Consider the following 122,397-nt stretch of genomic DNA (forward strand, 5'->3'; position numbering starts at 1 on the left):
TGGGGGTGGTGCCGAAAAAGGAGGCGGGTAATTTTCGGCTTATCCAGCACTTATCCCACCCTCCGGGCTCATCGGTGAACGACGCAATTCCTGAGGAGTTGTGCCGGGTCACTTATCAGTCATTCGAGCAGGCTTTGGCCATTGTGCGAAGTTTCGGCGCAGGGGCGTTGCTGGCAAAGATTGATATAGAATCGGCATTTAGGCTGATGCCGCTGCACCCGGACTCGTTCCGTTTCATGGGCTTTCGGCTACCCACGGGTTATTACGTGGATAGGTGCTTGCCCATGGGCTGTTCGATATCCTGCGCTTATTTCGAACAATTTAGCACTTTCTTGCACTGGTGCGCGCAGAGGGAGTCGGGTGAGCGGGGTTTGGCGCATTATCTGGACGACTTTTTGTGCGTGGGACCGGCTGGTTCTCCGCGTTGCGCAGCGCTACTTGGGGTGTTACAGAGGCTGTTTGGTTTTTTCGGGGTGCCCATAGCCACCGAAAAGACCGAAGGACCGGTTACTAGAGATCGACACGCTATGCGGCTGCTGCAGGCTCCCCCTTGATAAGCTCGAACGGCTACAAGGGGCTGTCTCGGTGGCTTTGTGCGCAGGCAAGCTTAGATTGCGCCAGCTGCAGTCGCTGCTCGGATTACTACACTTTGCTTGCAGGGTGATCCCCATGGGACGAGTTTTCTGCAGAAAGCTCGAGCGCGCTATGGCCGGGATCCGACATCCGTTGCATTTTGTGCGATTATCTGCGGAATTAAAAAGGGATCTCCGGATTTGGAGCTCCTTTTTGGAACACTTCAATGGGGTACTGATATGGCCGGCTCCTCGGCGTAGCAGTGCTCAATTGGAACTGTTCACGGATGCTGCTGGCGGAGCGGGTTTTGGAGCATACCTCCACGGGTCATGGTGCGCCGCCCCATGGCCCGTGGACTGGGCGACTGAAGGCCTTACAAAAAATTTGCTACTGCTGGAGTTATTCCCCATAGTGGTAGCTCTTGAACTGTGGGGGGATAGCCTGAAGGATTCCTGCATAGTTTTCTGGTGTGACAATCTAGGGGTGGTACAGGCGATAAATCGTCAGGGCTCGTCCTCTATCCCAGTACTGCGTTTGCTTTCGCGTTTAGTGTTGCGTTGCTTGCTGCTGAACATCCAGTTTGTTGCAAAACATGTACCTGGGGTTGAGAATTCCATTGCTGATGCGCTCTCTAGGGGGGATTGGGCCCGGTTTCGTACCTTGGCCCCTAATGCGAGTGTGATTGGTGAACCCTGTCCCCCTTATGTTTGGCAGATGATCAGGCCGGCATGGAGGGTTTAGCCATGCGGGCCATCGCGCCCAGGACTCTGCGATGCTACCAAGCAGGGTGGCATGAGTGGGAGGAATTCAGGTTATCCTCCGAGCAGGCAGGTAAGACGCCTGGGGCGGCTATGTTGGCCTTTGTCTGGCACATGTATTCACTTAATTTTTCTGTTGCCGCGGTTAGGCGGATATTGTCTGGGGTCTCGTTCTTTTCTTCGCTGTATGGTCGTGCTGACCCGTCTAAGTCATTTTTGGTTTCTAGGGCATTGAGGGGCTGGCAGCGAGCCACTCCGGCAGTATCTGACCGAAGGCGTCCGATCGATATCGCACTGCTCCCACCGCTGCTGGGTGCCCTCCGGGAAATATGCTACCCTCGTTACGAGGTGCTGCTGTTCCGGTTGGCATACGCAATGGCATATCACGGGGCCTTTAGGATCGGAGAGCTGGTGGCACCATCCAGGTCTGCCCCGTCGCCTTTGGACGTGACCGATGTGGTGGTCCAAGGGGATGCTGTGTTGTGTCATATGCGACGGTCCAAGACCGATCAGGCTGGTAGGGGGCGGTGGCTGTCGCTGCTCCCATGTGCAGTGGAAGGGGCGTGCCCGGTGGAGTTGGCCCTGGCCTTCCAACCGGTGCGCCCCGACCGCCCGGGCGCATGGTTGATGCACGAAGACGGGTCCCCGCTTACTAGATACCAGTTCTGTCATGTCCTGGGCCGGGCGCTGGGGGCCTTGGGCCTCGATCCAAAGGAGTTTGGGTCTCATTCCTTTCGGATCGGGGCTGCTACGTCTGCAGCTGCGGGGGGCCGCTCCGACGCAGAGATTCAGTCTCTGGGCCGATGGCGCTCCGCAGTCTTTCGCAGGTACATTCGGCCAACTCTTGCTGTCACTTTACCGGATCATGGTTCACTGGAAGCATAAGCACTCGCCAACCTACTATGGGGGTCTTGAGGTGTGTTCACATTTCCCCCGGGGGCACAATTCGGCTGATCTCTAATTTGTCATGGCGTACTTGATAGATTACTCCGGGGGTTTGTGTGTTTTGTGCCTCAAGATCTGGTGCCATGGTCCAAACAACTTTTTCTCTTTCCCTTGTATGATTGTTCGAGTTGTAGTTGTTGGTATTGGTCGTGATCATTGTAACCTGTTGCAGGTCGGCAGGATGTAAGGAGCGTGTGGGTCTTGGGGCATTCGTTCGTCCATTGGGCCTCGATGTCACCCTTGGCCTCAGACGTGTGCATGTATCCGGAAGCAAGGACGGTGCGGTGGCTAGGTGTGAGAGGGATGCGTTGGTGTGCATTGCGGGAGCAACTGTCGGGGGCAATGCGGAGATTCGGCACCCCCAGAGTGCTGATAGTACATTTAGGTGGCAATGATGTCGGACAGTCTTCGACACTGGAGTTGCGGTCCCTTATCATCCGGGATCTGCATATTGTGGCGCAGGCCTGGCCATTTTGTAAACTAGTCTGGTCCGCCATGATTCCCAGGCGTGTATGGAGGTCAGCGCGATCTTGCCCACGGGTCGATAGCTCCCGCAAGAAGGTGAATGCAGCCGTGGAAAGATATATGTTGGAAAATGGGGGTGGTGTCATACGCCATGATGGCATCATTTTCCGGAGGGAAGAGCTTTACAAGGAAGACGGTGTGCATTTAAGCCCGGAAGGTGTGGCAATGTTTTTGGCCGATATATTTTTATGGTTAAGGTGCTGGTGCTAGAATTTTTCTGGTTGGTGGCGGTGCTGCGGCTTAGGGCCTAGCTTGGCGGTAAAGAACGGTCAATTGTGTAGATGGAATGTGTGTAGGTTAGTGGGTGAGCTCTCCAGGCATCGATTGTCACGAGCCATACTTCTATGCACGGAAGATGGCTGCCACCACCGACCCGGGTGGTTGGCTGGGAGAGTTGGTCACCAGCGGTGTGTGAATGGTATGGTGATCCTACCCCACCCCCTTTTCTTTAATCTGACCGTTCTTTAGTGCCGCCACCAATATTTATAGTCATTAGTCAGTTGTCGAAATAAATTTGACATTCGTTATTTGAAACGCCAGCACTTGTGTCGTGTGGTTATTTGTAGATAAGTTATAGTTAAGTGTTAAGGGTTTAAGCATGAGAGTACCGATGGTGAATTTAAGTAACACCGATGGCTGATTAGGCAGGAGGTGACATAAATCACCGAAGGGCTATCATGCTGCAGGCTAGGAAACAGTTAATGAAGGGACAGTGTGCTGCGTCTGGCAGCCAATGGGTGCAAGGGGAGGAGTAGAGGGGTAGAAGGGTCTTGTGACCAGGGAGTTCAGCCTCTCTTGGAGAATTTTTCCCACCCTCCCATCCCTATTCTTCTGTCTCTATTTTTCTTCATTAGGCGGCGGTAAAGAACGGTCAATTGTGTAGATGGAATGTGTGTAGGTTAGTGGGTGAGCTCTCCAGGCATCGATTGTCACGAGCCATACTTCTATGCACGGAAGATGGCTGCCACCACCGACCCGGGTGGTTGGCTGGGAGAGTTGGTCACCAGCGGTGTGTGAATGGTATGGTGATCCTACCCCACCCCCTTTTCTTTAATCTGACCGTTCTTTAGTGCCGCCACCAATATTTATAGTCATTAGTCAGTTGTCGAAATAAATTTGACATTCGTTATTTGAAACGCCAGCACTTGTGTCGTGTGGTTATTTGTAGATAAGTTATAGTTAAGTGTTAAGGGTTTAAGCATGAGAGTACCGATGGTGAATTTATGGTGGTAGAAAATGCCTTTGGCCGTCTAAAAGGCCGTTGGCGTTGTTTAATGAAGCGCAATGACATTGATACCAGCTTCATGCCTCATGTAGTTGCTGCCTGCTGTGTGTTGCACAACATATGTGAGTTTAAGAAAGAACAGTTTCTACCAGAATGGACCGTACTGGAGCCTGAGGTATCAGATCACTCTGCAGATTCTGAGATGTATGAGGGGACAAACACATGTGCAGAAGACATTCGCAACACCATTACCAATCACATATTTGCTTTAACCCACTAGTGTACAATAGTTTTTAATTTTCAATAAACTTCAAAAACATTTCTGTTTGTTTGTACATATTTTATTCATATGTACAACATATATTTTTTTAGTTAAATAGCATAAAGTGTACCAAAAATGCACATAGAAAAATATAATAAAACTGTAATGAGTCATGACAATACCCAAACGCCTTACATAACTTCTGTACAGGCCGGGTGGGCAGCCAAATAAACAAAAAGTCACTAAACACCTCTACAGCACATGGTAGCGGGGGTATTCCTTTCTTGGAGCCGTTCGATTCTCCGCATGACTATGTGGACCAGCCGCATAATCAAGGCAGTGCGGTGGAACTGTGGGAGGCTGAGTTGCACCCGGTGTACGCTCAGGGAAATGGCAGTGATTTGCTGGAGGCTGAGGTGTCCCAGCAGCATACTCAGGGCACTGCGGAGGAACTGGTGGAGGCTGAGGTGCACCAGCTGTACGCTCTTGGAAATGTCGAGGATTTGCTGGAGGTTGTGGTGTCCCAGACGCATACTCTGGGGAGTGCGGTGGAACTGGGGGAGGCTGAGGTGGACCTGCTGTACACTCAGGGAAATGGAGGGCATTTGCTTGAGGCTGAGGAGTCCCAGCAGCATACTCAGGGAAATGGTGTGACATTGGTGGAGGGTGAGGTGTGCTGTGTGGCACCATGTTCCCCTGGTTTGGGGCTACAAAATTTGGTTGGCCTGCGCTATACATTGGATAACCATACTGAAAATTATTGTGTGGTGGCTGGGGCAGTGCATGGCCTTGTGCCCTAAATAGACTATTAAGGAACTCCATCTGCGTATCTCGGTTCTCTCGATTGATACGCTCATGCATACCAACAATGGCAGTAATGAACGTGTTCTGTAGGTCACGCTCATTGTCCATAAATCGCTGCAGACGAGCATCTTCATGAACTTGCATCGAATGATCCATTTCCTTCAGGTGTTCAAGCATTACGGTGGTCATTGCTTTTGTGGCTTGTTCCATCTTTGTGGCCCTCTTTCTTCTCAGTGGCACATTATAAACTATGGGAAAAACAAACAACACATTACTATACAAGACTATAATAATGTTACTTCTTCTACCCAAAAGACATTGTTGGTGCCCATGCACTCGGAAAACCATCTGTGCTGAAGGCTAGATATCAGTAAAACCTTAACTTCTCATTCAGACCTGTTAGCAATGTTGCTGACAGGCCTGAATCAGATCCCCTCTGCACAGATGCATGTGGATGTTAAATTTCAAAAATACTTAAATAAAAAAGCAGTGTTGGCACATGCATGCTTGAGGCCTTTTCCCTCCTGCACTCTTGCTACATGCTGCGACATATTTCTTTAATAAACAAAAATATAGTACTGTGTAATAATGGTGTGTGTAAAAGTTATAAACTTACTGTTGGTGCGCAACTTTGGACGTGCACTCTGTGGCAATGCTTCAAAGGCTGGACTTCCTTCAGCAGGTAGTGATGATGCAGGCGTTGATGGTGGTCGCTGCAAAGGTGATGGCGGATGCTGCACAGGTGTAGAGAATGCGGTGGGGCCTACAGCGGAATTGTAGGGGTTAAATGATGAATCCAGAACTTCACATTGGGCTTCACCATGGACTGAGCGGGAATCCATTTCACTGTCTGTGGCCTCAAGGTCAATGGGTGACGCTGCTGCTGCTACTGCGTTTTCTTCACAGACACTTGCTGCACTGCCAGCAAAACTGCTGGAGGAGGACAGTGATATGGGATTAGCCAGTGCAGAGTTCCCAAAGATGACATTGCACTGGTCATAAAATGGCCAGTCCATACGGGCACCACCACTCTTCCTCCTGTTTAGGTCATGGACCTTAGCATACTGCTTCCGCAGGGCTTTGAGTTTATTTACTACCTGTTGCTGCGTTTTGACGATGCCACGGGCAGACAGGATTTTGGCGATGTTGTAGTAAACAACGGAGTCCTTCACTGTGCCGGTCACTTGTTTTTTAATCTCCTCCTCTCCTCTCACTGCAAGCAGCTCGAGCACTTCCTCATCCCTCCAGTGCGACATGTCTGCTCTCCTCGACGCAGCATATGGACGTCAGACGCAGCATTAAATGGACGTCACATGTCACCTGATCACATCCCCCAATGAGCTTCTTTTTTTCCATCATGTTTGAAAAACCCGTGTCTGCGCTGTTCAGACTGAAGTACACCCGTGTTTTACCCAGGAAAAACCCTGCAAAAAACCCGTGTGTAATTCCCGGGGCATAACACCCGGGAATTTCACAAGGACGCGTTCACACTGAGACACGACACGGGAAATTACCGCTCGCCCTGCCAAATACCCGGGTTTTTTAGGCAATGAGAACGGGGTATAACACAGAAAATACCAAGGTGTACGACGCGAGTATATATAAATTAATAAATGTTATGCCTATACAACGATCCTGGTATCAGCATGTTTGTGTACACATAGTTTATAATCGGGTACAGATGTATCTGATCAAATGTATAGTGTGAAGATCCTGTATTACGTTGTTGCAGCAGAGCTAACCTGCATTAGTTGAGGATCTTATCAAGTACCTCCACATACCCTCCAACTGTACCGATTTAGCCGGTACAGTACCGTTTTTTAACGGTCTGTACCGGCTAAATACTACTGTACCGAATGTACCGATTTCTGATGTGGCTACTCTAACTCTGGGAATTGTAGTTTCCTCACCGCCAGCTGCTCTTCAGGGCGAGCGAGGGGGAGTGGCTGACCAAGACTACATCTCCCAGGGGGCCACTGCCCGACTTCTGCTTCTCCAATCAAACGCCGTTTTGTCACACCACATGTCCATTTCACACAACCTATCACGAGCCAGTATGCTCGGCCTCATGTAACTAAAATCAGGCCAGTGCGGAGTGCGGATGTGCCCCCTGCATGAGCGCTGGCGAGCGGAGGTGTCGCTGGTTGTCAGTGTGCTGCTGACTGACCTTGGTAACCAGCCATCCGAGTGCAGCAGCTTCGGCTCTGCCACCCTCCTGCAAGATGCACCTGGCTTGCTGCCTGTGCATCACCTCCCTCACTGGACTGGAGAACTAGGACGATGACCTGGACCTCGGCAGCACTATGCTGTTCAAGGTGGCCTGGGAAGTGACCAACAAAGGTAGCTTTACAGCACACAAGGGCAGGGGGGCACCTTCATGGGTCAGTGTAATGTCAGTGTGTCATATGCCTCTGACTTATGCTGCAACCAACAGGAGGTTGCACACCAAAATATATATATATATATATATATATATATATATTAGTAGAAAATACACAGTACACGTTAGGAAAGGGGATGACCACGCCCCTTTTCCCCATTGACACGCCCCTTTCAGAATGTGTACCGATTTCTGACCTTCAAATGTTGGAGGGTATGCCTCCATAGACCTTAGTTCACAGTAATCCCACGGCTTGCCTCTCTATACCGGATCAATATTAATATAGGGGTAGTCGGAGTTAACACTGGGCTTATGCATCAATTATTTCCTCTCTGGGATATATGCCACAAGTCACTGTGTTATGCACCGTGCTGTTATCTCTAGTGCTGTCGCCCAGGGTGTCCCACCCCAAGCCTGCGTGTGGGCTAACCGCACTGGTTATCAGCACGTGCTTAATATATATATATATACTCATATTAATGTAATGACATATATTATTGTTGCAGGAGATGCTCATGAAGGCAGCGCGTTGTCAGTGGTGACCTATGAGCTCTCAAGGACACATAATCAGAAATACATTGGTAACAAAAATAACAAAGAGTAACAGTGTGCTAATCTGTCTGTGCACCGCTAGCAGGCATGCGCTTCGCAGATTAGCTTCATCAGGGCCAATTTTTTTAAATGGTCTCTTCCAGCATTAAAATACTTTGCACCCCCACAGACATTGGTCCCGATTCAGACCAGCTCAGTGGGCTGTGTGTGTTCGGAGTCCAGTGAGCAGGTTAATGGCACCCCGCCGAATGCACGCCCCTCCCCCGCCATCTGAGCCCATGGGCAGGGCTGAGAATGGATGTGTACGTGTACATATCCAATTGCTAGCACAGGCACAGAGGAGGAATCTGTCAGTGATTACTTACCATCAAACGGTTTTCCTCCTCTCTCTGGCACTCGCAGTCGCTACGTGACCCAGGAATCACTCGACAGCAGGACAGGTGTCAACATCATGCACCTGCCCCGAGCAGACAAAGGCACACATGTGTTCGCTCAGGCCCGCCAATCGTTTCCATGGGTGTGCCCACCATTATTGTGGGCACGCCCATGAAATGCCAGAGCCCACCACACCATGCCCCCATCTGTCAATCAGGCTCTGAGCACCTTGCCAACGGAGAAATTATTATTATTCATAGTTGCCTAAATTCTGCAGGAGACTCCCTGACATAGCAGCAATCTCCCTCTCTCCCTCATTAGTCTAGCAATCACCCTCATGTCACCTAGCCCACATTACACTGTTACATCCTAGTTACCTCCCCTCCTGCAATCTGCAGGAGACTCTGAAATAGCAGCAATCTCCCTCTCTCCCTCATTAGTCTCGCAATCTCCCTTATGTCACCTAGCCCACATTACACTGTTACATCATAGTTACCTCCCCTCCTGCATTCTGCAGGACACTCCCTGACATAGCAGCAATCTCCCTCTCTCCCTCATTAGTATACCAATCTCCCTCATGTCACCTAGCCCACATTACACTGTTACATCATAGTTACCTCCCCTCCTGCATTCTGCAGGAGACTCCCTGACATAGCAGCAATCTTCCTCTCTCCCTCATTAGTCTAGCAATCTCCCTCATGTCACCTAGCCCACATTACACTGTTACATCATAGTTAACTCCCCTCCTGCATTCTGCAGGAGACTACCTGACATAGCAGCAATCCCCCTCTCTCCCTCATTAGTCTAGCAATCTCCCTCATGTCACCTAGCGCACATTACACTGTTACATCATAGTTACCTCCCCTCCTGCATTCTGCAGGAGACTACCTGACATAGCAGCAATCCCCCTCTCTCCCTCATTAGTCTAGCAATCTCCCTCATGTCACCTAGCCCACATTACACTGTAACATCATAGTTATCTCCTCTCCTGCATTCTGCAGGAGACTCCCTGACATAGCAGAAATCTCCCTCTCTCCCTCATTAGTCTAGCAATCTCCCCCATGTCACCTAGCCCACATTACACGGTTACATCATAGTTATCTCCCCTCCTGCATTCTGCAGGAGACTACCTGACATAGCAGCAATCTCCCTCTCTCCCTCATTAGTCTAGCAATCTCCCTCATGTCACCTAGTCCACATTACACTGTTACATTTTTGGGATAAAAGGAATGAGAGACAGATACATTTACATTGAATCATCAGCACCATTTCCCAGCACGTTACCAAGTATAGTAGCTCTTACTAACTGCTTTGGGGCTCATCTACATTTGGATATCAGTCATTTAAAAAGATTCCCCTCAGATGTAGCAGTGCACACCCTCGCTTCTAGGTGCCACGTTCACAATCTCTTTTCACAATCTCTCCATATAGGGAACTAGACACGCCCTTTGGATGGAGCATGAAACGCCCCCACAATGGGGCGGTGTGTAAAATTCTGCTACCAACTATAATCTCCCTGAAACTAGTTTTGAAAAGTAGGCAAGTATTTTATTATTATTATTATTATTATTATTATCATCGTTTATTTATATGGTGCCACAAGGGTTCCGCAGTGCCTGACAATAAATAGATTGATCTGGCAGCACTTGCTGGGGTCGCATACGATACATTGGGGTAGATTTGTCAAGTACCGATCAGGGGAATATGCGCTATCCCCGTGCGTTATGACAGGGAATAGCGCTTCCCCTTATCTATGACACCCGTGATGCGGGTGTTTAATGTGTGGCGATGTGGGGCAGGCAGCATAGCGCAGGGACGTTATGTAATAGTAGGAGCCTACCTGTTTTAATTTCAAGACACCGGAGACCAACAAGCAGCGCCGAACAAGGAAAACTGCGCATGCGCCTGTGACACATCTCATGTCAGGGAAACCGGCGCATGCGCAGAAGACACAGCCAGGAGGAGTGCACACACGTTATGGGAGGATGGGCGTCCCTGATGGGCGGGGATAACGCACTCCCATAACGAACAATTATAGAACAATTATAAAATAATACATTCACATACCTCCCAACTTTTGACCTGAAGAAATAGGGACACTCGCGCGGCTTCGCCGCGCGAGCGCCCGAAAAGGGGGCGGGGCGTATGCAAATGAGGTCGTGGCTTATGCTAATTAGTCGTTTACATCAGCATCTATTCTACTAGATTGGGGGGTCACCTAACTGCCACCCCCCGCAGCGGGACAATGCTTGCCGCGGGTGGGACAGCGGGACAGGACCCGAAAATCAGGACTGTCCCTCTAAAATCGTGACAGTTGGGAGGTATGCATTCAGGCAATTTGCACTGCAGCTTCACCACAAGTGGTGAAGCGAAAGTGCACTAATAAAGAACGTTATGCACATAACAATAAATCTACCCCATTGTATGCTAAAGGACCGCATACGAAACGGTGTGTCTGCCCTTATTCAGATCTGATCGCAGTACAAATTTATTCTCACAATGAGCAAAACCATGTGCACTGCAGGTGGGGCAGATGTAACATGTGCAGAGAGTTAGATTTGTGTGAGTTATTTTGTTTCTGTGCAGGGTAAATACTGACTGCATTATTTTTACACTTCAAATTAGATTTCAGTTAGAACACCCCCCACCCAAAATGTAACATCTGCCCCACCTGCAGTGCAGCATGGTTTTGCCCATTTTGAGAACAAATTTGTACTGCGATCAGATCTGAATAAGGGCCCTTAAGCAGCTATAATGACAAAAGACTTCTGCTTTTCGGATTTCTTTGCCTCTCTCCCTCTTCTGGTTTACCCCTTTATTTTCAGCTAATTACTAGCAATGTATTACTTTGCTGTATGCTAAATATATTTTCATATTTGCATTATATTTTATCTTGAGTTGTATATTAAATGTTGACATTTCCTTGAATTTACGCCACAAAAACAACACAGCATATAAATAAGCTGACGGCATAGCGATTGCAGTCCCCACTGTGTGCTGCTGATCACCTACAGCACTTTGGCAGAAGTGACTGCAGCAGTGGGAAGAACACTGAGTGGAATTCTGCCCACGGTTTGCCTACACTACAGGAAGAGAAGCTAAAACCTGCCAGTTATTGGCAAGAATCTGCAGGTACAATAAACAGCATAAACCTCAGTTATGAGTTCTCCTGCCATAGGTCAATACTTGCCGATAAAATATTTGTATTTGAGAGGTCAACTGTTTGTACTGTGACCTTATATCTGGACAGATCCAGGACAACCCAGCCTACGCTTGTCTGTCCTTGGGAACCGGTGCTCACTGATAAGTTACACCTTTGTCTATATAATCAATGGCTCAGGACATGTAATAAACTTCCTTTGATATATTATTGTCAAACATTAGCTTTAAATGCTGTAAGAGAAAATGTCACCATGTTCTCCATAACCATGTTTATTCTTTTGTTGCATAATGCTTTTACACTATGGCCTTAGGGAAATAATGCCCACCAAAAACATACACATAGGGGCCGATTCTGGGTAACACGCAGTGAACTGAAATCGGCCGTCTGCGAATGGCCATAGCGATTTGCAATGCCGCTGGACCGTTCGCATGGAGTGGTGAGGTCCGGAGATGGGGGGCTCATGTGTCACCCATGGCAACACCCTGGCCAGCCCATCCCCGGTGTTCAGACTCGTTTCCCGGCTGAGCGCCACCACCGGTGGTTCAGCCTCTCCATCTGCTCTCGCAGCCGCCAGTTCCCACCCTGCAGGTCGTGACGGAGTGGGAGAGCTGCCCCGCCAGCATAGTAGCCTCCCCTCCAGCATTCTGCAGGAGACTCCCTGAAATAGCAGCAATCTCCCTCTCTCCCTCATTAGTCTAGCAATCTTCCTCATTTCGCCTAGCCCACATTACACCATTACATTTTTAGTGGAAAAAGGAATGAGAGACAAATACATTTACATTAAATCATCAGCACCATTTCCCAGCACATTGCCAAGTATAGTATCTCTTATTAAATGCTGTGGGGCTCATCTACATTGCATATAAGTCATTTTAAGTATTCCTCTCAGATGTAGCAGTACACACAGCGGCGTAGCTACGTTTTGGGCGCCCCCCTGTTAGGGGGGGCGCCCCTCGCCGCCCATTCAAACCCCCCAATCCCCCGCAGCCTTACCTTTACACGCTGGTCCCGGCGGCTCCGTTCTTCTGCTAAGGACCACCACAAAATGGCCGCCCCCATACAGCAGACAGTTTCAGAGAACTGTGTGCTATATGGGGGCGGCCATTTTGTGGTGGTCCTCAGCAGAAGAACGGAGCCGCCGGGACCAGCGAAATAGGTAAGCCTGCGGGGGATTGGGGGAAGGTGTAACTATAGCACCGCAGCCCCCGGCGCCCCCATATGCACAGCGCCCACCCGCAGTGGCAGGGGCTGCGGTGCTATAGTTACGCCAGTGAGTACACACCCACGCTTCTAGGTGCCACATTCACAATCTCTTTTCACAATCTCTCCATATACGGAACTAGACACGCCCCTTTGGGTGGAGCATAACGCGCCCCCTCAGTCAGGTGCTATGCAACATTCTACTACCAACTATAATCTCCCTGAAACTGTTTTCAAAAGTAGGCAAGTTTGCCCACCAGCCTGAACATATCTTCAAGCTGCCTCTCCACGCGGAGCCGGAACTCCTCCATGTCCGCTTGCAGCCCCTGCACCGTGCCCCTGTCACCCTCCTGCCATCCTCCTGGCTACTGCAGCTGGCTGCCGGGCACACCGACACCTCCACACCAGACTCCATCTGTATGAGCAGGAGTCTTACCCGGCACATGTCACTCGCTCCGGGCAGCTGTGCAAGGGGTGATGTCAGAGCTACCACTGCCCGCTCAGCCATCCAAAGCTGCTGTCTGTAGAGACCCGGAGCTAGTGACCTGTGCTGGACAAGGCTCCTGGCTGCCTGCCGCTCCTAATTTGTGCCGCCCCTAGGCCCATGCCTCGCGGGTCTAGTGGCAAATCCGGCTCTGCCTTTTAATAGAACAAAGCACCGGCTCATGTATAGAGATGTGTATGTGTTTTGTAGATTTACTTCTGCGTTTTGCCAAAGTTTTAATAAATGTACACTAGGTGGCATAGTTACTGAAGTGTGAGTTATTACAGGTGAGATATGTTGCCCATAGCAACCAATCTGGGTACGGACATACACACAGTATAATGACAACATGAATGACGACAACCTTGATAAGCCAAATAATTGTCAGATTTATTAGAGACAACTAACGGAATGGAGGACAGCGGGCACAGCGGAGGTCTGGGGGGCAGATGGAAACACCCTCAGGTCAGCAGGAAGACATCCAACGATGGATCTAATACAAATATATATATATATATATATATACATATATATATATATATATGAAAAAGGGAAATATTAAGAATCCCCACTATGTAATATGTGTATACATAAGTCTCCACCCACTCCGAGAACGGAGGGCTGGATTTAAGGAGCAGACAGCGTCAGTCAGGCAACCCCACTGACGAAGTCTCTGACGAAGTCTCTGACGAAACGCGTAGGAAGCGTGACCTGACTGACGCAACTTTTGGAGCGGAGGAGAGAGTAACGATCCCGGAAGCTGCACCGCGAGTAGAAACCGTCTCTGCACACATCCAGTGTGTAGCCGGGGAACCGTGAGTGAACCGAAAGGGTCTCTCTCTCTGCCCGCAATTCATGCTGCTTGCCAGTTTGGATCTTATTTTATGCCAGGTGGTTTTTAAAGTCCACCGCTGAAGAAATATGTGGTACGCTTGATGTACTTTGAAACTTTTTAAACTCATTTAAAATAATTCAGATGATGCTGCACTATTGGGCGCCCTTCTCCTCTCTTTGTTTGTAGATTGGTGGTTATCTCGTGGGAATCGAGATCAAGAAAAAGGAGCGACGGTCCATCGGAGGGATAAGTGCCTATACTAAAAAGATTATGGACTGATTGCAGTGTCCTTATTAAGTGCGGGTGCTAGCGCATCTATTCCAGCCCATTGTTCTGTATATATATATATATCTATATGGTCCCTGTTTCGCTTCTAGTGCTGCTGCTGTGAATCTGACTGTACCCTGCTGCCTTGAGAATGGTCCTAAGGGACCGAAACGTCGGTAAGCGTGTACCTTATTAAAACTATCGGGACTTTGAACCTATTGATACTTTGCTTAAGTCTGGTGAGTGCTGTTTTTTTCCCACCTTGGGAAAAGTCTCTGTATATCTATATATATATATATATACACACACACACATACATACACTATATATATATGTATATATATATATATATGTATATATATATATATATATATATATATATATATATATATACCTTGTCTTTGCGGCCTGGCACTCTCCCTGCTGGTTCACCATACCCCAGTGTAGGGATGGCCATCGTTGCCATCGATGGTTGCCATCGATGGCAATTCTGCAACTGACCATTGATAGTGCTTAACTATGCAATGGATGACCATCGATATTTTTGCATATCGATGGTCATGCATTGTGTTTGATTGATTGGCCTGTGGGACAATCAACACACGGGGGCGGGGCTTTGCGGGTGTCAGGGGCGGAGCTATGCTTGTGTCCCGGCACTTTGGAAAAAGAAAAACATTGTTTTGCTATTCCATCAATGGAGGGAAACCATCGGCCATGAACCATCAATGATTTTGAATCATTGATGGTCGATGGACATCCCTACCACAGTGTCCATCCAATAAGAATCCAGTGTGTAGCAATAAGGAGGGTCTCAGAGGATTTAAAAAAAAGTGTATTGAGGTGAAGCAATAGACCAACGTTTCGGGGCTCAATACTCCCCTTTGTCAAGGTCAACAAGTGAAGTGTTGACAAAGGAGTGTATTGAGCCCCGAAACGTTGGTCTATTGCATAACCTCAATACACTTTTTTTGAAAATCCTCTGAGAGCCTCCTTCTTGCTACACACTATGTATATAAACTCTTACAGTGTGAACGCTGGTTCAGATTGAATAAAGACTCATGGGCACAGAATTAACCGCCTACTATTGCTGTAATATGTTCACACCATGTGGAAGCAAATTCAAATTCTATATGGGCTCATAGGACCAAAATTATTCACCTCTTAAACTCGCACACCACATTTGCGCATGTGCACACTGAAGGAAATAAAAGTCAGTTCAGAGGAAGGAGCAATCTGTCTGGCTCGGTGATCCGATACATCTCTCCTGCTGGTGGTGCGGCTTCCAGGCTCCAATGCGACGCGCCGTCTCAAATACATGCGATTTGGACGATTTCTTAGGCAGTTGAACACCGCAATTTCATAAAATGAGACCAAATTGTATGCATATTGCACTAGTGTATGGGCCCCTTTAGTCTTAGGACCAGGTTGTGTCACCAGACTCACACCTCTTATTGTGGCCTTGTGAGCAAGACACGGTCGCTGACAGTTCCCCAGATCCAAGGTAGAAAAAAAGGGCGTGGCCAATGGAAGGGCATGACCAACAAAAGGGCATGTACACACCCTGTAAAAAAATAACCTTAGCCGGTAGTGTGGGTGGCTGGCCGGGAGGTGGAACACCCGCTCAGGAAGAGAGAGGAAGCACAGGCTGTCTGTGCTCTTACCCCCGCTCAGCACACTGGCTGTGGACAGAGGCTGCGCTGCCGGCGGCAGCCTGTCCTCTATACTCACACTGCTCGGCTAGTTGCAGCAGGTGAGGGGGCAACGGGCCCCGGGTTAAAAGTACCCAGTCCCCCCCTTCTTGATAGGCCTGGCAAGACACAGTGTAAAACATGGGCAAAACCAAAGTTGGGAACCAGGAAAAAAATACTTTTTTTAAGCTGGTAACACGTGATGATTTTGTAATTCAACAGAAATTATTTCTAGAAATGCCAATGGCTGATTATTGGTTTATGTGTGTGACAACACTTCAGACGGGGATGGATCTGGCATATACGTTAGCTAAGTCAATAGGCTGGTCTGCACAAGCTTGTATGCTCAGCGTCCTTAGGCAATCAGAATGAGGCGTGTGCCTGCCAGTCATTCATTATAACAAGCCATATAACTGTGCATGACAATACAATGGCGGTAAGCTGTTCTCGGTAGGACCGAGATAGCGCCAAAGCTGTTACACCATTCTCACTGTCTACTATTTGGGTTATATTTCTACATTCTGAAATCTCTTATATAATTGTAGGATGATCATTGTACTGATGTGCGCTGAGAACAGGGGCGGATCCAGGATAAAATGACAGGGGGGGCACCATGATAAAAAAGGGTTTGGGTGGGGGAGGGGCGGTGTTAGTGGTGCCAGTGTACATGCTAAGAGAGCGGCAGGAGAGGGTGGGAATGGAATAAAAAATAGGCCCTGGCATTTAAAGTACGCAGGCCCACCATGGCGACAAAAGTGAAGGATGTAGTTGTGCGCGCGCCGAAAGCGCGCTCCAGAAAAGGGTGTGTGGCCACTCAACAGGGGGCGTGTCAACACCATATACAACTTCTACACATTATGCAACAAAATACTAGACCCCAATATACTTGCCCCTTACACATGATGCCAAATGGAATGAGCCAAAATTGACATAATGTCACATGGATTGAGCTAAAATTCACATAATGCCACATGGATTGAGCCAAAATTCACATAATGCCAAATGGATTGTGTCAAAATTCACATAATGCCACACGGATTGAGCCAAATGCATAAAATGCCATACGGATTGAGCCAAAATTCACATAATGCCACATGGATTGAGCCAAAATTCACATAATGCCACACGGATTGAGCCAAAATTCACATAATGCCACACGGATTGGGAAAAAATTCACATAATGCCACACGGATTGAGCCAAAATTCCCATAATGCCACATGCGTTGAGCCAAAATTCACATAATGCCACACGGATTGAGATAAAATTCACATAATGCCACATGGATTGAGCCAGAATTCACATAATGCCACACGGATTGAGATAAAATTCACATAATGCCACACGGATTGAGCCAGAATTCACATAATGCCACACAGATTAAGCCAAAATTCACAATACACTTCATAAACAGGGACATTGTCCACCAAAGGCGCGCATTAAACAGTTACACCATAATGTCCATTACACGTTAAGTTACATGCCATTATGTCCATTATTTGTTATGCCAAACACCATAATGCCTATTAAAAATTATGCTACATAAGTGCTGCTTCTCTACATGCTCATTGCCAAGGGTTCCATGCTCATTGTCAGAGGTTCCATGCTCGTTGCCATGTGGGATTACATGCTCATTGCCAAGGGGGAATACATGCTCGTGGTAAATGCAGAAGTGATAGCCACTGACAGTGGCAGAGCCTGGCTCTATTCAGAGCACTGCAGGTCCCGGCTATTTGAAATAATACCCCTTTCACACCAGAAAATGCATTCCCAGGTTGGCCCCTTTTACACCAGCCTAGTCCCTGCATTTTCTTGTGTGAGGGGGAGAGAAAACCACCCCTCCCCCCTGAAACCAGTTATCTTATTTAACCGCCTTTATCTTCGGAACCAACTGACCCATTTACATGAGACAAGTATTATATTGAAGAACTTTTGAGTGGGCTTTGAATGATTTTGGTCCAGTGAAACTGGAAGGTTTGGTTCCAGAGTAATCTGCCCTCAAAGAACATGAACTGCCATGAAATTACATTTAAAAAATAAAAAAATCGGTTTACACGCAATATCTCTGGAACCGATTGACCAATTTGGACCAGCCTGGTATCATATCGACAGCCCAGCGATTTGAAATTGAATGAAATGAACCACAAGCTTCTGTGATGCCAGGGCGGGAACTGGCAGCCGTCGGAACCGGGTGGGGTCGGAATTGATGGGTCCCATATTATCCTATAGGGAAAAAACGTTACAGGTTTGCCAGGCGATATCTCCGGTTCCCGGGGGGCTAGAGACACGGGGCTGGGCTCGTTGTGGAAAGCCCTGGTCCTCAGCTACAAAATAAATGACAGGGGGGGGCACGTGCCCGGATGCCCCCCCCCCCCTGAATCCGCCACTGGCTGAGAATGATTCCTGTCTGTAACTGAATTTTATTTTACAAATAAATAACATAAATCTCACAACATTTTGTATTATATAATATTCATGGGATTATGGGGCCAATTCTGGATCAAACGTAGTGATCCGAATTCGATCCCTGCCCCTGCAAACCTCAACAGTAAACAGCCACGGTATACATCCATTGGAATGCCCAGCATTATTTGGGCATCCTCCTGAAAACGCTGGCCAATCCCATGGGTACGTGGGAAGGCCGATGGGCGGCTGATGTTGCATAGTTGCAAGGGGAAACAGCGGCGGGGGTGGGGTGACCGGGCAGCCTCTCTGGCGCTCAGTAAACTGCGATCTTTGCAGCCAACCAGAATCAGACCTTTAATCATGATCCACTCTGTGCGGAATAAAAAAAAACTTCCACGGAATCATGGTCCAGGCGGTCATAAATCCAACGGTCAGTTTTAGGGTTAGGGTAAGCATAAGGGTGAGGGTAAGGCACTAAGGGGGGAGTTAAGCTTAGGCTGATGGAGGGGACCGTTAGGGTTAAAGTGCTGAAGATAACAGGATGTTAGTATTAGGCTGCAGGAGGGATGGATTAAGCATGGGGTTAGAATACTCCCCTGGGTCCATTGTCATTGTGACAGTAGTGATTCTGCTGTCCTGACCTCTGGCATATCATTCCCAACCCGATATTCGCAACGGTAGATTGTTGTGAATATTTTTGCAATCTGCCAACAAAATTGTAAATTATTATTATTATTTTTTTGATATCACAAAAGTCCACATAATACCAGTGCTCAAAGTGGGGCGGTATACGGCCATATGACATACTGCTACTCCTTGCATCCCACAGCGGCACTGGCTGTTAATGTTTGAACACATCTCTGATTGTGGGACACATCTCTGATTGTGGGACACATCTCTGATTGTGGGACACATCTCTGATTGTGGGACACATCTCTGATTGTGGGACACATCTCTGATTGTGGGACACATCTCTGATTGAGTCTTGGCGCCAGTGCAGATAGTGGCAACAGTTTAAACTTGGCACTGTCCATGAGCCAATCATGGCTTGTGGACCAGCAGCCAATCAGAAGTAGCCACAGATCGGTTTCACTGCAGCTGCTTCTATTTGGCTGCTGGCCCACGAGACCTGGACATCACCAAGTATAAACTGCCAGCTCCATCCGCCCTGGCACTGGAACCCAATTCGAAATGTTCGTGTCCCCACTTGGAGAGAAAAAATAGGTGATGGATGGAATTGGGGGGAGGGGCTAGGGGTTAGAGAAGACGCAACTAGTGCGAGGTACAGGGGGTGAAAGAAGGAGATAGGCTGGGAGCGGGAGGGGCGGGAAGGAGGCAATGAGAAATGCTGGGGTTAATAGGGAGGAAGGGGCTGAGAGTGTAGCAGGATTTATAGTTGCAGGGGGTAAGTAAAGGAGAGAGTGTGTCGGAGCAAATGTTGGTAAGGGCCCCTATGTACCATCCAATGAAAAAAAATGTATGCAGCATATAGGGGGTTATTCTAGTTCATTCTTTCTGACAAAATCCTTCTTAGATGGACAAAACCATGTGCACTGCGGGTGGGGCAGATGTAACTTGTGCAGAGAGAATTAGATTTGGGTGGGGTTTTACTTCAAAGTGAGATCTATATTGCAGTGTAAAATAAAGCAGTCAGTATTTTCCCTGCACAGAAACAAAATAACTCACCCAAATCTAATTCTATCTGCACATGTTACATCTGCCCCCTGCAGTGCACATGGTTTTGTCCATCTAAAAAGGATTTTGTCAGAAAGAATGAACTAGAATAAACCCCATAGTTATACCCCTCTCACACCACACAAATTACCCGGGTCCAACCAGGCTCACGGTGACAGCCACCAGCCTGGCAGAATGGAAGTGATGTGACAGCCAGGCAGAGAGCGGTGGACTGCCCAGCTATCTTCTGAGCTATTCCGTGGCTGCTGCTTTTGCACGCCGGCTCACCCGGCAGAATGTAAGTGATGTGACAGCCTGGCAGAGAGCCAATAGGAACTGCTCCTGATTGGCTGCCAGGCTGTGAGCTCCTATTGGCTTCCGAGCCGGCACGATATTTCAAATAGCCGTGGACCCTTTTTAGAAGACAACCGGGCAGCCAACCGCTCTCTGTCCGGCTGTCACATCACTTCCATTCTGCCGGGTGAGCCGGCATGCAAAAGCAGAGGTTGCGGGTCGGGGAGAAATGGTACGTCATACCAGCAAATTATTTCTTACAGCTACACTGCACCACGCCGTACCCTCTTACTTGCCTAATGGGGGGGGGTTTTGTCCCCATGGCAAAAAGCATGTACCACCCTTGGCAATGAGCATGTAATCCCCCATAGCAACACGCATGTAATACCCCGTCCTCTTCGCTCCATCGCTGACCGCCGACTGACCTCTCACCTAATCACCTCCTCCCACTCCCGTGTCCAAGACTTCTCTTGCGCTGCCCCCCTGCACTGGAACAACCTCCCGCCACCCATCAGGCTATCTGATTCCCTTACCTCCTTCAAGCGCTCCCTCAAAACCAACTTTTTTCGACTAGCCTATCCCTCCTCCTAACCTCTTTTGATCCTCCTATCCTGCCTCCATTCCCCTCCGTTCCTACTTATCCTATTGTATTTCGTTCGTCCACCCACCTATTTTTAGTATGTTAACTCTTATGAGTAGGGTCCTCCTTCCTCACGTACTCACCCTACCTCATTACCTCACCTGTGCTCCTGTCCTGTTCTTCCCTTCCTCTACTTCATCTTCAGTTTCCTCGACAATTTTGACACCTACTTCTGAACTGATGCTGATTTTAGTTCTACCAGCTATACCCCTATTTATACTGTATTTTTCAACACACCCTGTACGTTACCTTGTAATTTGTTTTTTTGTTTGCTATGTACGGCGCTGCGGACACTTTGCGGCGCCTTATAAATAAACGTACTACTACTACTACTTCTACCCCATGGCAATGAGCATGACAACCCCTTGGCATTGAGCATGAAGCCCCTGGCATTGAGAAAAAAACTCCTAGTAATGAGCACATGGGTAAATGGCACTTATGTGGCATTATATGTAATCACGGTGTCTGGCATCATGTGTAATGAGCATTACAGTGTGGGGCATAATGTGTAATGGGCATTACGGCATGTGGTATAATGTGTACAATTTATTTATGGTGTGTGGCATAATGTGGCCATGCCCCAATTGTCATGTAACCACTTATAATACTGCTGAAAAATTATATCTACTTGCGCCACTGGTTATTTTGTTTCTGTGCAGAGTAAATACTGGCTGCTTCATAGTTACATTGCAACATAGAATTCAGTTTGAACACACCCCACCCATATCTAACTCTCTGCACATTTGTTTTGTCCATTAAAGAAGGAGCTTGCTTTTGCAAACCAACCTGAAATAGACCCATAATGTCCTCAGTTGTGCTGCTTGTACACATCTGTCGGTACTCTTTACCTAGAACGGTGCCCGCGATTGGCATCGCGGGCGTCGGGGGTAAAAAATCGCGGGCATCGCGGGCACATAAAAAACGGGTGCGACGCGATGGCCGCGATGCCCGCGATTTTCCCATAGGGATCAATGTTAAAACTGTGATTGGACGCGATTTTACAGTTAAATGCCTCAATGCCCGCGATTTTTACATAGGAAACAATGTTAAATGGGCCACAGAGCCCAAATAGTCACCGTCAAGTGTGAAATGGCCCCCACAATTGTTAACGCCACCCCACGATCAACGTCAACCCGAAGCGTGGCGAGCGCAACGAGCCCGCGTGGGGCGGCGGTACGCGTCCTCCGACCTTTTCATACCCCCACTATCCACGTCGGCGTGGAGTTGAGAATAGAATAGTGTGGCGAGCGCAGCGAGCCACCGAGCCCGAAGCGGGGCGAGCGCAGCGAGCCCCGCGAGGGGACGCGGATACCTTCACAGGTAAACGCGTCCCTTCGCGGGCTTCACAGGTGTCCGCGTCGCCATGGACACCTGGGAAGCCCGCGAGGGGACGCGTATAACTGTGAAGGTATCCGCGTCCCCTCGCCACGCTTCGGGCTCGGTGGCTCGCTGCGCTCGCCACACTATTCTATTCTCAACTCCACGCCGATGTGGATAGTGGGGGTATGAAAAGGTCGGAGGACGCGTACCGCCGCCCCTCGCGGGCTCGCTGCGCTCGCCACGCTTCGGGTTGACGTTGATCGTGGGGTGGCGTTAACAATTGTGGGGGCCATTTCACACTTGACGGTGACTATTTGGGCTCTGTGGCCCATTTAACATTGTTTCCTATGTAAAAATCGCGGGCATTGAGGCATTGAACACTAAAATCGCGTCCAATCTCACTTTTAACATTGATCCCTATGGGAAATCGCGGCCATCGCGGGCATCGCATCGCACCCGTTTTTTAGTGCATTCGATGGTCGCGATGGGCGCCGTTCTAGGTAAAGAGTACCCATCTGTCTGTTACTCCAGCAGCTGTCCATGTCCTTCAGCAGCTCCATACCCTCCCTGTCCATGTCTCCAGTTCCCCCTCAATTTAACCACTGCTGGGGCCTGAGAGGAAGTCGGTGCTTGAGGGTGGACACCTCCTATTTTCTGGGAGTGTCAAGAAAAATTTAGGCTGTGCCCAGTCGTGTGCGACAACAGCGTTGGCCTCATTCAGCCTGTTTCTGTTGCAGAGTTGTGAAAGGGACTTAATCACATTTGTACAGACTGGGGAAATCAGCTGATGGTTCATGAATTGGGTAAGGATGTGCGACAGGATGGCAGAAATCAATATTTTCGTAATTCATATGCAGATCTAAAAGGGTCGGGTTTCCCTTGTATCTGGGCGGCAGCCAGGGGCGGATCCAGGATAAAATGACAGGGGGGGCACCATGATAAAAGAGAGTTTAGGTGGGGGAGGGGCGGTGTTAGTGGTGCCAGCTGCTAAGAGAGCAGCAGAGAGAGGGTGGGAATGGGATTAAAAATAGGCCCTGGCATTTAAAGTACGCAGGCCCACCATGGTGACAAAAGTGAAGGATGTAGTTGTGCGCGTGCCGAAGGCGCGCTTCGGAAAATGGGGTGTGGCCACTCAACAGGGGGTGTGTCCTTGAGTGTAGTGTACAACACCATATACAACTTCTACACATTATGCAACAAAATACTAGACCCCATTATACTTGCCCCTTACACATGATGCCAAATGGAATGAGACAAAATTCACATAATGCCACATGGATTGTGTCAAAATTCACATCAAGCCACACTGATTGAGCCAAAATTCACATAATGCCACATGGATTGAGCCAAAATTCAAATAGTGCCACATGGATTGTGTCAAAATTCACATAATGCCACACGGATTGAGCCAAAGTTTACATAATAACACACGGATTGAGCCAAAATTCACATAATGCCAAATGGATTGAGCCAAAATAAACATAATGCCATATGGATTGTGTCAAAATTCACATAATGCCACATGGATTGAGACAAAATTAACATAATGCCACACGGATTGAGACAAAATTCACATAATGCCACACATATTGAGCCAAAATTCACATAATGCCACACGGATTGTGACAAAATTCACATAATGCCACATGGATTGAGCCAAAATTCACATAATGCCACACGGATTGAGCCAGAATTCACATAATGCCACACAGATTAAGCCAAAATTCACAATACGTTTCATAAACAGGAACATTGTCCACCAAATTTGCGCATTAAACATTTACACCATAATGTCCATTACATATTAAGTTACACGCCATTATGTCCATTATGTATTATGTCAAACACCATAATGCCTATTAAAAATTATGCTACAGAAGTGCTGCTTATCTACATGCTCATTGCCAAGGGTTCCATGCTCATTGCCAGAGGTTCCATGCTCATTGCCATGTGGGATTACATGCTCATTGCCTAGGGGAATACATGCTCGCGGTAAATGGGGGACAGCCGCCAGGCAGAAGTGATAGCCACTGACAGTGGCAGAGCCTGGCTGTATTCAGAGCACTGCAGGTCCCGGCTATTTGAAATAATACCCCTTTCACACTAGAAAATGCATTCCCAGGTTGGCCCCTTTTACACCAGCCTAGTCCCTGCATTTTCTGTTGTGAGGGGGAGAGAAAACCACCCCCCCCCCCTTTAACCAGTTATCCTTTTTAACCGGCTATATCTTTGGAACTAACTGACCCATTTACATGAGACAAGTATCATATTGAAGAACTTTTGAGTGGGCTTTGAATTATTTTGGTCCAGTGAAACTGGAATGTTTGACCGATATGGACCAGCCTGGTATCATATTGAAGGCCCAGCAATTTGGAATTGAATGAGATCAACCACAAGCTTCTGTGATGCCAGGGGGGAATTGGCAGCCGTCGGAACCAGATGGGGGTCGGAATTGACGGGTCCCATATTATCCTATGGGGAAAAAACGTTACAGATTTGCCAGGCGATATCTCTGGTTCCCGGGGGGCTAGAGACACGGGGCTGGGCTCGTTGGAAAGCCCTGGTCCTCAGCTACAAAATGACAGGGGGCACGTGCCCGGGTGCCCCCCCCCCTGAATCCGCTACTGGCGGCAGCTAACCACTCACAGTCATCTGCAACTTTTAGGTCTGAATCACAGACCCTTGGTCAAGGGGGTGCCACCCGTCACTCAAATTTACTACTCACCTTCCTGGCAACAATCAACAAGGAAATAGCCAGTTTCCCGCGATTCGCACATGCCACTAGTAAGTCTGAGAATGGCCCAGTCATGATTCTATGCACATGCCACTCCAAAGCAGGGTTGCCGACCCTCCCGGAAGCCCCCCTGAGCCCCCCGAATCGCGAATGTAAATGCCGCAATCCGCGGGTCTCAGAGGAGGGGGCGGGGCTAAAATGGCACAATCTTGACATTTTAGCCCCGCCCCCTCCATAGAGATCAGTCATTTCTCCTATTTCCGGTAATGGGGGCGGGGCTTAATGTCGTCACAGTCAAGCCCCGCCCCCCAATCGGGTAAGGAAAGTCTCCTCTCCGGGCTTCTCCCGGAGAGGAGCATTTATAAGTCGGCAATCCTGCTCCAAAGTCCTTCCCTGGTGTACATCTGTGCATATGAACATCCTGTCCCTTTTCGGGCAGGCTCTTGGTGCGCACTAGGGGTCCCAACTCTAGATTATGCTGGTCGGAATGATGTACGGACACATCTGTATTTAGTCAATATTAACTTGCTGCTAATGAAGCATCCTGTTTTCCTAATGCACATGTTCTCAAACTCGGTCCTCAGGACCCCACACAGTGCATGTTTTGCAGGTCTCCTCACAGAATCAAGTGAAATAATTGGACCTTCCTCATCTTTAAGGCCACGGCTTACGCTATGGAACTTACGCACCACCCTGGGTCCACGCCACCCTCCAGTGTCCCATACCACCAGCTATTACATTTAGTAAAGTCGTGGCGAGCGAAGCAATGGTGCTATTCTGAAAACAGCTTACGTAACTGGCGTAAGCGGTGGTCACAAAGATGAGGAAGTACCAAATAATTAGCACCACCTGTGGAACTTATAAAATGTATCAGTGAGTAATGAGTGCACCTGTCGGGTGACCAGGAAAACGTGAACTGTGCGGGGACCCGAGGACCAAGGTGCGCATTTATCAATATCCTGCGATGCCGGCGCGATGACCTCGCCGGACATCGCATTGCGGTGTTGAGTTCTACCGCTTGGATGTATTATTACTATGGCGCAGGGACCTAGCCCGTCCCTGCGAAGCCCTGACCCAGAAGCCCGGGGGTCTGCGCATGCTTGGTAATTAGCTGACCCCCGCCGACCCCTATGACCGCACTGCCCCGCTCGGCAGTGCGATCTCGCAGCCATAGGCTACAATGGCCTATCGCCATCCCAGAATGGCGATAGCCCAGGGATGCGAAGCCGGGCTGCCCGATGTTGATACATCGGCCAGCTTTGCATGCCCCATAGAAACCTATGGGGGATGCGGCCGGCGGCGCTGCAGCGAGGATCGCAGCAGGGATAGGAGATTCCGGCTGCGGTCCCCCTTTGATACATTTAGGTGATACTTAATATTAGCAGCTAAGGGATTTAGCCACAAATATGGTTTGATAAATGGGCCCCCAAGTTTGAGATCCACTGGCCTAATGAATTTGTGAAGAGGAATACAGGACCAAGGGACTGTGAGACTTCTAGCAAGGAGAAAGAAAGCATTGCCATTATTATACATCCTCTTGGCTCAGCTGGTTACACATCTATCACCCTGACAACGCCCAGTGTGCTGCTTTGTGTACATGATCTCTGCAGACTATTACAGGTTACTCGCGCAGTAAAATGGGTTAAGCGGATGACGTCACCGATGTAAACAACCTCTCCCGGGTTGCCATGGAGACAATGCTCGCCGCGGGCGCCAGGTGGCGCTGCTCTGCCGGATGCGCTGCTCGGGGATCGGCTGCTGCTGTCTGTTTCCTCAGGCTGCTGCTGGAGCGACATGTTAGGAGGGGAGCGGGCGGCGGCGGTGTGTGCACGGCGGGACCGAGCGAGGCAAGGGCGCCGCACCGACAGGACCAGCATGACCTCCCCAGCGAGGTACTGAGCAGTGAGGAGCCGCCCGGAGTGAGGCAGAAGGACAGTGACGGTGCTCTGGGCCGGGACAAGATGGCAGCGGCCGGAGCGAGCTGAGCATGCAGAGGGGCCCCGCGCACTGCCTGACATGTCCGGCACAGCCCTGCACGCTGCACCTCCTCCTGCTCTATGAAGGTAATAGGCTGGCGGCGGCCGGGGCACTGCGGGACAGGGGAGCAGGGGAGACTTACTGGGCTGCTGCTCTTCGCCTTATAGGGGATATGCTGTATGGGGTCCTAAACAGTGCATGAGTGTGCTGAGAAGTGTGCGGGGTGTGTGTATTGGGGTGCTGATCAGTGTGTGTGAAGAGGGGGGGGGGGGTGCTGATAAGTGTGTGTTTTAGGGAGTGCTGATCTGTGGGTGTGGGAGGGGGTACTGATCTGTATGTGTGTACTGATCTGTAAGTGTGCGGGGTGTGTGTATGATCAGTGTGGGGGTGCTGATCAGTGTGTGTGTTAGGGGGGTGCTGATCAGTGTGTGTGTTAGGGGGGTGCTGATCAGTGTTTGTGTGTGTGTTAGGGGGGTGCTGATCAGTGGGAGGGGGTGCTGATAAGTGTGTGTATAATCAGTGTGAGTTAGGTGGGTGCTGATCAGTGTGAGTTAGGTGGGTGCTGTGGATCGATGTGTGTGTTAGGGGGGGTGATCAGTGTGTGCGCAGGGTGCTGATCAGTGGGAGGGTGTGCTGATCTATGTGTGTGGGGTGCTGATAAATGTGAGGGGGTGTGTATGATCAGCATGGGGGTGCTGATCAGTGTGTGTGTGTGTTTTAGGGGGGTGATGATCAGTATGTGTGTTTTATGGGGTGCTGATCAGTATGTGTGTTGGTTGGTGCTGATCAGTATATGTGTTTTAGGGGGTGCTGATCATTATGTGTGTTTTAGGGGGTGCTGATTAGTGTGGGTAGAGGGGTGTTGATCAGTGCGTGTGTGTGTGTGTGGGGGGGGTCCTGATCAGGGTGGGGGTTGCTGAACAGTGTGTGTGTGTGTGTGTGGGGGAGGTGCTGATCAGCGTGTGTGTGGAGGGGGTGCTGATCAGTGAGTGTGGGAGGGGGTGCTGATCAGTGGGTGTGTGTGAGGGAGGGGGTTCTGATCAGTGTGTGGGGGTGCTGATCAGTGTGGGTGTGCGGGGGTTCTGATCAGTGTGTGCTGATCAGTGTGTGTGGGGGGTGCTGATCAGTGTGTGTGTGTGTGTGCGCGCGCGCGGGGGTGCTGATCAGTGTGTGTGTGTGCGCGCGCGCATGGGGGTGCTGATCAGTGTGTGTGTGTGCGCGCGTGGGGGTGCTGATCAGTGTGTGTGCGCGCGCGGGGGTGCTGATCAGTGTGTGTGTGTGTGTGTGTGTGCGCGCGCGCGCGTCGGGGTGCTGATCAGTGTGTGTGTGCGCGCGTGGGGGGTGCTGATTAGTGTGTGTGCGCGCGTGGGGGTGCTGATCAGTGTGTGTGTGTGTGTGCGCGTGGGGGGTGCTGATCAGTGTGTGTGTGTGGGTGGGGGGTCACATTATGCTGCACATAAATGTGAGTTTAGCATGTTTCCGTAGGATGGTGGACAGAAGGATGTGAGTATTTGTAGGGCTGTTAGGGAATGATGACCGGACCTAGAACTGGAGTGATAGTTTTGCAGGACTTTGGGAAGGGGGGTGAGGAAAAGTCTTGAACAGCAACCGAGCCACAAGGATAAGGAACAGTCATTTTTGGCTCTGTAGAGACACTATGGAGTTACTTTTAGGGAGAAAAAACAGCTGATGTAGGTTAAAAAAAAAAGCAATGAGGTTGTTTTAAGTGTGCTGGACTAGAATTGGGGGCAATTTGAGAGTGTCGGACTTGGAAATGGGGACTTGGGGGAGGGGGAAACGGTGGTTGGTGGTTTGAGAGTTGTATTTTTGTATAAAGGATCATATTCATCTCTGTGTATGTCTTTGATGTAACGTCAGACTTGGAATTGAGGGGGTGGTGTAACAGTGCGAGACTGGCATCAGGAGTGATCAGAGAAGGCTTTTCAAAACATGCAAAATGTTCTTAATATGTAGATTTCCTGGAAGGACTATTTGGCTAGGGCCCTGTATTGCAGTTTGGAGGGGAAGGAAGCCTTAATGAATTATTTCTTTGTTGCATTGAAATGAGCTGTTCCTGAAACTGTTATTAGATCATATTATTAAATGCTTTAGGTCTTCTATTTCCATCCAGTTAAGCAGTCGCTGGTTTTATTTCCAGGTGGCTGTGATACGGTATGAAAAATGGCTCTTTGGGTATTCTTATTCTTACCACAGTCCTTGTTTCCTACTGTGCAACAACCTCCGTCCCTCATTTACAATGTGAGTTCCCTGTAGGTGTCTTACCTGGATCTCTGGGGTCAGTCCTGGCAAAATGTTTCCATGTATTCTGTTAGGACTGGATTTCCAAATCTCCTTCCTTAAGTCATTAATGTTGACACCAAATTATGTTCTATCAATATGGCTAAAATTACAACATTGTGTAAAAGATGATGTATTCCCCCCTAACAGTCCAAGTTTTAAGGCTACCCTTAGGTCCGCACAAATGGTTAGAACAAGCTGACTCAGGTGCTAATTAAGTCATCTGTGCTTATGCATGGATATTCTGAAAACCTGGACAGTTAAGCTGTGTACACCCTGGCCAATATATCGGCTGCTCGATCACCCAGCCAGTATATGGATGGAGCATCGATAAGTGTATTTCATTAATATTTCTGTGAACCGCCCGTATAGCCGCTGCAGGAGTTGCCAGTGATTGACAGCTCAATGGGTGACAGTTGTGATGTCAGTCCCGACGGATCGGGCAGCGTGCAAGGAGAACACACTGCCCAATCTGTATGTAGATCTATTTGCAGATCGATTGATGTGTTCCAGGTTTAGGGTGCCTTGAAGAACAGATCTGGATTAGGCAATTCTAATACAATGGGATTCAGATCTTTATATGAAAATTGAATTCTAACTATCCGTACTCCCTGTGTGCCCCAAGTGAAAGACGGCTAGGTGTGTTCTGCGCTGTGTGTTAGTGCTGTTCTGTGCTCATCGGTGGAATTGTGTCAACATGTTGTGGCCTGGTGCGTTCGTGGAGGGTAGAGACAGGGAAGGGCGTGAGTTAGGTGTCGGCGTAGGACTGCTGAGTCTGTCACATTCCACAAACTTCTCTGTCTAATCAGTTCCACTAGTTGAGTGAAGCCAGGGAGAGGGGGATAGGAGACGCAGACACTGCCCCATATAGACATTCATTCATCCGTTTAACATATCTTACAGCCCTCCCCCATTACATCCTGTTTCTTTTCATTTCACTTATCACCTTTCTGTTTTTGGATCCTTCCTCTTCCCCCGAATATCTCGACACATCTTCACTCCCTATAATTGTCCTATGACAAAGGGGATAAAAAAAAAAATTAAAAACCTCTCCCAGAGTTTTGGGATCCTCTTGTACGCACCAATAATTTTATTACTCTCTGCCTCCCCTTTGCATTATGCGAACAGATATTATATATATATATATATATATATATATATATATATATATATATATATATATATATATATATATATATATATTTGTTTCGTGAAATAAAAAAAAAAATCCTGCTTCTGAGACGCACTCCACCAATCTGACGAGCGCTTCACACAAATGTTTTGCGCAGCACGTCAAGCATTTGAATGTTCTGTGTAATACACTTCTCAAGATCAGAAGAGGGGATCTAACAGACGTCAAAGGGTTCGGAGCTTGTGCGTCGGTTGATTTATACTTGTGTTTCGGGCTCAGGGGGGTTATGGGAGCGTTAGCATATTGGTGGGAAATTGTAAGAACACTCTGTCTCTTGTATTCTTCGTTCTGTGCCACAGGGGTCTGTAACACTGCCACACCATTTGGCAGTGCTGCGGTTGCTCTAGAATCAACACAAGCTGGATATGAAACTCCAATGAAAACATTATACTAGCTTGCCGCTTCAATTACACAGCTCCTCACAGGCTGTGTTTGAAAAATGACAGTTAGGGGCTGATTGGTGGTTTTTCACTCTCCATTTTATCACCTTTTTTAAGGTTTAGTACATCTAGGCTTAGTACATCTCGCCCTTTGTAGCTCCAGGACAGTGTAATACAGAACACACTGTTACATAGGTGCTAACCCTACGCAAAATCGTCCCTTGCGTTCGGTGATTGGCTGGAATCCTGACCCAGTCGTGCTTCATCTTTGCAGCGTCTCTGGAATGTACGCTACAAAAGAGAATGAGATTGTGAAAGGAGTCTGGGAGTGGCTTGAGCTTTCAAGTGCTGACTTAATTACAGTTATCACCGGCATTGTTTGGGTTGGTGTCAGAGGCATTCCAGTCTGTTTAAAACTTCTAAGGAAGAATGATTTTGTGTTGTTCGGGTTTGTTTCCAGAAGCCGATAAGCTACAGCAAATGACTTGTCAGCATTGTGACTGCTTTATTTTACAGGGTGTTGGCGTTTTATGGGATGATTGATGTCAGTTGCATGGTGGGGAATAAGGGTGTGACTTACTGTTGGGTAGTTTATCTCATTTGATCACAATCGTGCTATTTAAAGGTGCTAAGAATGTAATGTCCGAGTTAGTCTGGTGTAAACACACTTTACTATATTACATGTGGGTCGTTCTCTTATTTCTCCTTATTAGAATTGCTAATGAATGTGTCCCATTGTCGGAATCAGCGGGATGGGCGCCGTTAGGGGTACTTATTGACCAGTAAAATGTTTGATTCTTCCCATAGAAGTACACAGGGAAATGATCAATGGTGGCTTCCATGTAAGAAATAATTTAACTGTTAAGAAATAGTAATAACGGTGACATATCCTGCTGAAATGAACCCCCCTTAATCTCTGACTGGCTCCCTGTCCATCCCTGAAATCATTGGGGCTCCTGTACAATCTGTTAATGCAGATAGGGAACCTTCGGCCCTCCAGCTGTTGTTGAACTATGCATCCCAGCATGCCCTGCTATAGTTTTAGCGTGGCCAAATAGTAAAACTTGAGCAGAGCATACTGGGATGTGTATTTCAACAACAGCTGGAGCGCCGAAGGTTCCACATGTCTGTGTTATTGGGGTATTGCCCTCATTCCCTTAGTGTTTTTATGTGATTTAGTGTGTTCTGTATGGCTGGACACGGACGCCATGGCACATATAGCAAGTTTTGTACTTGTGCATTTTTGGGGCTTTTTCGCACAGCGGCTGCACACCAATAGACTGGTAGTTTGCTGGGGATTTGGGGTCTACAATCGTGGCAGTGTACATATGCACAACGTTGGATGGCAGGACACATGGCGCAGCACTTTATAGTGGTACCCAGCCTCTTGTAAGTGACTATTTCACACGGCTGTGTAGTGCAAATCCATTAGTGGTATAGAGAGCACTGGCGTAACTACCCGTGGGGGCAATGGGTGCTGCTGCTGCTATGGAGACCGGACTCCTACTGGGCCCAACTTTCCCCTGCACTCAGTCATGCTTGCAGTGATTGGACAGACAAGTCTATAAGGTACCCCTTGCGTGTATGTGGACGCCTCTGAATTGTGGGCTACTTAGATTTAAAAAGTTTTTTTTTTCCTCTCCATGGCAATGGGGGACTTCTTCCGCCATTAGGAGACTACTACTTCTTCCGCCATTGCCAATATTACTTTCAAGTACCCCCAACCAGACTGCAGAGTACCCTAGGTAACAGCTGACATCATAGTGACATCATAGTGTTTTATGTAAAACCTATTTGTACGGTTATGATATAAACTATAGAGGGACAACAGTGTCTACATCGACCCAAGCAAAATGGAAACAGACGACACATAAACAAGTCATCGTGACTCTTTTTTTTTTTGGTGTCAATTTGTAGATTTCATCAGAAATTAGTTTTCAGTGTTTGCCATGCTTCGGGCAAGGTGCCTCGCTCCGCCACCGATACACTTGGCACACTTTACCTTTCCCGATCAGAGTCCACATCAATGATGAAGTAAGGAAAAGTCCCCAAAAACCCTCATGTCAAGCTACTGATTTTTGACCTAGACACTGTGACCTATTAACTAGATACGTATTTGGACAGCCTTTTATACAGCGAGTTGCCACATAGAAGGAACAACCAGTAATCACATTAATACAGAACAATTAATTATTGAAATTGTCAGAGTAACAGTCATTAATCCCACGCACAAGCCAAGTGTCTGCTTGTCCTGCTCTCGCTGGCTCCCTAGGGGACCGAAGATCACCCTGATAGATGCGTTCTGTCTGGTAGACTGGGCTACAGTTGTCTTTTAAGTGCTGGTTCACAAGTTTGTTCCGCCGCAAGGCATCATTTGTTTTTACAGCGAATGAGGGTAAATATCATTAAACTAAAAATACAGCATTTGATGGAGGGAGACTGTTAATGTAAAAACTCTTCCTTTTAGGGTAAAAATACAGAAGCAGCGAATTGTTGTTGTGTTTTTAAGGCTGATGAATGGGATGGACAAGAAGGGTCTTCAACCCTTTTTAGACCTTGAAAGTATGTAATCTGTCAGACTGTCCACAATATTTAGGATGCCGCAGATCTCTTTTGCTACCTTCAGCCCTGCTTTTAAATGTGAGCCATAAAAGAGAGTTCACTTCATTTTCCATTACTACACAGGAGTGTTCCTTTACCCGCCATTCAGAGAAGTCCGTTTCCTTCTGTCAGTAAATGCATCCTGTTCCGGTCCGATTGATCTGGTCTAGTTATCTGGTGGTGTTTGATAATCCTTGGACTTTATTTTACATCACATAATTGTTAGCTGCAACTGTATGTTGCTCACTTGATACCGACAAGATAAAAAGGTATTCAAAATAATCTCACAAAGTTTTCCCACTACTATAGTGAACTTTTAGGGGGGTATCCAATCCAGAATCCGACTGTCGGGATGTTAGGACAGCATGGATTGTATACTGGTTAGCGTTACTGCCTTATCATGGGTTCAGTTCCCACCATGGCCCTTACTGTGCGGAGTTTGTATATTCTCCCCGTGCTTGCGTGGGTTTCCTCTGGGTACTTCGGTTTCCTTCCACAATCCAAAATATACTGGTAGGTTAATTGGCTCCCAACAAAATTAACCCTAGAATGTCTGTGTGTGCGTGTACATGTGGTAGGGAATATAGATTGTAAGCTCCACTGGGGCAGGGACTGACTAAAATATTCTCTGTACAGCGCTGCGGAATATGCGTGCGCTATATAAGTAAATAATAAATACATAGTGTGCCGAGCGTGCGGTTTCCATGTTTTTCGGTGTCTATGTCGACATGGACACCAAAAAACACGAAAAACTCATCAACCTTTTCCATGTCGACTTAATAATCATATTGACCTAATATATGTCTACCTAGTGACTGTTGACATAGTGGTGTTGACCTAATACATGTTGACCCTATGACCCTGCCCCATTTTATTAACGATTTGTCCTATCTCTAATGCTAATTGAATAGATGGAGTACAAGCTCTGTGCATGGAACAATCCAGCAATGTTTATGTTGTGGTGTGATTGCAGCCACAGTTACCCAGAATCTCAAAGCCTAAAGGTGCCATAACGGCGAATGCCGGTCCTCTGGCCCTCACCCCCCTCGCACACCGAATGGATATTTAACATAAACATCTATCCGCAGCCTATGTGGTAACACCCACATTGTTTGATGGTCGCCGACCATTGAATGATGTGGAACAAGTACGCAGATCTCTCCGGTCACTTAGATTTGTGCGCACACTCCACAGGAACTGGACGGGCAGCTGGCATCCGGTGAGGTCAGCTGCCCGCACCCGCGTCACTGGGCAATTTCCATGGAAACGCTCATGAAACGTTGGGCGTTACCATTGGCGATTCCCCCGGCTCGCTGCTATACGCCCCTCCACGTCTGCAATCTTGGGTGCATGCGCCCGGCGGACACTCTTTTTGCCGTGGCCGCACACACCCGGTGCATGAACAGAAATGCACACAACCACAACATCGGACCTCTGTGCGTGTGTACGGAGGATCCGAACACACCAGAATAACCCCCTTAATACACGAGAATGGTGGACATAGTATTTTCTTTTCCCTGAGGGTGTTCCAAACTCATGTGACCAATGAAGACCCTCGTTACCACATAAAACCTCTTCATTATTTACCTTGTAAGGCCACCGCCCTGTATAGACGCACAGAGAGGCTGGCAGCAGTTAGTCAGGGTTTAGTGCACGTTCTGTCCTGGTAACAAAGGGCCACCTGCAAACTGCTTCCAGCCTGTTGGAACTGGCTACAACCTGTTCCCTCTGCTACAAATGCTCCTCTGAGGTATGTAAGGTCCTCACATTGGGCGCAGAGCTGCTTCCAAAGGCAGCCCAATAAGATCTAAAGCAGGCATGTCCAACGTTGGCCCTCCAGATGTTTTGAAACTACACATCCCAACATGCTTTGCAATAGTTTTAGCATTCTCTATTAGCAAAACTGTGGCAAAGCATGCTGGGATGTGTAGTTTCACAACATCTGGAGGGCCAACGTTGGACATGCCTGATCTAAAGTAACCGTAAGACAGACTGATTTGTCCTATAGTGATTTTGCATTCTAAGTGAAAGTTTGATCAGTAATTGGTGTGGGGGGTTTTGTGAGGTGTGTGGGTTTTGTGAGGTGTGTGGTTCATTAAGTGTTCATGGGGTTTCAGCTTGACTTGTGTCCGTACTGACGCTGGCCAGCGTGAGTAGTCGTTCTGACAGTACCTGAGCGCACAGTGTTTGCTGTCAGTGGGTGAGGCTCACTCAGGGATCACTTACTGGGAACTTGATCACGCATGACTCGCCTGTGTTTATTTTTGGGATGCTAGGTGAGCACAGTTTGACGCAAGCTACAGACACAGCATAGTTATAACTGCCATATGCTGCTCACATTCCGGTCCCATCCCCGTACACCACTGGCTTACTGCAGGGTATGGGCATAGCAAGGGGGTCACTGCATTGCCGTCTGCTAAATCACTGAGCCCACCTGTGCGTATTCTGATATATGGAGGGTCTCTTCCTATGATTTTAACCTATTCAGAAAGCTCTTTGGAATAGTTCTCCATTAGCTAAAGCCATACACAGACAGTGTTCTGTCTGTAGAGGAAGGCCCATCGGAAGGGGGTAGAAGCCGTTTCTTTGCCGGTAGGCTGGACGTTTGTCTACCTTTTACCCAGTGGTCTTGCATGGCCTTATGGCCACACACGTACTATTTGTGTTCATTCTAGCACCCTGCACCTTTCATAACTGCTGCGGTGCTTATAGTACAGTGTGGTCTGTATTTCAGCACTGAATGCAGGCAAGACCTGTGCTAGAAGTAGACCTGCATGGGTTTTGAAAGATGCAGGGTGTTAGGTTAAACACTAAGCTTTAACCACAGAAGTATAGCAGTAGAAACTGAAACTTCTTGCCGGAACAGCAGCGTAATCAGATGCTACAGTTTCCTGATAACTTCCCCAGTTTTAGCATCTGTAATGGGTCATGGATCACAGAGATAAGAGAGGTTATTTATCAGTGCAAATATTAATAGGCGTGTCCAAAATGAGCCATGAAGCAATACTAACGTGAGCCTTCTGAGTGCCAAGTGAATTTGTCAAAATCAAACCTTTTTTATTTGAATTTATATATCAAATGTGAGCGACGCTGATATTTTTAGAGGATATTTTGAACATCTAACACAAAGATTTTGTCACTCAAAGGGTTAAGATTTGCAGCTCCAGTTCTTGGGTCATGCCGTATTGGAGGAAATGACGTTCCTGTTGAGTCCCTTTTCTGTTTGGCGTACACATTTTATCCGTAACTTCTAAACCGTTCTGTAGTCAGACTTCTTATCCCCCGCAAAGCCAGTTTTGTAAGATGCTCAGTCCAAAGTCCCCGTGTCAGTAGAAATCCACTTTGCCTGACCAAGCCGATTTGTGGTCAGTGCAGTTAAAACACTGAAACTTGTGTGGGTTATAGTATCAGATAATTGGAGACTACAAGGGGTGTTAAAGGAAGGGAAAACTTGGTTACAGAAATGTTGTTTCCTCTTCTAATACAAATATATAATTTACAATATTATTAATGTTGTTGATTTTTTTTCCCCACTTCTGGTAAATGCATCGTTTTTATTACTGGGTATTGTGTATTATTTACAACATTTTCATCTCCATGGTCATCATGCCTGCAATTATGGTGTTATCTAACCAAGAACAATATTATTTTGTATATCAGGAAATATCAGAAGCGAGTCCATCTTGAGCTTCCCGTGATGGCAACGTTTCTGTGCTTTCAGCAGAAAAGCATTTGAGTTTCCAAAGTCTGTTCCATCCTTCAGACACTGGGGTGCTGGGACATATTCCATCTCTCACACTGAAAACTGGGGTCCTACCTGGGTTATTGAACACTGTTTCAAAGTCATTTCACAGATGCTGAAACAGCATTCATACTGCAGGCTGGACCCAGGGTCCTTTCAGACTGCACCTCTGCCTCAGTGCGGCTGGAGCTGTCGTGTCTTGGAGAGGACGTCATTCCCAGACATGCTCAGTGGAGAGCAGTGTTGTTTCTATTGAGGACTACACATGTGCGATTTCAGTGGATTTTCTAATACCCCTTTCAGACAGAAAAAAAGACCCGGGAATTTCCCTGGTCCAGGAGGGTAGACCCGGGTTTTTTTTCTGTCTGAGAGGGTCAACCCAGGTCTAAAATGCCAGGGCTTCAACCCAGGAATTTACCTGGGTTTTTCCCGAGTCTGTATTCCAAAAACCCGAGTCGCCGGCTGTCTGAAAGGAAACGACCCGGGTTTTTGGGATTACACATTGTTAGGCACTGATTGGCTCTCCTGGTGGGGTGCTGGCTGATTGGTTGTGAGGATGGGTCTCTCTGATTGGCTGGGAGGGCATGGCAATGGGGCTGGCCTCTGAGGTCATTAGGGAGCTGAAGAAACTAGGATAGCATGGCCCACTGGTAGAAGCAAGAGGTGAGAGCTGCTGGCAGTGAGAGGGGAGGAGGAGATCCACAAACAGATGACTGGGACAGTCAAAGATGCCACAGTGTACGCAAACATTGCAAATACACTGACAGCCATGTGAGGTAACATGTACCTTCCAGTATATAAAACAATAAAACTTATATCCTTGTGTCATGCCATGGTTAATGCAATGCAGTGAGCAGTCACCACCCACTTTTGATGACCTCATCTCTGTGTGCCTTTAAAACTGTCAGTTTCTTATGACACACAGAGTTTTGCAGGAAAAATCCGGCTTCTGTGTGAAAGGGGTCGACATGGGAAATACCCGGGTTTTTGCTCCTGTGTGAAAGGGGGTCACCTTGCTGCCTAGTTCTACCCAGGTTTTTGTATCTGGGAAATACCTGGGTTTTTGGGATTTTTCTGTCTGAAAGGGGTATAAGCGATCTAACTGGATCACTTATACCCCTTTCACACCAGCCTATTTTCTCAGGTTGGCCCCAGGAACTACCCTTTCACTAGTGGGAAAAAAGGGTCCTGGGGCAAAATCCTGGGACCGATGTCCCGGGATTTCAACCCTGCTAGCTAGCCCGGAATACAGGCCGGTGTGAAAGGTACTTACCCGGCTTCCCTGTCCTGGCCGCGGTGCTGGATGCGAGCGACGCACACTCTGGGAGCCGCCGGTTTCTGCCTCCCAGGAGATGAATGTGCTCGTGCTGCTGCAGTTGATACAGGAGCTGGGGCTTCCCCTAGGTGGCCCGTCCCCGCCTCCCCACTTGCCCTTATGGTGACCCCATCACCCCACTGCATTTTAGAATGGGGGGGGATCAGAGGAGGCAGCTGTCCTCAAACAGCTCCCGGTCACAGCGCCCACTACCCCTTCACACCAGAAAATGCAGGCATTAGGCTGATGTGAAAGGGGCCAACCTGGGAATGTACCTACATGATCCTGGGACTGTATTCTCGGGTAAGTCCCTGCATTTTCTGGTGTGAAAGGGGTGTTAGAAAATGCTCCTAAATCACTCTGTGTGTAGGGCCGATAGAGAGGTGCCGGTCAGTGTTCTCACCAGAGAACACTGGCCCTAACCAATCGCTGCGCACACAGCGCTGACACATTGCTGTGCAGTGCTGTGTGCTGAGCAATCGTTTGAGCGATCTACATTGTTTGGATAGCTCAGCAGTGTCACCCCGTGTTGTAGGCCCCTTAAGGTCCACATGCAGACTTCAGTGGTATTTTCCTTCTTTGGTCTGCTTTTCAATATCCTGTTGTCACAGATGATATTAGATAATGGTATATTTATAGTATTACTTCTGGGGAGGAAGAGTTTTACTCCCAAAGTCACCAGATTTCCTGACCGTGGCCCCACTGCGGAAGGAACACTACAATCAGCCTCCATTAGCCAAATAGCAAAGTATCTCTGATAACACCAAACAATCGCATACACTCAGCGACGCCGAAAATGTAAATACAATGTCAACTGTCTCAATTTCTGTTGGCTTGGACTCTTTCCTTACCTCTGGTATAGCATGATATTGCATCACATGTGGCATATGAAAAGCCTCGTTCACCTGATAGCTTCTTCACAAAGAGCCTTCTGTTGTACAGTATGTCTTTAAACAGTGCTGTAAGAGAGCCAAGAGGGTTTGAAGTCTGTCTTACCACCAGTGTATATTACAAATGTTATTGTTGCATTCATGCTCTGTGTAATTAAAATTGGTTTGGCCCTGCAATACTGGATCAAGTTGGGTTGATTTTCGGGATATGAGCTCATAAAAACAGCTTGTGGCTATGGGATTTACCGGTATCTATAGGCAGAAGAAGGGGGTGATGATTGTACCGTTGTCCAGTGATTACTAAAATGGACATGACTTTGTCCCATCAGCAAATACTACTTGTTCGGTTTTGTGAATTAGAGTCAGGGTTGGGGAAAAAAACTGTTAACCCCCCCCCCAAAAAAAAAACAATTTTAGACTAAACATAATTAAAACATGCAATTGTGGTTTTCAGAGAAACGCACTCAATTCAAAACCTTCTGACGTATCCAATGATACGTCACAAAGTCCTTTTTTTGTGTACAGTATGTACACAAAAAAAGGACTTTGTGACGTATCATTGGATACGTCACAAGGTTTTGAACTGAAGAAACCGTGAGGTGTTTCTGTGTATTGCCTGTTTTAATGTGTTGGTGTTTACTTTTAAGATTCTGAGTGTTTTTTTTCTTGTCCTATGAGAACGTTGGGGGAGAAGCTTGATGCTAGGCAGATTTAGCACCTCATCTGATTCACCTCCCTATATCTTTTTTGTGTGTGTGATTTACTGCATTGGTTCATCTTACCTTGATGAAGACCACAATGAACAAGAATGTAGAATAATACCAGGGATTCCCTTACAATATTGTTTTAATTAAAAAATAAAATAAAATTAGTTTAAACCAGCAAACCCTGGGAAGAATGGTTGTGTGACCCATAATCTGCCCTTATATGTGATAGTAAAACAAGACATAGTTCCCCCAGCACACTGAGTGGTATTAGTAACCAATCTTGAACAATACATGATAATATAATTCAGAGATCTTGGTTACATATACCTGCGCAGGTGTATGATATGCCCCCAAGCCACGTCAAGGCTTCTCTGTATATTGGGGGTCCCTAGCGCTATATCAAGGTTGCGGCACCCCAAAAAACTAGCATAAGCTAGAAAGCCCAGTGCGGCACACCAGTGAAAAACTATAGTGTTAATCAATATTACTGGTAAGAAGCCGAAGATATATATATATATATATATATATATATATGGTGTTAATAGAATGTAAGGGCATGCCGCACTAGAGCCACCCAGCCCAACCAGTCCAGGAGCACCGCACCCCACACCACCGTTACCTTAAATTGGGTCTACGTTTAACCAGCAAGAAGCCTTGATGTGGCTTGGGGTCATAGCATACACCTGCGCAGGTATATGTAACCAATATTTCTGAATTCTATTATCATATAGTGTTCAAGATTGGTTACTAATACCACTCAGTGAGCTGGGGGAACTATGTCTTGTTTTACTTACTCAGTATTAACCCCTCCCTTGCATGCACCTGAATGTTACTACTGAATCATCCACTTATGTGATGGACCTGATTAAAAGTGGAGAACTGGCATTTTTCTGTGTGACCCAGCAGTGGGTTGCTGTTAGACAACAGATAGCCTCTCTTCAATTTAACAAGCCCATAGGGAAACAAATGCATTAACTCGGTGTGGTCTGCCCGTATGTACTTGCATTATTGCTTTACCTCTTCGTACATCGCCACATGTTCTTGGTTCACTGCTCTTAAAATACAATGTGTTCCTTTAGAAATGTCTTACCTGCTTGGTACTGTATGTAACGGTTTTCCTTCATTATGATACGGGATTGCGCGACTTTGACATTCAGCAGTCCTTATTAAGTCAGTTCTAAACGCCGTCTGTTTGTACAGCGTTCTAGAATTCCCTCACATATAGGGACACAGAGTATTTCAGCTGCAGCTTCCCTTTAAGAAAGTAATCACTTCTATTTGCACCTTGATGACTATGAGCTTATTTGCATCTTGTATATTTATCAACCCGTCCAAGCACAGCTATATTTAGGAAACCTGTAAAGTGCTTCGTCTCCTGCTAGCTTGCAGCACGCCCGCGTGTGCCTGTACTTATAAGATGCTGTGACTTCTAAGTTCCTATCCTGGCTTTTCTCATCTGGTTTTGGTGCGTAAGATATCTATTCTGCCCGCACCACTCAAACCATAGGCCTGTATTGTCTGCGTTACAGGTTGCAGTCACATGGCTAAAAGGCATACCAAGTGTAACCTACTGGGAGTACTGTAGGTAGCACTTAATGCTGAGATCCATTTGTTTACCCGTTGCCTATACATCAGCATCATCAAAACATATCCTGCAATTAATTACTTAAAGTATAAAGCCAAGCCATAATCCTGGGAGTCAATGGAGTCAGCTGCTGCTGGGCTCCTGCCACCAAGAGGGGGCACCACCCCTCCCCTGCAGTTTAGTTGAAAGACATTGATATCGCTCCTGTGGTGGACTCCACCTCCTAGCAGGACACACACACACACATATATATTAAACGATTATTCAAATTCATCGATGGTTGATGGTCAATGTCAAATACTTTTGCCATCGATGGCAGAGAACCAGATAATATCTCTCCATCAATGGCGCAGCAAAACCGATGTTTTGCTTCTTCTCTTCTTTTCATATTGCAGATACGCGAAGCATAGCTCCCCCGCTGACAGTCAAAAGCCCCGCTCCCATGTTCTGATTGGCACACAGGCCAGTCAGTCAGAGAAAATGTATGACCATCAATAGGTAAAAATATTGATGGCCGGTTGCATTATTGCCATTGATGGCAACTGTACCGATGGCCATCCCTACTGAGTCTCTGTAATAAGCTATATTTAAAATTAATATGTAATTTAATTTAAAAAAAGACAGATCTGTGATGACATGTCGGCAGGTGGTTTAAGCAAGCATTAGAAGCAAGCTGGGGGTCTCTTATTTGGTTAGACATGGCTAGAGGAGATCATGGTTTAGACAAAACGGTGACCCTCGGTGCAGTAATCATTACTGCAGGTAGAAGTTTCCAGGTAAGAGCAGGAAAGTGTCGGGTTGCGTTTAAAAATAAATAAAAAAATCTAATTAATATTAATTATATAATGCAACAGTATAAATAAAGCGCACCCAGCAGTGCTCAGATCTTTGCTGGGTGATGGAAGGCAAACGTTAAACACCAAACATATTTTTTTTCCACTCGCTCAGATAGACTTGTGAAGTCTCCGTGTTGCTGGTGAGCGTCACATGACTGTGTGCATGTAACACGGAGGCCGCTTCCAGGAAAGGCAGTTAATGTATCTCCACATCAGTTCTGTGAAGTGTGCTGGAAAATATTCTGCTTGCTAGAGGAAACGGTCAGTGCACTAGTTACAGTGTAACGCTACATTGTCCTGACTTGTACCACTGCACTGACATAAGTAGGCAGCTGCTAATTGTAATCCTTTATCTTTCTGGGTAGTAAAGTATCGATAAAGTCATTTCAATGTGTTGTGCGGTTACAGTTTTTTAAAAACTTTTATATGTAAATACATTTTTTTTTATACTTCTGGACGCTACCTTTAGCCCGTGCGAACGATTTACAAGGGTTGGAAACCATAAGAGTGACAGCAAAGTCCCCCTCTTTTTTTTGTCACTGGCATCAGTTTTTGCCCTTTTCGAACGAAGGGGCAATTATTTCCATGGCTATATGTTGCCAGCTAATCACATTTCAGCCTAATGCAGGGTATTATATGTAAAACCAGTGGATATTGCAGCCATACACTGTGAGATGAGGTGTGGTGCACATTATGTGGGTTCCTCCGCTGGGGAGTTGTCAGGGGATTGGCCGCTGCACTGCTTATACTGCCCAATGCTGCCGACCATTGAGTGGATCAGTCGGGCCTGTTGTAAGATATTTAAACTGTCCTTCATGGCCCGTTACTCCGGTAATCAGTAGACCGGGCCAATAGTTAATTTATGTCCTTCTTAATACAGTAAGCAACCTGCTTGTTTGTGTACGTATCTATGGGTATGATTAATAATGCAAAAAAAAAAGTCTTTCGGGTCACGCTCGGCACACAATAGGATCAGCCAATTAACCTAATGGTACAGTATGATTTTTTTTTTTTCTTTTACTGTAAGGGAAGACAGGAGTATACAGCCAGTCTCACAGGCACTGAGAGTCTCACATCTCTCAGTGCCTCCACAATTCTGCCATATCTGTGCTATCTGCTGATTAATATACCATAATAACCCATCACATCACACGTGTAGTCAGCAGGCAGCACATACATGGCAGCATTGTGGGGGCACAGAGTGATGGGAGGAGTCTGATATACCATAACCCATCACATCACACGTGTAGTCAGCAGACAGCACATACATGGCAGCATTGTGGGGGCACGGAGTGATGGGAGGAGTCTGATATACCATAACCCATCACATCACACGTGTAGTCAGCAGACAGCACATACATGGCAGCATTGTGGGGGCACAGAGTGATGGGAGGAGTCTGATATACCATAACCCAATCACATCACACGTGTAGTCAGCACATACATGGCAGCATTGTGGGGGCACAGAGTGATGGGAGGAGTCTAATATACCATAACCCATCACATCACATGTGTAGTCAGCAGACAGCACATACATGGCAGCATTGTGGAGGCACAGAGTGATGGGAGGAGTCTAATATACCATAACCCATCACATCACACGTGTAGTCAGCAGACAGCACATACATGGCAGCATTGTGGAGGCACAGAGTGATGGGAGGAGTCTAATATACCATAACCCATCACATCACACGTGTAGTCAGCAGACAGTTGACTGTAACAGTTATGTCGCTTTGTATATGAGACCTAGAGCTGACATTTACATACGTACGGTACTGCACAAATCACATGTGCGGAAGCCTAGAGATCAATATATATATAATTTCACAACTGCAACCATCCCAGAGATGAGTACATCCAGCCATAGCAACGGATAGATGTATTTCACCTGCAAACAGCACAGAAATATTGGCTATTTGTTGCTAGAATAGAGTTTTGTTTCCCACGCAGCTAAAAAAGTCGTCCGGGCAAGTGGAATGCGCCTTAGATTGTGGATATTTACTGCGAATCATTTTGTCAGACACCTGCGGCTATAACAAGTATTTGGCTCCTGTTCCGGTTTCACATGTTGTTTTCTTCTAAATGGATTGATTTGGGATTTCTTACAAGCGAGCAACAAAAATACTCTGACAATGACAAACAACCGTTCCGAAGTCTATTTCTGGATTTTAGATCCGCGGGCAGTAATTCCTTTAGTACTTGCCCCTTGTGTTACAACTTTCTAGACCCACCTTTAGCTACAGTTACGGCTGTAAGTCTGGGTTTGTGTCCCTGTCATCTATCTATGTATATCACCCATTATGCTTTCTAACACCTTTTAGATCGTATGCCTTTTCGATCCCAGGTCCGACTCTGGTCCGGCTCTTTTACATTAAACAGAGGACGACCGGGGTTTAACCCTTCTTATATCCCGGGTCGAATTGCTGGGTAGTTCAAACTGGGGTGCTAGCTTTGGTTCTTTAACCTTGCCCCTTCGACACATCAGCAAAACTGGCAATTACCTGGGTCCGAGGTGCGGTGTTAAAGGGGTATTATTGCCTTATCTATTTTAGTTTTGAGACCCATCCCCAGCTGTATGGCACCACTTTAATCCCTTATAGTAGCAGCATTGTTCTTAGTATTAATATTTTCTAACTAGTAAGCCCACTTGAAGCAAATGCTTCGAAAGCTAGATATAGTTTCACTTGCTGCCTACAGATAGCAGTGTTTCAGTGACACACGGACACTAGATATGTATGAAGCAGTGATAAGGGAGGAGGAGTCGCCCATGGCAACCAATCAGCTGCTCTATATAATGTTATATTATGCAAATGACAGATGTTACTTCAGTGCTGATTGGTTGCCATGGGCCACTGCTCCTCCCTTATCACTGCTTCATACATCTACCCCACAGTTCTTTGCCATGGATACAATGTTCCTTTCCAGAATGGTACTCCGTGTCTGCTACAAACACACACTTTCCGCGTAGGCCGAAAAGCAAGTGAGCGACCTTCAAAAGAGCTGATAGATTCCATAGTCTGAGGACAGATTCAATTCATTGCTGCTGCATAAACCAGCCATTACCGATAGAGCTGACAGCGTTTTTCTTTTCCCTTTGCTACGTGCATTTTGGTGACGTTCCCTAACAGGTGCCATTCTTGACTTGATTCTTAGAGGACGCCGGTTCTGGACCAAGTCATGCCTGCCGCCATCTTTTCTCCTTTCAATGTCCTTCCTCTGACGTGTGCTTTCAATAACATTTCCTTGGTTTGCTTGGAACAATCTTTTGAACTCTGTGATGAACCCCCCCCCCCCCCCCCCCCCACCTGGGCAGGTGTAGTTATTGTAATCTATTGGAACACTGGACGCAGATGGACTCCTAATCCATTCCCGAACCTCTGGAATTGACCGGGCCATGGGTCACGTTTCTCAAGAGAGCATGAATAATTGTATGCAATCCTATGATTATGATCCTGAAATGCTGATTTTTCAGTTGTTACAATGTGTTTTATTCCAGACCAAACCAGTCTCAGTCCATGACATAAGAAAATGAAATCCTAAACTAGTGAATTCTTCTGTAGCCTCTATGATCAGATGAACAGCCAATAATGACATATTTCCCAAGTGTTTATGTACGTTTCGTAGTATTGTGGGTAGAGGACTTTTACGTGTATTGAAGTAAAGGGGCGCTTACTCTACAGCTAATTAACTGCCCCTGCTAATTCAGTTTGGCGGCCTTAATGCCCCCATACGCTACAATAATTTTGCAGAAATTAATTTGATTACGACCTTTCGGGCTGATATATTGTTTGTAAAGTGGCAAATCGTATGTGTTTTCCATCTGATCCGATGTGCGGTTCCGTGAGTGTCGGATTGGAGCCCCCAGATTGCTCCTGCTGCACTATTGATTTATCGGAATCGGATGGAGAAAACAGTGCTTTTTGTGCTTGCCATATATCGCAGGAAGTTTGACTGGCATTTCCAGTCCCTTTAGCCCCCTAATCCAGCCCATCAGATATATCCTATGGTACAATTGTATACCCTAAGACAGAGGTCCTCAAACTAGTTTGCACTGGGACCCCTTCAGACAATAAAAATAATTACAGGACCCCAGCAAGTTACTGCAGAATGTCATCACATCACATGTGTAGTTAGCAGACAGCACATACATGGCAATATTGTGGGGGCACAGAGTGATGGGAGGAGTCTGATATACCATAACCCATCACATCACACGTGTAGTCAGCAGACAGCACATACATGGCAATATTGTGGGGGCACAGAGTGATGGGAGGAGTCTGATATACCATAACCCATCACATCACACGTGTAGTTAGCAGACAGCACATACATGGCAATATTGTGGGGGCACAGAGTGATGGGAGGAGTCTGATATACCATAACCCATCACATCACATGTGTAGTCAGCAGACAGCACATACATGACAGCATTGTGGAGGCACAGAGTGATGGGAGGAGTCTGATATACCATAACCCATCACATCACATCACATGTGTAGGCAGCAGACAGCACATACATGGCAGCATTGTGGGGGCACAGAGTGATGGGAGGAGTCTGATATACCATAACCCATCACATCACATGTGTAGTCAGCAGACAGCACATACATGGCAATATTGTGGGGGCACAGAGTGATGGGAGGAGTCTGATATACCATAACCCATCACATCACATGTGTAGTTAGCAGACAGCACATACATGGCAATATTGTGGGGGCACAGAGTGATGGGAGGAGTCTGATATACCATAACCCATCACATCACATGTGTAGTTAGCAGACAGCACATACATGGCAATATTGTGGGGGCACAGAGTGATGGGAGGAGTCTGATATACCATAACCCATCACATCACATGTGTAGTCAGCAGACAGCACATACATGACAGCATTGTGGAGGCACAGAGTGATGGGAGGAGTCTAATATACCATAACCCATCACATCACATGTGTAGTCAGCAGACAGCACATACATGGCAGCATTGTGGGGGCACAGAGTGATGGGAGGAGTCTAATATACCATAACCCATCACATCACACGTGTAGTCAGCAGACAGCACATACATGGCAGCATTGTGGGGACACATAGTGATGGGAGGAGTCCGATATACCATAACCTCTCACATCACACGTGTAGTCAGCAGACAGCACATACATGGCAGCATTGTGGGGGCACAGAGTGATGGGAGGAGTCTAATATACCATAACCCATCACATCACACGTGTAGTCAGCAGACAGCACATACATGGCAGCATTGTGGAGGCACAGAGTGATGGGAGGAGTCTAATATACCATAACCCATCACATCACACGTGTAGTCAGCAGACAGCACATACATGGCAGCATTGTGGGGGCACAGAGTGATGGGAGGAGTCTGATATACCATAACCCATCACATCACATGTGTAGTCAGCAGACAGCACATACATGGCAGCATTGTAGAGGCACAGAGTGATGGGAGGAGTCTAATATACCATAACCCATCACATCACACGTGTAGTCAGCAGACAGCACATACATGGCAGCATTGTGGAGGCACAGAGTGATGGGAGGAGTCTGATATACCATAACCCATCACATCACATGTGTAGTCAGCAGACAGCACATACATGGCAGCATTGTGGAGGCACAGAGTGATGGGAGGAGTCTAATATACCATAACCCATCACATCACATGTGTAGTCAGCAGACAGCACATACATGGCAGCATTGTGGGGGCACAGAGTGATGGGAGGAGTCTAATATACCATAACCCATCACATCACACGTGTAGTCAGCAGACAGCACATACATGGCAGCATTGTGGGGACACATAGTGATGGGAGGAGTCCGATATACCATAACCTCTCACATCACACGTGTAGTCAGCAGACAGCACATACATGGCAGCATTGTGGGGGCACAGAGTGATGGGAGGAGTCTAATATACCATAACCCATCACATCACACGTGTAGTCAGCAGACAGCACATACATGGCAGCATTGTGGGGGCACAGAGTGATGGGAGGAGTCTGATATACCATAACCCATCACATCACACATGTAGTCAGCAGACAGCACATACATGGCAGCATTGTAGAGGCACAGAGTGATGGGAGGAGTCTAATATACCATAAACCATCACATCACACGTGTAGTCAGCAGACAGCACATACATGGCAGCATTGTGAAGGCACAGAGTGATGGGAGGAGTCTGATATACCATAACCCATCACATCACACGTGTAGTCAGCAGACAGCACATACATGGCAGCATTGTGGAGGTACAGAGTGATGGGAGGAGTCTGATATACCATTACCCATCACATCACACATGTAGTCAGCAGACAGCACATACATGGCAGCACTGTGGAGGCACAGAGTGATGGGAGGAGTCTGATATACCATAACCCATCACATCACACATGTAGTCAGCAGACAGCACATACATGGCAGCATTGTGGAGGCACAGAGTGATGGGAGGAGTCTGATATACCATAACCCATCACATCACACGTGTAGTCAGCAGACAGCACATACATGGCAGCATTGTGGAGTCACAATGAGTGTAGTCTAAAATAACAGACAACTCAACAGATTTATCAGACTCCTTGAATCACTGACTGGGATTAGACAAGTCATCAGCCTGATGGTCAGCAACATGGAGTCGTGACCACATACTGAGAAGGTCAGGATCCATTTTGGGGGTCAGGACCCATAGTTTGAGAATGGAATCAGTGCCAAAAAAGGTCCAGGGGGAGTTAAAGGGAAATTCCATCCAACTTCAGGGTCAGACATGTCATAGTGTATGGGGGCCTTTACACTACGCATTAAGAACCAGAAATGGACTTTGCAAAGAATCAATTTGTTAACGCATATTACCACGCTGGAAAAAAAAGCAATTTTATAGAATATTTCCTGGCATGAAATCCAGTGCTTTTCCGGGCATGTTAAACCCAAGCTTATATTTCCCTGTAAAAAGCAGAATCCATTGTTTTCCCGGCGTGTTAAACCCTTTTCTCGCTGACTTTTACTTCCAGCTCTTGATGGTAAAAAATCATTGCTTAGATAATGCCATTTTATGAAGGAATAAAATTAATTAAACCGTAATCTATTAAGAAGCAGACAGTTCCTAATTAGATACAGAAATATAATTGATATTTAATGTTCTAAAATTGCTTTCTTCTATAACCTCATAGGGCACACATTAACACTTGATCTATGAACGTCTTTATCCTAAATAATTATTTTGGGGTTTTTCCTATTCCAGAGCTCCGGTCTGTTCTGTTTCTCCAACTCTGCCGTGGTAGTGTATTGTGGAGACCTTCTTCTGAGGAGCAGCCACATTTAAATTAATTGGGCTCCATTAAAATTAGGTCTGCAAATGCGTGCAGGTCGGGATGAGGATGGGCACAAAATTTGATCTTTTGAGAAATACAGGGAGGCGGCCTTCCCGGACTCCCCAAAAACTTATGTGGCTTCTTAAAGTGTCACACTCTGCTTTAATGGTTCTAGCGCAGTCTGGTCTTTCTCAGCACATGGTTACAGAGCAGACTGTACTAGAAACACCAAAGCAGAAAACGACATACCAGGCAGAGAAGAGACACTGCACTGGTTTTGATATGTGCAGGGTGCTGCAATGGAACACTATATTATTTGGTTTCATTTCACTTATAAGCAAGATGTAAGTACTTCATTTCACATTGTATATGCGCGTTGAGAGTAAAACTAGTCATACACTATTGCGATGTATCGCAGCAGTGTATTGCACTTGGATACCCCGTCAGCCACCCTGGAAGGATCGCATGCGGTCCTTTCACATGTAATGTATGATACCGGGTGGGGGTCTGAGTCGGAGGTTGTGACCACGCATCGGATTCTGTTGCATGTCATACTCATGCGATTTGGCCCAATCCCTCGGAAACGGTGAAATCTGCCCAAATCGCTGTCTTGTATGGGGGCCTTAAGGCATTAACTGCAGTCATGGTACTCTTAAAGATGCCCATACACTGGAACATTTGTCCTGATTGCTAAGATCTAGGCAGGATTTACTGTTTGGCATGTATCACCCGGTGGAAATGATCCACTGGTATCCTGCGTGTAACAGCGGAAAACATTTCTAAAAATATTCATTTGTGTGTGGTTTGAGCTCTTTAGGTTTTCTACAATTCTAGGATGAATTCAACCTTCCCAGTTGGTAGCTGTAGGTAAAGGGCAGATTTGAAACCTAGACCCCAATAAACTGCTTTTTCTTTTTGTCTATCCATGAATTATGTCTTGTATGATGTATTAACATGAAATCCAACTCTCGGTTTTAATCATCTCCTTCCTCTTTGTTTTCAGGTATGGCCTCACAAGTCTTGGTGTACCCACCATATGTTTATCAAACTCAGTCAAGTGCCTTTTGTAGTGTGAAGAAACTGAAGGTAGAGCCGCGCAGCTGTGCGTACAGTAAGAGGAGCTATCCGCGCACCGACCTGAATGCTAGAAACCTTGGATTTGCACACCCATCCAACAAGAGTAGGGCTCCTTTGCAGACAAAGAATCAATCCGATAGACCTCGCCAGCAGACTGCCGCCTCCCAGACCAGCGCAGTCACATCAAAACCCAACGCAGGTGCTCCAGAGGACCCAGCAGCGCAGGCGCAGCCAGATCCAGAGGAGACACCGGAGAGTGCATTGGATTTGCTGGACTCACATCAGCGATGTGGACTGAAGCGTAAGAGCTTAGGGTTGGAGAACCAGGGGGGCACCATGCAGATCGTTGACGAATTGCCAGTGTTGCCCGCTATGCTGCCTGGCAACGCAGCAAACCCAGTAACCGTCGTGGCAACCACAGGAGCTTCGAAGCAGAACGGAGCTAGCGCGGACGGAGATTATCAGTTGGTGCAGCACGAAGTGTTGTGCTCGGTTAAAAATACGTACGAAGTACTTGATTTTTTGGGTCGAGGAACCTTTGGACAGGTAGTCAAGTGCTGGAAACGGGGTACAAATGAAGTGGTGGCAGTGAAAATCCTAAAGAACCATCCTTCTTATGCGCGCCAAGGTCAGATTGAGGTGGGCATCCTTGCCAGGCTGAGCAGTGAGAACGCAGACGAGTTTAACTTTGTGCGCGCATTTGAATGCTTCCAGCATCGGAGTCACACCTGCTTGGTTTTCGAGATGTTGGAACAGAACTTGTACGACTTCTTAAAGCAAAACAAATTTAGCCCACTGCCCCTGAAGGTTATCCGGGCCATCCTGCAGCAGGTAGCTACTGCACTGAAAAAACTCAAGAGTCTTGGTTTAATTCACGCTGACCTCAAACCAGAAAACATTATGCTGGTGGATCCTGTGCGACAACCGTACCGGGTGAAAGTAATAGACTTCGGCTCTGCTAGCCATATATCAAAGACTGTTTGCTCGACCTATTTGCAGTCTCGATACTACAGGTAATGCTTCTTTACTTATTTCATTTTACGTGTATGCCAAATGGTCTTGTGTGTAAATACTTTCCATTTCCATCGCCAATGTTTGTTTTTCCAAGCTGGTTAGACCATCCGCGTCCTTTACTCAACCACCTTTCCTACACCCATTCTCCCATCCAGATGTCTATATATGGGTATATTCAATAAGAGTCGGAAACAGATGGTTGTTAGAAAATGTCAGTTTCTGACTTTTTATAGTCGAATCCATGATTCAAACTATAAAAAAAAATTTCACGGAATAGCCGCCAGTCGGCGTGCTTTTGTCGGAAACGGGGACAAATTTGACAGGTGTTGGCCTGTTTCCGACAGTCTCAGTCCTACTTTAAAAAACATCGCAATGAGGAGATGAGGCGGTGAGGACGGCAGCAGCCCACCCAGTGCCGTCCTCCCGTCAGTCACCTGGCGCCAGGCCTGGTGAGCAGCAGCAGCAGCCAAATCCGACAGTCAAATATGGCCACATTGAATAGGCATTGTCGTACCGACAAATGCCTATCGGAATGAATCCGACTCTAATTGAATATATGCCGTAGTTTTCCTATTGAATGTGAATCTGATAATCCGTTGTTAGCGACACAATGTGTTTATAAAAAAAAGCTTTTGATGACTTTTTATGACCTACTATATCCCTACAGCATTAGCGCAGATATCGGTAAGGACTTTTTTTTACGATGTCTGATTTTGGTTTTTAACTTTTGCAGAATAGCGTTATATTTTTCTTTGATACAGATGTGTGTTTGTTCCTGTTTGACACAAAGAACAATGACTGTTTTGTGTATTGAACGCTTTTATTTTCCATGACATAATGTTTGGCAGGTTGTGCTACTGTGGCTTTTTGAAATATGCTTTATTAACAGAATTTATGTATATATAGAGTTTTAGAATACCTATTCAATTAGCAATTTTGTAACTAAAACGCTGAGGGATTTCCCAAATCCCTCCGGTGCCTTGTTGTAGACTCAGAATCCTCAGGGGCTGATATATCAAAAGCCTAGAGAGAGATACAGTACCAAGCAATCCGCATATAACTGACATCTTACAGTCTATTGAGTATTTATTACTAGGCCTTATAGCGAGAGAGTGTAATACGCGTTTCACACTGCACAAATAACCCGGGTCACTGTGTGTTGTCTAAGGGCCTTTGAAAAATCCTGGGTCCAGCAACCTGATAATCTGATCCAAGTTAATCCCGGGTAGGACCCGGGTTGCTGGGAAGCGTGAACGTGAAACCTGGGTCGAGAGACCTGAGTCCGTTTCACACTATTGCAAGAAGGCCGCGTCGGCTCCGCCTCCTTCACCAAGTGGCCAATAAGTGGCCCTCCAGCTATTGTAGAACTACACATACAGATGGAGCGCCTCTCATACAGCTGATAGGCACTCCGTCTGACGGGGACGTGCGAGTGTCTTACACGCACGCGTGTCCCTGCCGGCAGTGGGCGGTGGAATCCCCGCTCGTCTCCACTTCAGTGAGATGGGCAGGGTTAAAGGGGAGGCAGCGGTGTCCTCTGTTGAACTGGACGCGTTAGCATCTCGTGCCCCTGATAGTGGGGGCTGGCCGCTGGCGATACTCTTGTCAGCCCCCGGCTGAATGAGCTGCTCTTCATTGGCCATGAATGTTTCTGTGCATGCTGGGATATTTAGTTCTACAACAGCCGGAGGACCACTTATTGCCCACCCCCGGAAGTGGGTGTATGTACCGCTCGGTGGGTGGAGATATAGTTCCAGCCAATCATTTTCTAGCTACCATGTTGCAGGCTGTGGTTGAAAAATGACAATTAGGTGCTGATTGGCTCTTTCCTTATCTCCATCCACTTTCCCTCTCCCTACACCTGTGATTGGAAAATGACAGTAAGGGGCTGATTGGTTGGTAACTCTCTCCAAGCTTTGATAAATCTGTCTCATAGTAGATCAGCTTTGGTAGGTAATTGGTGCCGATCATTTCATACTCCGTTTAACAACTCCGAACAGCAGAAGTTCCGTCAATCTCCAAGATTGAAAGGGAAAATGCCAGTGATCAGCAGGATTTAAAGACTGTGTTTAATAGCCGGCGACAGGTTGTTCTCTTGATATAAAACTCAAAACATTTTGGATTGTAGCTCAGGAAAAATGTATCGGCAAACAGCAAGTTTGACAATGAAACAGACTGGGTCCTGTGTTTGTGGTTTAAGCACTCGCGCTCGTTCCCGCAGCCCTGAGTGCAAACCCTCCTTCCATGTACATTAATGCAGAGGACGGACAGGGGTGAGGCTACCAACAGGCAGCTTTCCGCATGTCCCTGCTCAATGCGTCACACTTCATGTCATCCTTTTCTGCCACCATAGTAGCATAACACCTGACACACGGATGAATCATTAATAGCTGCTTGGAGACAAAAGGTAACAAAATACATACACCTCCATGTATCGCCTTTCAGTACACCAGAGTGATCTGTGTGTGTGTGTGTGTGTGTGTGTATGTATGTATGTAAGTGTGTATATATGTGTGTGTGTGTGTGTGTGTGTGTATATATATATATATATATATATATATATATATATATATGTATATATAGATGTGTGTGTGTGTGTGTGTATATATATATATATGTATATATAGATGTGTGTGTGTGTGTGTGTGTGTGTATATATGTATATGTATATATATATATATATATATATATATATATATATATATATGTATGTATATATAGATGTGTGTGTATGTGTATATATATATAAATATATATATATATATATATATATATGTGTATGTGTATATATATATATATATATATATTTGTGACACCATCTGCACTAAAGATTTTCTCTATTTAAACCCATGAGTGCCGCCCTTTTTTTCTCTGCATATATATATCTGGTCTGAATTAGGCCCATAGAATAAATAAATAAAAAAATACAACATAATTTTTCTCATGCGATTACAGCTTTAAATGAAAGATTTAATCACAACGCAATGCGAATCGCGTGGTTAATAAGGGACACGGGATTAGAATCTTAGAAGTTTGGGTCCGTTTCCTAGAACATGTAATGAGAACCAGGGGACGTCACGGTGGGAAATTCACATTCTTCTCTACACAATTACCTCATACTGGCGGGTTTATAGCTGAAATCGTCACTGTGCCTCCGCCTGTAGCGCCCACTTAGGTGATCCTTATACAAAGGTGTTCCCATGTAACTCATGTTACAAATCTGTATATCCCCTGCCCTGAGGTAATAGGCAACGTGTGAAGATGAATCATTGTAAACGGTCAGGTTTCTATAAGTAACCACTGCTGTAAGCTGTGGCCAATTATAATTAGTACTGCCCTCGCTGTATCACGCTCCTACTCCAAGTCACTAAGTCATTCGGGAGTAACTGTCCCCAAGGACCAGCATATACTTAGTACTGTATGTGTCAGAAGGCCGTAGTACATATTAATTAGGTGATGTCGGCTGATCTTCCTTCCCAGTTATAGGACCAGCATCACTTTTGTGCCTGACCTACTTTGCCACAGGTGCCGGATGGCCTCCCAATAGTAAGGATTTCAACTAACACGGGCTATTCCCCCGTCAGTCGGGATTCAGACGGAATTGCCCACCCCTTTGCCACCTGCTGATTGATCTTTAATGGTGTGGAGTCGTACAACTTGCATGTTTAGGGAATTTGTGGTTGTGCATTTTTAGTTAGGACATTGTGTATTGTTCCATTAATTCATACACACAAGGCTACACTGCTCCGTTCGTACAAACCGCTTCAACTGCCCACAGCAGCTTGCAGTCTGCTTTATGTTGGCTTGGAGACACAGACACTGGCACTAAGGTTACCAGCATTTGATACAGGCTACTGGAGCCAGCAAGTTTTCCATTGTGACTGTGGAGAGCCGCACCTTTAGCACTGTGCTGTTCCCTAGGCCGGGCGACTTACTGCGCACGCTAAGGAAACCACCGCGGCTGGATTCCGTATTTACATGCAATAAGGTGTATTCTCCTCCTTTTCCACATCTTAATGAACAATGCCTGTATGGTTTTAATTGAAAACAACATTCACCTGGGAACGAAGGGGGGATTATTGCCTGGCTTCCATGCGCTCTATCCACAGGCTGCAAAGGTAAATGCGAGTTCTGAAAGCACTTCTGCTTTAGGAAACTGCTGTGTGATGCGGAGCAGCCTCACACGCACAAATGTTATTCTATCACTTTGAACTACACATCACTGCGATGTGGCAGCTTTGCTTAAAATAGGCCCAGGGTCCCGGCCAAAGCATGTTGACTACTATAGATGGTGAGGCTGTCTGACTGCAGAGTTGAAAAAAGACAGAAGTACTTTGCTAAGTGGGTTCCTTCGCTCAAGGTCAGCGTGATCTACAGTGAGCTGCTCCAGTACACGGGGGCCTGTTTTGGTGTGCTGTACTGGTCGCCGGAACAGAACCCAGTGGTATTGTGTAGCGATTGGGATGTATTGAGCGCTGGCTGCATTTAGCTAAATGTGCGTGCCCGTTATCATCCGTGCCCAGCAGAATAGCACCGTACGCCCTAACAGACATCCATGGACATCTGTACAAATTGCTTTTTCCGATAAGTATGACTTGCCATCTGTGATCCTTTCCGCTGGTGAGAGCTGGCGGAGAGGCGCTCCTTCTGACGGGGAAGCGCAAGCATCGCACATACAAAATCCCTGCCCGTCTCCGCTTAAGGGAGTGTAAGTGCGGGGAGTGACGGGGAGGCAGCAGAGAGCTCCGTCAGAAAGGGGCGCGCAAGCCCCCTTCTGGCGGATGGATGGGGGGGGGGGGGGGGCCTGGCAATTCTATCGCCAGCTATATGAGAGGCGCTCCATCTGTATATGTTACCAGACAATTCAACGGGCGATGGGATCCTGCATACTTGGCAGTGGACAGATGCGGGATACCATGATTTCTCTACCGTCCAATGGGATACTGGGTTGTATACTATGGGGATAGAGATCCTCCGCAGGAGAGACAGGCACATTAAAGCTTTCAGTGTGTCCATACTGTGAACTGGTTTTCCTGACACTTCCTCGAAAACGGACGATTTCCACCCACATACAGCGACTTCCTGTCAATCAAACTGCGGCCTATTGCTAATTAAAAAAACGCCGATCTGTACACATTCGTTAATCCATTGCCGTGCTAATTTGAACAACATTGATCTGCTCTGAATAACCCCCATAGTTGGAAGCAATAAGGTATAAGACACATTTTATAGCATCTGGGTACATTAGACTTCACATTTTCCAGCAGTTTAGTCATACTCTACAAATATATACCGCCAAACATTTATTTCACTGTTTCATTTGGCTGAAATTCAGAACACGCCAGTTAGAAAGGAAAAAAGTCCATTGCCTAATGTGTCCTGGCTGCAATCTGAGCCGCTTGTGCTGTAAGCAATGAGCTTGAAACATTTCTGTATATTAGGGTTGTGGAGAGGAATGTTTGGAATCTGTTGTGCCTGTAAAAGGCCTGTACCTAGGATTCTTACATCAGACACTGAACTGCTCATTAACCGCTGAGCTTCTGGAAATGTCCGGATTAATGCTGTCAACTGACTAACCGCACACACATGGGTATACGTGTGTGTGTGTGTGTGTGTATCCTGTGATTCCGGAAACCAAATTTGTTCTACTCCCTGTATACAGTGTTTTCCTTGTTATTAGTTGAGACTTTGTAATTGTCAGTTTTACCATAAAACTTCTACTGGCTTTTTTTTTACTTCTGGTTTTCACGTCTTTTTCCTTTCATATAAGTTGTTTGTACTTTACAGTCCACATGCACTAAGATTGGGAACTGTAACTGTAACACATATGAGCCATTCACCTCAGTGCTGTGAGGCAGTAATGCTAACCATTAAACCATCCGTACTGCCCTGTATAAATAACACATGGTGGGATAGAACCCATGACCTCAGTGCTGTGAGGCAGTAATGATAACCATTACACCATGGGTCTTCAAACTGCGGCCCTCCAGATGTTGTGAAACTACAAATCCCAGCATGCCTTGCCACAGTTTTGCTATAAGGGAGTGTTAAAACTTTGGCAAGGCATGCTGGGATTTGTAGTTTCACAACATCTGGAGGGCCACAGTTTGAAGACCCATGCATTACACCATCCGTACTGCCCCATATATATATATATATAACACATGGTGGGAATAGAACCCATGACCTCAGCGCTGTGAGGCAGTAATGCTAACCATTACACCATCCGTACTGCCCCGTATATATAACACATGGTGGGGATAGAACCCATGACCTCAGCACTGTGAGGCAGTAATGCTAACCATTACACCATCCGTACTGCCCCGTATATATAACACATGGTGGGGATAGAACCCATGACCTCAGTGCTGTGAGGCAGTAATGTAACCATTACACCATCCGTACTGCCCCGTATATATAACACATGGTGGGAATAGAACCCATGACCTCAGCGCTGTGAGGCAGTAATGCTAACCATTACACCATCCGTACTGCCCCGTATATATAACACATGGTGGGAATAGAACCCACTGCCTCAGCGCTGTGAGGCAGTAATGCTATAACCATTACACCGTCCGTGTAGTCCATGACTTATTTCATGTCGACCTTTTCACTCTCTACCACTCATGACACTGTCGATGTAGGGATTCGCACCCTTTATTTTATATGTATTTATGGCTGATGTGTTTGTGATTTTCTACTTGTCTACATAGTGGATACATGTCTGTTAGTGTTGTATAGTGTGTTGCTCTCTCAGTGCTGACATATTTCTCTGAGAATCCATCCCACAGCCCAAGCCATAGCCCACTCACAGCACGCAAATGTTTTGTCTACTTTATTTGCACACACTATATGGGTCATTGGCTCGACCCAATTTAGGTCGACATGCATTGAGTAGACCACTGTAGGTCGACACCTGAAGTAGGTCGTCATGGCTAAGGTCGAGAGGTTGGGCTGTCGACAGTCAAAAGTTCGGCCATGAGATGTTTATGGTTTTTGTCCCGAATGTCGACATGAGAACTGTCAAAGTGTGCCGCATCCCCTCACATGGCTCGCTGCTCTCGCCATACATCGGGCACACTAGTTTATTCTGCCACCATGCCCTAGTGGACGGGAGGGCGTGAAATACCACCTGTCGACCTAAATAAGGTTCCCTATAACAATAGTGCATCAAGCGTTTCCAGTATTGCGGAGTATTGTGTTATCACGGTGTTATAAAACACATCACGTTGCCAGCCCTGGTAACAACAGAACCAATGTTAGAAAACTCCCTTCATCCGTTTCCTATATACAGTACAAACACATGGCTGATACCTGAAGGTTATTATTCATTATACATATAGTATTTAATGTGTATTTTTGTTTTTCGTCTACACATTTGGATCCCTCCACTAAGCTGTGGCGCACCTCTTTCCGGTTCCGTCCTATTCCCAATGTCCTGCTACCATATAACGGTAAAACCAGCCATCCCAGAGCTCTTATGTCCACACCAACCCGTTAATGGACTTTGGCTTGCTGGAGCAGCTCCACGCACTAATTCTGTGTGTCAGCACAGTATCTATTAACCTCTGTTTATATAGAAACCGTGTATGACGCAGCCGTGTTCTTGTTGTGGACTCAAGCCCACACAAACACTGGGAAGAAAATGCATATTGCATGCAGGAAGTGGACGTACAGTAGCAGCAGTGCTGTCTGTATAATATAGGGGCATGGGCAACGGATGTGATTATCTGCATCCGTCAAACAGATTAGAGTCCAGATCCGCATTGTTACGGATCGCTCGCACTGCATTTTGTTTAACCTTTAACGAATGTCGTCGCCTGGTCACACTGCTGTCTTTTGAGTATTTATATGGAGTGGATAGAAAAAGTAATTGCCTTCATTTGGCATTTTGCACATTTAACTTGTATCGGAGTTGATGCCTATGGTAGTACCACCACTGATCGGCAGACACTGCTCCGCAGAGTGGGAAGATAAACCTACCGTGCAGCGTTTCATTAAGTACAAATAAAAAGCAGACAATATTTAATTTCGTTATGGATGCTCCCTCTGCTGACTCCCCAACAGCTGCTATTGGTGCTGCGTTTGGGGACGTTTTGAAAAGCTTTCTACATCTAGAGCAGAGGTTCTCAAACTTGGTCCTTGGTTCTCAAACTCGGAACCAACTGGAACATCTAGTCTGGCCGTGAACAAGCACACGTTACACTCTAGTGTTAATTTTTGATGGGAGACCATTAATGTACCAGTATCATTTTGGAATGTGGGAGCAAATCCGAGTACCCAGCGCGAGTCTGAGTGCCCCAGAGGGAGCCCAGCACAAGTATGCGACGAATATGAAAACTCCACACAGTTAGGGCCATTCTTGGAATTGAACCCACCACCTCAGTGCTGTGAAGATAACCATTACACCACCCGTGCTGCACAAGCACCGTTTTGAGCTTGTACTGTACTTAACGTTGATGCCAAACCTTACCTTGGTTTCATCAGTTCATAACAAAATCCATCATTCAAATTTCCAGAAAAATTTGACAGGATTTCAACCCTGCTAGCTAGCATGGTTGCTCCTGGGCTCTTCCCGGACTGCTGGCTGGTGTGAAAGCTACTCACCCGGCTTCCTGGCTTGAATGTCGCTGGCCGGGTGGGAAGCCGGGTGAGGTGACTGCTGGAGATGGAAGTGCCAGGTGCCTCTCCCGCCACTGGGGGATCTGAAGGACATAAAGCGGGCGGACAGGGGTTCTTTCTGTGTGTCCCATGCAGCCCTGGGATCAGCCCAACATGTCACCAGCACAGCTGCCCATTCCCTGCCCGCACAGCCAGGGGTCCGCTCAGTGCTCGGACCCGCAGCGAGTGATAGCATGTGCCGAGTGTCAGCAGTGTGTTCTGGCTGCACCCCTTTCACATCACAAAATGTACCAGGCTGGTGTGAAAGGGGCCAACCCGGGAATGTCCCTGCATTATCCAGGGACCATATTCCCGGGAATGTCCCTGCATGGTCCAAGGACCATATTCCCGGGGAAGTCCCTGCATTTTCTGGTGTACAGGGGTATAAGTTACACAGTGAAGCTACATGACTCCATAGTAAATAATCGGGGTTCCCTTGCATTGTACTTTTTTCGCACTTATGATGCACATTTTCTGAAAGCTTCTGGTGGGACACATCACTAAGGTATAGTTGTGTGAGGACAAGTAATTTAAAGGCAAAGTACAATCTTTGAGGAGATCTTCTCTCTGCTGGTAATGTTACAATCTTATCTGCCTGCCTGCGTGTGTGTGTATTCGCCACAAAGGAATATTATACATACATGAATTATCTGAGTTATGTGGCTTTAATGGAGTTTAGCCAGTGTATTTCCTGTGCAACTTCATTCATCTTAAAGTCTCCACGCAAGAGCCGTCTCTGCTGTGGCATTTTTTCTGTTACTAGCTGTCCCTAGAACATTTTACATTAACCACAGTCATTTCAGGGAGAGTCCGTGGGAGTTCATTCATCATCGGTCTGTGCTGTAAAATATGCATGCTAAAATCATCAGGGGACAGTTAGGAGCACCCTGTCAAGTAGATAAGATCTGGAAGTAGAACCAACATAACTATCGTGCCAAAAAGCCTGTCTCGGCGCGCCAGGTCCTGTGAGACTCCGCAAACATCGGGCGTATCGGGAGTCTCTAAAGTGCAACAATGTTCCAGCAGAATCTCTTTTCCAATTCAGGTTCCATTGAGCTCTGACTACAGTCGCACAGGGGAATTCAATTGAGGGCAAAGGTTGTGAATTGATGTAGGGTTTAAACACGGCAATGGCACCCAATCGAATTGCCAAAGTGCTTGCTAACCAGTGTGGTAATTAACACTTTTTTGCAAGATTCTACGGCTGTGAAGCGCGCAAGGTTCTGCGCTGATGCAGCCAGGCGATTATAGTCTCAAGGGGAGAAGTCGCATGCTTCTTGGGTGGCAGGATCACATACGATATATCGTATGCTGTCCTTTTGCGTATGATGTATTGTATGTGATCCCATTCCCCGCTACCAGTAGGCTTTTTGAGTCGCAGATCGAAAGTGCAGCAGGTCTGAAATCTAACTCCGATCCAATGGGCATGGGACCGCTTATCGGACCGGAACGGATGTCGAACACATGTGATTTGGCCACTTTTCCGCCAATTTCTCTGCCCAATCCGTTACACTTTACCTAAACCATTGCATATGGCGGCCACACGAATGCTTACCGCTGCTTTGCTGCAAAGGCTTTATCCGTTCCAATCTGCTGTTTTATGACTGGACCGGCCTACATTCTCCAAGCATAGGAGCTATGAATGCACCGTTTACACTGGTGGTCCAGTTCAACTTCATTTTACACCTGAATAACCGGTTTTAGCACTGAAATCAATGACCTCTATGTCTGTAGCAAAATGAGCAGCGCTCTGTGGAGAACGCATTGGAGGATAGCAGAACGCACAGAGGACAAAGAGACCAGTATGAGACACACACACACACACACACACACACACACACACACACAAACACAGAGGACATGGGAACTGTAGAAGACACAACTAGCACAACACTACATGATAAAAGCAGCCTTTAAAAATGCAATAGGCTGACAACAAGGACACACCCAGCACAGATCAAAGCAGCTACTGAGTCAACTATGTTCTCATAGAATCAGTCAAAATAGGCGTGCGACTCGTCTTTCCTGGTGACCAAGTTGAAATTGTAAACCTTTCAGGGTGATCTAATGTAGCTTTATAATCTCCGCGCAGCATAGATTAAAAATGCATGATTCAAATGTGATGCATCCCGTGGTCGGAACGACGGCTCGTTTCAGACAGAACTAGTTTGTTTTGATGCCGAGCCCACTCGCTGCAGCCACTTTGATTCCTCTAAAAAAGGCTCTGTGTAACTCAATGCGCTCTAGCATCTAGCATTTTACAGACCAGATTAAAAGGTTTTGCAACAGGGATTGCCTCCGATTCATGCCCCCTTTTCTAGACCCGCGTGCTGGCCATCATATTCCCTGCGCTTCAGCATTTTCATTTAGACATTGGCACCGGTTCGGGCTCCCATGATTCCATTAGCTGAACGAGCCTTTCAGGCATTCATTGGCCGGTTGCCAAGGCATTGGTCAGTAAATAATTCAAATAACAGCTGGGGTGTCTAGCTTATGTTACAGGGGCTGGGACAGAGAACATGTCATTACAAGTCTGTTAACAGATTACTTTAATCCGTGATGTTAATCGCAACTATGTTTCGATGGTTATCAAAGGAGGAGCAGCTGATACAATTGGCGGTCTGTCGTTATTCTTAAAAGGCTGGTGGTGGCTATGGGACATAGAGACGACGGTGTGATTGTCGACATACATTATGTTGAACATTGAAGGTTGACAGGGCTTAGGCCGACACATAAATTAGTTTAATACGGTTGGAATGTTGACAAAAGCATTAGGTCGACAATGGGAAGGTTCTCAGTCAGTTGGTCGACATGTTTTTCACATTTTTTGTGTCTATGTCGACGTAGGTTGACATGGACACCATTTCAGCGCATGGCTCGCTGCACTCACCTTGCTTTGGGCACTATTCTGTTCTGCCTCCACGCCCTAGCGGGTCATAGGGAAGGCTTGTCCAAACTGTGGCCCTACAGCTGTTGTGACACTTCACATCCCAGCATGCCTTGCCATAGTTTTAGCATTCCCTAATAGCAGAACTGTGGCAAGGCATGATGGGACTTTTAGTTTTACAACAGCTGATGGGCCATCGTTTGGACATGCCTGTCATAGGGGATGAAATGGCACCTGTTTTTGAAAAACAAAATGTGAATAACTCATGTCGACTTTTTGACTGTTGACCTTCCCATTGACCCTGTCGATCTTAGGCCTGTCAACCTATTTCATGTGTCGATCTAAATGATATATTCTGTAAAAGAATAGAGGGGCAGATGTATGAAGCAGTGATAAGGGAGGAGGAGTGAGCCAGAGGAGAAGGGGTCCATGGCAACCAATCAGCATGAAGAAACCTCTAATTTGCATAATATAACATCATACAGAGCAGCTGATTGGTTGCCATATGCCACTTCTCCTCTGTCTCACTTCTCCATTTATCACCGCTTCATACATATACCCCAGTATTCTTTAAAAAAAACTAAGCATCCAGGGCTTTTGGTATACGGTGATGTCAGCACCAATGTCATAGGCTGATGTGTGATGCAAGTATATAGACTGCAAGTTGCCCAATGGAAAGACCAGCTGCAGGCCGTCAGCTCAAAACAACACATACAATGTCTTCTTCCATATCCATCTTGGCTCTTACTTGTGAGCCTTCCTGTGTTTGTACAGTGGTTTCTAATTATTATTATTGCTTCTGTCATTTTTCAGCGCTCTCTGTCTATTTTCAGCCCCTTCTTCAGCTTGTTCTCCTGTTTTCCAGTCCTTGTACTAGTTTCATAGAAATGTTTTAGCTGCAGTTATTGTCTGGTTAGTCAGACCTAAACTGTGCTTTAATAAGTGAGACCACCGCCATATGCGATTGGCTGACTGTTACATGGCGGCTCTAGCATCGCTGATCATGTGACTCCTGCCTCAGGTACTAGAGTTGGCGATACACTTGGAAATCAAAATGTCTGTCTGCGAATGGTACCACCGTACTATTGTAGTCTGCCAGTGAGTGGTACTACAGTACTGTTGTAGTCTGCCAGTGAGTGGTACTACTGTACTGTTGTAGTCTGCCAGTGAGTGGTACTACTGTACTGTTGTAGTCTGCCAGTGAGTGGTACCACCGTACTGTTGTAGTCTGCCAGTGAGTGGTACCACCGTACTGTTGTAGTCTGCCAGTGAGTGGTACCACCGTACTGTTGTAGTCTGCCAGTGAGTGGTACCACCGTACTGTTGTAGTCTGCCAGTGAGTGGTACTACTGTACTGTTGTAGTCTGCCAGTGAGTGGTACTACAGTACTGTTGTAGTCTGCCAATGAGTGGTACTACTGTACTGTTGTAGTCTGCCAGCAAGTAGTACCACCGTACTGTTGAAGTCTGCCAGTGAGTGGTACCACCATACTGTTGTAGTCTGCCAGTAAGTGGTACTACTGTACTGTTGTAGTCTGCCAGCAAGTAGTACCACCGTACTGTTGTAGTCTGCCAGCAAGTAGTACCACCGTACTGTTGTAGTCTGCCAGTGAGTGGTACTACTGTACTGTTGTAGTCTGCCAGTGAGTGGTACCACCGTAATGTTGTAGTCTGGCTGCGAGTGGTACCACCGTAATGTTGTAGTCTGGCTGCGAGTGGTACCACCATACTGTTGTAGTCTGGCTGCGAGTGGTACCACCATACTGTTGTAGTCTGGCTGCGAGTGGTACCACCATACTGTTGTAGTCTGGCTGCGAGTGGTACCACCATACTGTTGTAGTCTGGCTGCGAGTGGTACCACCATACTGTTGTAGTCTGGCTGCGAGTGGTACCACCATACTGTTGTAGTCTGGCTGCGAGTGGTACCACCATACTGTTGTAGTCTGGCTGCGAGTGGTACCACCATACTGTTGTAGTCTGGCTGCGAGTGGTACCACCGTATCGGACTGTATTGGATACGATACACTGCAGGGGCTTAAAAGCACCTACTATGTGCCACTGACGGCGACATGTATGAGTTATCTTACGTGCAGCCCGTCCTACCTCCAATTCCGGGACTGCACCTCGAATAGGGTGTCATACACAGGTGATTGGGCCCGATTTCACTTCATTTCTTGGCCCAATCCCTTGAAAGCAGCCCCAAATAACATATTGTATGGGGGCCATTAGTTTTGGGTAGGGTGTGTTCAAACTGAAATCTAAATTGCAGTGTAAAAATAAAAATGCGGGCTACATGCAAAAGCAGAAAATATTTTCCGTGCAGTGAAGCAAAATAACTGCATTTACTTCCCTTGCAATTCAAAATGGTTTATTCCAGACACAAAATGACTTGCTTTGTTGCTTTACTGAATCTGCCCAATGGTCACAGCTCTAACAAAGAGAGACACATGATATATATCTAAGCCATGAAGGGACTTCCCATGTATCATAATACACAAACTATTGGGACAAAGCTGAGCCTGGGGGATATTTTGGACACAGATTGTTGAGTACTCTATAACAGCTCACATCACTGAGCAAATAGCAGTGTTTCCATCAGAGTAATGTCCCAGGAAAGATTACTGGAGGGGGACTCATGATCCTACAGTTGGTTGCAATTCAATCTATTCCGGTGTTTAGTCTTTTCAAGGCTATATATCCGTGTGTTATCCCGACCTCCAAAAAGGGATTTAATAGGCTGTCCTGTCTTGGTCAGTTCTGTCTCATACACACACATTGTCCTCTGATCCTAGCATACATCCCCCAGGTACCAGCCCTCTGTGTACAGTAACACTCACTGTCTACTGGACCTCTATGAGACCCAAACCCCCAATTGGGGCAAATTTATGCACAAAAATAACCTTTATTGGGTGTATTCAATTATTTTTGGGCACTGTCACAGCGCGCAGGGTCAGTATTCAACTGATCCCCCTGCACACGCCCTTTCCCCCTTGCTAGGACTTTGTAGTGATGGGGAAACCGCGTGTGCGACCACTAACACAGCAAGATTTGTAGCTAAACGCAGCGGGCTCCCTACATTAGCCACGAGCCTCGCTGCTCGGGGATATCTGCGCCGTCCTCTGACAGCGAGGATTCCCCCCGGAACCTAGAAAAGGGTGAGTGGCCGGTGCGGGGGTTAAGTGGCGAGGATCGCTTGTTTTCGACGATCCCCGATGTATAACACCTTCGCTGGCTGCATAGACTACGGCCCTATATCCCAGGTAGATCATTTCCTTCTGGGAGAAGTGTTGGAATCCTGAATTATCCCATAAGGTGAAGTCACTGGGAGTCTTGTCTCATGGACTAAATGGCTTGTACACACAGGTGTAGCGCCACAATGCCATTCACAAAGGGGAATGTCGGGCTCAGCACTTTGTTCTTGCTATTCAGAGTTCTCCAAGTGAAGAAGACGATGCTGAATTCTATGGGAAACAACCGCTGGTCAGTCACCGGCCAGCACACAATACTTTTTGTATCCGCCTATTTACAAAGCTTTAGGTGTGTGCACTGAATGTACAGCCGAAAGTGCACTATCGCCGGTTTCATTGATCCACCTGCATCTTTCATTGGGAAATGTGTGAGATGCCCCCCCAAAAAAACACTTGTCGTCTCTTGCCATGTCGACACTTTAAACCTGTCCACCTGAAGCACTGTTGACCTTTTAGTGGTTAACCTTTTAACCATGTCAACCTCTAATGACTGTATGTAGACACTGTGGGATAAGTTTACTAAGATGAGATGTTGCCCCTAGCAACCAATCAGATTCTACTTATTTAACACCTTCTAGAAGATAATAGATGGGTTCTGATTGGTTAACATCTTATAAAATTTACGTTGGATTCCTTATACCTATAATCCTTATTGACAAAAATAAATAAAGGGGTCAATTCAATTAAGGCAGGCATGTCCAAACTATGGCCCCCCAGCTGTGGGGAAACTACAAGTCCCATCATGCCTTGCCACAGTCTTGCTATTTGGGAATGCTAAAATTATGGCAAGGCATGCTGGGATGTGTAGTTTCACAACAGCTGAGGGGGACCATAGCTAGTGTTCATTCTAGCACCCGTCATCTTTGAAAACCCATGCAGTACCTGTTCCCTGCCTGGGGTGTTGCTTTCTGCTGTGGTGTTTCTAGCACAGGTCTGTGCTGATATACAGACCACACTGTGCTAGAAGCAGACAGCGATACCCCAGGCAGGGAAGAGGAACTGCATGGGTTTTCAAAGATGGCGGGTGCTAGAATGAACACTACATGCCTGATTTAAGGCCTGTTGTGGTAATGTTCCCGAATTACATCCCTTATTTTCCTACACTCCCTGGTGGCGGCAAGGTAAGACGGGTGATGTTAGGGGTCCTGTGATGTGACGTTCTGGGGGACAGTGCACAGGACATTGCAGCTCATTTAGTGGACTTCAGTGAGTTAATACCATTACATCTGTCCAGCACACTGTATGTCCCCCTGCTGTACTGTGTTAGGACGGCTGAAGTGTCTTCTTTCCATCAATGTGGGACTGATCATAAGCCAGATTACACATTTGCAGTATCCTAGGCTTAAAGGTGGCCATACACACGCAGATTTATCTGCAGATCTGTCTGGTTGGATCAAAAACATGGTTATGGATGAGAGCAAATGACAGTTGACCATTTGCTTTGAAATGCTGGAAAACTGACAAACTGTCACTCATCCATAACCATGTTTTTGTTCCAACCAGCCAGATCTGCAGATAAATCTTACTAGTGTATGTGCAGCTTAAGAAGTGCATTGTACACACAGGGGAGAGGTGTGTGATGGTTCGCCAAGCATAACTGCCGTGATTTCTGTACGTACAGTCACAGATATAATACTGGTCTTGACAGATGGATAAAAAGCGCGAGTATAAATGCGTGTTTTAGAGTTGTCTTAGTGGCGTGTGTTTTTAATTCCTTTTTCGGGAAAGTTTATTTTATCAATGGAAGACAATGGCTAACTAGAAGCAGGGGAACATTATAAAATGCAGGGATCAGAATGAAAATAAAAATATCCAGTCATCTAATGGTTGAGTAGCTTGTGGCAGGAAATGGGGCATTAACAGCGAATACAAGCACAAGCTCTCTGGGAACATTATAATGAGATTTTCTTCTGTTCTAGACTAAAACAATCTGACCCGCTCGATCCGTAATGCTGGCCACCTGGATAGATCCAATACCTGGTTTATGTTCCGCGTCAATCACTTTCTGTTCTACACGTATAGGTTAAATGCATAGTACCAGTGCTGTATTCTTATGTATAGAATGCTGCTCTGTGTATTGTATATATTCTGCAGCGCAAACGGTAAATTACGTGTGTACCGTGCTAGTTACCATGTATAGGAGTCTCATGGTACGTGTCTACCAAGGTTCTGTTCTTGGCCTTCTACGCTTTCTCTCTATGGACCTTATTCTAGTTCACTCTATTAGATTTGGGTGAGTTATTTTGTTTCTGTGCAGGGTAAATACTGACTGCTTTATTTTTACACTACAATATAGATCTCACTTTGAAGTAAAACCCCACCCAAATCTAATTCTCTCTGCACAAGTTACATCTGCCCCACCCGCAGTGCACATGGTTTTGTCCGTCTAAGTCTCTAAGAAGGATTTTGTCAGAGTGAACTAGAATAAGGCCCTATATGCCCTCTCTGGGTGGGCTCTTTCGACTTCCAATGTCACCTCTATGCTTATAGTACTGAAATCTACCTCTCCTATCCCAATCTCCCTCCCCCTCTCCTCACTCATATTTCTAACTGTCTCTGCTATCTCTTCTTGGATGGCCCAGCACTTTCTTCAAGCTGATCATCTTCCCACCCTACCACATAAACCCTGGCATCTCTCATCCTAACCTTCTGTTTATGCTCATTGCTACCCCTTCCGAGTAACTCCTATCTGTCTGACTCTTCCCTATTAGAATGTAAGCTCTCACGAGCCGGGCCCTAATAAATATATATACCCTAATAATTGCGTCAGTGTCCCGTCCCCTGATGCAGCTGTCTTTACTTACCATATACTTGTCCTAAATTGTCTTGTACTGTAATCCGTTGTTTTTTAGGTTTTTTGCTCATTTATGTATTGTTAGGCGCTGCAGAACCCTTATGGCACCATATAAACTAATGATAAGAATAATAGGATACGGTATGTAATTTTGTGTTCAGAGGTTGCAGAGGGAAAAGGTCAAAATTTTGCCACAGTCGTTGTTGACTTTTTGGTGTTAGCCTCTTGTCCGTCGACGTAGATATCGTAGATCCAGCAACCGGTACCAGCCCAGGGGCCCCATCTTTAAATCCAGCCCTGGTAACAGTAAATGCTGTTAATCTGGAGCAGACTTGGATCTATGTGTTGTGATGCGGAAGGGCCTGATGCTTGTTAAAGGACTCAAAGAATGCACATTTTTGTGGAAATGTTTCCTTTCTTTCCCTTATAAAGAATGCAGCGTGAACTGCTTTTAACCCTCCATTTGTTTTTGTCAGTTTCTAAACAGTGTTGTATAGTTCCGAGCGTCCATTGCCAGGGACATTTCCTGGTTGTGATGCAGAGGAATTTTCCATGACACAGATTTGATGTATTTTACATAGAAAGAACTTGCTGTTCTCACAGACTGTAGATTATATTGGCGAATGGTTAGCTCCCATTTCCCCACATATTACATTATCTATCTCTTCCTCCATCCATCGCATCTGTTTAGAATTCAATTTGTGGTATACCAGTGGTTCCCAAACTGTGCCGTGGCTCCCTGGGGTGCCTCGGGACACTTGCAGGGGTGCCACAGGTTGGTTGTCCAGGATCAACTCAAATTATTAATGGTTAATTATTTATGAGAAAACCAGTGCCGGCGGCTGCCAGTCATAAAATGTGTACAAACAGAAGCAAATCCTGCCCTTTACCACATAACTGACCCTAAGAATCGCATATAAACCCAATCTAATGAATTTTTTTGGGCTAGGGGTTCTGTGAAAAATTCTGATACTCTAGGGTGCCGTGATTCAAAAAAGATTGGGAACCCCTGCGGTATACTACTTACTAGGTTTTTTTGTAGTCAGTGCACTAGTTACAGAGATAACTTTTACTTCAGACATACCACACAGGAATTTCCCTGCTCAGACCCGGGATTTTCACTAAAACAAAATCCTGGGTTTTTGATCGAGACCTTTCACACTACTTCACAGTCTTGGGAAATTCCTGGGTTGAAGTGTGTACCCCAACTTTAGGGGGTATTCAATGTGGTATTCCGACTGTCGAAACGTCCTGACATTTGGAATCCCAGGCCGTTTTCTGTCCTCTCGACTTTTTTTAAAGTCAGATCTGTTGTGCTGTTAACTGCCTTCAATGCTTTTGAAAATGGCAGCATAGAATAGGGGACAGACGGTATATCTGCTGGCGAAAATAGAGGCTGGTATTGAATACACCCCTTAGTCACTTTACCGGCAAACACTATGACACTGGACGTGCTTCATTTGCTAAAAATACTTATTAATTTCGAACACATTATCCGCACATTATCATAATCTATTGTTCATTTTTAAGTTGTGAATATTCCCTTATTATAAAGAAAAAAAAAGTGTGGTCTAAAAACTTAATTTCTAGATTGCTGTCCAGGTCACCTGGATAGCAGAGGTTTAAGAAGCTCTGAGTGAAGGAAACACAGTAAGCGGAACGTGGTGTCTCCACTGAGGAAACTGCGCCTAGAAATACAATCCAACTGTGTCTTTTCCTTTAGAACAAATCGTAATTATGTTAGGAGTTGAAAACAGGACATCTTTTCAATGACCACTTTCTTCTCTGATTAAAAATATCTCGTTATTCCCAGCACAAGCCATTTTTTTCCTTGCGTCGCTTACTGATAATGTTATTTCTGGAAAAGTCCGGGGACTTTCTGTATATGGCGCCAAATTGGCATCCAGCAATTTTGTGTGATTCGTTTTTGTTTTAGAACATCCGAAGATGGTCGCGTTCCTCAGTAACAGAGGAAGATGCTGGGTTGGGCAAAGTCTTTCCTCACTGTGCTTGTTGTGTAAATAATCCGTATTACACGAATAGACAGCATGTGCTCCATCTTATATATAGGAATCGCCACTCCGAAGGCATCGTTGCAGCATTCGTCCCTGTTGTCTCCCCTTTTTGGAACCTAGAATAACTTCAGCTACCAATATATGGCACCGTCCGGAATGTTTTGCAATAGTCAGGAGAGGAATGTTCGCTCTTTTTGTGACGATGGAATGCTTGTGGTTTTACATACACCCAAAAATACACAAAACTATAAACAACGCTCAAAGACAGGACCCCTCTTGCCACAACATTTGCAGTCACAGCAGCGTACATTATTATTATCCCTTTCTAAATTCCACAGATGTTTATGAGGCCGGTTTATGTAGAGAATTGTTTAAATGCAGTTTATATCGGGATTGTCTCACGTTACATAGAGAAAACTCCGTCTGTGGCTCCTCGGGATTTAGAACAACTTTAAAGGTCTACGCCGGTTCTAATATAAAAATAGACAAATCTGTCTGCAAATATATGAAAAGCTTAATGAAACGAGAGATATTTTAAATAAAACTGGGACTCCTGCTGACCATGTTTAATTTAGTTTGCTGAAGGAGTTTGACAAATAATCAAAACTATTATATAGGTATTAAGAAAATATTTTCACCCAAAACAAGCTTAACGAGTGTGCTCATTTACCCTGCTGCTGCTGGCACATGTCCTAGTCATGAGAGAAGTGCGACTCCGGAGTGCAGGTTAGCTGCCCCCTGTATCTGGGCTTGGTTTGATACCAATCATTGTCAGTAGCGTGTACTGTCAGCAGCCTATACTTCAGGCAAAAGATAGGTACTGAAAACAGCGCATTTTACACCTCCATCCAGCACAGCATAGCCTGGAGTTTGGTCAACCTCCCCTAACTCCGCCTAGAATTTGCAGCCACAGCTCTGTTACTCTCCAAGTGGAGATGCAGACGAAACGCGTAAGTTTGTACATTGTGCTTATGCAGCATTAGAACACGTCATATACTGGCCATTGCCTGTAATATAATACAGATGTATGATACAAAGATAAAACCCTCTTGTTTATTTTCTTGACTCTTAAGCAATTCTTGCTAGTAATGACGGAATGCGGTTAGCACCCAATCGTCTAGATCCCGCTAGTCAGAATCCTGACTTGTGGCAGAAGACCGGCACCATAATCCCGACATCAATGGAGATGCCGATGACAGAATCTCGACTACCAGTATCCTGAATGGAAGTACACCGGGTAGGTTAGGATTAGGTTGTGTTTTAGGTTAAGACAAAAAGGGGTGGGTTATGGTTCGGGTGGGGGTGTTGGGTTTAGACTGCAGCGAGGGAGGGTTAGGCACTAAGGAAACCAGGGTTAAGGTTAGGGTGGGGGGGTAGGAAAAGTGGGGGAGGGGTTTAGGAATAGGCAGCGGGAAGGGAGGGTGGAGCTATAAGGTAAGCATACGTGGGTGCCGGACGAGGGCCCGACAGTCTGCATTCACCCGACATAGGGATCCCGACTGTCAAAACACAGCCGGGTTACCGACGGCTACCTGCTATATTCCCACGACCCCCATAGAGGGAGTGAGTGCAAGGGGCTTAGTTGCGCTCGCCATGCTGTCTGGGTCCGGCCAGTCAGGATGCCGACTGTCGGACCCCTATACTACACCCGCATACGTAGCTGACCCCTGTGGGTCTTCTGAATGCCGGCATCCTGTCTGCTAGATATCCGTATGCACTGCGTAATGACCATGATGCCACTCACGGTTCCATTCTGTCACAGCATAATGTTATCTCTGCAGATAATACGGACATCCAATTGTGAAGTAATCCGTTCTATTTTGCTTTATTCCTCATTTGAGATCTCTAAAAATTGTCATGCTGTACGCACATATGTTTGTGTTATAGACACAGCTAACACTCCCATAAATAGCACTATATAACTGTCTGCTGCTCTGATTATAGTTTCTGCTCCAGTCCTAACCTTCCAATCTGTTTACCTTCCAAGAAACCGTTTATAATATTGGATACAGCTCTCCGACTATTCAGTAATACCATGATACCATGACCCACCTTCGTCCCCTCTCTCTCGCTCATCCTACTCACAACCCATTGTATTTAATTGCAATATTGGGTAGCACGCAGCTCCCGAGACAGCAAGCTTGATGGGCAGCCTGGAGCTAAATCCTGGGATTATGCTGGATTCACGGGAGAAGATCATTTGCAATCCTTAAAGAAGCTGAAATTGAATTGTTTGTGATGTCACGTAATAATGTTTGCAAATATTCTGGTTTTGCTCTGCAAATGAGCTCTGTGCTATTTCTAACAATGTGACATTTGTGATGCCAGAGACACTCTACACTTATTAGTTATGTGGCCGTTAGAACCTAAAAGTAGAATTTTTAGTGCCTTATTAGTATTCATATGCCTATGTAACTTATATTTTGTCTAAGAGGTACTTATCTCATAAATATATACAAACTCATAATATTGCACTGCTACAATAACCAAATAAAACCAATATACCGATGTAAAAAGTGAGTAATTATTCTAATTGATTCGGTCCTCCATGCATTCGCACGGGGACCGATGTTTTTGGTCTGCGCATACAGATGCTCATTTCTGCGCATGTGCAGATGTAATGTGCGAGCGGGCACCGCGAACTACATGTTCACGTTCCTGTTGCACCTAGCCGTGCGAGCATAGGGTGGTGGCAGGGGGCACAGCCCATGGGAACACCCATCATTTCATGAGCGTTCCCATGGAAATGCTGGGTGTTCCTATAGTAATCACCCGGTGGCGCGATTGCGGGGGTTGTGCAGCAGATGTCAGCTGCCAACCTACAGGGGCGCTCGCAAATCAGAGACACCATAGAAGTGTCTAATGATTTCTCCCCGGCTGCAAATAGATGATAATGCAAATCATCCAATCACAGCGTCAATTCAATACGGTGAATAGCGACGGGAGGGCGCTCCTGGAGAATGCCAGTACTCGTGGGGGTTCAGTTCTGATTACCTGCAGTCAGCTGTGGCACAGGTAAAGCCAAGTGTTGTTATGCCAATAGTTTTGCAAATCGAAGTTTAAGAAAGGCTCCTATACACTTATGCGACTATCGGAGCTTCAATCCGCATACGATTTCCAATGAACTCACCCGGCAGCCTGGAATTCCCATAAATCTTGATGGCAGCCCTTGCAATCTCACGCTACGATCCAATGCTCACAGGACCGCACATTCGGTTGGAATCTGAGACCAAACACACATACGATTTGCCACTTTTCACCTGATTTCTTGGTCCGAAATTGGGTGAAAAGGGCCCAAATTGTGTAATTTTATGGCCACCTTGACATTATCATGCATGCCAGGTATATGTGAAGCTTGCAACAAAGTAGTGAAATATCCTCTTTTATAAATGGGATGCTCTCTGTCCCGGTGCTAATCCCGAGCTCCTAAATGTAATTTTTATATAATTGAGTTTGGAGGAAGCAGTTCTCTAGTTTAGGGCCTTTGGCTTTCAATTATAAATCCGTGGGTCCTAGAACACACGCAACACATCATGTTCTTATTCAGAGAGCGCGGTTAGCAAGTCACATCCATGATAGAATTGTCAGTTACTGTTTCGATGACGTTTGTTAAGAGGGAGGTTTTTCTGAAACGTGTCACCATGCAACATGTGATGGAGGCACCCAACAGGTGCAATATATAAGACCGCTGTCACATGCCATATGTCTCGCATACACCAACAGAATGTGATGCATGGATGTGCCCATAAGCTGGCCAAACACATTGGTAGTCTAGCGTCAGGATTACTGTTCGATGCCAAAAGATGTAGGTGGGCATTTACGGACAAGATATAATGGTCATCTATTAGGCCCAGTGCTTGATCTCACAGACACACACACACACACACACACACACACACACACACACACTATCTGATGTTACGTCACTTCCAGTCAGGTCACATTTTGTACCAGTGGATCCCGTATTTGGTGAGCATTCACAATAAATTGTAAATCATATTATCGGTCATTGCCCCCTTTTGTGACCACACATGCAGCTATGGTCTATGACTGGGAACTGATTAGTGGAAGTCCCGATTGCATCAATAGAAGTCACGTGACCGTTAATAAATAGGGCATGGTGAGCAGATATCTGTTAAGACCCAGATCCTGTCTCGCAGGTCAAGTGTCCTTTATGTCCCTTCAGTCTGTTTTATAATCCGCACTTGGCGGCAATCAATTCACGCTAAAGAGCGCACAATATGGCGAGATAGATCTGGTATGAACTTTGCGTACTCCTATGGAGTCCCTGCTTTGCCATGTACTTTAACCCTTTGAGCGCCAACATCTCTGTGAGTGATGTGCAAAAAATGCCGGCGTCCCTGACATTTGTTAAATAAAGTCAAATAAAAAATATTGTGTACAAAAAAAAAAAAAAACACATTACCGATCGTTACGATGAATACAAATGTTTGCTTGGCAATTTTCAAACCTAGTTTGACATCTTCGGCTGGCACTGGAAGGGTTAATGTGTCCCCTCCCTCCTGATCATGTTCTGAGGAGCTTTAAGAAATCAGATTAAAGCCAGATTGAACAGCTGTGAAGCAGCCCCTACCTGGTGCACACAGTAACACAATATCACTAACTAAATAGAACAGAATAGCAGTTCTTCCATTCGCTGCTGCTGCCATGTGCACCGAGAACCCAAGCTCCTAATAACCCACTAGGAAATCCATTAACCTTTTGTGTGCCGGGAACATCCGTCACACTGTCCTAGACCCCCGGGGGAGACTGAGCCACCAATTCCCTTCGGGGCAAGACCGGGGCATCTTCCGAATGGTTCGCTTCGCTTTCTAAAAGGATTACCGTTCCAGTCATAAGGAATAGCGCAACCTTGTTGCCGGACTATGAATGTGTTAACTGCCTGACATTTGTTATTGCTCCAATGTTCTGGCTCCAAGTGGAAAAATAACACTCCCCTGTTTATACAGAGCAGAGGCTTTGACATGGCACAAAAACATATTTACGTCAGGTACATATCCATAGCGTGTTGGGTTTAGTCGCGACGACGCACACACACAAAGGGTTAATGCGGCTTTGACCTTTGTGTTTAGCTTAAGCTACTTCACATTCTGTTCTAATTCCTAAATACATAGCAGAGCTGGTTTCTAGTTGTCCTTGCTGTTTGTGGATAGAGCCGTTAATGGTGATACAGCCGGCCCGACAAGCGCGGCTTCCCCAGCCTGTTGTTCCACCAGTGAGCTTTTAGTTAGGCTACACATGCTGAACGAGAACCGCCTTATGTTGTATTATGCCTAGTGCGCTGATTTGCACTTCCTTACACTAACCGTAGGGACGTATCCCTATATTCCCAATAGAGTGCTGGTAAGGTTACCCCATCTGTTGGGCGTACAGGCATAGCCCAAGCAGAGAAACCGTTACCAATGGGCAAGTCCATGTATAGATGAAAATAGAACCTAAAAGTCAGCGCAGGTACCAGATTATGGCGTTATACCTCTAAACTGAATGCACATAACAAAAGTTGATGAAAAAGGTTTAAAAAAATATATCTTTTATTTATTCAGATTTTGATATAAAATGCCTTAGAATTCAGTTTTATATTAAAGCCCACTGTGCTCCTCACCCACGTGGTGATTCTGGTACCTATGCCCAGGTTTACAGAAATTGTCATACTTATCCCAAATTTCTGTAATATAACTAGACCGTTTGTGTGCACACGGGTAAATGCAAAAGGGTCCAGTTTGCCGAAGGGCCTGGGATTTCATCCACAAATGGCAGGTTTTGTTTTTTGTAAAAAAAAAAATGTATTCGTTTGATGGTAAAAAGGAGAAATACCAGGACACACACGCATCACAACAGAAAATGCACAAAGTTTGGTCTATAAAGCACAACCAAAAGTTTCAATACAACACAAAACGAGGTGTAAATGGCAATTGGTTTTTTTTGAACGACAAACGAAATGTGAGCTGTGTGGTATCTTGTAGCTGGTTATGGAATGTGCCGCTCTACATTCAGGTAGAATACGGCAGTAGTGGTCAACTCCTAAATCCGACTTCATAGGTTTCTCTATTAACCCTACCAAGCACCCATATGTCCCTTTAGTGATGTCATCGCCACGTCATGTTTATAGAATACGGCTATTAAACCCACGTGCAACAAAAGAAGGTGCACCTGTGTCTGCGTTTTGGTAGGAGCGCGATTCCTGCCTCTATCTGCCAGAGACACCTGTTTCCTACACTGAAACCACCACTGCTAATTGCTGTTATGTTTGCTGTTAGCTGTTGCTGCCAGATGCGCTGGTAAACGTTTACCATGTAGCCATACGGCGCCACTATTTATTCTTAGTACCCCTTGAATCTGACATACCCCGTTATAGGGGGAAATGTCCTACATCCTGAGAACCTAGGTTCTAAATGGCTTTGCGTGGGGTTTAGGTGTCTCAGTAATACTATACCTCACATTGTGTAGCTCTATGTGATTATACAGGATACAGATGGCCTCAGGCACGTCATCTGATGTGGATTGGAATTTCCCATGATGCTCGACTGGATGTCCTGACATGGCTGCAGATTAGGCTTGCCTACTATTTTAATACTAAAGCAAATTATTCGGCACAGGAGCTTCTGTTGTGAGGTCTAGAAGTTGTCTGAGTGTTTTCTATGTAACTCGTAATCATAATGCATGGAAGGTTCTCATAGGTAGATCCCCTAGTACCCTACACCTCAGCTCACTCCTGTCCAGTGCCTGCCAACTCTGACCCAGCTTCCTCCAATCTCTAACCAGCCCATCATGGCTTATACGGAACAGCTAGTCGATGGCCTAGCAGCCTCTTGTGTGCCTGGAACCTCCGTTCCTACCATACAATATGCTAACCTGTAGCAGCTTAAGGTAGCAAGGGGACCGACCGAATCGCAGATCACGTATTTTCATTTCCTACAGTTGTAGCTAGTCACTTAGGGCCAGATGTATCAAGCTTCATAAAGTGATAAAATGGAGAGTGATAAACAGCCAGCCAATCAGCTCCTACCTGCCATGTCACTGACTGTGTTTGAAAAATGTCAGGCAGGAGCCGATTGGCTGGTTATCATTCTCCATTTTAACACTTTTGAAGCTTGATACATCTGGCCCTTAACAACTTACCTGTTTTGTGTTTTTATGTTCTGTAATACTTTACAGTGTGGACGTATATGCCAAGTACAACCTTTATTAAGATGGAGTTTATTTTATATCAAAATAAATAAAAACAATTACCTGTATTAAGTGTGCAGCTCTTCACTTAACGACCACTTTGTGGAACAACCTAGACTAGCGTTTCCCATATTGGGTAGCTCCCAGTGGATTGCTGGTCAGCAAAAGCACGAGGAGACGCTGACGCTGCAGTTGAAAACAGAAGTGACGCAACGTGGTGTTGTCTCCATGGCAACAGGAGACTTCTTCTGCCATCAGTAGACGCCTTCCACCATTATCAATATTATTTTCAGCCCCCAACTAGTCTGCAGAGTAGCCCCACGGGTTCCAGGTTGGGAACCGCTGACCTAGAGGGTTATTCAATAAACTTTTTCTCCTAGGCGGAAAACCGGGATAATGTTGCCGCTATTGTATTAAATCGCAGGTGTGTTTATTTATGTATTTTTTTTGTGTGAAAAAATTACCAAAAAACTAAAAGGGTCTGACGCAAGCTGACGCGATTTCACAGAAAAAATGGATTTGCTCTGTTAAGTGAGGAGCATCAGTATGTAGAGTTTAAAGTATTACTTGAAATCTGATCTCTTAGCCTTTCACATTGTATGTGTGGTAAGTAACAAGTGTGAGGCCAAGGGTGCAAATTTCCATAGAAGTAATACCCCTTGTTGGCTACAGTCTAAAACCCTCAGATTGGATTCTGTGTCGATAAAGCTGTTTGATTCCTTTTTGTTCTGCCTGCCGCCACATCCCTATACATGCTGGATTAGCCTAGCCATTTATAACTAAATTCCATTAACACCAGCTATTGTTTGTCTCCCAAATTCTAGAACACGCTCACAAAAGCATTTCTGTGCCCTCCATGCGTCTGGCGCGGGGTGCTCACAATTAACTCGTTCCAAAAAACGGCATTCGCAGCTCTCTCAGCTGATAAGATGGGAATTGGGATAAATGCTAAATCCGTCTCCGCACTTATTGCCGGTCTGACGAATACTGTATGTACAAGAAGTACCCCTTGTTGTATACAGTATAAAAGGATGTTAGAGCAATGGGGCAAAGTTACTGCTGTGAGCAGTGAGTACCAGATTATAATACACCAGTCGGTAGTGTTCAAACTTTTTTTAGGGTAAGATGCAGCGGAGGGGGGCACCTGGAATAGCTGACAGCCGCTCCCAGCAGAGAAGGTCACACATTAATTTGATTTAAACAAGTTAAAAAAGCGGGAAGGGCGCGGCGCACTGTAAACAAAGAGCTGGAGTGAACACTAGTCGGTGTACTGAACATCGGGATCCTGACCGTCGGCCCGCCATACCGCAGGCTCTTAAAATAAGCTTTCAGATGCTTCTTCTGAGAGTCTGGTTACGGCTCTGTAAGGTTGGTGAGTGACTAGTGCTGGGTGATATATTAGGCCTGAGTGCCTACAATGCATGTGGAAACACCGTATCACGATGCACCAAGGACCCCTTAAAAGCAGCAACATGCCCAGTACAAGGCCATGCGATAAAATGTCTATCTTCACTTTAGTTGTTGCTGTGCTCAGTAACTTTAGCTGGTGGCTAAAAACTTTCCACCGAGGATTCTTTGTATGAATAATATTGAATCCTTGTCAGAGCCAAGCAAACGGAAAGGGGCTTCATACGAAGAGGGACAGTGCGGAGATATTTTATGCAGAATCCTTTCTAAAACTCAGGTTGGCTGCAAACAAGAGAAATTGTTGTTGCAAATGTAGCTGGCAGTCTGCGTATACCCCAGGGCGTTTAATATTACGGTTCTTATAGCCTAATACTTTTTTAATTGAATACCTGCTGGGCTAACATAATAGTGAATATAATGGCATCTTAGCAAGTGCAAAATAGTAGTTTGTGTCCTCCTGAGCGTGTAGACGTGTGTTCAGGTGCCCGGTTACATGTAACTCCTGGTCAAGTGCACAATAACAACATATAACAAACATATAACAACATATAACAGACAGCAGAATGGTAATAACCAGTATTGGGAGCCCATCCTACTGGAACACTTCCCATTACATTAGCCTCAGCTGGTGACCTTCCAGTGTTCTTACAGCCCTGGATTTATATGGGACATAGGGTCAAATGTATTTAGGTTGACCTACATTGGGTCGGTCACTGAAGGTCGACACCTGAAATATGTTGACAAGGTCGGAAGGTTGATGCAAGCATTAGGTTGGCAATGTCGGCAGCATTCCCTCGCCTGGCTCGCTGCTTTTGCCATGTTACGGTTCCCCGCTGCACTCGGCACAGTATTCTATTCTCCCTCCACGCCCGTGTGGATGGTAGAGTATGAAATACTGCCTGTCGGCAAATGTCGTGAAAAGCTCTTGTCGACGTTCCCATTATCGACTTAATGTGTGTCGACCTTAGCCACGTCGACTTATTTCAGGTGTCGACCTAAGTTCAGTCCACCATCGGTGGTCGACCCAATGTATATCGATCTTCATAGGCTCAGCCTAATGACAGTATCCCATTGATATAGCCCAGTACAATTATTCACATCTGAGGGACACATTTATACTCTCAGCCCGGGCAGTGCCTTGGTGGACTTATTTATAGTATAGTGATATCATCGACTCGATTCACCTGATCCACTTTGCAAGGGAAACGTGTAAACAAATCTAAAATGATCTTGCGACAAACATGGAAATGGGTGCCTATCCGTGCTTATACCATTCCAGAATATGATGCGTCCATAAAATAAGTATGGGTACTTGTGTATTCTTTTGTGTGTGCGCGTGTGACCAGATCAGTAATGGGTGATCATATAGTCACATGATTTTTGTATTAAATACCCTCGGACCAGGTCTACAATCGCGGTTTAAAAGCTGTAAACAGCTAGTAACATTGCCATTTTATATAGAGACGTGGCCTTGTTAACTGGGACTGCCAAGTCCAAAAAGAGTGATGATTTGCCAAATCAAACATACATTAAACAGGGACCACTGCATGATGGCAGCTTGGCAAAAAATGTTCGTTCCATGTTTTGCGCTGTCATACAGCACTTCTTCGCACGTTTCAATATATATTCTGTGTGTCCTTAAACCACTGACGGTGGGGAGGGGGGAATTCGCTTGCTGGGGTAATGCCACCAGGCATCGCTGCAATGCCCATTTGTACATAGCGCAGCTGATTATGGCATGACTCTATTTCTTTGACACCTCTTTATGGGAGGGTTAGTTTGGTTGAGGCACAATTTTTGATCTCCTAGGACGTGATTTTCTATTCTTGAGTTTCAAATCTTGGCAATCAAATATCACTTCAGTAACCCACATTGCTGCCATACAATTGTTTTGGGTGCCGTTTAATTGTCGGGCTTGTTGCACCCAATTAGAGATGGATAAGCCGCATGAAGCACCAAAACCCGACTAAACTGATGGGCACAACGTCATCAGCTTGGGAGCCAAACAGCTGATTCTTTGCACATTTCAGCTTACCAACTCAGATGGGTCAGCAGCATCTCTCCGTGTGTAGGCCCCTTAATAGTCTTGTTCATTTTTAAACAAAGCTTTTTCTCTATGAAAACAGCATCTTATACTTTTTTTAAGGGTTTTTTATTTAATACGTTTTTATTTTGTGGTCTTTAGCCCCTGGGCAGTGCAAATGGACTTGTACCTAATCTTTAGAGTTAAACTGCAGGTTTTCCAGTAGCACAGATGATTGATCACTTTCATAGATTCAACTCCGCAAAGAACGTGGCGATAACATGAATCACTATTTCCAAATGTGCATGTTTGCAGGCTTCGGTCACCCGAGTTTATTTTAGACCCAACTGTACTATTGATGGCGAAACGCTCGTCTGTGTCACACTCATCACCAAACGTTTTACATTGAAGCCTGTTTTGTGTTTCCTGGCTGTGTCTGTGAGATCATTTCTTCCATTTTCAGTAATGAATAACACTTCTGACCACCGAGTATGCTGTGCAGCGTTTCCAGATATTCAGAACTTGAAATAGGATCTCTAATGGCGGTGACCTAATATTTCTCAGCAAGACGGTGCTTGTAAGACAACGCTTCTGAGAATACAAAATGGAAGTAGCGAGGTTGCAGCTGGGTAACAGATGTGTGGTGTACCTTTCCACATCGCAGTCGTTTTTTGTGTGCAGAGACGTCTGTCCTATTTTTCCACCACTTTGAGTCAATGAGCTGCGTAGACATTTATATCGTTTTTAAAAAAAATGAAAAGTCAGAGTTTCCTGGCGATCATATGTTGTGGAAATTCATACGTGATTGTTCACACAATGCGAGGCCACAAATCTGGAGCGGCAGTACCTTTGACTGACATTTAAAGGACTGTTTAATCATATGAAGCAACCGCTTCAGTTGCAAAGTGTCACTTATCCTGCTAGTGTACCTTTACTAGACACGGGAGTATCTGGGTTATGGGTTGGGCCAGTATTCGCAAGAAAGCAGCCAGTTGGATCACGAGAGACAAATCCCTGGTTTATGATGCAAGATCTGCCTTTTACGTGCTCTTGTCAGTGTATCGTACATGTGGTGCAGTCTGGCCTCGATCACAAGGGGCTGACGGTATGGGAAAGTACAGGTTGCATTGGATCATTGTTCCCAGCACCAGTGGTTCTCGTCTGTTCACATAATACCGCATGCTACTGTCCACTGTATCAGAAATGCTTACGTTCTGTGGTCACCTCAGTGATGTCATTCCCGACGGTTTCATTGGCCGATTTCTTCCAGATGATAGCCGCAGCACATAAAATGGCTGTGTTTAATTGACCGGTGCACTTTAATCATTTTGTTCCATAACGCAAGTTCTGAAGGATAGGCTGGGAGGACATTCTTCCGCTCTGGTTATGTTTTTTAAACTATTCCCTGACAGGCTGTTTTTACAGACACCACTATTGTCTTGTCTTGTTCTCACGCTGCTTTCGGGACGGTGGAAAATGGAGCTGCCTCAATTTTTTTTTTGCTCCTGTTCCTATTATTGTATAAAGAGAAATTCTGAGCCATTTATTGGCTTTTTTTATTGTTATACTTTTAAAATCCTATTAACCCTTTGAGGTCTGCACCCAAAAAAAAAAGTTTACTATAAATGGATTTCTCAACCGTTTGGTAGAGGCCTATATCTCAAAAACTGTGTGGTCTCATTTAAAAAATAACTATTGATTGTTGTTGGTTGTTGTTAATATTATCCTCAGTGAATAAAAAAAATGCAAAGAATTTTTTTTCCTTTGCTTTTTTTTTGTGGTGCGGACCTCAAAGGGTTAAAGCGCTTGAGCTCTTTTTCCCCTAATTGTGCGTATTAATTTGCTAATAGTATACGCAGTAGCTAATAGTGTACTGTCGACAGTCAAAATGTCGACATGCTCATAATACTGACACATCATGTCCTTTTGACTGTCGACCTAACGTTTGTGTCGACCTTAGTCATGCAATGGCTAATAGTGTACAAAGTATAGTGTTCATTGTAACACCCCGCATCTTCCAAAACCAGTGCAGTTCCTATTCCCAGACTGAGATTTCGCTTTCTGGTGTGATCCTTCTAGCACATGTTTGGTCTGTATATGAGTTCTTTAATACAGATCACACTGTGCTAGAAGCACTACACCAGAGATAGACACCACAGGCAGGAAAGAGGAACTGCACAGGTGTTGAAAGAAGCAAGGTGCTAGAAGGATCACTACAAAGTACTTAGGATTAACATAGCACATTATTGCATGGCACAGCGAAGTTGCAAAGTTTGGGGTCATTTGGCGAAGGTGTTTGTGTATGTATTTGCCTAGATGCATTTTAGGAGTGTACCCAGAAAGCTATAGAAAAGTCAGTGCAAATATGGTCCCCTTTCCTCTGTTCCACGTTCTGCTACGGAGCTTGAGAAACTTGTTATTTAATTTGCAGTCCCAAAATGTTTCCTATATGTACAAAATATGTTTTGTATGATATACATTGTTTGGCAGAGATATATATATATATATATATATATATATATATATATATATATATATATATATATATAATTATTTTTTTCTCATTCCCCTTTGACAATGACACAATGAGGGGAATACTTTTGTGCGTATTGTGCCATTTACTGAGAGCCTCTCTAAATCGACTAGTAGATCCATGCAGCATTTGATTGCTCTGGTCTGCATTGGACTTTGTACATTGACAAGATAACACATCCAAGGCTGTGAGAGTTCAGTGTGTATGTGGAAAAAACAACCTTTATCATTGGCTACTATTTGACAATTTTTGCCAGCAAAATAATAAGGAATTAGACCAGGTTATCGATGTTTCTCCTTTACAGGAAAATTAACCAGGCACAAGCTGCCGTGAAGACTTCACAAGTCCTATTTCAATGACACATGTCGTTTCTAGGCATATAAACGGAAACCTTGCTTACCTCATTTTTTTTATTTTAATGAATTACTTGCAGCATAGCTGTTCTGGGTTGTGTTCCAGCAACGCGCACATGTGTTTGGTCAATCCGCACTTTATTACCCACTCCCCTGAGTGCTTAGTTATTGTGTCAGTTGCTTCCACAGTTGGAGCCTGGTCACGCCTGGGCCTTGCACACTCATTCTGCGGTAAATGGCTCACACGGCGCCCCCAGTAGTACAATAGTGCCAGGTGGCCAGTCTATCTCCTAGCTCGCAAGTGTCACGTACAACTGTTCAATCACCTGTGCTGCTGCCCAGCTGTCTGATATGTGACAGCTCATTAATGGCCAGTCTGCTCCCCCGGGACCCCCCCCCCCCCCCCCCCCCCAGCAGTAAATGTTTTTCTAACCGCAGTCGTCAGTCCAAGGGTCACAAGTGCGAGTTTTATTATGTTCTGCAATGCAATAAAAACTGGACAAATTGTTCACAAGGCACATAATGCATTAATACGTGAGCAGTAGCCTTTACCCTCGCCTGCAGCAGGGAACCTTTAATGGGAGAGAGTTAGAAAACCTTGGAGAGAGATAAAGTGAAGACGCTCACAGGAACCAGTCGGCTTATAATTTGCCATTTTACAGGCTGTGCTAGAGTAATCTCAGTTGGAAACAATCTCAGTTGGTCGACACAAGCATTAGACAATGGGAAGTTCAACAGTGAAAAGGTCGACGTGAGTTTTTCACGTTTTTTTATTTCGAGTTGACATGTGCCGACTGGCGGTATTTCATGCCCTAACATCGACTACGGCGTGGTGGGATAATCAAACAGTGAGCCGAGCGCATCGATCCATGCTAGGGGACGTGGTACACTTAGACGGTGACCATGTCAACTGTGTCCACATTCTGGACAAAAACCCTCAAAAAACTGATGTCAACCTTTTTACTGTCAGTCTTCCCATTGTCGACCCAATGCATGTTGACCTAAATTGAATTGAACCAATGGCCCATACCCCTTGAAAGTATAGCGATAGCCTTGAGCAGGCACCTCAATATGGCGCCTTGTGTAATATTGTAATGAAGGCCTAGATATTTTTTCCTTTTTGTTAATAATTTAGTTCCGTTGTGCTACCGAGCGCGGCTTGCTTTGGTAACAGGATTTGTTATTACACACCCTGGTGTACCTGAAGCAGATCACTTTAATGTTCCTGCCCTTCGCTTTCTTTTCAAACATTAACCTCTCACCGTGTCTGTGCCTGCACGCTGCGCACTGATTGGCCAGCAATAAATTCCTCGCACTTAAGTTTTCAGTGAACCGTCTTCTCAGAATTTCAGTGATTATTGCAAACCCCCCCCCCCCCACACCCCCTGGGAAACGTGTTCATATCGAGCTACTGCTGCCACATAGTGTGCACATTGCTCCTTTAGGTACAATGGGTTGGCAATGAGGTATAAACATTTGGTTGTTTGTTCTCCTGATGAACATTAGAACCTTCATTATTTGCTTTGTTTTGTGTTGTGTTCCTAACAAATGTAGCCAAAGCAAGCCAGCCCATACCTGCACTTGTATATTATGTAGCTGGAATTTATGATGTAAAATAGATATGCAGGTTTTTTTATTTTAATAAGTTGTAAAAGAACACAATTATTATGATCCTTTGGGAATGCATGCGTGTTCATACTCGCAGGCCACACGGTTACGGAGAAATGCATTCAGATTGTAATTTGTAGATCAGACCACAAAATGCAGGGTCGCACCGGGACTTTGAAACGGTTCAGTCCCAGTGCGACCCTGCATTTTGGTCTGTTTACATTACTTCAGCGAACCGGTAATATTGCCAGTGCGGTGGAGCGCCATCGGCGGTGGGGGAGGAGGCAGCGTTTAGAGCTGGCGCTGCTACAAGCACCGCCGCCTCCATTGATGTGAACGGGTAACTAGTCACTTGACCTGATTAACCCGTTCGCACCGCAAAGCAACACGGCAACAAACCGATAAGAACCCTTGTTTTTTACTGGTTCGTATTGCCATGTTGCTACCGGCTTGGGGGACCTGGTAACCCCTTTCACATCGCACCAATTACCGGGTCGAACCAGCAAGAAACCGGCATGAATCCAGTAATTAGGTAATATATCTACCCTAGAGTAACATGGTTACAATCGGGGGTACATATTGGGATATTGGTATACATTTATATATGTGTGAGAGGATGAGCACATGTTAGAGAAGGGACAGTTACCTCCCCCACACAAACATGACAGCGTCTAATGTGACAATGTGCCCATGATTATTGAACAGAAAGGTTACAGTAAATCATTCCTGAATATGTTTAATCTGTCACAACATCCCTTGGACCCTGATTGATATATTATTGTGCTTTGAAGGATTTATTCAATAAAAATGTTTTATTTGGAAGTCAATATGGTTTGTTTTGTGTGAATTGCAGGTGGTTTTGCCTGGTTTTAAGTTCTTTTATTGCCAATGCAGCTTCACCTTTTTTTTGGGGGGGGGGGGGGGGGGGGATATTGCCGACAACATGTGGAGCAGTGAGTAATTTGCCACTTTGCCTGAATGCCACCGTTAGACCTCTGACTCGCCTGTTATGCACTGACCTACTAATCATACTTATTTTGTGTTTTTGCATTTTAGAGCTCCTGAGATCATTTTGGGGTTGCCGTTTTGTGAAGCCATAGACATGTGGTCGCTGGGCTGCGTGATTGCAGAGCTGTTCCTAGGATGGCCGCTATACCCAGGAGCACTGGAATATGACCAGGTACGAAGGGGTGCAGGGTCCTATAGGGGTGAGTTTTATTACAGTGCTTCCTATTGGCTTATTCGTTCATTCACCCATTACCTGTGAAAGCCTCTGCTGCAGCCCGTGGGGTTATTGCTCACGCAGAGCGCTCTAGGTATATGACCCCACAGCTCTGTGCACCGCTGTGTAATAAACAGCCTGTAAATAGAATCACCAGGTGGAAGGCTTCTCTCGGGAGGACTGGCAGCCTTTACGTGCCAAGTAGGGATTGCATGTACAACACATGATACATGTATGTGTAAGCCAAGTGCTGCTCTAAAGACATGACCCTCATGAGCGCCTAACTTTTTTTATATAGTTTTCTGTTTTTATTTTCTTTTTAGCCTGTTATTAGTGTAGTTCCCTATCACTATGATCTTGGGTATTATGGGACTCATTCAGCCTTGATTGCTAGGCCGTGTGTACTCGCAGCCGAGCGAACAGGTCAGCACCGCCCCACCGAACGAGAACACTGAAGGATTTTTCTCCCCTTTGGAAATAAGTCAGTGAAAACGGACTTTGATTTCAGCCGGAGATGGGCGAAAAGGGGGCGGCGCTGAGGTCATGTGACGCCAGCAGCCCGCCCCCGAGCAGGCGTCGGCCAGCCTGCCTTCCCAGGGAGGGGAACGCTGAGCGTTTTCATGGGGAAACTCGTAAAACGCTGGCGTTCCCCTGTTCCAGCCTTGTGTCTGTCCCTGCCTGGCCCCGCTTTGGAGCGAACAGCACGGCAAACGTCGGGGAAGGGCCCAAATTCTGCCCGCTACGAGCGGCTCTGAATCGGCCCCTATGTTCCATAGCTCTGCTGCAAAGTATGCTTCTGCTTTTCGGTAATAATTTCAGCCACGAAGCCAATGATTATGATTATAAACAACATAGTTAAAAAGAGGATCCAGATAGCGGAAAACCCTGTATCTGTCCTCTTTCGGGTAACCCGTCGCTGTGCCTCAATCATTTTGTTCTAAAGCGACTGTTAATCTCCGTATTTATGGACCCCGAGCAGAGCCTCTACCAACTATTTTCCTGTGGCAGAAGGCCCAGAGATGTATCATCAGATAGTACCCCCTGGATATAAGGTAACAGGTGGAGGCTCCTAATGTTACTAAACACAGTGTTGACGAAAGGATTCAAACAGAGTGCGTTCAGTTAATTATTTACCAAGGTAAATACCATCTAGTGTCTCGGCTGTGTTTAAAAAAAACAACAAAAAAAACACACACACACAAAAAACCTACCGCCCAGTTACAAATAAACCTTTGACTTTCCTATACAAATATGGGGTGTTGGAGCAGCCTGCGGGACAACCAAAGCTTTGTAAACGAGTCCACTCATTGGTCATGGGAACGAATGAGAATGCAGCGTAAGGTCGGGTAACATTCGCTGGACACTACTGAATCCATTGTTCTTGTGTAGTCAGCAGTGGAATCTGTCAGACTGACGGTTATGTAAACTGATTTCCCTGTATTAACTGGTCTGGAAAATGTATCAAAGTGCTACACATTGAATCATTAGTATGGACCGTTGTTTTTTTTTTTTTTTTTTTTTTTCGTGTGTTGTTTTTATTTTGTGCAGACATTTATAGCAATAATTATAAAATTAGTATAAAAAAGTTTTGGTGACGTTCGTCTACTGGAACCTTGCTGCCTTTAGGGAAAAGATCACAAAAAGACAAAGTTGGGCTCGTCGCACTAGGTACTGATAATGTAAATATCGGAAGAGGCCCCCAGTATTTATTACACTTAAATCAGTGATATTGGTGGGGTGTGCTACCTTTTGACAAGAAATTTGAATACATCAAGGGGAGAAGGAAAGACTAGGCTTGCCGTTATTGTGGTGCACCACAATAACGGCAAGCCTAGTCTTTCCTTCTCCCCTTTAGGGAAAAGAGACAAAGGGCCAGATGTACTTAGTGATCAAAAGTGATCAAATGGAGAGTGGTAAACAACCGACCAATCAACTCCTGCCTGACATTTTTCAAAACCAGTCTATAACATGGCACGTAGGAGCTGATTGGCTGGCTGTTTCTCACTCTCCAAAAGCTGACCCAAAAGCTGTTATTGGCATAGTACTGTGGTTCAGTCCCTGTTGTACAGTGATCTCCAAAACACAACATACATGTAGAAGAATTGTATTTTGCATGAAAAGCAGAAGTGTGTAAAACATTTCCTCATTAACTTCAGGTCTGTACTAGCGGAAACTCACTTCCTTTTATTGCTGACATTTACGGTTAGCGTTGTACAAAACCCAAGAATGACGTCATCCGTTTTAATGTGTTTCTACATCTCTGTATTAATGACTGATTTATATATGTTTTGGAATGAGGCAACAGGTGGTCACTAGCCCGATACCTGGAAGGTTGACATGGGTTGACCCCTGAAAGTTGATTTTGCTTAGGTCTACAAATGAAATATGTCGACAGGGTTGGAAGGTCAACACAAGTTTTAGGTTGACAGTCAGAAGGTCTGCATGTCGGCACATGAAGGCTCAAGAAAAAAAATGTGAAAAACTCATGTTGGGGGTATTTCCTGCCTTACCATCCATGTGTAGTAGTAGTAGTTAGTTTATTTATAAGGCGCCACAAAGTGTCCGCAGCGCCGTACATAGCAAACAAAAAAACAAATGACAAGGTAACGTACAGGGTGTGTTGATAAAATACAGTATAAATAGGGGTATAGGTGGTAGAACTAAAATCGGCATCGGTTCTGAAGTAGGTGTTGAAATTGTCGAGGAGACTGAAGATGAAGTAGAGGAAGGGAAGAACAGGACAGGAGCACAGGTGAGGTAATGAGGTAGGGTGAGTACGTGAGGAAGGAGGGCCCTGCTCATAAGAGTTAACATACTAAAAATAGGTGGGTGGACAAACGAAAAACAATAGGATAAGTAGGAACGGATGGAGGGGTAGGGTAGGCAGGATAGGAGGAGCGAAAGAGGTTAGGAGGAGGAGGAGCGTCTACGTAGAATAGTCAGCCGAGCATAGCAGGCGGACACGGTGCACTTTGAGGGTGTCCATTTCGACACTCGGGACAAACTCAGGACGACCTAGACATTGTTGACCTAATTCTTGCGTTGACCTAATATGCGTTGTCTATGTGTTGACCCGTTGACCCAATGACCCATTCCCAGGCTACAAAACCTGTCTCTGTACAATAACTATTTGGGTAATACAGATGTGGTTAGAATTAGGGATGGCCATTGTAACTGTGGGCCAATCAAAACATGGGGGTGGGGCTTTGCGGGTGTCGGGGCGAAGCTATCCTCAGGGTCCCGGCACTTTGGGGGAAAAAAGCAAAACATTGTTTTGCTGTTCCATGGATGGAGGGAAACCGTCTGGTTCTCCCCCATCGATGGTAAAAGTATTCGACATCGGCCATGAACCATCGATGATTTCGAATTGGCGATGGCCATCCCTTGTTGCCTTCAATGGGACAGAGATTCTATTGCCTCTAGGTAGCAGCGGCTGGCTTGCATGATCCCATTGGTCACGCAGCCAGACGATGGAGTCAGAGATGATCCCATTGGTCACGCAGCCAGATGATGGTGTCAGAGATGATCCCATTGGTCACGCAGCCAGACGATTGAGTCAGAGATGCTCCCATTGGTCACGCAGCCAGACGATGGAGTCAGAGATGATCCCATTGGTCACGCAGCCAGACGATGGAGTCAGAGATGCTCCCATTGGTCACGCAGCCAGATGATGGTGTCAGAGATGATCCCATTGGTCACGCAGCCAGACGATGGAGTCAGAGATGCTCCCATTGGTCACGCAGCCAGACGATGGAGTCAGAGATGCTCCCATTGGTCACGCAGCCAGACAATGGTGTCAGAGATTATCCCATTCCGCATCCTGTGACGTAGCGTGGATCAGTGATGCAATAGGTGATGTCATACCTCCCGCTTCATTACCAGATTCCTATGTAAGTAGCTGCCATTGCTATTCCAACTGATAAATGAGGCCTGTATGTTCTAACCATGGTGTTCAGGGCAGGAATACCACCTCCTGTCTCTCTGTGTGCTGAATATTCTGCCCAATGAACTCGTACTAGAGGATTTGCATATGTATACGGGTTTAGTGAGCGTTAAGACAGTTCATTTACCATTTCCCTACCGATCTTTATCTTCAGATCCGATACATTTCCCAAACTCAAGGGATGCCGGGAGAACATCTGTTAAACGTGGGTACAAAAACGTCCAGATTCTTCTGTCGTGAGCAAAATTCTCAATACCCCGCCTGGAGGATAAAAGTAAGTGTCCCTGCTCACCGTGACACCTGAGGCTTTGTCGGGAGTAACATAGCGCTGCTTCCATTCACTGAGCTCCATGACTGGTACAAGAGCCTGAATTGTGGGGGTCCCCTTCTGCGACTCTGCTGTAAATAGCTTTCACTCAGAACTCAGGGGAACCGTTATGTGCAAGGTGATGACGCTCCAGCCAATCAGCTTCGACCTGCTCATTTACAGATTGGAGCTGACTGGCTGGAGCGTTATCCCCTTGCACATAACTTTCTTTCTGGGGCTAGATATCTCCAGGCTTCATACAGTTACCCCACAGTTACTGCCTCCGTGGCATGTTTCCTTCTCATACCTGGGTACTCGCTCAGATAACTCTGTCATTCATAGTATATATATGGCCTAATGAAATGCCAACAGCTGATGGGCATTAATGAACCCATAGTTGTAGATTATTGTGCATAGAATCAAAGGGTTACCCCCTGCAGTAAGCCCCAGATGATGCACTTCATTCAGGCCTGCACCCACGGGCAGTTACAGCGCAGCAGATCGGCGCTAATGGAATAGTTTCGGGCAGAGCTGCAGCTGCCCTTTACACGCATCAATTTACTTTTGATTTCCCCAATTCCACCCCCTTCCGATTTGACCTTTGCTTTCCATTCGATTCTGGTTTTCTTTTTGATTTAGAGGAAACAGGAGCGCGCATCGAATCAAATGTAGATCGAAAGCGTCTTAAAAACCGTTAATTTGGATTCGATTTTTTTGCTTCTATAAGCAAAATCAAATCGGAAGCCTGTCAAAATCGAAGTGTGTGGGAGTCCAGACCCTCTTGAGTCTGCATGATTTTTATTCAAATGGAAGTCACTTAATAGGTTGATTTTTCCTTTTAAATGATTGTCACTTTAAAGCAGTGATCCCCAACCTCGTTCCTCAAGTACCCAAAAATCCCAAGTAATCCAAAAATATACTGGTAGGTTAATTGGCTCCGAACACACACACACACACACACACACACACACACACACACACACACAAAAATTAACCCTAGAATGTCTGTGTGTGCATGTACATGTGGTAGGGAATATAGGGGTGGAGGTTTTAAGCCTTGCAGAGATCCGATTTGAAGGAGAGAATGCACCAGCCAATCAGCTGTGTTTGAAATATGACAGTTGGGAGCTGATTGGCTGGTGCGTTATCTCCTTCCACTTTATCTCCATCTATTTACCAGGCTTAATACATCTGCCCCATTCTCTGTAAAGCGCTGCGGAATATGTGTGCGCTATATAAATAACTGGTAATTAATAATTATTCCCAACGGTTTACGTTTTCTAGGTCAGGATTTTTAAAAATGTGACAGTTGGTGATACACAGTGCTCCTGATAGGTGACTTGGAAAATCCTACCTGTTAGGGGTACTTAAGGACCTGGGTTGGCAACCACTGCTTTAAAGCATTGGGTAGAATCGGCGGTATCTCACCGATCCTCCCCTGTGATTATATGTGTAAGGAATCATTGTTAGGATTTTAAATCTCTCCTGATAAAGTGCGTGTGCCGTCCCTGCTGGAGTTTCTCTACCCCAGTGAGTTGCATACAGTATTTTTACGTCACCGCTGCTTCCATGATATGTTTGTTGCATTCAATGCCTTTATTTTTCTCCTTTTACAATAACAGACATTGGAAGAGCATGAAACAGAGACAGGGATGAAGTCTAAAGAAGCCAGGAAGTATATTTTCAACAGTTTGGAGGACATAGTGCATGTAAGTATCTGACGCATAGTAGTAGTACGTTTATTTATAGCGGGATGTGCTCAGTCACTGCGCTTTTCACAGCAACGGTTCCTTGTCCTGTTCTGATTGGTTTGCAGTGAATGAATTACATGGGGGAGGGGCCTAAAGCTGGCTGTACACCAGCAGTAGGAATACATTCATTATAGCAGGCAGCACAGGAATGCTGATTAATATTTCCCATGTAGATTAGCCATTATCTTGTAACCAAAGTATTAAAAAGCACCCAGACTGCATGAAGTATTTTGCAAGAGTTACAGATCTGGGGCCAACATGTTCTTGCTATTTAGAGGGGGATGCTGTCGATTTACCGACACGTCGGCATTTTGAACACGTCGGTATTGTGATGGTCTGCCAATGCTTGTCAGTATTTTGACCAATTTGAATGTTGGGAAATCATACTGACCCCTTTAGAGGGTATGGGGTGTCTTTACAGTTTGCCCCTAGTAATTAGGAATTCCGGGTCTACCTTGAAGGGGACTGTTCTGTAATCCTCACAACATAGAACGGCCTCCCTTTATGCATTCTTAGAACCTTTACTGCAGCCTTCCTGTGTGTCTGCCATCAGACCAAACAGGTATGTGCTGTAATACTGTCACCTGGAGCGTATGCAGGGGATACGGGCAGGGGTTATTGCCAGGACCCCAGTGACAGTGTGCCATACTGCAGAGAGGCAAAGTAGTGTATGTGAGTGCCACTCTGGTGCCAGGAATCTAGTCCCCAGCGTCCTTCCCTAAACATGTCTGTAGCTCTGTGTGCACAGTGACGGCTGCTGTGTGACCCTAGAAAGCTTTAGGAGGGTATTCAATCTGAGATTCCAACTGTTGGAACCCCGGGGCCATTTTCTTCCGATCCAACAGTAACTGGACAGTTGGAATTCAATATTCCGTCTGTCGATTGTCGGAAAGTCGCCCGTGGATCGGCAAAAAAAGTCTTTATCATCTCTCCCCATCGCCTAATGGGGGCTTCAAACAAGGGACCCCCCAGAGTGTGGTTGGATACATCGCCCCTTTTTAAATGAGCTCATAATGTCATCTAAAAGTTAAAAGAACGCAGAACAAGGAATCATGAGATGTGATATCACCTATTAAATACGAAGTCCTGCAAGGGACGGATTAGACTGGTATCCATTCATCTAGTCATTAAGTGCTATGCAAGGAAACGGGTCATTAAGAAAGGAATCTTTATCCAACAATTGGAGATGATCACTAATTACTACAGCTAACAGTACAAACATCCACCTGACCTGGAGCCGGCACACTCATACCTCTAGGAATCTGTGCCAGTGGTCATGGCTGGCACCTCCTTTTCATTCATTAAAGTGTGGCCTAGATCTGTCACTTATGTTCAAAGATAGAGAGTTGATGAAGGATGGAGGTTCTGACAGCCCATATGTTGCTAAATGATTGCTCCCATGGTCCTCAATAAGTCGTTCATGGTACAGTGGTTGGTACTGTACGGGTCTTTCCTGCAGCTTTTACTAAATCTATTGTTTCATTCTAGCTTTGTTCTCACACATTGTTATAAAATTAGACAAATGGGGCCCACACACAAAGAGATTTTGCTGAGCGATACTAGATCGCTCGATGCACAGCAATGTGTGCTGAGCGATCTGTCAGGGCCAGATCTCCAGGTGAGAACACCGGCCTGGACTAGCGATCTAGCTAAATTTATCCAGCATGCTGGAAATTAATCGCATCGACATCATCCCTATAGACGGAGCGATGGGGCATTTTCTGAGCAATCTAGTCAAATTGCTTAGAAAATTCCCTGAAATCACTGCGTGTGTAGGGCCTCATACGGTGTTTGGTTCCTTGCCCTGGAATGCGCGACTGCTCTACGTACTGTGACGTATCGCTTGGGCAAACTGTAACGCCGCCGGGTGACATAAATAGTTAAAAGATCAGAGAAGGAAGCAATAAAACAATATAGGTAGTAAATGTTTCAGGGGGGGGAGGGGGCAGCAAAAAACAATAAGCAAGGTCACTTCCAGGTGGAATACCACTTTTAATGTGGCTGAATAAATGAGTCCAGTAAAAGTATTGGAACGTAGAAACTTACTGCATCGAAGTCGCGCTTTTTTATTTATGGTTGTGAGTAAATGAGGCAATTGAAGAAGAAATGGACACCTTGTCCCAGGAGCTGACAGTCTGATTTTGATCACAGGTGAACATGGTTATGGATTTGGATGGTAGTGACTTGGTGGCCGAGAAAGCAGATAGGCGAGAGTTCGTGGGCCTGTTGAAGAAAATGGTGATGATTGATGCCGATGTGAGAATCAGCCCGGATGAAACCCTCAGCCACTCCTTTGTTACCATGAAGCACCTTCTCGATTTTCCCCATAGCAACCAGTAAGTCACATGAGCCACCTATGGTAAAACAGTGGTTGTTTTGTTTTCCTGAAGCTGCATGGTGAACCTAGAACCGGCAGCCATTGCTATTGTACTGGTCAAATCTTTTTCTGCAGTTCGATTATTGCAAGCTGTGACTAACACGCTGTGATTTCGCTCTAGAACTGGGCACTTATTAAACAATTAAACGATTTCCCTTGAACTCGACAAACGATACACACACTAAATGATTTCACAAATGATATTGCCAGTGACCACACCCAGGATTTCAGAGGACATCGCTAACCACCCGCGGGAGTGCGCATTGTTAACGATATGATGTGTACACGCGGGAACATAAACACAAATATGTGATTATCGTACACATCGTTTAAAATATTGTCTTAATGTGTAAGCACCTTAAGAGTGGAACTCAATTGTGCCACGTGCCCCCTGCTGACCATCTATAGCAATCAGATCAATTCAATTGTTTCTCTGATCAGACGACCATTAGCATTTAATGCGGCTGAAAGTGGGGCTAAACCCATCTAATATTGCCACCTGAACGTTGAGAGGTCTGGATAAGCGCCTAACCTATTTTTTCTAGCACCCCCGGAGGCTGCAAAAAAAAAAGTGTGCCCGCAGGTAATGTCTGATCGGACAAACAATTGAATAGCTCTGATTGATGGCCATTATTGTAAATGGTGCATGGCACAATTCAATTCCCACTAAATGATTAATCTTCTGCCTTTTAGTATTTAAAATAGCACTCCCACAGCCGTTTCCCCTCAATGGGGATTTGTCCGGCCATGTTTAACGAGAGATGCACAAAATGACAGAGGAGGTGCACATGTGATGAGCCTCACACACGCGGCCAGGACAGGCTAAACACTACTGCCACATGCATGTAATCCTGCGAGATATATTTAAGTCCCCTAGCACAGGCAGAAAAGTCTAGAGTTCTGTTTATTGGACCCGATAACATTAATTTCTGTATATTGAGTAACAGTAGTCTCAAAGTATGTTCTTGTCGTTTTCATGCTCAGAAAATGTCCCTTTTAACGACTTGACATTCTAATATTGATTTATTTTTATTTTTTTGGCTTTTAAATGTTGACATTTCCAAACAGTCTGTTTGTGGCAAAATTACCCATTGTAGCTGCATTCCATACACTGGGGCAGATGTATTAAGCCTTAACAAGAGATAAATGCCAGGGTGATAAGGAGAGATAAACGTCCAGCCAATCAGCTCCTTACTGACTTTTTTCAAACACAGGCTGTAACATGGCAGTTAGCAGGTGATTGGCTGGACGTTTATCTCTCCTCATCACACTTGCATTTATCTCTTGTTAAGGCTTAATACATCTGCCCCATTGTCTGTTAGGTGGAAGCCATGTGAAACAGATAATGGAAATGAAATGCATCTGAGCAGCTATTCCAGCCTGGAAAGTCGCAATCGTTGTGTTGAGTCTGTCAAAACCGGTTCCTTTACTTCGTCAAAGTCTGTTATCCTGTTGGCTGTGAATTCCTGGCCGCGTTATCCAATGATAATAAGGAGAGCCTGTATTTACATAATATGCCAACTGGAACATGTACAGTAGATTAGACATGGAAAATGTGACCACAGTGAAATATTTGCAGAGGAATCGGTGCACGGTAGCATTCTTAAATAGGTCATAGCTGAAGTATTGATTAAACAGGCAAGACAGATGGCAGCCCTGGGATTTATCCCTTTTGCTGCTGTTGAAGAGGCTGAAAGTGAAAGGGTTCGAAAACTCCGCCATCTCCCTGCATGCAACAGGGGGAGCTAACAAAATCCCCTTGTGCAGCTACGTAGGCGTTATCACCAGCGTACGTCATGTCGCCACACCCGCAAATGCCCAGAGGTTTGTTTTCCCAGTGGGAAAGAGGAAAAACACCAAAATAACATGTGGCGTTGGGTGCCAGGGACGTACTAGAACAGGTTGTTTCATGGGGATGTTTTAGTCTGGAGGCGCCATCTAAAATAACACGGACTCGGACTAAAGTATTTGTAAACTAAATGCACCGTTCTTCCCAATAAAATGAAACACTTTGGTGTTTTCAGATGTGTAACAGGAATACAAACGGATTTATTCATAGAAATGACGTTCTGTAATGGCCGGTATTATAAATGGCGAATGATTATTGTTAGTTACGGTGAATCATATCGGTCTTTAAAACATTTACTCACTATTGTGCCAAATAAACTCAAATCTTTCTGTTTGTTTTACGACAGTGTGAAATCGTGTTTCCATATAATGGATGTTTGCAAGTCTCGTCACAACGTGTGTGATACAGCGAACCGCAATAAGACGTCAGTCATGAGACCTGTTGCCTCAGCCAACGCGGCTAACATTTCAGCCGGTTTCACCAAAATTGGCAACGTTAGGGGTCAGGTGAGTGTTTCGAACAGTCCAGTTTGAGTCTTTATATCTGTTACTGTGTTAAAACTGTGCTGCACGGTACATTGATAGTGTGCTCTGTTCTGGTATACCCTGGGCTTTGGGTGAAGACCGCCATGACACCCAGGCATCTGTGCGCCCTGGCGGGGAGACTCTGGGGTAGATGTACGAAGCAGTGATAAGGGAGGAGGAGTGAGCCCATGGCAACCAATCAGCACTGAAGTAACATCTGTAATTTGCATATTATAACATTATACAGAGCAGCTGATTGGTTGCCATGGGCCACTTCTCCTCTGACTCACTTCTCCCTTATCACGGATTCATACATCTGCCCCACAGTTAGTCATGTGTTGGGTGAAAATTGTTTCATTTATTTTCTGTTTTAACAGTTAGTTTGGTTTTCTTTACCTAGCACGGCGCCCACGATTTTGATCGTGGGCATCGCAGGTAAAAAAATCGCGGGCATCGCGGCCATTGAATGCACCAAAAATCGGGTGCGACGCGACCGACGCGATGCCCGCGATTTCCCATAGGGAACAATGTTAAATTTCTCAATTGACCCGATTTTACTGTTCAATGCCTCAATTGACACGATTTTTCCATAGGAAACCATGTTAAATGGCCCACAGAGGCCAAATAGCCACCCTGAAGTGTGAAAAGGCCCCCACAATTGCTAACGCCACCCCACGATCAACGTCAACCCGAAGCGTGGCGAGCGCAGCGTGCCCGCGAGGGGCGGCGGTATGCATCCTCCGACCTTTTCATACCCCCACTATCCACGTCGGCGTGGAGTTGAGAATAGAATAGTGTAGCGAGCCACCGAGCCCGAAGCGTGGGGAGCGCAGCGAGCCCCGCGAGGGTACGCGGATACCTTCACAGGTAAACGCGTTCCTTCGCGGGCTTCACAGGTATCCGCGTCCCCTCGCTGCGCTCGCCACGCTTCGGGCTCGGTGGCTCGCTGCGCTCGACACACTATTCTATTCTCAACTCCACGCCGACGTGGATAGTGGGGGTATGAAAAGGTCGGAGGACGCGTACCGCCACCCCTCGCTTCGGGTTCACGTTGATCGTGGGGTGGCGTTAACAATTGTGGGGGCCATTTCACACTTCAGGGTGGGTATTTGGCCTCTGTGGGACATTTAACATTGTTTCCTATGGAAAAATCGTGTCAATTGAGGCATTGAACAGTAAAATCGGGTCAATTGAGAAATGTAACATTGTTCCTTATGGGAAATCGCGGGCATCGCGTTGGTCGCGTCGCACCCGATTTTTTAGTGCATTCAATGCCCGCGATGACCACGATGGGCGCCGTGCTAGGTAAAGAGTACCGTTAGTTTAGTGCATGTATCTAGTGGTGGGCTCCAATCAACAGGGATTATTACAGTGATGGTTGTCGTATAACGGGTCAACAGTGTCTACCTTTTCACGTGTTGACCATATGGTGTCGACATACTGTTCGGATAACTACAGTGACTGCACATTATAGTCCCTGCCATATCTTCTCAACACATGGATGCAGTGAGGTGTATTCGCTAATCTATAATTACTATGGTCAGATGTAACACATGGCGACTGTATGTAGTGTGCAGAGGTCTGCCTAAAATACCTGTTTCCTGCCATGTTCCTCTGGCTGTGATATTTACACGTATTTATAGTGTGATCAGTCTGTCACTCAATCTGCTACAGCAATGGGCTTCGAAATGACTGGCGAACTTTAACATTGAGTTTCCGGTCTCGCTGGGAACACAGAGCCCCCTTGTGGCTGAGTTTCAGGGTGCAGCTATGGCTCAGTAATATAGGTAGATTTTTACGAGCGTTCCTAAGGAAGTGAGTATTGTGCTTTTGTGTCTATTGACTTAAAAACCAGATTTTATTTTTTTGTTTACTCTACAACGTTAACTTTTTTTTTACATTTTTTTTTCATTTATTTTTAGGCTTTAACAACATCGGGGCATTCAGTCATACACCAAGGGATCCCAGTGCAGGCAGGAACTGCTCCGTTTGGTTGTAACGATGCTTTTCAGCAGACTTTAATACTTTGCCCCCCAACCATGCAAGGTATGCCATCGGCTAGGTGTAATGCAAACTTCTAGCACTTACGTCTGTGGTTTATTGATTGCCCATATGCTTTTCCCTGAATTGAAATAGCTTACATTACTGGTTCACGGGATTGGTCTCTCTTACAGCTAGATGTGGGATCACTTTGGGGTCTGCAGATCTTGCAACCCATTTGTGGGTTTGTTATGCACCCCGCTGCTGACCATCATCCTATAAGACCATAGTTATGTGATTTGCACTGGGTAGAACTGTGCCGATAACGGTCCATCATCCTTGTGCGAATAGTTCGCTTGTGTCATTATTTTATTTATATACGTTGTTCCTAGAAAAGTGATATCAACCTCGAAGCTAATTCTGACCGTTTGACTTTCTTTTTAGCTTTCGGACTCCATTGTAATGCAACCATGCCATTCATTCTTGCAGGAATCCCACCAAACCATGGCAAGGCCACAAGTTACTCTGTGAGAGTAGACAATGCAATGCCCCTAGTTACACAGGCTCCAGCCATGCAGCCCCTGCAGATAAGACCGGTCCTGTCCCAGGTGAGTGTGCGCTGTAATAGGTTTCCAGTATAAGAGACCAAGCTGGAACTCTTAGGACAGATTATATTCAGCGGCGTCGTACTGATCATCAATGTTACCTTCGCAGCACACGTGGTCCAATGGAACACAGCCAATACTGGTTCCGGCCTGGCAACAGGTGACAACTGTGGCACCGACAACGACAACTCTCGCCTCTGATACCATGGCTGGACCACAAAGAATCGGAGACTGGGGGTAAGGTCAAAACTTTTAAATTTGTAAAACGGGTCCTGGGCATTGGCTCGACCACTGAAGGTCGACAAATAAAATAGGTCAACATGGATGGATGGTCGACACAAGCATTCGGTCCACAAACAGTCAAAAGGTCGACATGGGGTTTTCACTTGTTTTCTTGAGCCGACATGTGCCGACAGGCGGTATTTCATGCCCTACCATCCACTAGCGTGTGCAGGTAGAATAGTGTGCCAAGCGCAATGAGCCATGCGACGGGACAGTGTCCATGTTGACTGTCGACATTCGTGCCAAAAAGTGAAAACACCATGTCGACCTTTTGACTGCTGACCTAATGCTTGTGTCGATCTTCCATGTCAACCTATTTCATGTGTCGACCTTCAGTGGTCAACTCAATGCATGTCGACCTAATATTGTTCGGTCCAATGCCCATTGAGAATTGTACTTTACAGTTATTATGTTACACCGGGGCATCGGTCATTAAGCAATGTCAAGGTTCTCGGTATATGTGTTACAATGTATACAATGCCGGGAACTTGTGGACAATCACGGCTCCCACGATGTGCATCGTATAGCAAAAAATCCGCATCGCATGCGATTTTTAACAGAAACGCATCCAAATGCATTGAAATTTGTATCAAACATGTTCAATGGCCCCCAAATGTCATTTTTCAGGCTGTACCACCCCCACTATCAACGCGAACCCGAAGCGTGGCGAGCGCAGCGAGCCTGCGAGGGGCGGTGGTATGCGTCCTACAATCTTTTCATACCCCCACTATCCACGTCGGCGTGGAGTTGAGAATAGAAAGTGTGGCGAGCGCAGCGAGGCGAGCGGACACGGATACCTTCACAGGTATACGCGTCCCCTCGCGGGCTTCACAGTGTCCGCGTCCCCTCGCGGGGCTCGCCACGCTTCGGGCTCGGTGGCTCGCTGCGCTCGCCACACTTTCTATTCTCCACGCCGACGTGGATAGTGGGGGTATGAAAAGGTCGTAGGACGCGTACCGCCGCCGCTCGCCACGCTTCGGGTTCGCGTTGATAGTGGGGGTGGTACAGCCTGAAAAATGACATTTGGGGGCCATTGAACATGTTTGATACAAATTTCAATTCATTTGGATGCATTTCTGTTAAAAATCGCATGCGATTGCATGCGATTTTTTAAAAAATGCATAAAAACAGCAAAAATCGCATGCCATCGCATGCCACTACATATGGCATGCGATGGGAGCCGTGAAAGTCCACAAGTACCCAATGCCGTAAAAGCCGTCGGTAAAGTATGAAATGATAATTATTAAACACACGTCCTAGGCATTCTGTACTTGTCATTCTTTACAATGCCTGGGTACTCTATGTAATGCCCAGGCAAAGTGTTTAAGGAATATGCCAAAAACCCAAGTTGCCTAAACATTTTCGGCATCCGATACAATGCCTATGGATTCCATACATTGCCGAAGTTTCACACATTGCCGGTAACATATGCATTGGGCAATAAATTATAGCCCACAGTTGTACTTCAGCAGCTAGAGTCTATCTGTACTTAGGTGGTTACGTTTCTCATTTCTTCTTTATACAGGAAGGTAATTCAGCACGGAAACCATTACAGCTCAATGATTTTGCAGCCTCTTTTAACCAACCAAATGACACTGTCGGGCCCGCAGCCCATCAGTTTAGGCATCGCACACGTGGTGTGGCCACAGCCTGCTGCTAATAAGAGGAATAAAGGTTGTCAAAACAGGTACAACGCAACACATTCCTATAACCGGCAAAACAATGCACTCACATCTGACGTGATCCTGCGCCGGCCTGCGGAGGCCTCCACTGACCTCACGCTCTCTGTTTGCAGGAGTAACACCATACCGGACACGGCTGTCCACAGTAAAGCACTTATCTCTCCAAAGATCTCACACAGCGCAAAGACCACAGAGCCCGAAAGTTGTGCATTACCACAGGACAATCAGAGCTCAGAGGAGCAGGAAAACGATGCTTGTAAGGCACCCGAAGGGCCGACTGTGGATATTTCCACTCAGCAGAGGCAAACGATTGTAATAGCAGATTCGCCGAGCCCCACAGTGAGCGTCATTACCATCAGCAGCGACACAGATGAGGAGGACGCCGCGCAGACGCACTCGTTGAGAGAGTAAGTGGGGCTTTTGTGTCGGAGATTTGCTATAATAGAAGATTTAATTGATTAAAAGGAAGTTACAGATATGTCCTGCTGTACGGCGGTACCATAAACGCCATAAAAGGGATTTGTCGAAAAATGGTTAATTCGTGGTGATTTTATTTTTATTAAGTTCCTTACCTTTTTGTGGTTGGATTGTTATGATCGTTAAGACACATAGGAGGGAGTTCAATTGTTTTTGGGTGCATGATAGGCAATATTCAATTGTCCTGCAGAGGGGTGCAAGTGCCGTGGGTGCTCATTGCTTATGGCTCTTGTTGCGCACAAGTGCACCAGGCACGGATGCGTGAATCAGCTAAACTAGTGCAAAGTGTAGGGCGCTCTGGCAATATGGCAGTTTGGACACCCAAAAGCCAGTTTTTTAGAAAGATATGAGCAGAAGTTAATGGCGCCCACAACACTAGCAGCCGTCAGCACAAACAATTGAATAGCTCTGGTCAGTTTAGACCCAGGACAATTGAATTCTCCTGACAGGTAACTAGAGGTGTACATATCTCCGTGACCACCTCATCTCTGCACTTGCACCAGTCCGAGACACTCCCAAACTTCCCTGTATTACCCACAATTCCGTCTGCTTGCTCTTGTTGGACAGAAGATGTGCTCAGCAAATTACCTTCCATTCCACCCTGCAATGCCTCATTATCCATAGTGATTATTTTGTTATCACACTACCAGCAACATTTTCTGTCTGTGTAAAACCTGCTTGTGGTCTTTTATTATTCAGGTGTAAAGGAAGCCTGGACTGTGAGGCCTGTCAGAGCACTCTGAACATTGACCGCGTGTGTTCCCTGAGCAGCCCGGACAGCACCCTCAGCACCAGTTCCTCAGGCCAGTCCAGCCCATCTCCCCGCAAGAGACCGAACAGGTAATCCATGCCCCCATCTGCACCGATACATTTACCGGACACATCTATGTCCTGTATAAACAGGGTCATACGCATGAACACACATTAACCCTACTGTTGTCAGCAGAATCGTACTGTACTAAAATCTTTATACTGTTCCATAAAGGCCCGTACACACTGGGCAATTTTGAGCTGAAAGTAGCTAATTTTTTGTCGTTTGAGCTCCAAAACCGCCCAGTATGTACGGGCCAGCATTGAACGCTGATGCGCGCTGCCCCATCATGGCTGGCGGCCACTGTTCAACTGGTATTACCAGCACATGAGTGACGGGTGGACGGCTTTTCATAGTGTCCAGCTATGGAACGTTATCAACCCCCGGGAATATCGCTCAGAGGGGTGAAAATCACTCAGTGTGTAAAATACATTTTTCTTTCATTAAATTTCCCATTGATCTTATACGATTGCTATATTGGAAACTGTATTTTGTTGCAGTTTTATACTAATAGCACTGACTAATCTGTTTCATGCAGACATTTGTTATGACTTTTCGGTGCGTTGCCTATTCTGGTTGTTCTACCATCAGCTGCTCTGTATGTAGGGTAATTAGTAGATGTGATTTGTATCGGCGGTTGTGTCATTTTCTCTGCGTCCTTTGCAGCATGTCGGACGATGAGCCAGAGAGCGGCTGTGACACAGTGGACGGATCTCCGAGTTCCGATTCTTCGGGCCACGACAGCCCATTCGTCAAGAGCAGCTTTGTCAGGGACACCAATCAGAACCCAGAAACGCGGCCCTCCGAGAAAGTGGAGAGTAAACCTGCGGTCTGCACCTTAGTAGTTCCACCAATCAGAATCGAAAACCGCCGGATCAATTCCCATCGCGCCACCAACAAAGGTAACATCGAGAGGACGTCGTGCCGCTTAAGTACGCTGGTAGTGACCGCCGGTTCATTTGCATAGATATATATAGAATGTTTATTTGTGGAACGTATGGGTGATACTGCCTGGTGCTCGCTTGTGGGAGAGGGTTTTACTCCGTGTACTCAGCTCTTCTCCGGCAGCTCCCTCCAGCCCAGCACAGCAGGAGAGCTTGGAGGTTCCCCCTCGGTATAGCTCCCAGCGCTCCTGCTGCCCACAAACAAGCCTTTGATTACATTTCTCTCCCATGTAAATGAGGTTCTAGCTCCATAGGCACAAGGTATTATGTAGTAAAGTCAAAATAAAGGTATGATCCGGTCCTCTGTGGTTTCATCTCGAGCATGTTTTCCAGATGCCGCTTGCCATCCATTAATAAAAGGTCGGTCAGCTCCGGGGAGAAAGAACCATCCCACAGCGCTGGGGAACCGCCAGCAGAAACTTACATCAGCCTTCCAGCAGCAGCAGCCTCTGAGCTTCAGTCAGGTATGTGCGGCTTTGTCCCAGCGTCACACACAGCGGCTGACCTATCCATGCTTTGAGAGTGGTAAAGTAGGGAAAGATAACGCATCAACTAATCAGCTGCTAATAGCGCTTCCACACTGCTGAACGCGTTTCCAGCCTTCCACACTGTACCTTGGACCCAGGTTGAAGCCCTTCACTTTCCATTTAGGCCTTCTGCTTGTGTCAACCTTGTGCCTGCCAACCTTTTTGTGTCAAGCGGTTGACACAAGCAATCGGTTGACATGGGATTTTAAGTGGTTTTTCGTACTTCACTATCCACGTGGGCATAAAGGGAGAATAGAATAGTGTGCCGCACGTAACATGACGAGCGAAGCGGTACCCCCTATACCCTGCCCATGTTGACATAGTCACCAATAAAACATGAAAGCTCACATCTAACCTTTTCCCTTTCATATATATGGTACGCTGGGAGTCTTAACGATGGGGTATAGATGGGTGATAATGGAGCCGGCTCCTTTAGTCACCCGTCTATACCCCATTGTAAGGACTATACTCCAGCGTCCCCTATGTATGAAAGAGAAAGGGATTTATTGGTAAGTACCAAAATCTTGTTTCTCTTTCATCCATAGGAGACGCTGGAGTATAGTCCTTACAATGGGGTATAGATGGGTGAATAGTGGAGCCGGCTCAACTAATCACCCTTCTATACCCCATTGTTAAGACTCTCAGTGTACCCTATGGAATCCGAGAAAGGGATTAATCAGTATGTACCAAAAATCCTTTTTTTCATGTCGACATTTTCCTTGTCGACCTAGTGCGTGTGTTAACCTTTTGACCATGTTGACCTAATGCATGTCAACTTTTTTTATGTGTTGACCTTTTGACTGTCGACTAATAGTGGTCGACCTAATTACCCCCTACTACCCATAGCCGGTCAGCGTTTTCACGGTCAATGTATTATACCGCACATGTGAGAGGGGTATAACAAACTGTGTTTGAAAAATGACAGAAGCTGATTGGTTGGTGCTTTATCTCTCCACTTGATTTGATACATACCACCCCCACCACCACCCTCCTACAGTGTCCATTCTAGGATTAGGTAGTCAAATCACATACAAGGTTCTGCTCATTTAAATAAAAATGTCCCTGAATTACGCACAGAAAACAGGAAAGCAGATAGAATATATATATATGTAATGCTAATCACTTATTCCCTACGCCAGTGGTTCCCAACCCTGGTCCTCAAGTACCCCTAGCAGTTCAGGTTTTCCAAATCACCCATCCGGTATTTCCTTTCTGGTAGGTGCAACATTTTGGATCTGGGCATCAAGAATGGAACGGAAACTACGGGCACAGAAGACAGCAAGCATTCATCGGACACACAGTCACCAGTCATCCTTTCACCCTGCAGCACGGGAGTCCCAATCACAGCGCCGTGCATGCACACCTCGGAGGGCAGCCTGCTATTCTTTCCTACCCAGCCTCCGCCACGCTGAGCACAGCACCTGTGGCCCACCTCCTTGCCTCTCCTTGTACCTCAAGGCCAATTTTACAGCACCCGGCCTACAATCTGTCGCACCCAAGCGGCATCGTTCATCAAGTCGCCGTGGGCATCAACCCCAGGCTTTTGCCTTCTCCTACAATCCACCAGACTCAATACAAACCAATGTTCCCATCTCACTCGTACATCGCTGCCTCGCCTGTGTTCACAGGATTCCCAATGAGCCCAACGAAACTCAACCAGTATCCGTACATGTGAGAGAACCGGAGAACCCTAGAGGAAGCTCAACGATTCAAGCTATTTCTTTGAATCAGAATCAAGTAGAACACACACGAAAAAAAAAAAAAAAAACCACACATGGCTTTTAATAATAACGTTTGCCATGGCACAAGAGAATGGAAACTATTTTTTGAATCATGTAGACTTGGGTGCAATTTAAAACAATCTTGAGCTTTAAAGAAAAAAAAAACTATTTGAAAATGAAAAAAAAAAAATATCACTTTTAATGTGTTTTGCACATTTGGTATAATTCGTCTTTGGTCCTGCTCTCTTCTATAGTAACTCTAGACAGGTGACTTACAGGAGCAGACGTTCGCTCTCTCTCCTGCTATTTTTTATACAATTGCCTTCTAACTAGTGCAAGACACGTTTTCGGGAAGCCATTCAGTGTACAAGTTTAGGGCAACAAATGCACATAATGTCAGTAGTACCGGTGTACTTGTGTACGTTCGTGTTCTGTCCGTCTTTGGTGTTTCAGTGTTGGGTCACTTGGCTACGGAGTTGTTCACATTTGCATGTGTCTTTTGCATGGGCAGAAGGAAAACAAAAAAAGTAAAAAAGTTGCCTAGACTGTGCTAATCAATGTCGTCGTCCTAATAATCAGCTGCATTGTAAACTGTTCCCACACATAGTGCCTTAAATATTTGAGGTTGTTAATGTTATTACTTAATATATTAATGTCAAGTTCAGCACTTAAAACTTCAACAACGGCTGATATATAAATATCTATTTTTTTCGAATAACTCGAGTATTGACTCAATTAGGGGCTTGTTCATTTGTTTCGTTTGGTTGTGTGGTATGATTTCCGGTTTCGGTGTTTTTCCTTACCAACAGAACAGCATGTTTTCTTTGCTGTAGATGAATTATAGTGTCTGGTTTTTTCAGAATGACATAGATATTTAGCGAGCGTCACGTAGCCTGATTAACGCTTCTCAAGGTTATTTTTCTTAGGATTAACGCTGGCTGCACGTTTTTTGGTAATCACAGTCGACAGGAACTGCAATATCGTCTAAGTGGATCCTTTTAATCTTTCTTTTTGTCACAGCGTTTGTCCAATTGGCTCGATTTTTATAGTGTCGTACCAGTGTCGAAGTTATTATTTGGAAGAGGTTAACATTAGAGCATGTGACCACGGTTGGTTGGGCAAACCACACAGTATTCAATGAATTGTATCAAGAATTATTTACTATAGAAGTTTGACAACATGTGATGTTTTTAATTATTTTTTTTTCCGTGCGTGTGCAATTTTAGCTTTTTCCTTTTATGCATGTGTCAGTTTTTAAAGCCTCCTTTTACATTATATTTTCTTGAGTTTTTTTTTTTTTTTTGAGTGGTGACTGCTTATTTAATACATTCCGTCAGGGACATGAAAATTTTATGTGCATATTTCAATATTTTTTTTTATTTTCCGGTTTCTAAATATCGTCCATATCAAGTTAATTTATCAGCACCAAAGACTTTTTGAAATCCTTCATTTCTTGTAATGAAATTAAAAATAAAGGTGGCTACAATTTTTTTTTTTTTGCATAGACCTAAATTATACTGTAGTATAGTGGTGGGCTTTAAGAAAAAGGTATTAAGACTAATGTTTTTAGCTTTGGGCAAGTAATAAATCTGTCATTTATCTTGAATGTATACTAGATAAGCTGCTATATATAACAGACTTTTTGATAGCTGTGAACTTAAGCTTCAATTCCCATTTATACTTAGTCGCCTTACTTCTGTCCTGAGTCTAATTATATATGAAAGTGTAGTGGGTTTTTTTTTTCTGATTATTATTATTATTATTGTTTTTTTTTTTTTTTTTTTAGTTTTATGTTTGGCGTGTCCTTTGTAACTACTGTATTGTAAATTATGAATCCTAACTGCGTATATTATTTTTGGGGTGTGTGTTTTTATGCATCAGTATTTTATCTCCATAAATTTTTAAGCTCATTACTGCATATAAGTTGGGTGTATTAATGTAAGTTAATTTTTTTTTTTTATGTTTTCATATTGCTGTTGTGTGTATACAAAAAAAAATGTACCTTGCAGGCTTGATTTTAACTTTTTATAATAGAATTTTCTTTGAACCTAATATACAGATCTATATATATATATATATAAATATAATATACAGCCATTGACTGGAATAATGACGTTAGAAGTTTTGAAGGTAGATTTGGTAGTTGATCATTCACTTTGTGTAATCCATTAACACCACTATATACAGCATCTGACCAACTATCCATAAACTATCATTATTCTCTACTCCGTTAACCCTTGCGGGTGCAGTCTGGAGGGTGGGGTCAACTTTGGCCCGCCCTCTGTAGCGCCAGATAGTGGTAACACAAGCAGTGTTTTATTTAACGAATGTTTTAACAAAAAATGTGCCTATAACAAGATTTTATAAAAATATATAAAATATTCTAAAAATACAACAGTGTTAAAAAAAAAAAAAATGTTTAAGAAACAAACAACAAACTGGGGAAAAAAATAATCCAGCATTACGGTTTCTTTTTTCCTTCACAAAATCTCACTATGCATAACGTACATTAATGTTTGATCTGTTATTTATGTACGGTTGTACACGATTGTCTGCATCCTAACCCTAATGACCTGACCTATAAAGGCCCATACACACTGGGCGACTTTGAGCTGAAAGTCGCTCAAAACAGCATGTTTGAGCGGCTTTCAGCTCAAAGCCGCCCAGTGTTATACCAGCAGATGAGCGGCTTTGAGGACGGACTTGCATAGCACTGCGCTATGAAAAGCCGCCCTCCCCTCTCCATCGGCGCCGGGCAGGGGGAAAGCCGCTCAATGTGTATGCACTGAGCGGCTTTTCCCCACAGCGATGAACGCGATCATCACTGTCCGTACACGCTGGGCATAATCCCCCAGTGTGTATGGACCTTTACTTTGTATCCGTTACACATAAGTCACAGAATACAGTTTAATTTTACAGTGCATTAGAGTAATGCCCCCCATACACGGTCCGTTTTTTCGGTCCATTCTGTAACATCCTTAGTGCATGCAGTGCGATCCGATCCGATGTGTACCTAGTACAAAAAGTATGTGCAGCATATACTTTTTGTACCGTACTATGTGATGCGCGGGAGCGCGCATCGCATAGTACAGAACGGAGCCCTACACAACGGACCGTGTATGGGCTCCTTTAGGGGTCTTTAGGTTGTTTGGCTGCCGTTGGGCTGACTTGTGTTTCACCAGCAACATTTGCAGCACCTATATCAGCTGGATGACCACAGCATGCTGCTTGTGAGATGGAAGGGGGCTTTCATTTGTTTACCTTATGTACCTGTTACAGTGAGCCACCATGTTTCCGAAGATGTACAGCACCAGTATAAACGGATACAATGACCGTTCCCAGTCTAAGTGTGGTCCTACACTAGACGGCTACCTTGTGCTGTTCTTGGCTGTAAGACTGTTTCCCATATTCTAGCCTCAGTCCAGTCAGGAGATTTGATACCGTCTTTTCAGCGCTGTGTTTGTAGCTGAGCCACTTATTGGGAAGGCCTTACCCACTGCTCCAACGTCTCATAGCAGGTGTCACAAGAAATATCTTGCCCAGTGCTCCAAATATCAAACGAGACTTGACTTGTAATGTTTGTTGGTGCTTACTTGTATTGTGTGTCCAAGGATTGCACTAAGGATCCAGTATCCAAGTGCATACGTGTCCTTGTTGGCTGAAACCTTGAAACGACAGTTGTTGATTAACACCGTAGACACGTAATAGGAACGGTCATGAAAAACCAAGTAGCTTCTGACACCCTGCCATGTGTCCGTAACAGGCTGAGGCCATGCAGGAGTGACTAAACTGCTGTGCGTCTATTTCTATATTGAGCCTCAACTGTCAATCACTGCTTGAGTATTTGTAACCTGGCTAAACTGTATATATGTATTATCTGTATAATTTGTATAGCTCTAGCAATGTACACAGCACTTTACACATTTTCCTAAGCCGGATGAAAGCCGAAGGGGCAACAGTATACTTGGGTTTTTCATGACCGTCCTCATTTATGTTCTGAAGGTCAGAGGAACCGCAAGCTGCCAGCGATCACAATTTCATGTTCAACTTGCCCTTTTTAGCCTGTTAATCCATCTTAATTAAAGCACTGTAACAATCTTGGCAGAAACTTTGTTTAGTTCCGTTAAAAGGTCATAAACAGCTGGTGGTTGGTAACAGTCGGTGTTTCAGCGGCGTGCTGCAGTGCTGGTGGGAAACCAAAGGCAGCATGTTACGGAGAAGGAGGCCTGCTGAAGAACTTTATTTACAAAATGAGCCACTTTACGGTGGGTCGGAGGTGACAATTTAAAAAAGCTCTCGCAGTCGGTGTAAAAGTTGTTGAACTTTACATTGACTGAGAGGCGTTCAATGTTTTCACCCCCAACTCACGGGGAGGCTAAGCCAGCTGCTTGTTACATGTAGCCCGGAATATTCATAGGATTTCAACTCTATAGTGAGATTATGGTGTGGACTTCCGGTAACCAGGCTTCTTGGTGGTAATAGATCATGGCTAATAGGCAAGGCGTAATTGTGTTCTTGGTTTCACTGGTGTTCTGGAGAGCAGTTCTGTTATTGGGCGTGATGTAATGACACGTGATTTAGGCGGTTGTGCGGGATGCCGCCTGAACTCTGAAGTTTGTTTTTTTAAAGGGGCAATAGTTTACAAGTCATGGTCTTTTGCCTTATAAGTGATTGCACCTTTAAAAAAAAAATCTGGAGTTTGGCCAACATCTGTACGGCCTCCGAACTTGAATGTCATTACACCTGGCCCATTGTGTTTTCATGGTTAAATACCCAGCAGACCTACTCCAGTTCTTCATACTGCAGAACTACACGTGGAATCTGGTGGCTCCATAGGATCTTTATGGCGGACATGTTTTCATGGAAGCAGTGGATGTGGGTGGGGGGGTTTAATGGCATCAGTTGGTCCAGTTAGAAAGTAATGCCCAGCTATGGCTAGACCATGTACTCATGCAGGTAATCCAAATAAGGAAGTCTTGTAAGTGAGGGAGATGTACCCGTAGTCTGCACACAGCTGAGTCCGTGTGGGGTGGATGTATGGAGAAGTGAGCCAAAGGAGGAGTGGCCCATGGCAACCAATCAGCTGCTCTGTATAATTTTATATTATGCAAATTATGGATGTTCCTTTAGTGCTGATTGGTTGCCATGGGCCACTCCTCCTCTGGCTCACTCCTTCTCCATTATACTGATTCATACATCTACCCCCTCAGTGACTCCTATGAGGCACTCAGTGGTGTCACTTGTTCCTTGTGAATTGCTAGGCCTCACTTTAGCCAGTATTGTCTTCTAGCCAACAAAGGCCACCGCCGCTGTGAGCAGGAGATGGGCACACTATACACTGTAGGGCTGTGTTTGGCTAGTCTGGTCCTCGTGTTCCATATCTCCTAGCTGGTACACATTGTAAGAGACCTGCAGCCGGTGCTGGTCATTTTGTCTTTGGTGGCCAAACCTGTCCATAGAGCTCTACCGAGAGTTCATGTATCTCAGGTCACCTGTGGATCTATAGCTCCAGCTAGGTGATGTGGAGAACATGGGCCGCTGGTAGATCTCGAGGACCGGTTTGGCCCCCCCTAGAAGATCTACAGTAATTGTGCAGTCATTGGGTTGACCTCATATGGTTGCCATGCTTAAAGTCGCCCGGTTCAAAAGGTAAACATGGAAAAGGTAGACAGTAGAAATTGATCGACATGTACAAAACATTGGCACAAGCTTTTTTTCTGCATGATATGTGACCACAATTCTATCTATGGAAGGCCTCTTCAGACTTTGGCCGCTCACCAAGCGCCTCGCTTCTCCTCCGATGGTCTCCGCACAGTAACTATTCGTTAATCTTTGTGGATGGTAAATCGAGCAGAAGTTTAAAAAAATATGTGAAAAAATTAATTTATCGACCATTGTCATGGCAACCCTTTGAGCTTGTCAACTTTAAGCACTCTCTACCTTTAACCTGTCAACTCTTTGACCATGTCGAATTAATGCATGTTTATTATATGGTGTCGACCTATTGACTGTGTAGACATTTCTGCCAGATACTGGATATTTTACTGATCCTGTGAGGAGACCTGGTGCACATGCACCATGACAGATATGAGACCATCCGAAACCCACCCTCCCCTTTTGTCCTTTTGTAACTTGCCTTCATTATGCACAAACTAATAGTTATAAAACCGATACATTTTTATTATACAGTATGTGGAAAGTACCTTTCATCCCTTGTAATACCTTGTACCACCACAGTGTGGCAATATCCTACAGTAGCAAACAGGCAGAGTATTGGCCATTCCTGAGGGTGTACTCAGTCAGGGTCCTAGGCCAGAGACCTGTCTTATACATTGGTGCTAGTGAGGACCATGGTGCCATTTGCTGGGTCTGCTCAGATATGTACGGTCCATATAAGTATTTGGCCTATACTCTCTGTTGCTGTGAATGCAGAGTAGTCTACGGACCTATGAAGCAATGTTGCCAAGGGATTAACCCTTCGTCACATGTAAGATCAGAGTGTACAACGAGAGTGCTAATAACTTTAGTGGAATTACATTTTCTGAACATTCCCAGTGTTTTCAAAGCACCGCAGTAGCGCTCTATCAAAGACCAGAGGGGGGGCAAACTGTATTGTATTACTGTAGACAGGGACTTTTTTTGACAGTTGGAAAGCCATAGGACCGCATACTGGAAGTTTATCCGGAGTCTTCTTCTCATATGACGCCGAAGAGGTTACATTTTATCCCTTTATGACCCATATATGTTTCTGTTGTATCCCAGTGATGACACTTGCACAGTAGACACATAAGTCCCTAAAGAACACCCCCCCCCCCACACCATATTGGTTTGGTCGTTTTTGTTTTTTTCAAGCACTGTATCTTGAACAACAATTCGTTCTAATTAGATATTTTGGTACTCAGACCATCTACCGGGAATTTTTCACAGTATTTTTGGACATTTAAATATTTAAATGGACCTTGGGATTTGAATGGCAGCTTCCGTCACAATACAGTTTACGCAATAATCTTTTTAGATAACGTCCGTTTAAATGAACAACGGGTCATAAAGGGTTAATGTGGCACCTGGAACACCTTGTGCTGTCAGTGTGCATATTGATGTTATTGCTCTGGGACATGAAGTTCTGCCAGAGCTGAACCGATTTGTCCGCAATCTGCGATACAGGGCGTTTCATTCTTCGGACTGGTCCATTATGTTTATTTGTGCTTTTAAAAGCTGAAGAAAAACAATATTTCTTCTGGTTGTAAAAGTCCTATTTTAAAAACTGTTTCCCCAGCTAAATCTCTGCCCTAGTTGGCATTGGAAGCCTCATTCGTCATATATTTATTTTCCTTCAGTGGAACCCTAAATCTCCCCTGTGGGAAATGTTTTCCATGAGTGATAGAGTAGGGTCAGGCCATCTATCCGATCACTGCAACAATCCAATCAGTCACACTGCATTGGGGTCTATTATGGTACACTAAGTATCATTGAGCACTGGGCTATGTTGTTCTCGTATAAGGTCCCGTCAAACCTTTAATTTCCTTTTTTTGTTTATAATAAGCCCCTCCCCCCTCTTTTAAATAAAACACTGATGAGTGACCGCAGAGGTGCTTCTTCATAAACTATTTATTTTATACAAGTTCATAGTATTTAGCTATTAACTCATTCAGGGTGTTATTTCGGTATGTTACTGTACTAACTGATTTGGTTTGGGTTTTGAATTTACTGCTATACTTGTGATTTTTTGGCTTGCATCAAGTAAAAGTTAAGTCATACTGCAAGTTGTAGGATTGTTTGTGTAGCGATCCAGCTTTTCATTTGATTACAGAGTTTGAATTGTTACTGTTTGACAAACTGTAGTTTTGTTGCTTTCAGTTATTATTATTTTTTTTAAATCATTATTTGTTTTAATTTCATTTTTTGTTTTTGTTTTTTGTTGGGCTTTTATTTTTGATTTTTATGCTACACTAGTTTGCCATGTAGCAATTGCACTGTGCAATATTCTAATGAGGACTGGGAAGCATTTGTATGGATGTTCTGTCTCGTTGCAGTTTGCGATAGTATTTCCTCTCTAGTTCTCAGTGATTTTTCAATGTGACCAAGGCTTCTGTACTTTGTCACAAAAAGCGGGTTTTCCAGGTAACTATTTTGGTGAGTGTCAAAAATATGAATTTATGGTGTATTATTGTCTAAATTCACTTTGAATTAAAATATATATTGCAGCAATTCCAATGGGAGTTACGTTTTTATTTATTCAGCGCTGTGTGTTCCTGTTCTCCACGATGACAAGAAGAACAATTTCTGATTTGAAGAAGTCGTGACTGAAAACATTAATGTATCACTTGTTGTTCTACTGCAGTGGTTCTCAATCTTGGTCCCTACGACCCCACACGGTTCACGTTTTCCAGGTTACCCGACAGGTGCACTCATTACTGACTGACACACATTTTAAGATCCACAGGTGGCGTTAATTATTTCACTTGATTCTGTGAGGAGACCTGTAAAACATGCACTGAGAACTGACTTTGAGAACCTGTGTTCTACTGGTATGATTTCCTTTTTGTGCGTCGTTACAGTTGGCCACTACGCTGTCTAGATCGAATACCATCCCTCAAATGAACCTCACCATTAAACTTGAAGCAAAGATTTAAACCAGCAGGTGGCGCCACTGAGTGTAATACGGCACAGTTTCCGATTAGCCAGCATCAGCGAGTATATGGATTACATTTAATAAGTAACCTATAAAAAAAATATTAGATAAACGAGCTTTGTAGCAATGAATGTGGCCATTGTTGTGGACAGACACATTTGTAAATCACGTTGTGCCTTGTACTAAAGAATTGATTTAGCTGCTGTGATGCTCTCCACAGCATTTATTCCTTCAGGGCATGTTTAATGTCGCTGCTCCAGACAAGTGTATATACTTTGTTATATTAGTTCAGTGGTTCCCAACCTCGGCCTCAAGTACCCCCAACAGTTCACGGGCATTAGTACATCGGTACTATTTGTTTGTCTTTTGCACCATTACATTAATGACTGCTGTATCTGGTACTAGACCTACCCAATGCTGGTGGGTAAAGCTTAGTCCTCCTGAGCTGTACATCTCTGTGGTACTACAGTCACCCATCTACACTATTCTATGTGCAGGGCAAATTTGTTCTCGAAATGTGCAAAACCATGCTGCGCTGCAGGGGGGCAGATGTAACAGGTGCAGAGAGAGTTAGATTTGAGTGCGGTGTGTTCAAACTGAAATCTAAATTGCAGTGTAAAATTAAAGCAGCCAGTATTTACCCTGCACAGAAACAAAACAACTCCCCCAAATATAACTCTCTGCGCATGTTACATCTGCCCCACCTGCAGTGCAGCAGGGTGTATTTCATTTTGACTGCGATCAGGTCTGAATTAGGCCTAATTATCAGTATCCAGGTGACAGGTAGGCGGCTGATTGGTCAACAGTTCGAAAGGTTGACAGATTAAAAATGTCAACATGACAATGATTGACACCGCATGGTTGACGTGCTTTTTGGGTTTACTTGCTTAAATTTACTCTTCGCCTGGACTACAACTGGGAATAGTAACCTGTGAGGATTGCAGCGACCCACCCTGCCCACAAACGTGTGTTTCTACGGGTTGGGATCATTTGGTCTACAGCATGTTGTTTGACAAGCATTAGGTCAACACCATTAGGTCGACATGGGTCAAGGTTGACATGGTTCTAGGTCAACATGCCTTTAGGTCATTAGGTCGACACAAACATTAGGTCAACATAGTCTAGGTCGACATGTTTTTTTTTCCACAATTTGTTGACCCGAATGTCGACAGTCGACATAAACACAGTTGGCAGTGCAGCGCTCGCTGCGCTCGGCACACTATTTTATTCTCCCACCACGCCCTAATGAATGGTAGGGCATGAATTACCACCTGTCGGCACATGTCGGTTTAAGAAACTATGAAAAACCCCATGTCGACCTTTTGACTGTCGACCTAGACCATGTTGACCTAATGCTTGTGTCGACCTAATGCCATGTTGACCTAGAACCATGTTGGCCTATCTCCATGTCGACCTATAGGTGTCGACCCAATGCTTGTCGGCCATCATGCTGTAGACCAAATGACCGTATCCCGTTTCTACTGGTGGTTACATTTTACCAAACTTACAAAATTTGTCCCAACAACAATCTTGTTGACAATTTGTGAACTGACCATTGTGATGTCAACAATTTGACCCTAGAGATCTTGCGTACATGTTGACCTTAACCTCTGACCTTTTGTATCTGTTACCTAGTTACCGTAGATCCTTGACCCCGCGCGCACTGTGTTCCTCTATCTGCACATATTTAATGCTTCTGACATCGCAAGAGAACAAATCAATGAGAAGATGATTTCTGCACGAGAAAGGGGAAAATCGCCAATATTGTGAATGTTAGATTACAGCCATTTCCTCTATCAGCCTAGGACAGTGATGGCTAACCTTGACACTCCAGCTGTTGTTGAACTACATATCCCAGCATGCCCTGCCTCAGTTATAGCATGGCCAAATAGCAAAACTGTAGCAGGGCATGCTGGGATGTGCAGTTCAAGAACATCTGGAGTGTCAAGGTCAGCCATCACTGGCGTAGGATATGATCACTAGGTCAATCCTATTTAGGTCGACATGCATTGCGTCAACCAATGAAGGTTGACCAGGCTTAGGTCGACACATGCAATAGGTCAACATGGCTTAGGTCGACAGGGTTGGAAAGGGTTGAGACGACACAAGCATTAGGTTGACAATGGGAATGATGATGTGAGATTGTCACCGTTTTGTTTTAGTCGACGTGCCGGCAGGCGGTATTTCATACCCTACCATCCACTATTGTGTGGTGGGAGAATAAAATATTGTGCCGAGTGCAGCGGTACACTGGGACGGTGTCCATGTTGACGGGTGCCGGACGGTTCCCCGACAGTCGGGATTCCGACAGTCATTCCTCCGACGTCAGAATCCCGACTGCTCCCTCATGGGGGTCCACGACTTCCATAAAGGGAGAATAAAATAGGTGGCGAGCCCGCAAGGGGCATCATTGCGCTCCCCCCGCTGTGCAGTCGGGATTCCAACATCTGAGTAATGACTGTCGGGCTAATGTACCACACCCATGTTGACTATGTCGAGGTTCAGGACAAAAAAACCTTTAAAAAAAACACGTCAACCTTCCCATTGTCGATGTAATGCTTGTGTCAACCTTCCAACCCTGTTGACCTAATTCATATTTCTACATAAACCCTGGCGACTCAATTCATGTGGACTTAAATAGGATCGGACCGATGGCCCCTACTCGTCCGCCTAGCTGTAATACGGTAGGTAAGTGTCCTCTTGTGCAGTGTGTATTATCTGCAGGTGTGGTGAGATCGGTACAGCTGGCGGTAGGTTATTGAATCTCCCCTAGGAAACATTGTACAACCAGACACCGGGATCCCCATTTATTTACAGAATACCAGAACAACATTGTTAATCATTTCCTTTCATTCATTCTGTATAAGGGGTACATTTGAATTTGCACCCAGAGCGATTATTGGAAGACTGTGCAGGCTTTGTAGTGCGTAAATGCAAGGTCCCCCTGCGACCAATCAGGCGGCAGCTTGTCAATACTGGCCATCAACATAGACACAGGGTTATATTCTGACTGATGTACTCCTGAGTGTCCTCCTGTGCCCAAGGCAAGTGAGACCAAAGACAATGGGGTAAATTTCAATGATGGGATGTTGTTCTAGCCAACCAATCAGAGTCTACTTATTTATTTAGCACTTTCTAGGAGTTAAGTGATTGGTTGCCCATAGCAACTGAAATAGAACTCCCATCTTGGTAAAATTACCTTAATGGGCGGGATTCACTAATAACCCCCGCTGCACATCGCCGGCATTCGCATTGTTAATAATCGCATATGCAGTAACATATGTGATTATTAACTCAAATGCGATGGCCGGCGATGTGCAGCGGGTTCCCCCCTCCCTGCCTGCACCCTTACACGGCTGTAAGGGCTCCGTTTCCTCCTCCCTGCACTCGGAAGAGGTGCAGGGAGGAGGAGATCACTGGTCCGGGCAGCACAGCAGGAGGCTGCCCCCCAGCGATGACAACGGTCATGTCTGTCCATACACGCTGGGCATAATAGCGCAGTGTGTATGGACCTTAAGGTGACCCGGTTTTAATGCCACCATTCCAAATATGGCATGAAAGGCCAAGAACACATTCTAGGGCATGGGTCTTCAAACGGTGGCCCTCCAGATGTTGTGGAACTACATGTCCCAGCATGCCCTGACAGTTTTGGCATGCTCTTCTAGGAAAAAATGTGGCAATGCATGCTGGGACATGTAGTTTCACAACAGCTGGAGGGCCGCAGTTTGAAGACCCATGTTTCTAGGGTTTTGCAATAAACTATTCCACACTTCTCCCAGAGTGATGCAAGATAGAGACATTCCACCCGTTCAAGAAGCAGATTTTGTTCCCTATGCTAAGCCAGTGGTCCTCTACTGCTCACCTTCATCCATCCTGACCAGGAGTAAATGAATACCAGCTGTTCACAGGACAGCCAACATTGGTGCGATCTCTGAGAATTTGCCAATATATATGACAATGTAATAGTAGATTCTATGTCAGGGGTGCGCAAGAGGTGGCCCCGGGCAAACAGCTGCTGACTGGCCCGCCGCTTGCCGCTGCAGTATGGGTGTCCGATGGCAGCTGTGTGTGCGCACTGCCTATTTCTGTCTAGCCGACGCTCAGCCTGTGCGTAGCAGGCCGCAGGGCTACGCCGCGCACACACGCACCCACCATGTGTATGCCCCCCTGCATGTCACTACAGCCGCAGCGAATCCGCCGACAATGGGTGAGTGGGCGTGACTGCATGGGGCTGCAATTGGTGCCATTTTTCAAGGCTGGTGCGCAGGTGTTTGGAATATCTAAAGAGGGGGCAGTGGCATTACTAATGGGGGCAGGTGTGTGGAATAACTAAGGGGGAGCTGGTGTGTGGAAATGTGAGGGACATGGAATATGTGAATTTTTACTACTTCAGTGTGAAATTTCATTCATTCCGTGTGGCATAATGTGATTTTTGGCTCAATCTGTGTGGCATAATATGTAAGGGGAGAGTATAAGGGGCCTACTATTGTGTTGCATGATGTGTAAAAGGGGTAAATGGTGTGCTACAGTACATTCAAAGACACACACCCTTGAGTGATCTGACCCCCTATTTCTGGTGTGCGACCCTCGCATACCTTCTGGAAGTATTAAGTGGCCCCCAGCTGAAATAATTGCCCAATAATATAATGGCCTTGTAACAGATTATTTTTCAATATAGGGGATATTCAATCCCGGGTGAAGACTGTCAGGACGTCCTGGCAGTCGTGACCCGGTCCCATTCTCGGACTGCTCGACACCAAATCGACAGGCAGGATTAAATGTCCCACCTGCCGAGTGCTGAAAAGGGGGCGTGGCCGTGGATCATCGAGATCCCGCCGTGAGCTTGACAGTCCACAGCCGTTCTCGGCAAATCAACTGCTTTTGGAGTCGGGTCGTTTTGCCGAGATGCCTCTTCAATGCTGTCTGGGAAGACAGCCATGAATAGGCGCCCGCTGCTATTTCCCCCGTTGGAAATCGCGGCGGGGGATTTAATACCCCCCCTATAGTCTCCATCTATCCCGGCATAGAAGAGATGAGTGTCAGGCATCTGAAGCCAGGACATGATGTCTTCTCGAACTTCACCTTCGGTTGCAAAAAGGTTTTGTCTAGATCCACTTCTGTTTCTTGAACAGGAAGTGATGTCAGGTGAGGGCGGAAGTTGTTAGATGCCCTCACAGTGTTTTTTTTATTTTATCTGTTTTTACATATGTGGAGGTTCATTTATTTTATTTCAGGTGGATTGTACCCTTGTGTGCACCAAACCAGCTTCCGTGACATGATGTGAGCACCGTACACCTCACTGACGGCTCCATTTAACATTCACATAGTCAATGCAATCTGGATGGATTATTACCGCCCAGAGTAAACTCTGACCCCCCACCCCGCTGTTTGCCTTCAGTGCATTGCCCCCCAGACTACAATGGGCAACCGTGATCTGAGAATGGCTGTAGCCCCGGGACCTGGTGCGATGCTGCCCGATATTGATACATCAGGCAGCATTGCATCCCCCATAGAACAACCTATGGAGGATGCAGCTGCCGGCAGTCCCTCCGTCGTCCATTTGGGGGATACTTAGTATGTGCCGCTAATTCCCTGGAAACATCCATTACTAATAAACAGGCCCCTGAGTTGATGAATTTCAATAAACGTTTGATCTGCGAATTCACACAACAGCAATCAACTCTGAATCGGGCCCATGGTACGATTATATAACCAAACAATGAAGTGTGAGTTAGAAACATGGGGTGGAATGTAATGCTGCCCGAGGTCAGCGGCAGTTCAGGATTCCGGCCGGACTCGGATGATTTTGTAAAGTTGCAATCACAATGCCCGTTTACAAAAAGTTCCTGCTCTGCCGCCGAACTCAGCGGCATAATATTCCGCCCATGGCCATTTGGGCAACTACAAAGAGAAAAAATGCTCTGAACTTCTTAACTACCTGCCTAACACACCTCAGGCCTGATTCAGACCTGTACACTAACCCGATGGTTTATGTACAAGTCCGAAGTCACA

The 122,397-nt window shown here is 45.7% G+C and overlaps 1 protein-coding gene across 2 annotated transcripts; it reads left to right on the forward strand.

The window, feature by feature from the left end:
* The first annotated feature begins 26,838 nt into the window (after nt 1–26,838).
* HIPK3 (homeodomain interacting protein kinase 3) lies at nt 26,839–115,967 on the forward strand. Of its 2 annotated transcripts, none has more exons than XM_083164314.1 (16): nt 26,839–27,165; nt 50,948–52,034; nt 87,808–87,931; nt 92,071–92,190; nt 93,846–93,932; nt 96,126–96,310; nt 98,547–98,706; nt 100,647–100,770; nt 101,149–101,312; nt 101,419–101,546; nt 103,117–103,278; nt 103,387–103,680; nt 104,450–104,590; nt 105,228–105,463; nt 105,839–105,969; nt 107,252–115,967. In XM_083164314.1, the coding sequence occupies exons 1-16, from the start codon at nt 27,090–27,092 to the stop codon at nt 107,705–107,707; spliced, it is 3,675 nt and encodes a 1,224-aa protein (XP_083020440.1). In that variant the 5' UTR covers nt 26,839–27,089; the 3' UTR covers nt 107,708–115,967. The 2 variants fall into 2 exon arrangements, with proteins under 2 accessions (XP_083020440.1, XP_083020441.1); XM_083164315.1 differs by having other exon boundaries at nt 101,194–101,312.
* Nucleotides 115,968–122,397: the final 6,430 nt, after the last annotated feature.

Source organism: Crinia signifera, chromosome 11, assembly GCF_055691185.1.
Source record: "Crinia signifera chromosome 11, ASM5569118v1, whole genome shotgun sequence".
NCBI classification, from domain to species: domain Eukaryota; kingdom Metazoa; phylum Chordata; class Amphibia; order Anura; family Myobatrachidae; genus Crinia; species Crinia signifera.

Excerpts from the sequence above, each read along its gene's own strand:
- HIPK3 (XM_083164314.1), top strand. The coding sequence starts at position 27,090 with ATGCAGAGGGGCCCCGCGCACTGCCTGACATGTCCGGCACAGCCCTGC. Across the intron at positions 27,166-50,947 it reads CCTCCTCCTGCTCTATGAAG|GTATGGCCTCACAAGTCTTG; the intron begins GTAATAGGCTGG and ends CTTTGTTTTCAG. Across the intron at positions 52,035-87,807 it reads TTGCAGTCTCGATACTACAG|AGCTCCTGAGATCATTTTGG; the intron begins GTAATGCTTCTT and ends TTTGCATTTTAG.